At 47.6% G+C, this 143,789-nt stretch overlaps 5 protein-coding genes across 10 annotated transcripts in view; 4 read left to right on the plus strand and 1 right to left on the minus strand.

Moving 5' to 3' along the window:
* Positions 1-3,436, plus strand: part of PSMD6 (proteasome 26S subunit, non-ATPase 6) — an 8,183-nt gene extending 4,747 nt beyond the window's left edge. Inside the window, exons 6-8 of the mRNA XM_078614459.1 lie at positions 486-654; positions 1,152-1,229; positions 1,975-3,436. Of these exons, the coding sequence (XP_078470585.1) occupies positions 486-654; positions 1,152-1,229; positions 1,975-2,071 (344 nt within the window). The 3' untranslated portion in view covers positions 2,072-3,436. The remainder of the gene's footprint in view (positions 1-485; positions 655-1,151; positions 1,230-1,974) is intronic.
* A 4,072-nt stretch (positions 3,437-7,508) lies between these two features.
* LOC144732840 (serine/threonine-protein kinase A-Raf-like) lies at positions 7,509-45,476 on the plus strand. 2 transcript variants are annotated; one of them, XM_078614460.1, is made up of 18 exons: positions 7,509-7,672; positions 20,754-20,878; positions 24,127-24,314; positions 26,589-26,692; positions 27,734-27,836; positions 29,054-29,202; positions 29,972-30,085; positions 31,084-31,237; positions 32,171-32,207; positions 33,180-33,301; positions 33,781-33,907; positions 35,006-35,090; positions 35,583-35,759; positions 37,559-37,605; positions 38,379-38,497; positions 39,467-39,595; positions 40,683-40,817; positions 42,054-45,476. In XM_078614460.1, exons 2-18 carry the CDS (start codon positions 20,782-20,784, stop codon positions 42,204-42,206), a joined length of 2,040 nt encoding a protein of 679 aa, XP_078470586.1. In that variant the 5' UTR covers positions 7,509-7,672; positions 20,754-20,781; the 3' UTR covers positions 42,207-45,476. The 2 variants fall into 2 exon arrangements, with proteins under 2 accessions (XP_078470586.1, XP_078470588.1); XM_078614462.1 differs by lacking the exon at positions 7,509-7,672 and adding an exon at positions 11,123-11,553.
* A 2,344-nt stretch (positions 45,477-47,820) lies between these two features.
* LOC144732841 (uncharacterized) lies at positions 47,821-53,834 on the minus strand. Of its 4 annotated transcripts, none has more exons than XM_078614466.1 (5): positions 53,664-53,834; positions 52,912-53,164; positions 51,465-51,527; positions 50,300-50,524; positions 47,821-49,315 (listed from the first exon to the last, which is right to left on the minus strand). In XM_078614466.1, exons 2-4 carry the CDS (start codon positions 53,033-53,035, stop codon positions 50,310-50,312), a joined length of 402 nt encoding a protein of 133 aa, XP_078470592.1. In that variant the 5' UTR covers positions 53,036-53,164; positions 53,664-53,834; the 3' UTR covers positions 47,821-49,315; positions 50,300-50,309. The 4 variants fall into 4 exon arrangements, with proteins under 4 accessions (XP_078470592.1, XP_078470589.1, XP_078470591.1 ...); XM_078614463.1 differs by having other exon boundaries at positions 50,300-50,542; positions 51,462-51,527; XM_078614465.1 differs by lacking the exon at positions 53,664-53,834 and having other exon boundaries at positions 52,912-53,191.
* Positions 53,835-55,366: 1,532 nt separating this feature from the next.
* On the plus strand, positions 55,367-120,992 carry LOC144732842 (uncharacterized). Of its 2 annotated transcripts, none has more exons than XM_078614468.1 (21): positions 55,367-55,506; positions 77,617-77,702; positions 80,000-80,117; positions 81,930-82,090; positions 85,251-85,392; positions 86,065-86,251; positions 87,704-87,866; positions 101,958-102,045; positions 102,561-102,667; positions 103,422-103,513; positions 106,833-106,922; positions 107,588-107,833; positions 108,564-108,691; positions 109,045-109,256; positions 110,412-110,515; positions 111,895-113,831; positions 114,412-116,195; positions 116,886-116,972; positions 118,808-118,893; positions 119,788-120,013; positions 120,754-120,992. In XM_078614468.1, coding segments are annotated over exons 2-21 (6,051 nt in total). In that variant the 5' UTR covers positions 55,367-55,506; positions 77,617-77,701; the 3' UTR covers positions 120,846-120,992. The 2 variants fall into 2 exon arrangements, with proteins under 2 accessions (XP_078470594.1, XP_078470593.1); XM_078614467.1 differs by lacking the exon at positions 55,367-55,506 and adding an exon at positions 71,998-72,214.
* An 18,286-nt stretch (positions 120,993-139,278) lies between these two features.
* The window catches only part of HUWE1 (HECT, UBA and WWE domain containing E3 ubiquitin protein ligase 1), a 96,057-nt gene continuing 91,546 nt past the window's right edge, over positions 139,279-143,789 (plus strand). Inside the window, exon 1 of the mRNA XM_078614470.1 lies at positions 139,279-139,377. The gene's annotated coding sequence lies outside the window, so the exon portion shown is untranslated. The remainder of the gene's footprint in view (positions 139,378-143,789) is intronic.

Here is a 143,789-nt window from a genome sequence, read left to right on the forward strand (position 1 = left end):
CAATCTCACACCATCACAAACTTGCCATACTTCCAACTCGTCCCACTTCACACAACAAACACAACCGCCATTCGCCACTAAGTGGCGGTGATGTCACCATGACGCTTGTGCCAGGCAAGGTGCACCTTGAGGTCACGTGAAGTGTTGAAGGCTTGCTGGTAGGAGGTCACAGGACCTGGGTGCCCTGGGTTGACTGACCGATATACACACGCACGGCCCAACTCCTTGCTCGCATCCCTCAACCCAAATGCACATGACCTTCACCTTACTCAACCTCCTCCTTCTCACAGCAGCGACACCACACCGCACAGAATCCCCAGCTGTGCCCACACACACTCTCAATAAAAACCACAAACGTGCAACAATACACGGTGCAAGCTGCCACCATCTGCTCGCCATCCGCCGTTCGAGCCTTACCCTGACCACCCCCTTCTCCCCGGTTCCGTTCCATGTCTCCCCCTCCCATTCCCCACCCCCATGTGCAGCCAAAGTGGAGCAGGAGATGAAGGCTGACCGGCTGTTTGCGCCGCACTACCAGTACTACGTGCGGGAGATGCGCATCCTGGCCTACAGCCAGCTGCTGGAGTCGTACCGCTCGCTCACGCTCTCCTACATGGCACAGGCGTTCGGCGTCAGCGTCGAGTTCGTCGACCAGTACGTCATCGATCGTCGCATCACGTCGCATCGTTACACCCATTGCATGCAAAATATATTTGAACAAAAATGTACGGTTCCTGTCAAATTGCTCACTTGGCATGACACAGTGGCAATTATGGCCCCCTACTGGCAGAGTAATGACCACTTGCAGGGATGGTGCTGAGTCAGCTTGTAGCTGCACAGGGACAGCTGACACTGGGGGTGCCCATTCGAATGCTTGAGATGTAATGGTATTGGAAATTTGGACCGTGACACCAGCGCACATTGTTAATCCACTGCTGGATGATGGGATAATCATAGTGTGTCTTGTCATTGGGCATATTTCACCACACTCATCAATGTTCGTTGGTAATGGATGGTGGACCAATAGTCGATTTTTAAAAATGTTTTTTTTTACACGCGTTTATCAACAATGCAAAAATCCAGAAGTAAGCAACCCTAATATCAGTGGCTGTCACCTACTTTAAAATATATGACTGTCTCTTTGTGCTCAGGGAGCTGTCACGGTTCATCGCGGCTGGGAGGCTGCACTGCAAGATCGACAAAGTGAACGAGATTGTGGAGACAAACAGGCAAGTGGCGCCTCCTATCTTTAACTCCTGGATGAGAGAAGTGGGGCCGCGGTTACATGTGCTTGGTGTACACCAATGGAATGGTGTTTATTTAAATGACCTAATCTCCCTTTCTAAAGCCTGACTGCTACACACTATAACCAGGGGCCAAAATGGGTGTCTCAGTTTTTTAAAATAATAATTTTGATTTATTTCTAAGGTGCCTTCCACTAATGTCTCAAGGCGCCTTGTAAGAATAAGGTTAAGGAAAGGCCAATAGAGAAGGAGAGCTACATCGAATAAACGGAATTAATAAATGTGTCTTGGATGCGACTTAAAATTATCCACATTGTCAGTTAAACGAATTTCGTTGGGGAATTCCACAACCGAGGCGCAGACGCAGCACAATATACACATCAGAGTTTGAAAACAGATGTGGATTTTGTGTCAGATACCTGATAAATTGTGCTTCTTTGTGTTGGCTACCCATTCAAAGGGCCTTGAGGATGTTACACTGGTAGGATAATTGCCGGCGAGACAAAAATCAGCCTGAGAATATTGTGTGAAAGTATGAGCTTTATAGCAGAACTTACTTGCTGGAAGGAAAGTCTGAGGCTAGCCATTACAGCCTCCGTAGCATCCAGAAACATACTGCAACACCATCCCCTGTGTGTTAAAGATGATGATATTACCTTTGTAGAACTACAAACAGCACTTGCCCCAGCAGTCTCGCAGGCTAATGGTTCTTAATGTGTGTGTGTATCAGACCAGACAGCAAGAACTGGCAGTACCAGGAGACGATCAAGAAGGGCGACTTGCTGCTGAACCGCGTGCAGAAGCTGTCTCGTGTCATCAACATGTGATATCCATGTGTTACACACTCGCTGTGTGTTGCACACTCACTCGCGTTGTTACACACTGGCGTGTATTACACGCTGTGTGTTACACAGTAACATGTGTTACACACTCGGTGTGCCTGACACACAGGCTCGCGTGTGTTACACACTCGCTCGGGGATCTGGGAGACTTCGGTTTTGCATCTTGGTCGGCGGGGATGACGGGCGGTGCTGGTAACGACCACGCAGCCAAAACAACGGCGCTTTTATTCTGGTAGACACCGAGGTTGTGTGTCCTGAGTATGTCCGACACCAGGTTGTAGCTTCGTGAGAAGAAGTGTGGCTGTCACGCTACGCTGTGTGGTGGGCAGTAGAGGGCAGTGTAACAATTTTTCGCTGCTCTGTACTATTATACTATTAGACTACCACTTCTATGCTCCCTCCTTGAACCCGTATTGAGCAGCGTGGTAAAGTTTGGTGAAATAACCCCCACGACCTGCATGGCGTGGGGAGGCTAACCATCCAGCAATGAACTGACATGGGTTGTACGTGTGCAAAGTTTCAGTAAGGTGATGTTATTATTACATTTTAAAACGTGAGGGCAACCTCACTAGAGTGCCATAATGACACACTTGACTGCAACTTTCACGTGTCTTTTTTTTATTAACAAAGCTGCAAGCTCATGTGGGACAGCCCAGGACACACAGCCAAGGTGTGTAGTTACTAGAGAAGAGCTGTATTGATGTATTTCAATTGTCCGATCGCCCCCATGTAACAACCACACAGCCAGCTGCCCCGCGCATAGCACGGCATTTTGGGCCGTCTCCCATAGTGCCCTGCAACCAGTGGTGTAGCTTTCGGGTGTGCAACTGCGCCAGGGCCCACGGGATGGGCTTCGAAGAGGGGTGGAGGTATTTGGACAGAGGACACGATTTCATTCCTTGCACCAAGGCCCATGCCAACCACACTATGCCACTGCATGTAAACTAAACATCTGTGCAGATGATTTTAGAACTGCGCTCCTCGTACCCAAAACCACCTTTGCGTGTTTTCGCCACGTGCAACTTTGCTGCATCGCGGTGATTAGTAAACGCGGAATGATGGATGGGGTGTGTGGGGAGGAACAAAAATGGAGGTGTGAGAATTCGCGCAAGGGAAAGTACAGTGTGCAAGTGTCACGGGCCCTCAGTAGAGTTCCTCGTTAATGAAAACGTGCATTAACGAAGGCAGCTGATTAGGGGTCCAGCCAAAGGGGTACAGGGTTTGGGAGCAGGAAATAATCGGGCAACCTTCTCCAAACATCTCCCCACTCGTGTCCACCCATTTTGTTTTGATAATATATTGCTGTTTGTTTTGAAAACACGTTAAAATAAAAAAAAACAATTCGTTTAATCGTGCGATGCAAGTGGTTTTGTTGTCATCTTCATCAGCCATGATCAATCCACTGCCGGATGAAGGCCTCGCCAAGCCATCGCCATCCATCGTGGTCCGACGACATCTCATCACTGTCTCTATGGTGGATGCCTACCAGGCCGTTCTTGGCTGCCACTCAGCAATAATTATCACCCACCGGTCAGCGTCCCAACGAGCGATGTGTCCTACCTACGCCCGCTATTCTTAACGATCAGTATGCTGTACCTAACCTTGGTATGTTGTCTTATCCGCACTCTCCTTTTTATGTCTCCGTGTAATCCGAAGCATGTGTCTCTCCTTGCTTCTTTGCACAATTAAATGTTTTGTTATATTTTCATCAACTGTCCATATGACATCCGTACTCAATGATTAAACACGTTCCTTAGAGACATTGGTACATTGCTTTTCACGATCATTTATACCAGGGGCAGTTAAAAAATCAGATCGAAATGATGAGGTTAGAAGGTGGGTTGGAGTGCTTTTGGGAAGCTTGATAATTATTTTATATAGAGTATGTCATGTAGCAGTTAGTGCTGAGAAAAACATTGTTAACCCCAATGATAATTATGGAAATTTCATAGTTTTACCACGATAGCCTTCTTGAATCAAACCCGTTTTTTTTATATCCAATATGGTATACAGGGGTAGGGAACCTTTTGTCTGCCAAGGGCCATTTGAATATTTATAACATCATTCGCCGGCCATACAAAATTAAGTTTATGTTGCTATGAAAAACCTAGATTTATTGAATTTCGTGTCGTGCGGTTGCCTTGGCAGGCTCAGACCAAATTATTTATCCCGCGGGCTGGAGGTTCCCCACCCCTACTAGTTTATAGCAACTGATTCCATGCATTTTAAAGAATGTATAAATTTAATGAACAATGAGTAATTAAGCTTGAGGGTATGTGAAAAGGTAAGTGAATCCCTGGTTTCATTAGCGCAAAGGAATAATTAGAATCAGGTGTTTAAATAATACAGGTAGGAACAACAGTTCCACACTGCCCACCAGGGATTATTTGTCATGCATAGCCACGCCCTCGATTTGTATTTCATAGAGCGCTTCTGGCGGGCTCAGCACCACGTGATGCGCTGCCCCACGCAGCTTGCGCCGCGTGACACGGATCGCACGAATGCGCTGTCCAACCATGTTCCTACCTGCCCACTCTGAAGGAACGTGTTTAGGTAGATCTTAAGGGGTGAGTTTAGGAGGCCCCACCCTATATAAAGATCAGAAACTTTGCCAGTGTGCTCTTCGCCATACAGGTGTGTAGAAACAAGTTATGCCACAATCAAAATAAATCTGAGGACTTCAGAAAAAGAGTTATTGATGCTCAGCAGTCCACAAATGGTTACAAAACCATTTCTAACGATTTGAGGCTCCACCAACCCACTGTTAGACAGTCTACAAATGGAGAAAGTTCAAGACCACAGTCACTACCCAGGAGCGATCATCCTACTAAAATCTCTCCAAGAACAAACCGAAAATCAAGGAAGTCTCAAAGAACCCCAGAGAAGCATCCAAGGACCTGCAGGCCACTCACCTTGGCTAATGTGAGTGTTTATGACTCGACTATTAGAAAAAGACTGAACAAGAATGATGTCCATGGAAGGAAAGCAAGGAGAAAACCACTGCTCTCCAAAAAGAACATTGCTCTCCGTCTGAAGTTCATCAAAGAGCACATAGATGATCCACAAGACTGCTGGAACAATGTTCTCTGGACAGATGAGTCAAAGGTAGAACGTTTTGGACTCTGAGAAACGTTATGTTTGGCGAAAACCAAACACTGCTTTTGAACAGAGGAACCTTTGCTGCCTCAGGACCTTAACGGCTTACCATAATTGACACAACCATAACTTCTGCATTGTATCAGAAGATTCTAGAGGAGAATGTCAGGCCATCCATCCGTGAGCTGAAACTGAACCGTAAGTGGGTCTTGCAGCAAAACAATGATCCTAAACATACAAGCAGAGCTAGAAAATGGCTGTAGAAGAAGAAATTCCGCATTTTACAATGGGCCTCGTCAAAAGTCTGGACCTAAACCCCATCGAAATGTAGCAGGACCTAAATCGAGCTGTCCATGTGTAATGCGGGCATAAACGGCCTCGCGGATATGACGTCACGGGGGGGAGGGGTTAGGTCACGTGAGAGAGAGGGGTAAGCTCTTATGGGAGAGAACCGGAAGAGACGGGAGGAGAGTGTGGGAATAAAGACAGGGTGAGGCCATGCAGGGCAGAGGGCAGAGGGTGGAGAGTGGCGAGATCGCCACGCGGTGAGACTCAGCACCGTCGGCCAGCGGTGACCGGGCACGGGAGGAACGGGGAGCAGCGGTGGAGCTGCAGTGAGAGCAGCTGAAAGACTGCACAAGGAAACCTGCAGCGGAGCTGCATCGGAGTGGAGAAAGGCTACGGGAGCGACGGCAGCTGTCGAGCTGCCAAGCGGGGAGGCTCTGAGCGAGGGCTGTGTGGGACAAGTTGTAAGAACCCCAATAAAGGACAACGGAGACAGACACAGTGAAAGAGTCCTTTATTACACATGCAAGGCAACCCCCAAATGGCACCGAGTTTGAAGGAGTTCTGTAAGAAGGGATGGACCAAAATTCCTAATGCGATGTGAGAGAGACTGAACAATGGTTACAGGAAACGTTTCGTTGCAGTCATTGTTGCTCAAGGGGCGTCGCCAGTGAGTGAATCTAAAGGTTCACACTTTTTCACACGTGGTTATTGAATGTAGAATCATGTGATGAATAAATGTTGAAAGAGTATCATGTTTTTGGGGAATTTGTTATCTTTATCTATTATGACTTAGATTAAGCTCTAATAACATTTTAGTTTTGCAATGCATCCGTGCAGTCATCTTTAATTATCCTGCAATGCGGTGGTTCTACTGTGAATTAAGTCTTGTTTAGTTATTTTCCTTGTGGAATTGTGTTTTTTGAGGTTTGCCACCTTTTCCACAGAGCAACCCCGTACATAATAAGTATCAGTCAACACTCCTCGGTCTTTCATCGGAACTGTAAAGTTGACCGCAATAAAGTTCAACACAATACCGTTACCAAATCTCGGTACAGTTCAATTCCAGGAGAAGGCGGTACAGCATCAGTCCCCCCCCCCCGTGCTCCGGTTTTCCTCCCACGTGCATAAACAACTCACGAATCGGCCGTTAACACCTTAATATACAGAGGGCCACAGAGCGTGGGCAAGTGTTCGTGCCGGCTCGTGGTGTGTGCCTCCTGCTGCTGCATTCTCTGCTCGTCAGGAATTCCGAGTCGTTCTCCCATACCTGGCAACCCCTTATCAGTGCTGCCTACCTCATGACAGACCAATTCAGACCTTGTTGGTCAGCCCCCGTTGCTCTTATACATCTCAACGTTCACCCTGCAAAGTCCCATCGCAAGGGAGAAACACATAAATAGACACAAAAAATGTGTTTTCCCGCATTGAAACGGCTGTACGCCGTATGGACCTGAAAACTCAATTTCCCCGGACAAGAATACGGGGTGAACCGTCTCGGTTGACCGGCATGGGCACCCCGTGCAGCGTCAGACGCACAAGTTGAAATCGTCGTCACAATTCCTCTCCGCGAACAATGGGGAATGACAATGGGCGAATGACGTCACTCAGAACCAGCGGCCGGAAAAGTTCCCCGCGTGACGTCCTCGACGTCGCCTCACGTGGTTGACGTCACGAGAAAGCTCAGTTCGAGCGACGTGACGTCACAAAAACCGCAGTGCGAGATGACGAAGCGGCGTCCCCGCCCCCCTCTCTCCCACCCCCTGCATGTAACGACTCCCTGCGTGACGTCACTCGTGTGGGTGACGTCACGAGGGAGCTCGTTTCGAGCAGAATGAATCCGCGCGACGTGACGTCACAAAACCTCCGGGCGAGTTTACGAAACGGCGCCCCGCCCCCACCTCTCTCCCACCCCATGCATGTGACGCCATCCACGCCCAACGTCACGAGAACTGAATCCGCGCGACGTGACGTTGCAAAAAAACCGCTGGGCGAGTTGACGAAACATCGCCCCCCCCCACTCCCACCCCCTGTGTGTGACGTCATTCCCGCGTGACGTCACTCACGCGGCAGGCTCTTTGATGGCCGCCGCGTTCCCTGGCCCCCCTCCCCTCTCGCAGGGGCTGGGAACTCGCGACGAGAGGAGACGCCGCAAGGGGCCCTGCCAGGCGACACCGCTGAAGGCCGCCGCCGCAGCCGCAGCAGGTGAACCCGTGGATAACAATAATATAAACTAACGACGGTGGTGTTGGCGTTACCACAGTTAGCTAAGGGGTAACTAAGTGGTGGCGGGGTTATCTGAGTTACCTCAGGCCGCGGTGGTGGTGATGTTTCCACAGTTAGCTAAAGTGGTGGCGGGGTTATCTGAGTTACCTCAGGTCGCGGTGGTGGTGTTACCACAGTTAGCTAAGGGGTAACTAAGTGGTAGCGTGGTTATCTGAGTTACCTCAGGCCGCGGCGGTGTTGGTGGTGTTGGCGTTACCACAGTTAGCTAAGGGGTAACTAAGTGGTGGTGGGGTTTTCTGAGTTACCTCAGGTGGTGGTGCTATCTCCGTGGTGGTGGTGTTACTTAGTTCTCAAAGGTAGTGGTGGTGTTACCTAAGGTCGTGGTGTTAACTCAAGTCACCTCAGGCTGTGTTGTTCATGTTATCTCGGTTACTTAAGGTAGTGATGGTGGTGGTGTTGTTAAGACAAGTGTATTTGTTTAACCAGGTGACTTAAAGAGACCAGGTCAGTCTCATTTGTACGGGTGAACTGGTTCACCTCGGTTACCTCTAGACGGTAGTGCTGGTGTTAAACTCGGTTAACTTTTGACGGTGGTGTTGCCTCAGACAGTGGTGTTGTTGTTGGTGGTCTTCAGCTACCTAGGTAGTGGTAGTGTGGTGTTACCTCAGCTGTTACCTCAGGTTAGTGATTGTTAGTGGCGATACCATTACCTCAGTTACCTCAGACAGTGGTGATTGTGGTGTAGCTTAATTTACCTAGATAGTCGTGGTGGTGTTGTTACCTCAGGCATAACCTCGGTTATCTCAGACAGTGGTCGAGGTGCTGATGTGTTACCTCTGTTACGTAAGGTTAGCTCAGATGATGGTGGCGGTGTTTCCTCGGTTACAATCGGCGGCGGTGGTGTTATTTAAGACGTTACCTCAAGTTACCTCTGGTGGTTAAGTGCATTCGTTTTCATACAGCGGATAGGCGTCCCCACAATTTTCCTCGGCGCCCTTTGGTTGAGCGCGCTCACGTGACCGTCTCCGGAGTGTCTGCGATTGGTCAAGACCTTGTTGCTATGCGTACATGATGTAGGGAATGTATAGGCCAAGCGCTACGGGCCTATACAATCGTTTTTGTAAAGTTTTAGTAGCAATCATCAAAGATGGGAAAAGTTGTGGCTCACGCTTTGGGTTCTGTAACAATTGTCAACATGCGGTTTGTTTCTGGAAGTATCGATTACCACCATGGCAGCCGACGTGTAGCTTCCAGGTCACGTTTATAAGCCCTCTTTTGATCGCCGGCTCCAAATGTTTGCGCCAAAGCTTTTTTGATGAATTTGTCCGAAATGTTCTCTGTACATTATAGTCATTCCCTCAACAGCAACAACTTAATTCGAAAGTTTCGTTCTTATTTCAGCGTCTTTAAGAGAGGTATCATGCCTCCCCCCTGCCCTTTACAGACATACGGACTCGTGACATAGCTTAGTTGGGAAGCTGTTAAACGTTTAAACTTTGTGTGTTTATATTGACGCGATGTGTTTGAGTGTTTGTGGGTGTCCACAGCGAGTTGTGTTTGTGTTGAACTAGTGATAATCCCAGAGCTTGGTTGTGTGTCAAAGACTCGGCTCTAAATGATTGCAATGCGGTTACGCGACAATCCACAGCTGCATTGAGGGCCGTTCCCACGCAGTGCGTATCGACTGGTGTGTTCGACCACACTTCATGCCGATCTCGGTGCGGGTTGGTGAAGTTTAGGATATCACTCGCTACTGATGTTAGCCGTGGTCGGGATTCGGATCACCAGGTTCAGAGCGCAGTTGCGCCATCGCTCAGTCCATTTAAAAACAATTCCTACGACATGCACACTCAATTAGTCGATGAGGATCGTTCCCTAGCCCTATGGGTCGTGTTGGGGTATTTTAATATATGGTTTATCGCCACGCTGGTCATTGTGGGTTTGGTGAAGACGGGGAGCATCGGCGTAGACGCATAAATACAACACATTAATGGATGATTCTGCTTTTTTTCCAAAGCCCCGCAGTTTACGTGAGCGTGCGTTTTTTTTTTTCAGCACCGTAACCACGCTGCGTTCAGTTTTTTTAATGTTGCATTGCTTTTAATTGGGACTTTATCGAGGAAAAATGTACAAAGAGGAATTAAGATACGCATGCTTGGAGTTTACATTTAGAGACAGAATGAGGAACATTTAAGCAAAACTCGCAAAGTTAAATCCTGTAGATCATCCCGACTGTTGAGAACGTTCGCGGAATTGGGGAATTGCTCGTTTGTCAAAGAAGAATATGCGATGGTGGAGACTGACGACTGAGTGACAGCCAATGGAGCGAACGCGCCCAAGACGTCGTTCGCCAACATACGTAGCCTGTAGCCAATCGTGCTAATTAGAAGTGCTGGGCAAGGGAAACAAACTAAACACAAAAAGCCCCGAGCTTTGACGTCATGGTGTCAGATATAATACTTCCGGTTTAGTTTGAAGGCGTTGGGGGGTCCACACGGTGTGATTTGCCCCGGGCCCCTCTCCCCCCCATGGTTGGCCCTCAGCAGAACTTTTGAGTGGTTTTAATTTTTCATACGCTTGATGGTTTCTCCGGGTTTCCTCCCACATGCATCAGCCAAACTATCATGGCAATGGTCAAACATTCATCCTTAAAATGTGCTTTTGATATCCATTGAGGCTATCCTGGAAAGATAAAGGGCATTCTTTTTTTTATCATAATACTGTGAATATAGAGTAATATTGCTTGTTTCTCACACATCTATAATCTCTGCAAAAAAATATCACCTGTAAATTTTTTTATGTAAGGGGTAGGTAACCAATTCTAAGCATCCTAATCATCAGCTTTGATTCCTGAAGGCCTCTCCAAGCCGTCGCCATCTCCCACGGTACTGCGATGTAACAACCAGTTATAATAATGATTTGCAGCCCAATGCCAAATACTGACTTCTAGATGAGGCCTTCTCAGTCATGTGACAGTCATGGGGATTATTTCGCCACACTTGCCCACGTTGGTCAGCCAGGATTGGTAAAAAGAGGAGTCCAAGGACTGGTTCAAACATCGATCTCCGCTGATGTTAGCTGTGGCTTGAAATTGATCTTCGGTCTGCGGGTTCACAGAGCAGTGCGCAAATCACTGCGCCACCACTCCCCCTCCCCTCCCCTCCCTGCAATAGTCATTACGTTGTGTAAATTCTCATTCATTATTCACGACTGTGCTCATAAATGGTGAAATCTTAGAGGTCATCGTGCACTGTTGACTTTGTCCGCTGGATATAAACCGATAAATTAAATAGACGTTATTTTAGAGCCAAGAGAGAACACATTGGTAGGGCACGTCATAACGAGACGGAGCACGTGCCGTCACCACAACTTACGCCGCTCTCCCGTCTGGCTGTTACCAAGACGGCAGAGTTGGTTTGGGTTGTGGAAATGTAATGTACCGTAAAGTCAGCATTGCGCCATCGTTGTTAGTCAGGGCTCTAGTTGCTTAATGCACAGTAGCGTGAAAGACCTGTCTGGCGCCTCTACAGCTCATCAGCCAGGCCAGCGTTGTTTAAACTTCAAATAGTGGAATTTAATTACAGCAGCGGCTGTGTATACCAACACCTCACTTGCGTGATCAGTAACAACAAGCACTGCCTTGTAAATTCTATCTCAGATTGTAAAACAAGCGGACGTTTTGGGCAGTGACTTAAAAGCAACGTTGCCTTTGTCATTAACACTTCCTCGTAGGAGAGACGTATACAGTAGGCTGCAATGTTTCAGGCAATGGCCCTCCATTGCGAAGAGAGAGGGCAGCTTTATTGACTGACTGAGATGGTGTATCGCCTAAAACTGTATTCGTGTACTTTATAAAGCAGGTGAGTGTCCAAAGGAGACCTGGGGTGTTGAACTTTTGTTGAGGCCTTTTGCCTTTACTGGGTTTGTCATTCGTGACGGATAACTCTGTGCTTTAATTAGTTGCACTCGACACCTTTTATTTCCTCTTTATGATGTTTAATAATGCGCTTTAATTAGTTCCACTACAACTGCTGTTATACTTGAGGTTTGTAATGTTTTAATGTGTGCGTATACATTTTTTGTTGCACAAGAACTGGTTGTTATGTTTACTGTTATGATGACGCGGCCTCGCGATGGCGCGTTCGCTGCTTGTTACAAGAGGTTTACGGTTCGAAACAAGCGGCCTCCCTGACCATTACTTGGGTGCATGAACTATAAACATCCTGTGCCATCTTTCGCAAAATGCAGGCCATCATTTCATGGTTCTTATTTTTACATTTATCTGCAAATTACTCCGTTGGAATTATGCATAACGACCATTGACCCCCCCTGCAACAACTTGGCAGGACCCTCTTGAAAAAGCATGAGACTCGGTGATCCTTTCATGGACAAGCAAGTTGTTCCAATCTAGAACTTGTTTGCCAATGTTAAGTGTTAATGTGCTTCTCTCAAACATCTGCTGTTGTGACGTTTAACTGTCTTTTCACGTGTTATCTAATTCTTACTGTGGCATTCTTTACTCAGATTTTCGTCGAGAAATAATTTTCAGTTTTTTGCTTTTAAACAAAGGTGCTTCTATTCTTCATCATAAAAACAATTACAATCGGAAAAGTCAACAAAAGTGAAAGTAAATCTGTATCAACAAAATAAATCTAAATAAGACAATTTATAAAACACTTCAGCGTTGTAACAATTCATTAGATGTGATATCTATGCTCATGAAACATACATTGAACTGTGTGTAACTCGATTATTTTCACCATGTATATTTTTATTTGATTGACTCAGTTTAAAAAAAAACCTCCAGCCATTAATCTACAGTCATCACGGTATTAGAAAAACAATTATTTCTTGAATCGTCAGAGTTGAATCACTTTTTTCCCCATTACTAAGAACACTTATGTTGTCTATTTCACATTCAAATTGCGGTGATGCGTTGGTGAGCACACAGTTATGAACTCAGTGACCTAACTTTGATTCCTGGCCATGACGAAAATCAGTGATATTTAACCATGGCTTGGCCCTCCTCCAACCTTCACGAACCTTCACTATGCAAGGTGATGACGTATGGTCACATAACGTGATCTATACAGTATAGGCAGGTCTTCAACAAGCAGTGTTTTGACTGGCTACACATTATTATGTTTAATTATTTGTTATTCCATTATTTCATTTTTCGATTTAAAGCTTTCGTGACTGCAGGGATTCATCTTCTTGGTTCTTTCGGTAAAGTCACGTAGAATGGAAATAATAAAATAATACAAATGAAACATAATAAATAATTCTCACGAGGTTTCGGCCACAACGCAAGCAGCCGTCCTCAGGTGGAGAACAGGTCTGTCGAGAAGACAGAGTCTGTCTTCTCGACAGACTCTGGTCGTTATGGCTGATGTTGATATGATACTTTATTTCAATTGTAAAATATGCTTTTCTGTGGACTGGGTAGTGGGGTCCCCATGAAAACATTGGGGGATATGAGAAAGTTGGAACAAATATCTTTTCAAAGAACCATCAAATGGCTTATTGTTTATAATGTTCGTTTGTAGTTTGCTGTCAGATTATATTTAGGCAATGGTTGTTATGACAACATAATTCAATAATTATACTTAATTATGTTGTAAAAATACACCACGGTCACGTTGTCACCCCAGTCTGGCAGTTGTGGGTGTACCATTGTCAGCCTTAATATATGCTTGCTTTCAGCAATTTCCCCATTAGTCTGTTGAAGGTAATTGGGGGCCTCTTACTGTGTCTGTACATGACTGTCAAAGAAGTTTCTGGACATAAATTCAAGTGCATGTGGAGACTGCTAGGAAAGCGATGACAAGATAGGGTAAGCAATTTGGAGATATGGAAATTAACTTGGCAAGAAGGTATTGTAGGTATAATCAGGATGAGGGAGGTTGTCATGGGTGACACATGTATAGGTTGGAGAAGGGCAGATTGCCAAGGCAGGCATTGAAATGGCACCCAGAGGTTGGCAATCAAGGAGAAGACCTGAAACCAGAGGGCAGTGCTGATAAGATAGTCCCTGCAGAACTCGGAGGTCAGTTATCAACTCTGCAACAGCCTATGCATTGAGCAGAAAGAAGCCATGGCAATGTGTGCTGCTTGCCATTATTAATAGGTCATAATAACCTTTTGACCTTGAACGTTGTGTGTGACTTGTTTTATTTGCTGGCCATGCGAATCAGCAGTGGCAATAGATGTTTGAACCTGTCTTGGGCGTAAACTGTATGTAGTCTAAACTGAGTATCTGGTTGTTTGTGCCATTGACTTAACATTCCTTTTCTAGCATGCTGACTCAATTTTAGATACGGGTTGTATTATATGTTATGCTTCGGTTGGTGTGAAAAGGTTGCGCTATAATGAGAATCAGTCTGCTTTGGCTGCAACAGTTGCTGCAAGTCAACAGTGGTTGTTCCAGGCAAGTGAGGTTCCTGCCAAAGGAATGAGGAATTTCCATTTTTGACTCAGGACTGTCCACTGAGATCTGCTCTGACCTGCACTTGTTTGAACACATACATTTTCATGGTCTTTTTAAAGATCTGTATTGTCAAGGTCAATAGGTCGTTATGGCTGATGTTGATATGATACAATCACACCTCACCCTGGCTGCCCCTTATGCGAGATATTGAGCTCTTGAAAGTTTTGCACTCAAAATCCAATATCTGCTCTTACCGTTTCATCATGATTTTCATCATCATGTGGCTTTGTCTCTTTTTAAAGTAGCCAACCTCTGAGTGCCACTCCAAAGCCCCATCTCGGTACCCTGCCCCCTCCTCAGCATTGTAAAGACGTAATAACACCTTAATATGATACGTATACAGTAAATAACCTTTCTCAAAGTGTCACTGCAATACACAGTGCCAGCAGGCAGCGTGCCTTGGTACCCGCAGTGCTATCTTAAGCTTCATCGCATTGTTTTAATGAGGGCTGACATGATTATAATCGCAGTCACGCAGTCGCCTCTATTGGAACCGTGCAGGCGCTGATTAAAAAACGATCTCAGGGCCACACATTCCTCCGCCCCTCGTGCACAGGCGCCGTGTTTGTGTCGATGCCATGGGCATGTGGCCAGGGCTCCTTATTTGCAGTTTGCCCAAAAGTTTTTCTCTTTCTCCATTTTTCCATTCATGCAGCGCCTTTTGCTATGGGCGCACAAGTAATAATGTGTTCCATCATTCCGTTTGGTTGCATTGCGTGATGCTGCACGCTCTATGCTGGTAGTCGGTGGTGTTGGTGGACAAGTGTGGACTAGACACTGTGTTGGTGGTCATGTTGGTCAGTGTTGTTGATGGTGAAAACAGCCAGACATGTTGGTGTCCAAATGTCATGTCATCGATCATTGGAACGAGTTCAATTTTAATTATGATCAAATCGATTGGCATGTTGCATGGCTCGTTTGAATGTGATGTCACAACCCATTGCATACCAAATTCATGGAAAAAAACTGACGATGCTTTGTCAGTTCATGATTGGATGAAGGCATCATCACGCTACTTTTTTTTTAACCAAACAATTAACAAAATTAGCTATACACCTGTGTGGGTAACCAAGACATTGTGATACACCTGCAAAACTTTGTATTGTTTATACTGTGTATAACTGCGGATCTTGTCGATTTAACCAAGTAATCGTCAAACAATTATAATCAAATACTTGTTTTGTGGTCAATTACTCTGGCCCTGTTAAACATTATAGCCACCCTGCCCCATCACCTCCCATCCAGTGGCACATATGGGAACAGAGGTGACACTTTTTCCCTAAATTATTTTCGTGTTAGTCGATTGGTCTGATAATTTAACCAAGTAATCTGTTACTCAAATAATTAGGTAGCCCAGCTCTTAATACTGTGGAGGCTGGCGTACGCCGTTTTAAATTCACCCGTGGTTTGTAGTGCCTCTATTTCAGCGAGCTGGACGTTTACAGTAAACTGCCGTGGCTATTATGGTAAATGTGAAGTGTAAGCTTTGCCAACTGTGTAAGATGACGCTATTAAGAAAATAATATAAAAAATAAAAGTACATTGCATGGGCGCTGTTTGTTTATGGCATGACTGACCGTTTAGTACTTTAGTGTGTGGTGGGGGGGAGTAGTAGGGTGGTGGGTTGCACACTGCACTACGAACCCAGTGGCCCGAGTTCGATTCGGGCTCGCCGCAGTCAACATTGGTGATGAATATCTGAACCAGTCCTGGCCTTCCCCTAGTTTGATGCAGACTTAAATGAGTACCTGGTAGGGTGTGTAAACATCAGCACTGGGGAGACAAAGGTGGCGGGGATGTGATGTTGGCCACATAGGTACTTGCCAACAGCCATTGCCCTAAACAGTCCTTGTAGGCTTCATGGGAGACCTGTGTCTTTATAAAATACAACATTTTCTTTCTTGACTTAAAGCTTTCTTTCTTTATTGAACAACTGTTATTTGCCACTAAGTTGTGGAACGTCACCGGTGTGTTTGTACCAATCTGTGCCTTTTGAGGTCCTTTCGATTGTTGAAGGCTCGCAGGTCATGGCACCGACATAGGTATTATGGAGTAACTGAGAAAAATTGCAGATGCCCCACCTGCATTCTCTGCTGTGCCAACTTGTATCTTAACCGCTCGGCATTCTCATGATTCTTAATAGCGTCACTTCTCAACCTCCCGTTGTTGCTCTATAGCAACTGCTGCCAACTATTCAGTAGCATCTTTTACCAGTCATCCCACATATAGCCTTATCGACTTTTGGGACAAGTTCTGTAAGTGAGCACCTAATAAGGCTGGCATGGCATGCAAGGGGGTGGTATGGCCAGCACCATGCACTGCCTGAAACGTGGATCTTAGCCTTTTATGTGTGTGCACGTGATCGGTTCTTTGATTTATGGCCTGAAAAGCATTTTGAGGCCATGTAAAGTGTTCAAGGATTTCTGGCAGGAGGTTACTGAACACACCCTGGTGTTAGGGGTTTACTGACTGAGATGACTGACGGATGAATTACCTGTGCTAGCCACCGTACCAACATGATGTGCTTTAGCCGCCTGGTATTCTGCTCATTGTCGTGAGCGTTTGCATTTCCCATCGTTGCTGGAAAGCAGCTGCTGCAAACTTCCTAGTAGAATCTTGCATGTGCACACTAACACACACAGACTGTGGCAAGCACCATGCTCAGCGTTGCTTTTTGTAAGGGTGACTGATTTATATATTTTTGTAGGCCTCTATTTGTGTGTTGTTAGAGAGCAGTAGTGCACTGGTTTGTGCATTTTGCTACGATCTTGGTTACCAGAAGTTCAGTTTCCAGATACAGCTAGCATCTGTGGAACGTCATATCTAAGCCTGTTATCTCCTAGGTCATCTCCATCTCAAAATTCATACCTTTTGCAGAGTGTAAAACTTCAACATTGCGGAAAAAATGGTGGTCAAGTGTGGCGCTGGCCACATCACCCCAACGTGGGCTGTTACAATCTCAATAAGTGCTCGCGAACAGCACTTGCTCCAACAGTATAGGTCTATATGGGCAGATTTTTGTTTGTGTAGCAGCCTCCTGCACCGGCAAGTGATACAGAACCCCTCGCTGCTGAATAATTAATGTGCTCGCAGTCACGCTCGTGGTGGTGGTGGTGTCTCATTTCACGGCGTTACTTTATGAGTAACGACGCAAAATTAGGAAAACTTGCTGCTTATTCGAGCTGCTTGTTCATTTGCAGAATTGGGGCCCAGAATAATACAAGTAAAAACACTTTGCTGTCTATAAACGTGACACGGTGTAGACTGTGTAGACTGTTTTGAAGGGCAGTCGGTTTCCACTGGGGGAAGCGCGGTTTCTGTGTTTGTTACGTGCGGTTGTGCACAGCGGCCCTCACTTTCTCAGTCATCACCAGCCATGATCCCTCCACTGTTGGTAGGCTACCGTGTATGTATTTGACCATCTCTGTTCCACTTTTGGTTCTTGTGTTAAAAGCGAAATGACGAACAAATGTCTTTCAGTACATCAGTAGTAGTCATCTTCATCATCAGCCATGGCGAATGGGTGGAGACGCGGCCTAGCGCAAGCGCATTTTCTGTTCGTTGCAGAGGTTCACAGTTCGAATTCAGCGGCCGCCCTGATTATTACTGCGGGTGTAATGACTTATTACTGAACGTTGTCTGCTTTACACTGGACGTTCAAAAGATCCCCTGACGTAATTCACAAGAACAGGCGACTTTTGTGCTGGTGTTTGGTTCCAAATTTTCCATTTTTGAAAATTACACACACTCCTCAATTGGGATCATACGTGGTTATCATCACCCCCTACTAGCAGACCAATGCCTCAGGTCACACTTTCACATGAGACTATCCTCGTCTCTTGAGTTGTCACCTGATTCAACAAAATAAACTTGAATCCACTCATAATAATTATTACAACTTCACCTTTCATCATAACATCTCAAGGCACTTTACATCAACGACAATTGGGGTGGGACAGCTACGAAGTGCCTCATTTAAGATAGTAAATGCTTTCTGAAAGATAAATGTTTTTACGCGGGGCTTAAAGGAACCAACCAAACTGGACCAACTGACAGCCGTCGGCAGAGAGTTTCAAGTCCACTACTGTGTGAGTTTTCTTTCATGGTTCTGAAATGCAATAATGCTTCCAGCTCCTTTTTCCACGAGCTGACTTCATTACTCAGTCTCCATGATCCACGTCCTCTTGAGTATGAACCCTCCCCTGACCGTCACTCCCATCATTTATCGACCACCATATTTTTAAAAAGTGATTTGCTTACCTTTTCTATATTTCGATTTAAAGCTTTCGTGAATGCAGGGATTCATCTTCTTGGTTCTCTCGGTGAAGTCACGTAGAAGGGAAATAATAAAATAATAAAAATTAAACAGAATAAAATACAATTCTCACGACGTTTCGGCCACAACGCAAGCAGCCGTCCTCAGGTGAAGAACAGGGCGGTCGGAAGTTCAGACGCTGTCTTTCCGACAGGCCTGTTCTTCACCTGAGGACGGCTGCTTGCGTTGTGGCCGAAACGTCGTGAGAATTGTATTTTATCATGTTTTATTTTTATTATTGTATTATTTCCCTTCTACGTGACTTCACCGAAAGAACCAAGAAGATACCTTTTATATACTTTGCACTCCTATCGTGATTTTGTATTGTTTGTTGTAAAGTTCTGACTCGCCCCGACTGGACATCTTTGTCAAAGAGCTTTATAGCTCATAGGATTTCTCAAGTATAAATATATATTCTGATTCTGACCAGCCATCATCCTTTCTAGCGATGTGTGCTGCCCAAGCCCATTTACTTTTATTAACTGTCAATATCATTTCTATATCGTGTATGTGTTCTATAATTCATGTGATCCTCCTACTCCTCTCAGTGGAGTACAAAGCCTACATCTCTCCAGGCTTCTGTGCACACCCTTCAGCTTCACCTCCATTTTCTTTGTCAATGCCCATATTTCTAATTCGTAGGTCTGAACAGCTGTAATGAACTGATTAATATATGTATTCATCTTCTTGGTTCTTTCGGTAAAGTCACGTAGAAGGAAAATAATAAAATAATAAAAATACAACATAATAAAATAATTCTCACGACGTTCTCCACCTGAGGACGGGTGCTTGCGTTGTGGCCGAAACGTCGTGAGAATTATTTTATTATGTTTTATTTTTTTACCGAAAGAACCAAGAAGATGAACCACTGCAGTCACGAAAGCTTTAAAATCGAAAAATATGTATTATTTAGGCATAATAGCAACTTATTACGTAAGCAAGTTTGCATATATCAGCGAATTAAACCCCCCCTCACAAAAAAATAATGACTCTGCTTCCTCGCCACCTTGTGAGTTATAATCTGTTAATGCGTTAACAGTGGCTGTTCTTGCATTACCTTTGTCTTGGTCTTTGTGCCTTTGTACCTGGTCCCATTTGATGCATTGCACCTGAAATAAGAGACCCTGACCTACCCATACACTTCACACCTTCTCGCCTCCCACCAATCCCAGGTCCTTCTCTTCACTCGCGCATTGAGTTCTGATCACAGCGCGCGTTGTTTTGATGCCCTCCAAGTGAGCCTTCTCTTGCTTTCATGTTTTATTTAAAGGGGACAACAAAACAAAGCTTCAAAGCCTTGTCCTGAAAATAAATGAAAGATTTTGCGCTCCAGTTTGATGTCCTGTGGAGGCAGTTTTACAAGGTGCATCCATGAAGCGATGCCGAGTGAATGATTTCCACATTTCAAAGTGTACCCACAGATCACGTGACCTGTGTCCCCATCATATCGGTAGTGTGTGTAACCTCTATGATAGATGCAATTCATGATGCTCCGATTTCTGTGCTTGCAAACAGAAATGTGCCTCTTTCTGCTGGTACATGGGTAGCAGATTTATGTAGTTTGAGATGGCATAACAGTCACTGTTTTCTTAGGTCCTCTCTTAAGGACCGAATTACTTGAGATGTGGTTATTTTCCTAACGGCAGTGACGCTAAATTTGTATTTTTTTTTCCGTGGCAAGTGGTTCCCAGGGGAGCTTGTGGCTAAGTTTGCGGGGGTGTGCGGTTGGGGCTGTGGTATTGGTAAGGGGGTGGGGGGCAGGGTGGAATAGGGGTGGTGTTGCCAAGAGGCATGGAGTTTTTTGCTGAAGCTGTAAAAAATGAGATTAATAATTCAATAGTAATAGTAAACCTATCAACAGTCGTCATACGCCGGCTGTCCCGTGCACCGGTGTTCTCGCTGTCACAGCTCTGAATGTTGAAACACGGTGACGCTTTTCCATTTTTCGTGCCGCGCTGCTCAACTCCTGGGACTGCTTTTCAGCTTTGGTCAATTGTGATTGCCACAGCTTGGCATGCTCAATCGGCAAATCCGGTGTCAACCCACCAACCAGGGTAAGCGTGAAAGCTCGCCCACTCGCCCGCTTGGTTGCCCTGTCTGTTGCAACCACAGTATAAATCCCATGAGATGGAAGTCTGGGTTCGAGAAGGCTGGTTTGATCGCGAGGATCGTGGTTTTTGGCATGCGACGATTCAATCGGGGTTTAACATTGAGTTGTCCGTTTTTGTCTTGTTTTTGCGCGCACATGCGGTGAGCAGCCAGATGAAGTCGGCGCGCCAGGATTAAATGCCACGGGAACACAGTTTCCTCCACTCACTGCGCAACCACAGCAGTCCTGCCAGGCTCGGTGCGCTTGGTGTTCCTGGGTCCGGAGGAGGCGGAGGTACGCACGCACTGAAAAGTAAACGCACGAGCACACGTATGCACCTGCGTTTACACGCGAGAGTACATGTGCAACGCGTGCAAATGTGGACCACTCGCAGTTGGATAGGTGCACAGGCACGCACACGCAGGCAAATGCGTTTATACACATGACCACAAAGATCCCCGTGTAGATGTATTGACTGTTGGGGCATGTGCTTTTCGTGAGCACCTATTATGGCCAGTGCACTGCAGCGTTGTGTGGCCAGTACTCTGCTGCTGTGTTGATGTTTACACACTGAAAGTCATTTTTATTTTAGGCTAAGTTGACTTAGGGGTGGCCAATGACTTAGGTTATTGGGTTCATAGTGCAGTGTGGAAACCACTAAACCACCGCTCCATCCTCATACATACACACATGCTCACATGGGTGTGCAGTAACCATGTAACTGTGTAATTTTTTTATCACAATTCAGTATTTGAACTCACTGTATGTTCATTGAATTGTGCGCTTAATAATTGAGATATTTAGAAAATATATATATGCCAGCTATGCTAATGTTACATTTAGGCTTAATGAGTAAACAAAACTGTACAAACCAAAGAGAAACAAATATAATACATATTAGACAGAAACTTTTTTATTCATGAATTGAATCTTGACTCTGAATCTCCAGGAAGGGATAAATTATTATGGGTCTTGTCAGAAGGCACTCACAAATATTACATGCACGCGTTTGTTTACTCTTTAACAAAGACAATGACCCCCTGTATAGCCTTAACAGACTTGTCACACCTATGAAGGATGGCATGGCACACAGGGGGGTGGGATGCCAGCACCACACCTGGGTGCCTTTGTCTCCCTCTGGCGATGTTTACACATTACACAAAGTCCGTATTTGAGGCTGAGTCGACCTAGGGGACGCCCAGGACTGGTTCAGATATTCGTCACCGATTGGGAGCGAAGTTTTTACTCGGGTCACCAGGTTCATAGCTCAGCATGCTAACGATTGCACTCCTGCCGTTTAACATGCACATACATACATACATGCACTCGTGCGCACACGCATGCACGTGGACACACGCTGGAGTACACATATAGCACATAGGTGCACATGGACAAGTACAGGCACGCACACAATTAAGCTGACGTTAAACGGTACAATTCAATTCGATGTGAATTAACATGGCCTCTAAATGCAACTGCTTCTCAATGTGCGGCACAGAAACAGTGGTCACATTTATGTTGCAGAGAGAAAGAAACAGTCATAAGTAGAGGGAAAAAATGCCTGGACCTGACTAGGGGTAGTTATCCTGCACACGTAACTATTTGCATTTTTCAAATGTTGCGCAGTGCTTCGTGATTAACAATGCAACCTTGTTGCCTCTGTTTTGCAACACATTTACTCACTACTGAGCCGTTAAACAGCCTGTGTGTAAATTTGAGGCCAGGGAGGCCTGACCACCTTCCCTCCCTTCTCGCCTGGGCAGCCCTGCCTGGGCAGCTTGCACAGGAAATCTAGACAAGGAAAGGCATTTTGCCTGCTCGGCCTGTGGATTAAAACAAATCTATCCATGTGTTTTACACAATTACAATACAATATGTATTGTATAGCATGTTAATATGACCGCATCTCAAGGCACTACAGAAATCGTGGGCATATTTATGATCTAGATCAAGGCATGCGAGTCCACAACTGTCTTTGTGATTATGTGGGTCTCTACATTAGTAGATGGGTTTATATATTAATCTGTGGGTCTCTGTGTGTGTCTGGGTATATGTGATTCTAGGTATATGTGATTCTAGGGATCTCTGTGAAACTATGGGTCCCTAAATAAATGTATGGTATGTGAGTATATGGGTCTCTGTTTGAGTATATGACATAACATATATTTACGTAATGTATGAATGTGACTACATCCCAAATGATATACGTAAACAATTGGCATATTTATTTTCTAGAAACACAGTCATAAGAAGATGAAACAAAGGATGTTCTTAAGATTGGACTTGAACAGAGGCAGGGGGTCAACAGCATGGATGGCTGGAGGAAGGGATCTCCATATTGTCGGTGTAATAGAGGAGAATGAATGAGAAATATGTATGTTGAACTTCTTTCGCACCGTACGTAGGCAACCGTGCTAATCAAAGGTGCGGGGAAGGACAACAAACTTAACACAAAAAGCTGTTCTCAAGAAATGAGCTTTCAACCTACGTTTAAAAGTGCATAGCTCCAGTGGTTTCTTAATATTGGAAGGAAAAGTGTTCCACACGACCACAGAGGTGCATCTGAAAGCACGCGATGTGGTGACCCTCTGTTTGATGGCTAGAAAAAAAAGTAAATAATGCGCAATAAGAAAATGACAGGAAAATAACGGAGTCGTTTATCCAGTTATATTGTGTCAGACATCTTGCTGTTGCATGTATAAGCAAGTTAGGAAAGTTAAGTGTTAGCATCACTAATGCGTGCATGCACGATTGTATATGCACGTAGACACGTTCCATTATTACAAGTTTGGGCTTGGATTCGAAAGTGGAATTCTGATGTGATGCAAGTGATGCGTGTCACGAATACTTACTGCGAAAGTGAATTTACGAATAATCGATTGAACGTGAGTGAGCATGCGTAGACACGCACACAATCACACGAGTGCGCAAGCAGGTACATGCAAGCATGTCTGGGTACACAGGCATGTACACGCAATTGTATACAGGTACACACGGGTATAGACACGAAAGAGAAAGACACAAGCAAGCATTCACATGCATTCTTGGGCACATAGGCATATGCGCAGGCATGTGCATAGGTACAAACATTTGTATGCAAGTATACACATGTTCGAAATGTAAAGACATGTGCATTGAAAGCATGGCTACACGGTACGCTTTTTTTTTATTGAGATTTCATGATTCTGTTGCGGAATTGGTTCTTTATTGTATATTGTTTGCATTTCCTCTACCTCATTTGTTACATTGGGATATCGTTCACGTGTAATTGAATAATCTGTTCTCACGTTATGTTTAGAATTTGTTTCAATTGATGAATTGCCCAATTATTTCACTCATGGTAAACTGAACTATCACTCACACAGGCACACACTGACACATAGGAGCACACACATGCACACTTGGTAAGACATGCAAGCAATCCCACTTACGCACTCTCACACAAAGAGATTTGTTTTCTTCATTAAAGAAAAGCTCCACCGCCACGCTGCCGTTGATTCTTTCACTTCATCTGTTTGCTCGTTTGATGTTGTGGCTGGCAGGTGGAGGGGGCGGGACTGTGATGCTGGCTCCTCCCACACCACCACCACCACCTCCTCCACCGCCATCGACGGCGCACGCAGCGCTGTCAGGGAGAATGAACGGCGCCCAGGACGGGGCTCACGCCGAGCCGACCCGCTCCGGCACCACACTCGTGCGCGTCTCCCTGCCCAACAAGCAGCGCACCGTGGTGAGTACGGCGCCACCGTGGGCGCCAGCTCATGTCTGTCTGTAGCGATCTTTATTCTACGCTGCACCTCATATGCCGAAAAACACATTAGCAGTTGTATATGTAGTGACATAGAACGGTCACTACTGTGTCGGCCTGTACGAAGGCTGGGGGCCCCAAGGGGGGTGCCTGGGGGGTCACGTGGTGGAGGGATCCGGACCTTCCCAGAGGTGGGGGAAGTGAGGCGTGTCCTGGGAAGGGAGGCGTGGCCTGAAGAGAGCCAGCCACGCGGGGCGGAGCCAGCCACGCGAAAGCAGATATAAGCGTGGTGTGAACGCAGAGCGAGGCTGTTGTACTGTACTCCGAAGTGAAGACATCATCGGTCGTCAAGTCCCGAGTCGTCGTCCTGGGCCAGGCAGGCCGTTGCCTGCCTGGTCCAGTCTGTGTCGCGTTCCAGAGTGTTAGTGAGTTGAGGAAGGTGGTCACCACCTCATGTACAGCGTTATGTTACTTACCGTTTAATAAATAGTGTTGCCTCCAAGCTGCGTGTGTGTGCACCTAATTCGAACCCATTACATATATAAGCACACTTTGTATCATCATCATCAGCCATAATCTGTCCACCGTTGGATTAAGGCCTCTCCAAGCCATAGCCATTTATCAAGATCCTCGCGATGTGACAAACCACCGAGCACCCACACATGAGCTGATTACATTGCTCCATTTCCACGGTGGGCGTACTCTCCGGCATGTTCTCTCCATCGCCTACCACTGTCGTTAGTCGTGTCCATCGACCGTCATCCCTTACAGCGACGCATCTTGCCTAAGACGACTTACTTTTCTTAACACCCAAATTGATGTTTATATTTTACGTCCACTGATTCTTATTTTTTTCATTCTCTCCCAGTCTAATTCCCAGCATGCACATATCCATGCTTACTTTGTGCATCTTCTTGTGCGTGCCCATTTTTCTGATTTATACTTAATAGCAGGCAATGGCGGAGCCAGGATTTTCAGGTAGGGGGGGCAACCCCTCCAGCAATGAAAAATGATAGGAGTTGTTAGTAAGTAAGGACTTGTCCCTTGCTTTTTATTCGACGCGTGTGCGGCGATGGTGCAGCCATCGATCGAGGGTCGAATTCGAACCGTGTGTGATCGGCATCGCGCTCGCTGAAGGTGTTGATGCCTTCAGGGAAGTTGTGTACTGTATACGCAACTGCGCACAATTGTGTGAGTCACTTATAACTGCTTTGCCGTTACTTATTGCCAATTATGGACTCGGACTATTGTCCTATCATCCCATAGAGTCCCTGGCACGTAATAATATGCTACACAGTGGCAGTGGGGGTTGCAAAATGTTGATGTATTACTAATAAACCCCAATGATCCGATCGAAATCCCTAATTTAGATCGATCATTTGGGGGCATGTGCCACCCCACCTCCCCCCACTGGCTCCGCCAGTGATTGCAGGTACTATTGCTGATCAAAAACTCTTCGTCAGGCATGTTGTTATGTTGCTTTACATGTTCCAGTTCGCATAACACGTAGGTTTTCCAAACCAGTAATGTGATTCATAATATATTTTTCGATGAGGCCACTTAATGATCATGCCACATAGCCAAACTAATTACATTTTTGCATGCACAAGCTTTTAAGGCGCCAGGCATTATTGTTTCAGCTCACCGGTAAGTATACGAACAATCCTCACAACCAAAGTTAGCATGTGAATTGGATGTTTTGCTTGAAACTGCATCAGGCATCTTGAGGACAAGACCCCAGGAAGTCAGAATATCGGGTGGTGGAGAGTCTCACGACAAGGCCGTAATTATAATATATATTGGGGGGGACACATCCCCCCCCCATATTAAAATATGCTAAAAATATCCCCCCCAATTTATTGCTATAAAATAGATGTCTGTTTATATGATTGTGGTTATGGTTGCACTTTACTAATCTCTAATCTCTGCCATTACATATAATGAAACACTATTAGACATTATTGGAAAAAATAAATAAGAAGTCCATCCCATGTGTTGGTGAATTTTTGAATATTTTAGGCAGGAAATGGCAGGAAATGAGCTTTTCAAATTTAGATTTTTTTTTTCTGGAGGGGGACCCCGCAGACCCCCTGGAAGATTTGGTCCCCCCCAAAGTTGACTCCATGGCTACGGTCTTGTCTCACGACATAAATTTGGCCAGATCCATTACGTATCCTTACCATAAAAAATGTATTAATTGTTATAAAAATCGGTCTTTTTGATGCTCAACGTTTGTGCTTTGTGCATTGCTCGTAGGTTCCTGCTCGTAGCGGGGTGACCGTGAAGGACAGCCTCATGAAGGCGCTCACGATTCGTGGCCTCACCACGCACTGTTGCGGCGTCTACAGGGTGAATGAACGGTACGGAAGGGCGCCGCGCTCACCGCTCTCCCCAGTCCATTCGCTCACCCCTCTACCCGCTGCACCGCTCACTCACCGGTCAACGCTTCGATTAATTTCCTGTAGAAACTTTCGGCACGTAGGGCCAAAATGTCAGACACTGGTGCCATACAACACATCAGTACAACCCAGAAGCACGTCGGAGAGCTGCACAGCACGATGATGAAATCCTAAAACTAAACTTTTTATTTACCTGGTCAGGCCCACTGAGCTATGTAGCTCTTGTTTAGAAGCGACCTGGCCACAAATGATAGCTCAACGAAGTGGCTCGTCATGTAGAAATTTACAGCCTAGTCAAATATTCTAAATGCATGTTTGTAAATGTGGAGAGAAAAACCAGAGGACCCGGAGAAAAATCCACACGACCACAGGGAGAGAGAACATGCAAACTCCAGATATACAGGCGTCAGGGTTGGGACCGAACCTACGACCTCCTGTATACCAGGTGAGTAGTTAACATCTCGCCACCATGGGGCCCCTATGCAGTGGTGTGAGAAAAATAAGTTACTGGGGTCTTACCCATTGTGATCTTCATTGAGTTATTTCCAGGATGACGTCTCAATCCTACCTGTGGCTCATCAGAATCTCAATCGGTGTAAAATGAACACAGTTTGTAAAGACTAAGGAGAGATGGGTGTTTTGTACAGCACTGCAAAGTGCTGTGACACAGACTGAGATAAAATTTGTCAACTTTACAATAAACTACGGTATCTAGAAGAAGAAAGGAAGCTATGGTGCGGTATATTGACATCAATGTCAATACCTCCTGATGACCTCTTTAGTTTTGATCACGTGTGTGTCTGTACCTGGTGCGATGTGAAAACATCGCCACTCGGGAGACGAGGGCGGACAGGTGTGGGGGCTGGCCATCCTCGTATCCTGTGCCGGCCTTAATAGGTGCTCGCTAACAGCACTTGCACTCTGTTAAGGCTATACACGGGGAATTTTTTGTGTATGTCCGTGTGTGTCTTTTCTTGCTTGTAATCACTGTTGTGCCCGCAGTGGGAAGGAGATGATCGATTGGAACATGGACGTGTCATGGTTCATCGGGGACGAGCTCTCGGTGGAAATTTTGGACAACGTGCTTCTCACCACACACAACTTTGTGAGTCGCTCACGGCATCGCACACGGCACAACGCGGCACAACGCAGCGGGTGTACAGGCCCCCCCCCCCCTCATCTCTCCCGGCACTAGCTTCCCGTTCCTGACCCAATAGTTGCAACACTTCCCGGTTCCTGTTTTGTGGCGGTGCAGCGAGAGAAGTTGGCACAGTGGCAGCGTGGTTTTCGGCTGAAGGGCTCCGCTCGATCCGGGAAGAGGACTGCAGTCTTGGGTGTTGAGACCATCGCTCGTTCTTGCACCCCCCCCTCCCCAACCTGTGATTGACGTAATCGTCTCTGCGCGTGGCTGACGGACTGACTAAATCTGCATGTTTGGTTCTGAGACAGAACTGAGTGATAGATGACCAGGCTTGTATTTATTCTTCATTCCCCATGAGTCGAATAATTACCAGGATTGAGGTTTTACCATTCCATGTTTTGGAAAAAAAAAATGTTGCCCCAATTTACTGTCTCATTTGTGTTGTCTTCATCTTTCATTCATCCCCGTTCTCATTTTCTCATTAAAGTCAAGTTTGAATATCATGTACGAAGAATGATGCAAGGATTGAATTGTGTGTGATGAGTTGTTTTCGAGTGTAATGGTTAGCACAGTGGAATTGCAATGCAGAGGTTGCCGGTTCGATCTCCTGGCGACACTTGAAACGATGGGAAAGTTTCGAAGAGCTCCCACCACTTTCCATCCAGCAGGATAAATGGGTTAAAATTGGCAACTTGTCAATCGACTCTGGTGATTATCACGGTTGGCTACGTACGGTGCAAAATAAGTTGTATATGCATACATGGTAAAGTTTAGGTATTCACACCTCTTCCAAGAAGTCGACTCAGCATGAAAGAGTCGGCCAGTAAATCTTCTAGATGACTTGTAGAGATCCATCTCGTAGAGACCCTTCCACTAGCAGTGACACGAGCAATCAATTTCAAGGCTGCACTTTTACCTTTTGTGTGTATATTTTGCGCCGATGTTACATTCGAGATAATCAAACAATTGACCAATTATGTCCGATGCCAAAAAACCATGAAAATAAACGCGAGGCAATCTTGAGTCAAATTGCGACTCATGTATCTTGATGAGTAATTGAAAAGCACACCCACCCTGGGTGGAGGGCGTGGGGTGGTGAATCATTGCACGTTTACCGAGTGGTGCCTGACCGCCGGATCCCGCCCTTGTCCCCTGCACGTTCTTCGCGAATCCCTCAACAGGTGCGCAAGACGTTCCTGTCCCTGGTTTACTGCGATTTCTGCCTGCGTTTCCTCTTCAATGGCTTCCGCTGCCAAACGTGCGGGTACAAGTTCCACGAGCGCTGCAGCACGGAGGTGCCCATGGTCTGCATCAACCTCCACCAGCTCAAGTGCGTGCGGCGCCGGCCCCTGTAGCGTCACCTTGTTGAACCGGGGGAGTTGTACGAAAAACTCGAGAGAGTGCCGGCGTGAGGCGGTCAGGGTTAAACAAACGTAGTGTGAATGTTAAACCGCTTGACGGAATGATGAACGATACTTTCCGCTGTTGTCCAACATGCCTTCCGCTCTAGCTGTCATTCCCAATATATGTTATAGAAGGCTACAGAGACGCCCATTGCTTAATTGTACTCATGTTTACATTCTTGTCCATGTTTTGACTGTAAGAATCTACAAGGGGAGGGGGGCTATTTTTTCAGAAGTGGGGGGTTCGGCCAATGTTCAGGAAATGTGGCAGATGCCGCTGGGTTTCCAGTTGGTATAGGCTCAGAGCTTCTGCAAACACAATGAGGTCCAATAAGCGCAGCACAGCAACATTTCACAAAATGTATTATGCGCTTCCGTGGTGGATTGTGGGCATATTTTAACATAATTCACAAGCCTTTGTGCCTCCACTGCTGAATGAGACAGTATACGTTAACTAAATGAATTATCCTATATAACTTTGTACACTACTGGATGGTGGTTAGTCACTAATAAACCAAACAAATAATAATCCGGCCGAAGAGCCCGTTGTCTATTGAAACAGAATGTTGTGTTTTACTTTATAATTTCATAACACTGGACCTCCACCACGACAGCACATGTCATGTGTTTAGTTAATTCAATGTAAAAATGTGCTCTCTAACTCTCGCCCAACCCGTCCCGATTCACTTGTTGTAGAAACCGAATCCAGCCGGACATGCGGGACCTGACGTGGTGTGATCACCCGAGCCCCATCTCACCGGGCTACTTAAGCCGCCCGCCGATGTCTGCCATGCCGGCATCGAGCCACGGGTAACGCCGCTCACATGAGCATCAGGGACATGGCTCCCCTGCTCCACACCACTTTGAATTGTTTTATTTTTATAACAATATTTTACCGGCAAAATTGCTTGAGATGAAACTTCTTATACTAATAGGGTTTTCCCCTTTTTCTGGCAACAAAACTGACACCTTTTGCAAGGAATCATGCTTACATTAACCACAATACTTGCAGTCAAATGCAAACAAAAAACAATGCTCTGATAATTTATGCATTGTCTTTGAAACTGATTGGTCCACACCAGAGACAGCTTTTTTTAGATGGCTTCCGCTGCCAAATGTGCGTCATCTGGTCGAATACCATATGAGACTAGGCTCTAAAGAAAGCTGTCTCTGGTGTGGACCAATCAGTTTCAAAGACAATGCATAAATTATCATAGTATTGTTTTTTGTTTGCATTTGACTGCAAGTATTGTGGTTAATGTAAGCATGATTCCTTGCAAAAGGTGTCAGTTTTGTTGCCAGAAAAAAGGGGAAAACCCTATTAGTATGAGAGCGGGTCTTCATGCCTGACTCCTCAAGAGCTTGGGAAACATGGAGTGAATTTCAGAGAAGTTCCTGGGCAATGAGCAACAGTGGAACAGTTGTTCACGTATATGTTTCCATTGCTTGTCGTGGAGTATCCTTGACTATCCATGTGCGCACAAGCTATCCGCAGCATTCATTTAATTTGCTGATGCGGTTTATGTCCATTATATAATGTCGCCATGAGTGCTTGTGAAGCCAGGATGCCCAACCAGTGGCTCGACTGTGAGGCTCATTATTTTATATTGCTCTTGTTTATTAATTCCTCACCGAGTCTCAAGGCTTTTTTCCAGGAGGGTCTTGCTCTGTTTTTCTTGTAGGAGGCGACGACGGTTGCTTTGCATTTCTTAAATAAGTAATTTCCGGGTAATTTTGCAGACAATGGGCCTGCTCTTGCGAATTATGTCACGATGGTGAAGATGACCTCGGCCTGTCGTTCCCGTCAGGTCGCCCGACATGCGGCCGAGCTCGCACGCGTTCCCGTTCCCTCCGCTGCTCGTGGAGGTCGGGGGGTCGCTGGGCTCTCGCGAGCGCTCCACGTCCACACCCAATGTGCACATCCCGAGCACCACGACGCCTGTGGATGCCTCACTCATAGAGGTGAGGTCACGTGCGCGTGTGTGTGCGCGTGCTTGCCAGTCGTAGGGGGCACAGGTGCTGCATAAGTACAGTCATCTCAGTCGACCCATGGCACCTGGGTCTGCCCCGTGACGACCTGCCAACAGGCATTCGACACTTCACGTGGCCTTCACATGCACATAACCTGGTACAAGCGCCATGGTGACGTCACCGCCACTTAGTGGCGAATGGCTGTTGTTCTTGCTTGCCAGTCGTGGAGAGCGGTAGTCCAGTGGTTTAGCGGACTGCACTACAAAATTGGTGATACGAGTTCGATTCCCACTCACTTTTAACATCAGTGACGAGTATCTTAACTGGTCCTGGGCCTCCTCTAGGTCGACTTGAACTTATACGAGAACCTGGCGAATTGTGTGAAAATAACCACAGGTAGACATGCATCTGGGTGTGGTGCTGGCCACTCGCCCCTTCGTGTGCCGTGCTAACCTTCATCGGTGCTCCCTAACAGCACTTGCCCTGATTAAGGCAATAGGGGGGGGGGGGTCTTTGTCTTGTTGTGCCCGTCGTATCATCATTAAACGTGATCAATGAAGGCCCTCCCCAAGTACATTGCAGTATGAAACATGGTAAGCGGAACCAGTTGTTGGAATAGAATTCGCTGACTTGTTTACGAGATTTCAACACAAATGAAATACCGCAAAGATGCCCATATCAGGCTGTGTTTGATGCTGCCATGCAATGTCAGCATTAATAGGTGCTTGCTAACAGCACCCACCTTAATAATGTATATGGTTATACAGGGGAATGTTTGTGTGTCTGAGTTGAGCGCGCACTATTCTGTATCACACTTGTGCATGCGCGTCTGTATGTCTATAGTTAACCATAGGCAATTTGTCAATTGCCTGTGGTTGAAATTTGTGAATTAATTAATTGTTGTTCTTATCAATTCCTTTTCAGAGTCTCTTGAAAAGTTCATCCTCCCACCAATCAGGAGGTAAAACTGCCTAAACAACGGCCAACTCACCAATGTATTTCAGAAGTAAAAAAATTATTTTCAATAGTGATGGAGCTGTAGTGACGACTCATTGTGTATGCAAGTTCCGCCGTTGGTCGTGAATTGTCCGACGATTTTTAAGTGTGGTTTTGATGAATTTTGAAGGTGTTTATTTAGCGAAAAGTTTTCTTTAGCTTTATAGGTTAATCTGTATTAAATGTCGCCGCGTGAAATTGGCTGATGGCACTGGGAGCCAAACTAAAGCATCTTAACGAGATGAGGTTTAGACGATTTGGTTGCAGATGAGTGGTTCTCTATTGGATAAGAGGAGAGCTCATTAGCAGAGGTGAAGGTCTTTGGCAGACGTGCTCTGGTTTCTGTAAAGAAATCAAACTGGACTGTATCAAATGAGACGACGGTTATATTTAAAATGAGGCCTCTGTTTTGGATGAGATGCAGGTTCGCTGTCAGATGTGATAATGGTTCTGGAATAGTTGATGAGGGCTTTATATTTGATGACGAGTGTTCGCTAATGAGGCAAGGGTCCTGAAGCACTTATTGACAGACGAAGATTTTCTCTTGGATGAGATGAGGGTGATATTGATGAGACTATTGATTCTATATAATTTTAAATGAAGTTTTTTTTATCGGATGAGCATGAGGGCTCTGTATTCGATGAGCGTGAGGGTTCTACATCAGATATTACTATTGGGTCTGTATTTGATGAGGTTAGGGTTCTGTATCGGATGAGACGAGTGTTTTGTATTAGTTGTGATGAGGGGCCTTTATCAGGTGGCTAATAGTGGCCGGTAGATTAATGGCATCTTCATCGTAAATCGCATTCTTGTACAAAATCGGAAAAGTCGACTTGAATGACCCATTTGCGGTCTCGTTGATAAATAACTCATCGCGGCTGTAATGCTGTTATAAATACAAAACACAATGTGACATGAGAACGTCTCACCGGTGCAGGGAGCCACACGGGCGCCAGCCCTCCCCCCAGCCAGTCGGGTGTCGTGGGGCGGTCAAAAGGGCAAAGGTCGCCCGTCACGCGGGAAAAGAAACTCCCGTCGTCCGACGACAAGCGTCTGACGGTGAGGATGACAACGCGCTCGCTCGCCTACCCTCTCGTCCCTTTGTTCACTCTCCCTTGCCTGCTCACCTGCTCTTGCACTTGCTCATCCGTGGGCTTATTCGCGTGCAAGCCCTGTTGCCGACTTGCTCACTTATTTGGTATCTCCCTTGTCTTGCTCACTTTTTCACTCGCTCACTGCTCCTGTACGTGCTCACATGCTCACTTGCTCACTCCCATGCATTCATTTTCGTATTCGCTTGCTTGCCCAATTGGTTGCTTGCCTGCTTATTTACTCATTCTCTCATTCACGAACACATGAATACACTTGCTTACCTACTCAGTCGTTTTTTTTGCTTACTCAATCGGTTTCTCACTCGCTTGTTCACACACGTGCTTGTTCATTCATCCAGTCATTCGCTCACTTGCTCGTTCAATGTGATCACATCACACTTCTCCGTCGATCGCTCTCATAACAACGTAACTTTCCCCGTCCTCTAGAAAGGCGAGGGTATTGGTGGCAACCGAGACTCGAGCTACTACTGGGAGGTGAAGGAGGAGGAGGTGACGCTGGTGAAACGGATCGGCTCCGGTTCGTTTGGAACCGTCTACAAGGGCAAGTGGCACGGTACGTTCCAGCTGCCCAATGCTGCTACAGCCCGTGACTTCATCATCCTTGCCAGTCGCCGCCCTGTGGAAATTTGGCCAAAGGGGAACTCTCTCTTCATCACAGAGCATTCTTAGCACAAGGTTACACAAAGAGATGTTTCTTTTTAAAGGAAGATGCAACTAAATAAGCTATTCTCCTTAATTAAATGTGGGTGCTGACCCATGGTAAGCCATCCTTACTTAATCTGCCTCGTGTCACTGACACATCAAGTAACCCAAATGCTTCCTCTTGTCCACAGTCTTGACCCATCACCTAGCTCTTTACACGTAAAGCCTGTCGATGCTAAAGCATTCTGCAGCGTTTCACAAGACAACGTATCGCAAAGTTGATGGGGAAGGGCTGCCCCCTATTGCGTAACTCAGGGGTCACTTGATAGGATCACAGAGGTGGCTCTCATATCTGCTTCAGCAGGCCGTTATCCAACAGAAGAGCTGCACTGCTTGGCAAGATTTCTCAATGGATTTCTCGTTTCATGAGAGGATGCCAGGAGTAAAATTTAGATAAATCTAGGTTGAAAACTATTTCTTTCGAACTGCTTTTTGTTTTTAGTTTTTTTGTCCTTCCCCCACATCTCCGATTAGCACAGTTGGCTACGTACGGTGCGAAAGAAGCTCAACATACATACATACATTTGGGGAAAAAATAGAGAGCTGTGCAACATGGTTACGGCGACACTGCGGTAGTCATATTCTTGGTTCTTTCAGTAAAGTCACGTAGAAGGGAAATAATAAAATAAAAAAATATGAAACAATAAAATTCTCACGACGTTTCGACTGCAACACAAGCAATCATCATCACACCAATCATCATCACACCTGATGATGATTGCTTGTGTTGCAGTCGAAACGTCGTGAGAATTGTATTGTTTTATATTTGTATTATTTTATTATTTCCCTTCTACGTTACTTTACCGAAAGAACCAAGAATATGAATCCCTGCAGTCACAAAAGCTTTAAATCAAAATACTGTGGTAGTTTTTAATGCGTCGCTGATACTCGAGCGCGACGGTGTCAGACGTTGATGTCGTCAACATCGATGTTGCGTGCGATGGCGCAGGCGACGTGGCCGTGAAGATTCTGAAGGTGACGGGGCCCACGCCGCAGCAGCTCGAGGCCTTCAAGAACGAGGTGGCTGTGCTGAGGTGAGTGCCGTTGCTGCCCTGCCCTGCCATTTGCTGCCCTCCTCTGCCCTTACCATTCCCTTCACACGTCTGGTGCACTCAATCTCCTCAAGTCATCAAGTCGGCATGAGCAGACGGGGTCGGGCATTGATCCATTGTTCTCATGCTTCCGATTGTTATCCTGAGCTTCCCCACATACTCCCTTTCAATTTCTCATGCTAAACGATGCCTCCTTGTGCTTTGCTGCACTTCCCCCACGTCTGCAATGCTCCCTCATTCTCCCTCACTCTTCTTCATCCTCTCTAATTTCCAATGCCCCCCTCACTTTTTCACCATCCCTCACACTCCCCCCCTCCCCCGCTCCTCTCCACTGTCTCTCACTCTCCTCAACTCACCTACACTTTTTCCTCACTCTCCCTTTTTCTCTCCCTCGCTCTTCCCCTGCACTCGCCATGCCCTCCACTCACCTTTATCTCACTCCTCTCCTCGTGGGTGTGTTTGCTGGCCCCGCAGGAAGACGCGGCACGTGAACATCCTGCTGTTCATGGGCTACATGACGCAGCCGCGCCTCGCCATCATCACGCAGTGGTGCGAGGGTTCCAGCCTCTACCGCCACCTGCACGTGGCCGACACCAAGTTCGAGATGTACCAGCTCATCGACATCGGCAAGCAGACGGCGCAGGGCATGGAGTGAGCACGCGTGCACAAATACATGGGCGCGCACACGCACACACACACACGTGTGTGTCAATGAACATGCCAGCAGGCAAACAATCGAACAAAAGAAAACAAAGGATCGAAGATATGCATAGGTGTACGTGCGTGCATGCACACGCTAACGCCAAATGTACACACGGCAACACGTGCAAACGCGTGCATTGGCGCATGCGCACGCACGCACATGTGTGTACACTGTCACTCGCACGTACACACACGAGCACACGCTCATGTATGCACACACGCTCGCCAACACAGGGTTAGGAGGAGTAGAAGTGCCTAGTTGGCTAGTTGTGTGTAGAGTGAGGGTCAGTGAGAGGCCTGGTACGAGTTGGTTACATGTAGGCTTGGTAGTAATAGTTCCTTGCTAATTCTAGTGTCTGGTTGGCAAGAGCTATTTGTAGTTCCTGGTTGGTGGGTTTGTTAGGGGTAGGGCTTGATGTTTGAATGGCGATTGTGCTCTTCCCCCCAATCTGCCTGCCCCTCCTCTGCTTTGCCACGTTCGACTTTTTTTTAGACTTGGCCGCCTTCGTCTTTGTTGTTCATTGCGCCACCTCACGCTGCTGTCAGCGCCCTCTAGTGAAAACATATTGCCTGTCGACTGTCGTTGACAATTAGGATTTCCAAAAATGAAATTTTATTGGCTAAGTTCAGATCTCGACAAAATTGTTAAAACAAAGCGCCTTGGCTATTCCCTTATCATTGATAGAGACATTGGTGAATGATATTTTTTATACTTAAGTTTGGACGAAAAGCGACATTTGACAGCAACATGTAGATCGGGCCGTTTGTGGTAAAACACATTCCTGCGGAGGGAGCTGGTAGGAACGTTGAGTTGCTAGGTCAATGGCCAGGGTCAACGGTGGCGTGGTGTATTCCGCACATATGGCCGACTGTGAGGGCGGGCACAAGCCGGCGTGAGTAGGTTAAACGTTGCGTTTTATAAGGGCACCACGGGGTAACCAGCCCCTCCCCACCCAGCCCCACCGTCCCCACCCTCCCCACCCAGCCCCTCCCCACCCAGCCCCACCCCTCCCACCCCCCATCCAGCCCCACTCTCCCCACCCAGCCCCTCCCCACCCTCCCCTCCCCACCCAGCCCCTCCCCACCCTCCCCTCTCCACCCAGCCCCACCCCTCCCATTTTTGGATGCACGACGGACGGACTGACACAATAATCCCCTGTGGGCTGGTGTAACCAGGAGGTTCCTACCTGTATAATCCCAGGGATTATGTCTGGTAAGGGATTAAGTTTGAGGTCATAGGAGCTTTGTTTAGGGTGACATGCTGAAGTGATTTGTTAAGGGTTTAGAGTTCGGAGTTATGTCTCGAGCATTATGAATTGAGCAATAGATGATTTTGTTCGAATTTTTAATGTAACAATTTGTTGCATGCTAGTTATTAGTAGTGTCATGTGTTTGGGACAGCGAGCAGAAGGCTCGGTTGTAATCGATGCGAGTTGAAGAATAATTTTACATTCCTTAATAGGGATGTGGCCGCTTGAGCACAAAACACTGCTCCTCTGAAAAATAGTACTGGAGCCCCACTTGGTTGCGTAAGCAACCCTAACCCCACCCTTATCCATCCCTTCTGGCTCGTGCCCTGTCATGTCGTACCTATTAACAGACCCATTGCTGTGCCCCCTGGGCCCCTGCACCAATACCATTTGACGGCCGCAGCAGTAATTTTCCACGTTTCACATTGTAGTGTTCGTCAAAGCTACGGGATGCTGCTAACTTTTGACATTTTATATTTTGTCCCCTCTCGACGACAGCTACCTGCACGCCAAGAATATCATCCATCGAGACCTCAAGTCCAACAGTATCCTCTAAGCAAGCCACTGGCAACTGCCTTGTTGTTGTTTTTGGTAATGTTTCCCCAGCTCCCTGAGGGTGCCCTGGGACTCATTGATGCTGCCATGGCTGCCACGGCCGTCCCTGCGGCTCGTTGTTGTTCATTTTTAGCGCCCGTGGTTGGGTCTCCGATTGTTTCTGGCGGTGCCAGCTGTTGTCTTTGTGCCGGTAGTTGTTTTGTAATAGTTATTGTTTGTGCTGGTGGTTGTTTTTATTGTAGTTGTTGACAGAATCATAATTCCATATAATTTGCAGTTGACGGAAACATGTCTTAAAGCATAACCTTCTTAAGTGTGTTCACTGAGAGGAGATTCATTTGACGACGATGACAATGATGATCATGATTGTGCCTTAAAGAAAAGGTTTTAAACGAATGGCTTGATGGATCAGATATGTGGATGTGACAAAATATATTTTAACTAAAACTGAAAAGTGCACAAAGAAGCCTAGAGAGCTGGACAGGCAGACAAGTGATGGAACGTGCCCGGAAGGACGTCCAACGTGTCGATGGAACGGTGAAATTATATTGTGTTCAGGTGTTGGGTGGATTGCGGGCTCATGCAGGATGGTGACAACATGGGCCGGCCTACGTGCAGCGGTGGAATGGTCATGGTTAATGATGATATTGGTGACGATGCTTTGCTTTTTTTTGTCTTCTGTCACCTTTTGTCTGTGGCGGCTGCGTCTCGGTTGCCCCGCGCCCGTTCCACCGGCTGTCTTGCCTTGACACGAGCGCGTCAGACATCTTCCTGCACGAGGCACTGACGGTGAAGATCGGTGATTTTGGCCTGGCTACCGTCAAGTCGCGCTGGAGCGGCTCCCACCAGCTGGAGCAGCCGTCCGGCTCCATCCTCTGGATGGTGCGGCTCCCCCCCCCTCCACCCTCATCGGCTTCACCTCCCTCACCTCTCTCATCATCTCTCTCCCCTCGTTCCACTAATCCATTTGTGGTGCAATTCTGTGCTCCCATGTCTACGCTGCATACCTTTAATGACTCGCACTGGCTGGCGTGGTGAAGTGCGGTCAGTCCGTTACGACCCGCATGGTGTGCAGAGGCCCTCATCCAGCAGTGGATTGACAAAGGGCTGTACTGCACAAGTGCGTGTCATTATCGAAGTTCTTGTGATTGATCGATGATTCAACACTCGGTGACTCACTCGATTCACTCGCTCACCAGCGGTCAGTGGCGTCCTTTGTCACTCTTCTTTCGTTACTACTATGGCCACTGTTGCTGTTAACTTAACTTATTCATTGTGCCATCCGCGTTGAGGACTTGGTCTTCCAAATCGACTGTTTCGTTTCGTCTACACTGTGTTCAAACCCCACGACATTGCAGGTCACAAAAACACAACCACTGACCCACCCACACAAAGACAAAGATCCCCCATGTAGCCTTAATTGACTGCAAGTGCTGTTAGTGAGCATCTATGAAGGCCGGCACGGCACACGAAGGGGTGGGTGGCCAACATCATGCCTGGCCCCCTTTGTCTCCCAAGTAGTGATGTTTACACCGCACCAGGTACTAATTCGAGGCTGAGTCGACCTAGGGGAGGCCCAGGACCGGTTCAGATAATCGTCACTGGTGTTGGTAGCCTTGAGCGGGAATTGAACTCGGGTCGCTGGGTTTGTAGCACAGTGCGCTAACCGCTACACTACCGCTTCCCACACCCACCCACACACATACTCACCCACTCACCACACTGCAGGTCACAACACTTCTGTTTCTGCTACTTCCTTCACACTGATATTTATCTGGAATTCGCTCCCATCGTCTCCTTTCATTTGTTATAAACCTCAGTTTGTGTGTGCATGCGCGTGTGTGCGGGCAGGCGCCGGAGGTAATACGCATGCAGGACAATCCTTACACGTTCCAGTCTGACGTCTACGGCTTTGGCATCGTCCTGTTCGAGCTCATGACGGGGCGACTACCGTACTCCAACATCAGCAACCGCGACCAGGTGCCGCCGCCCTCGCCCACCCTTTGCTCAATAACTGATTGCTTTGTCCTACGTGAATCCATCGCTCATCCGTTGCACTTGATGCTGCTCGTGCTTGCCAGTTAAAGTGTTTGCACCTCGCTTATTCGTCGCCTGCCCAAGACACGTGTCGCACGTGTGCCACTCATTCCCCCTCGTTCCTCTTGTCACTTGCCTACCATCACTCGCCAGTCACAAGTGTCTGTCATCCTCCACATCACTCATCAGTCACTTGCCTATCTCTCATCAGCAACTTGTGTCACTCTTTTCTCATTCCTTGACCATCGTGTTACCCCTCGCTCGTAGTCACATCACCCATTTGTCAATCACCTTTTGCCCGGCCATCGGTTGATTATCACCCGTGTGCCACTCATCTCTCCATCGCTCATCCGTCACTCGCCCATCACTCACTTTGCACTCGTCTATCGGTCAACTGCTCTTCACGTGTCGGTTGTCCATCAGGTAGCCGTTGCTCATGTTCCGTTCATCCCTTTGCAGTTGCTCTTCCCACTTTTTTGCCCATGACTGCTGCCCCCTCACGCTTTGGCCCCCCCTTCGTTGTGCGCGTCCATGTGTGTTTTGCACCAAGTGTGCGCGTGCCTCGCGGGTTTATATTGGTCGCTGTCGCTGCCTGCAAGGAAACGTATTATTCATAACATTACGTATTCCCCTGCGGGCAAGGGAGCCCGTAGCACATAGAGCGCTTTGAGACGACACTGAGTGCGTGCCCCTGCCACCCATGTCCCCTAAGACCTGCTTACACAGAATTCCCTTCTTCTCTGCACTCAGGCCGGAGAGGGCTTTTGACCACATGAATAAATGTTACAGATTAAGGGCCATTGCCTGAAACGCCACCTAATATTTAGAATGTTATTTTTAATCTGAAGTAATTGGAAAATGTGTTGAATTCGTAGTTATTTTCCTTAATCGTGTTCAGATGACGTTATATTCGTCTTTTTTTCTGTTGGAGCTCATTCAAGTGTCATCTTGAAACTTTACGTTCCTTTTGCGCCGATTTCTTTCCTGAAATGAGCGTTTGCCCGCGCGTGCGTGTCTGCATATGTTTCAGATCATCTTCATGGTGGGCCGGGGCTACCTGTCCCCCGACCTGGGCGAGACGTACGGGAACTGCCCCAGAGCGATGAAACGCCTCATTGTTGACTGCATCAAGAAGAAGAGGGAGGAACGGCCACTCTTTCCACAGGTCGGGTTTCCCGTTCCCACCACCACTCCTCACCATTGCCTCTCACTACTGCCCCTCACTACCGCCCCTCACTACTGCCCCTCACCACCGCCCCTCACTACCGCCCCTCACCACCGCCCCTCACCACCGCCCCTCACCACCGCCCCTCACTACCGCCCCTCACCACCGCCCCTCACCACTGCCCCTCACTACCGCCCCTCACCACCGCCCCTCACCACCGCCCCTCACCACCGCCCCTCACTACCGCCCCTCACTACCGCCCCTCACTACCGCCCCTCACTACCACCCCACACTACCGGCCTCACCACCTCCCCTCACTACCGCCCCTCACTATCGCCCCTCACTACTGCCCCTCACTACCGCCCCTCACTACCGCCCATCACCACCGCCTCTCACCACCGCCCCTCGCTACCCGCCCCTCACTACCACCCCACACTACCGGCCTCACCACCTCCCCTCACCACCGCCCCTCACCACCGCCCCTCACCACCACCCCACACTACCGGCCTCACTACCGCCCCTCACTACCGCCCCTCACTACCGCCCCTCACTGCCGCCCCTCACTACCGCCCCTCACTACCGCCCCTCACTAGCACCCCTCGTCACTGGCCCTCACTACTGCCCCTCATTACCACCCCTCGCTAACGCCTCTCACCAGCGTCCCTCAACACCGCCCCTGACTACTGCCCCTCATTACTGCCCCTCATTACCACCTCTCTCCGGCGACACGGAGCGTATTGTGTCATAAATGAACCCGCCTCGTACAGATGGGCAGGCAATGATTCATCCCCCTCCTGCCCCCTCCACCAAGGGATTAGATTGTCCAACATTGGAGTCACTGTACCATTAAATTTGCCGATTATTTTGTCGTTTCCTTTCTTTGTCTCATAAAAAACGCATAATAAATAAACACAATCTCAAACCGATTAATACAATGTAAAATGAACCGAAACAATTTACACTTTGATTTATAGCATGTATAGACTTGGCAGAGTTGGGGGGCGGGGGGTGGTGGGTGGCATTTAAGGAAACTAAGACTGATACAGGCATCTCGGGGCGAGGTGAATACTGCACATTTGCATTAATGTGTTTGTGCACATCCATGTGTGTACTTGTGCTCTTGCATTTGTGCGTGCGTGCAAGCATACAACCACGTAGCAACACGCGTCTGCTTTTCCGTGTGCGCCTTTTGCTCACTCGTGTTTGCACGCGCGTGTGTGCTATCCCCCCGTGCAGATCCTGTCGTCCATCGAGCTGCTGGAGAAGTCCCTGCCCAAAATTCACCGCAGCGCCTCGGAGCCGTCGCTGCACCGTGTCGGCATCCAGCCAGACGAGGCCCGGCTTTATGCCTCCAACTCGCCCAAGTTCCTCATCACCACTCGTGCTTAGAGACAGGGACCCATGCCCTCGCGCGCTAGGCTCCACGCTCGGCTCCGAGCTTGGCTCCACTTGTGCGCGTGTGCGTTGCCCCCAAACACACAGGACTAGCCGCGCAGCCTGGAATCAATCTCGGCTCCTCTCTCTGCCCATCACACGTGTGTGGTGTTTCTCACACACACAAGCAAGCTCAGCCTGGAGCCTCTCGAAAACACGCTTGGCTCCACTCTCTGCGTGTGTGCATGTGTGTCTGTTGCACGTCTTGTGTGTTCGTGCATGCGCGCGCACTATCACGCGCGCACTCTGTTGTGCTGCAGTGTGCGTGCAAGTGTGTTTGTTATGTGTGTGTGTCCGGTTTGACTGTACCCTCGTGTGAATATTCCCTTTGGTCCTCTAGCATTGGCGTTAGTCCCCCTGACGCTGGCACATGAGCGTTGGCATTATCCCTCTGGCGATAGGCTACTGTTCTTGCTGGATTGCTAGCATTGGCATGGAACTTCTGGTATTGCTTTCAGGACACGCGTGCTATTGTAGGCTATTAACACATGTTAGGCAGCTAGCATTGGTCCCTAGAAAATTTCCTTTAGGCCGCTGGCATTGAATTGCAAGTATTACATGGCTACCAACATCACCTTTAGTCCATTAGCATTGCCTCTTGGCCTCTGGCATTGGTGTTGGGTCACTAGACCTCGGCTCCAGGGCACGAATGTTGGCTTTACACTGCTGTGCGTGGCATCACTGTCAAAACAGGGCAAGCCCCCTTGCCTTAAGTATGTGTTTATCTGAACTAAATCTTTTTAAATATTTCCCTAACCTCCCCGCACTCCCTTACTGCATATAGGCACATTCATGAAATCTGCAAGATGCGTAGGTGGATTATAAATTATTATGACTTATTATTATTTTGAAATTAATAATTAGTATATATTATACGCATAACATCACGATCAACGTTTCTCACGTTCACCCGTCGGCCAATGTAATTAATTTGCTTTGCGTGGTGTATATATAGAGGTGGGTGTGCGATACCGCGCGCGATGGAGAAGGGGACTGGTTAAGTGTAAGGGGAGGAAGAGGCCCTGAGGCTGTGTACGCCACTGTCTCCATCTTCTTACTGTCGCGTGTCTTAACAAGCAACCTCGCTCGCGTTCTCCCTTCGGCTCAACGCACCTGTGCGCGGGGAGGCACGGACACACAATGCTCGTACACAACCCTTTCCAAAGATGCCTGCAACCCCGTGCCTCCCTTTCTCGTTGACCCCTTTATCCGCAATCGGTGCTTTAATTCCACGCAAGGTTAGCTGGCTGCCTGAGGTGTGCTTACCGTGGAGTGGGATGGTAAGACATTAAGTGATTAAAGGTTAAGAGAGATGGCAGTAGGTGACGGCCAAAATTGCGGCAGTGGAAGAAAAATTTAAACAAAAGAATTCTGCGAGAGCGTTGCTGCTGCTGCGAGATTGGCGCACCGGTTGCTCCTGGGATTTGCGATACTGCGGCCATTTTAACGGGATTTCCCCCGTGCTGCCGTAGGAGGGGCTTAACTTATGATGTTTTCAACCTTTTCTAAAAACAAAAGGAAACGGAGGGGAGTGGTCAACTGTCTTGGCAGAAAACCGCATCACCCAAAAAATTCATTTTTTTTTCTTATTTTGTACAACGGGGAGCTGACATTTCTTAGATTTTTCTGTGTCCCTTTCTGCGTGTGTTCCTTGGTACAACGGTACTCGTGGTTGTAAAGGTGGGCATGTGTACAAATTAAATGAGCATTAGCGTATGGGGAAGCTGGTGCCGACTTAATGCAGGTAGAAAAGATAATCGGCTCTGGCCCTGCGCTTAAGCTTTTTGCGTGTTTAAAAAAAAATAATCAAGCAACAAAATCCTTGGAGAGTAATTTGTCTGAAAGTAAATATGAACGTTTAAAAGAACTTAAGTGATTGAATAATTATGGAATAAATGCTGTAAATATTTAAGCTTTTACATATCATTTAGGGTTTTAGTTTCACTCTTGAATAAGATGGCCTTGTAAAGGTATATATTAAAGGTGAACAAGAGCGGTTATTTTTGTAAGCTTTTCAGCAATAATGCAGCAAAAACGAAGCGACAAACAGTGCATCTTAAAATGCGTCGCAAACCGCAAAACAAATATGTTGCAGATACATTTTACGTTGATTTGTCTGACTTGGTCATGTGAGCAGCGCATCGCCATCTCATTTTGGGATTTAAGCAAAACCCATGGATATCACGCTGGATTTGCCATCCAGAAATCGCCGATTCGATTAAATCTCCTGGCGTGGCAGTTGAAACGGTGGGCGAGTTTATTAAATCTGCACCCCCTCCGTCCGCCCCAGCATTCTCTCCAACGGGTTAATCGCAGTTGATCGGTAAGGTCACGTGTGGTGGGTGTGCTCCCACCTCTTCCAGCGTGGAAGAGTAGACCAAAAACACCTTCTAGAGGGGGCTCTAGAGCTGCCAGCGGTGACCATGAGCAAGCAATTGCACAGCTGCGCCTTTACCGCTGTGATAGAGGACGAACGGTTCCCAGCCCCTGCCAGTTGCTGCTAGTGGTCACTCGTCTAGAGATAATGGCTCTGTTGCTGGTGGCTTGCAAACATGTGCTGGGCAGTCACTGTGCGAGGTGAGCTTTCTCTGGTTAAATTATACAGCGTGTGGGCTTCGCTTTTGGCCACCGATTCGTATTCACGACGAGAGCATTCAGGATCCTGCCTTTTATCCTTCGACAAGCAGCTAAGATCGCAGTCAGGGGGCCCATGGTTAGACTCCGGCCACAAGTCGCCCAGTCTTGCCAAGTTCAGGGGCGGGCATAGGGTTATATTCTGGGCTCGACACAAACCTAGTGCGCGATGCTGTTTCGTGTTAGAATGTGTAGGCGTCTGTGCGCGACGAGAAGCTGACGTGGATGAAGAAGCCGATTTCAGTCTCGTGTTGTTGCACTGAAAGGTGGTGAGGTCGGGGTCAGGTTTGTGCCTGAAGCTTGGCCAGAGGTTCTGGGATTTTTTTTGTTAAAGGGACTTCACTCCCCCTCCATGCTGTCCGTGTCCCCAAACAAATCGTAGTTTGAAAAAAAAAAGCCTTCGATCATTCAACACAGCACTTGAATTTAATGTTGGTGAGTTACACATTGCTTCCTTTCGGAAGCAATCTACACATATCAGGGCATGGAAGGCAGGGATTTCAGGTCCGCCGATTTCAGTCGGAACCATTTGCCAAGCTTCTGGCGCCTGACCCAATTTTGTTGCCAAGCATTAAAATGATAGATGTACAACGCAAGCGCCGTTCGTCGCTTTGCCACGTGGTCGGAGCGTCACGTCACGGCGCCGTCTTTTTTTGCAAACCTCGAGAGCCGCTCGTTGCGCGTCTCCGCCACCCAATGTCGCCTTATTTAAAAAACCAAAACGTGGCTGCGACAGTTTTTTTTTATCGTGGAGCCGCAGGCACGGGGGGGGGTAAAGGGAGTGGGAGGCATGTTGACATTTTGGCATTCAGCAGCTGACAGATGTTGGCTTTAATAATAATAAATTGTCTTTCAGCAGCTCAACAGCACCTTAATGTGGGGTGGGTCGTCGTGTCCCTTTAAAGAGGGCCCGTGTCGAATTTTGTATGCTGATGAGCTGCGTGCGAATGGAGTGCTCTACCAAAAAAAACAACTCCCAACCGTCTCGGCGTTAGATTCTAATTGGGATTCGAGTGGTGGTGTCGTGGCCTGCGTCACCACCACGCTCGTCACAGTTTTGACAGGCCAGACCCCGGCCAGCGGGCTGTTTCTGCCAAATTGAGCGAGAACTCAATTTCCAAATGGATGTTGTTGCATCGCTTGGGATTGTTTCGCTAAGCTGGCTTAGCCATGGCACTGCTGAGCATAATTTGGCGCATTTGTGCATAGAGCGCCTTTATTATAAGCAGACACTGCAATGTAAAGAGCATTGGCGTAAGCCGTGCCAAATCAACAGACTGCTCACCCCGGACATTTTAACGGAGAGGCAGATTCACAAAATTTGTGGAAGCTAAACCGCATTTTGAGTAGGCATGTAATGATACGCCCCCCCTCCCACTGCAACCCCATGATTGGCAGAAATTTCAAGATGCGCGTTCACGATTTGATTGGAGAATCAAGTGTTATGTTGTAACTGCTGTTGCCGTGGTGTAATGGTGAGCAACACTGAACTTGAAATCAATGAGGTCGCCGGTTCAATTCCATTTCGTGCCACAGCGCTTGAAGCAACAATCGGGCAAGTTTATACTGGTAGGAACCTCCTGGTTACACCAGCCCACAGGGGATTATTCTGTCCGTCCGTCGTGCATCCAAAAATGGGAGGGGTGGGGCTGGGTGGAGAGGGGAGGGTGGGGAGGTGCTGGTGGGGAGGGTGGGAGGGGTGGGGCTGGTCACCCCGTGGTGCCCTTATAAAACTCAACGTTTAACCTACTCACGCCGACTTGTGCCCGCCCTCACAGTCGGCCATATTTGCGGAATACACCGCGCCGCCGTTGATCCTGGCCATTGACCGAGCAACCCAACGTTCCTACCAGCTCCATCCACAGGAATGTGTTTAAATTCGGCGTCTTGGGCCATCCAGCAGTACAAATGGGTAGAGGCCACAGTCGGCCGATTTGTCCAAGATAAAACTAGCCAGCGTAGAAGGATAAACCAAAAATACCCTCTTAGAGTGGCTGTCTAAAATTCTCCAGTGGAAGCCCTTACTCCAGCAGTGGCATGAGCATGCATTTGCAGGGCTTGTACCATCTGGTTTGGTCTACCTTGTTACATTAATTTAAATGCAACATTTACATCTATAACACTGTAACACAATTTTTGTTCCTGGGTAGTGTTATTTCGTAATTGCTTATGTCTAAAGAGTATAAAAATGGCTTATTCCCATAAGCCATGTTTATACTTTTTAGGCATAAGCAATTAGGAAATAACACTTACTACCCAGGAACAAAACAAATATTTGTGTAATTACCATCAATTGTAAAGAACTCTTACACGTGTATCTCATTCCTTGTCATGAGCACAAGATCAGTGTAAATTGATGGATTTTTACGTGCCTACTTTTTAAAGATGCTCGGAGTTCACAAATAATTGATGATCACGTTCATGTGTCCGATTAAGTAAAATGAGGGACTGCCATGGGGCAGTGATGTACAAGCACAAATAAAAACTCACCGCCTTCATTAACCCAACGTTGTAAGTCTATATACTGATCATTCACATATTTAGTCAACTCCATTCTGCATTCTTTGGTTTTTTCCATTCTGGAACGTTTTTCACTCATCAGCAGTCATGCTCCCATTAGTGACACTCCTCACTACACGGGTCCCTTGCACCAGCAATTGAGGGTGCTTACCTTTACATGAGCGTTGGGCGAAAGAAGTTCACACCTCGCCATCACCTCTACCAGCAGTTAACCTAACCACTAAACGCTGCTCAGACGTCTCCACCAGCTTCGCTGACTGCCCATTGATAACCTGTGAAATTCTAATGCTCGTCTTCCTTTAATAACCTGCCCCCATGTTTCATACCCATTGCAACCGTTGATTCTGGTTTTCATATAAACCGTACCACCGTATGCTCACTCTCCCATGTATTTGAAAAAGTTGGTAGGCGTGTGTAAGCAGAATTGTACATCTTTATTGATCGTCACAAGTTTTGGGTGCTTATAATTCTAGACATGAATTGTACTATTCTACAGTTCCAAGTTACTTTCCACAATTTCAACGTTCCATGCAACATCCACAAACAAGTACAAAGGCTTCTTTTTCAATACTCAACGTAATCCCTTGCTCTGGTAAGTGGCCAATTCTGTCCGTTCCAGAAATCCAGCACCCTGTAATGGATCTTTTAGGTGGTGCAGTTTCTACTTTGAGTGAATGGATGACTTTGGCTTTTGCCATTTATGGTTGAATGGGGGGGGGGGGGGTGAAACCATTAGGTGGCAGGTTATGAAAGGTTTGGTTATTTAAATGTAAAACCACTTGGTCAACTTGCGTGCCTTCAAAATGGTCAATTTTTAATACTTTGTACTTGTTGCAGAAGTTCACGGTTCTAATCCAGTGGCCACCCTAGTTATTGCTTGGAGTGCAATATTTCCAAGAGGCCATTGATCAGGGTTCAAATTTGCCAACCCTCAAGACACTGCCCTAACAAATATTTACCTTGAAAAGTACTCGCCACCCTGGAAATGGAGCAATGATTTTTTTCCCTCAAATCTTGCAAATATCAGCAGGCAAGTCCATCTACCACAGGGAGTTCAATCTATTTTTAAGTGTACTGGAAATGAATGTCACAAATAGGCCATTTCCAGGTGAGCTACCCCTTTGAGAAGAACACGTTTACAAAGCATTTCATATTAAACTTTTTTTTATTAGTATGCAGGAAACCACAACAACATATTTTAAAAACAAATCCCAACAACACCTATGTGCTGTTCAAACTGTTGAGTCATTTGTTTTTAACACAGTTGTGAGCAGCTCACGAGACAAAGGTTTTTTCTTTTTAAACTCAAGCCGGGGCAGCTGGCTGTGGTGCCTAAAGAAAACACCTCCCCCTCCCCCCCAAACAAGCACAGAAACCAATGTTGCACGTTAACGAGGCCAATATATAACCCTGGAACCCAATGCCTCTTGTCTCAACAATGCACCATTACTGGACAAACATGGAATACCCCCCCCCCCCCCAAGACGAGTCCTACACGAAGCGGGGGAAATCTAAATTGTGTAACACCCCCTCAGGATGGGAATCAAATTCCAGGGCAGGCCTGATTTACATGCAATCAAGATTTCTATGGCAGTGGGTTTCTTTTTCCCCTTTTGCCTTCCACTTATGGTAACCCCAATGCAACAAAGTTTCTCAATCTACACTGGTGAGAGCACTAAACATTTAGCGGAGAAAAATAAACCAAAAGAAATTAACACAATTTTGTTTTTTTTTAACGGGAAACATCAAAAAGTAAAACAAGAAAAATATTTTTCGGTGATTTGGATGGGGCCAAGCGATGTCTGCCTTTGAGAGGGGTGTGGGCATGCAGCGAGCACGTTGGGACGATGGCAGCCAGCGAGTGGCTGCACTCAAATGCGTCCTTCATTGCTTCCCTGGCAAGCATCCACCTGCAGACAGACACGGGAAAGACCGTCAGTTGGCGAGTCGTCTGAACACGAGGTATTTTATTCACACGATAGCTTCCAAGTGTAAATCAAGGGATTTTGTTGGTCAAATTACATCTTTGTACAAGTATCATGTTTGTTTCGTTGCCAAAGGGCCACCCCCTTGCATAAACTGTCAAATGTTAATTTATTAGTGCAGGAGGAAATGCCTCCTGGGAACCCACAGATGGCCCAAAGGATGTCCCCCCCCCCCCCACCTGAAAATGTAAGTCGACACTAAACCCATTGACAACCCTAAAGGTATTCAACCGAGTCTCAGCTGAGGGGACTTAACCAAATTACTGAAGTCAGGATTTTCAACTCAATCCTTTCCTGTAAGCCAGGGTGTGGAACCAGTTTTGAGAATTGGGGGAAAAACCACATTTGTTGATAGCATAAAATGGTATTTTCTCTCATCTTCCCATATGTGCAAATGAGTTTCCATCATTTTGCAAATGAAACTCAGTCCAGTTCCTAAAACATGGATATCCCAGTCTATAGGTCCCAGGATGTCAAATGCATACATAGATCAGTATGTGAAAATAAGGCTTGGTCCAAGTCGCTTAAATGGATAGACCACGCATGGGTGTCAAACGTTAACCACAAATCAATTGTTGGGAACTATTAATCCTAGACCCATCTGCAAGGGACAAATTTACAACCAAACATGGATGTCAAGCACAGCGGCAGATTTAGCCCTGAAAACACATCTACACTCATTCATGGATAGGCACGAAACGTTAAATTTTTAACAAGTTAACACGAGAGTGTGACATGCATATCATGGGGGCTACACCCTATTAACAAACCCACTGCAGCTAACACGTTCATTAGAAAACTGCCTAATTTTAACTGCTCCATTCACAAAATCAATGGTTATTCACCACCCCAGGAAAATTGCATTCCACCCACACCCAGCCCAACCCAACCGCACTCGGCTCTTCTCACCTGTCTCCCTCTATCTGCTGGCCTTGGTGCAGTCGCGCTGCATGTGGCCGCGCTGGCCGCACCCGTAGCACTTGTTGTCCCCGGGTCCACCGCCGCCACTGCTGCACTCACGGGCCAGATGGCCCTGCTTGCCACACGTGTAGCAGCTGGGTCCGCCGCCACGGTCCTGCCGGCCCTCGGGGCACTCGCGCGCGATGTGGCCCCCCTTGCCACAGTTGTAGCATGCTGCGGTGTTTGAAGAGACACATACACACGAAAACCACACTCATTCAGGTCAATTCAGTGCAAAGGTGGGCAGGGACGCCTCTCATGTCACCCTCTCCAGCATGTCGGAAATTGAATAGATTTTTATTTATTTTGAGAATGATCGTCAGTCGCACTGCTGTGGATATTGCTCCGTTACTTGAAGAAAATCAGCTGCGCGTGCAACACGGGTACGCAAATTGGGTAAAATAGCTGCTTAATTTATGCATCGGCCAACGTAAATTATACCATTTGGTACGCCTTATAAAATTACAAGTGTCAATCCGATGCGATATTTAAGTGGCCCTAAATGTTGTAGGTTTAATAATTTATGTTAAATTAGTCCATTTATCCACAGTAGACGCACCAGATTTCTAAAACTAAGAATTTTGAAGTCCCTGTTTATGAATTAACACGGGTATTGTTTCAATGTTATGATTTGAAACTCGTAAATTAGCTTCTTGTTTAAAATGTTATCGTTTTGGACTAGTAGCCTAATTTCCGTGTACTACAGTACTATGCGTTCACACGATGTTTTCCATTTCCTTAAACGACTCATGAAAAAACACGCAAACATTCAAATCAACATGCAGAACATTACAATTGCGCAATTTTACATCCGTAACATTTGGTTTGAGCGAATTTATACATTAACATTTTTTTTTATCGGATAAATATCTCAAGCAGCAAATACATTGCTCTTAAAGCCTTTAAAATTCACGCACCACGGGCCCAGCGTGGCCATGTGATAAAAAAACGCCAGTGGTTTTTATATACGAGATTAAAAACAGCCGATGGGGAGAGGCCCTTTCGTGACCAAGCTGCTGCATTAAAAAAATAGAATATTTTTTATTTATTTTAAACCAATAAACATTTCAGCAAGTGAGTGCGTGCGTGCGGTGCAAATGGCGCCATCTCTCACTGTCTTGGGGCAGCGGGCATTCGCGCGCTATATGGCCGCCTTCGCCGCAGCGATAGCATCCATCTGTCAAAGTGGTGAGAAAAAAAACCCAGACAAGCGCGCCACGAAAACCCAGCGTTAACATCTTTTTTTTTAAAAACCTCCACACAACAAACCATTTAGAAAAAAATACCCCGACTTTGTCTCTCAAAACCGCCATCGCCGATTTTTGCGTTGGCCACGACTCTCGCTAAATGGAGTCGGGGCCGCGCCTCTCTCGTCGTTCGCGGGGCTCGCGCCCCCCCCACCCCCTCCTCCCCCCCACCCCCTCCCACCCCTCCTCCCTCCCCACCCTACTCTCCCCCCCCACCCCTCCCCCTCCTCCCGCCACTTCCTCCTCGTGGTCGCGGGGCGCGGCCCTCGGCAGCGGCGGCAGTAGCAGCCGCACGGCGCCATTTTGTGCCTCGTTCCCAGCTGCGTCATCTCGACCCCGCGCCCGCCCGCGCCGCCACGCGCGCACCCCCACACGGCTTCAACCTCTTACTCTACCCCCCCCCACTCATTTTCACAATTAAACTCAAACCCCCCTTTTTTTTAAATCTCCTAACCACCCCCCCCCCCACGGCTTATCTCCTGATTTTTATAATAAAGCTCCCACCACCCATTGCCACCTTTCTAAATTTCCACATTTCTAAATCTCCTAATAACCAGCCCCCCGCCCGCTCGCTACTCGACTTAATTCCGCACGTGTTAAAATAAAAGAGCAGGAGCTCAACATCGACGGTCTTGTCGGTCGAGTGAGATATTTAAAACAATGACGGCGCTCGCCTCGCGTTAACAATGGCTCGCTCACGACAACCGTCTCCCTCCCCACGCAATCACCGCCATCAGCCATTACACGTTTTTGACCCACAGCGCCACATGGACACGTCACGCGCGAGGGTTTTTGTGATTAGAATTCTTTTACAATAAAAAATTTACGTACAAAATTACACGCACGACAAAGCATTTTTTCACGTCAATTAATTTTTTTAAACACGATATATACATTTAAAAAAATTCTATCCCACCCCCAGCCTCGTGTCAAAATGGCCAAGTCGTAGTCATTTCTTTCCTTCTGCACATTTTCTGCCTCGGTCAAAAATCGGATAAAAATCACAACTCCATCGAAATCAATTTAGCGTTATAATACATTCTATGCAATTTAAAACCCTAAAAATTCACACGAAACTACAAATCATTATTGTCACGTCGTCTGATCGTATCCGTTTAGTCGCGCACGGGTTAAACAAATATTTTCAACTGCTCACGATTTTAAGTTTCACATGTGTTGGGGGTATAGCACCCCCCCCCCACCCAACATCAATTCGTCAACCCATTTTACCACGTCACATCAAGTCAAAACGAATCCGGTCAAGTATGGTCACCCCCCCCTCCCCAACCGATCCCCTCTCGGGGCCGCATTTACCTCCTCGGCCGCGGCCTCCACGTCCGACAGGGCCGCCGGGCCCCCGGCCCCCACCGGCTCCATTGGGGCACTCGCGGGCCCAGTGGCCAGAGCCTCCGCATCGGAAACACTCGTTGCTGCTCATGTCGATTCGATTGGCTGGCTCTCTAAAATTTTCAAAATTAAATTTTTTTATCTAATTTTTTTTGTTGATTGGAAGTAAGAGGGGGGGCTTTTGGTTTCCTGTGTCGACGCCTCTTTGCTGCTCTTTACTCTGCTCGCACGCGAGAAACACACACAGGCGCGGGCGGCAAGGGCGGGCAGGCGCCGCCACAACACACGGCGGGCTCCCATTGTTAGAGGCCATGCGGGCAGGCGGGCTGGCGGACGGGCTGGCTAGGCTGGCTGGCTCCGGCACCGACGGACCTCTCGTCTGTCACCAGGGGCGTCGGTTCTTTTTTTTTGGGTTAAATTTTTTTCCGGCTTAAAATTTTTTTTTTGGCCTCCGTCGAAGCGACAAACGACGCCTTCCCCCCGCCATTGCGCTAAAACCAACTCATTCCAAAAGCAGCAGCACCACCATCACAACCACCAGCACCGAAAGCAAAAACATTTCTTTTTCGCTCGTTCCCAACGCCGTTTGGTCCAAGAGACCACCATCATCCCCCTGTTTCAGCAGCATTTCTAAAAAAATATTTTAAATCCATCAAATATAAAACATACATCGCGCCGACAAAGACAAAATGATGCTCGATGATAATGACACCACCAACCTCCCGTGCGAGCAACCACAGAAATGCGGACACGTGTTCGGCGGTGCTGCTTTTACGCGCGCTTTGCACACGGCACCTCTGGGACAACCCATCGGCTAACGGCTTCAGAGCGGGGGTGATCACTCAGAGCGCATCGATTTGCTCAAAGCGCATTGCTGCAAATAACGAGCCATAACACCCCCATGGGCGGATGCAAAGATGGAACAGTCCACCGCATCATACGCGCACGGCGGGGCTCAGCCCGGTCACGTGCGCGCGCGGAGCCAATGGGAGAGTGCGAGCCGAGGGGCGCAGTGAGGCGGAAGGGGCGTGAACGGGTGACGTCACGCGCGGTTTTGGCGGGTATGAGGAAAAACATGGCGGCCGGAAAAGGGCATATCCTGTCACAAGTTTTTTTTTATTTCAGATGGAGGGTTAGATTCTACTTCGTGGAAAATGAACTAGAAAAATACATTACAAGTGAAAAATAATCTTTTATACATGCATTGTAACACAAGGGGTAGTTGAATGTGCAAAATCAATATTTTCATCGCGGAGTATAAGAATGTGTATCTCCAAATATAATCCACGCTTATACATAATTTTCAATTTAGTTTAACCAGACGGAGTAATTAACCCGTCAATTGTGTTTCATTCGCTGATTTTGCAGGCGAGATGAAACCCTGCCCCCTCACGGCCGCCTCACGCGCGGCGACGTCACCGTCGCATTTTCCCGCGTTTTTCGCTAACGGCTGCGCAGGGCCAAACCATTCTCGTCGCGGAGAAGGGGGGGGGGGTTCTGTAGTGGATGGTTCGCAGTTCTATACTGGATTGCACTATCTCTACAAACCACACTATCACGTCTTTTTATTAATCTACAACACTATCTCGCCAAACAAAATATCCTTGAGTTTCATCATCTTCAGGATTTATGCAGCAGCGCTCAAAATACAAGTAATTAAATTAAATTTAACAACAAAATGGGGTTTTGATTTAAAACTTTCGTGACTGCAGGGATTCATATTCTTGGTTCTTTCTGTAAAGTCACGTAGAAGGGAAATAATTAAAATATAAAACAAATAATTATTACGACGTTTCGACTGCAACACAAACAATCATCATCAGGTGTGAAATCCACAGCAAGAAAATGTGAAAACCGCCACTTTTTAAAATTTTATTGCTGTGGATTTCACACTTAATGATGATTGTTTGTGTTGCAGCCGAAACGTGAGAATTTTTCATTGTTTTATATTTGTATTATTTTATTTTTTCCCTTCTACGTGACTTTACCGAAAGAACCAAGAATAAATAAATTGGTGTTATAATTGTGGAGGCTATTAGTGTACAAAGTGGACTCGTCGAAACCGTGAACTTGAACCCCCTCCCCCCCCCGACCCCGCCCCTCTCTTCCCCCCACTCCCAGCCCCGCCCGCTTTAGATTCCCCACATCAAACGCGTGCGAAGCGGCCGCGTTCCGCCTTTCAATTGGTCGACGCCTGCGCACGTGACCTCCCCAGCGGGCGCGCGATTGGCCGGTCGCTTGTGCGCTGTGGGGAATGCGAGCGAGCGCCAAGTGCGACGGCAGCGTGGCCCCGCGGAGTCGCATCCACATCCAACATGGACATCAACACCGCGAGAAACATCGTCGTCGTCTTCATCATTAGCAGCAACTGCATAACCATTGGCATCGCCGTCACCATCATCGGCAACAGCGGCTACGGCAACATCAACAAAATCGACAACATCATCATCAGCAACAAGCAACGCCACCATCATCATCAGCAACATCATCATCATCTGCAACATTTTCGTCGTCATTGCTGCCAACATGAGATGCAGCCGCAAAGCTTGGCGGAGGAAGAAGGTGAGGGCCGGTTGTGGCTGCGTGTTTATCGGTGACAAAGTGGGGGGGTGTTTATGCAACGCCGCGTAGTTAGAGGGGGGTCCAGTGGTGGTGGTAGAGGTGCAGACCTGCAACTGCCTCGCTCTTGCCGCTGCTGGCGGAAGGCGCCGCATCCACCGGAGAACTCTCTCGAGAGAGAGCCCCCCCCCTTAATTGTCTTCCATGCCGGACATTGTCGACTGCAGTGGTTGACTTTGTGAGGTTAACTTGTGGTGGACTTTTTATCGGTTCGTCAAGTCGACAGTTGCCAGGGCCACGTTTGTGGTCGACTTTGTGGTCGACTTTGCCAGGGCCACGTTTGTGGTCGACTTTGTGGTCGACTTTGCTAGGGCCACGTTTGTGGTGGTCGACTTTGTGGTCGACTTTGCCAGGGCCATGTTTGTGGTGGTCGACTTTGTGGTCGACTTTGCCAGGGCCACGTTTGTGGTGGTCGACTTTGTGGTCGACTTTGCCAGGGCCATGGTTTGTGGTGGTCGACTTTGTGGTCGACTTTGCCAGGGCCATGGTTTGTGGTGGACTTGGCCAGGGCCACTTTGTGGTCGACTTGGCCGAGGTCGGTCTCTGCAAAGTCAACTTTGGTCGACTTTGCCGAGACGATTTTGCCCACGTTAAGTTGTGGTCCACTTTGTTTCCCCCCTGCGCACTTTGTGCTTCTTTGCGAAAGTGAATCGATGAACACGGATGACGATCCCCGCGTGATATCATAAGCCATGCTCGCTCCACTGCTGGATGAAACAGCCCTTGCTCCCCAAGCCAATCCACCAGGCACACGTGCACACATTAGCTGCTTTCATAGCCTCATCTCCCCATGGTTTAGCGGCTTCATCGCGAACATGTGATGTAATAATCCATTCATTTGCCCTGCCACTCCCGTTATTATTCTTGAGAAATCTGCATTGCTTTTATACGTGTGCGGTTATTCACTTAATTGTTCGGGATCTAAAATTTTCGATTTGCAACGTAAGCGCTTGAGTCAATGTCATCGTCGGTCGTGAGAAATCCACTGCTGGATGAATGCCTCTCGCAAGCCGAACCGATTTCATCGCTCCATCTCCACGCGATGGTTCCGTCCTCATGTCGCTTGGGCGTCTTCCACAATGCACGACTTTGACCATTTTGTTTTTTTTATAACTCAACAATTTGTGTTTCTTTTACGACCTCACGTTTCATTTGCGGAGTTTAAATGTGTACTGCCATGACTACGATGACGATGGTGATAAGACGAATATCGCCGCTTGAATTGAATTTGTTTTTGTCTTAAAATTAATTTAACGGTGGTGTTTTATAATTATTTATTTTTACGTTCGCCGAATCCCGTTTAGTTTTGCTGCGGCCGCTTGCCACGATGCGACGTCACATTTTCACGGACGTCAACATTCCGAAAATTTTTGTTAAATTATATATCACTCTTATTTCCATTTTTATTTTTTTTACTTTGTCGCCTCGGTGTTATCATTATTTATTTTATATATAAAATAATATTAATTCCCCTTTTGGTAAATTAAATTATCGCCCACCCCAACCGGAGTTGGTGGCGAGAACGGCCCCGTGAGTGGAAGAGGCCCAGCCGCTGTCGGTAGGTGGCGGTGTCGCCCCAACAATGCAATTTGGTACGCAGGTTTTATTTACATATTTCTAGATTTGAAGCTTTCGTAACTGCAAGGATTCATACTCGTAGGTTTTTTCGGTAAAGTCACGTAGATAAAAAATAAAAATATAATTTTTTTTATTTCTATTATAATTTTTATTATTTATTTTTATTTACATATACACGGTCTGATGTCTTTGTTGCCGCGTTTAATTGTATTAAATGCGTTTGATTGTCACCGTAACGTGGGTGGTTTTACCGCGTATATATTTCATTTTCCAGTTGTTATTGGTAAGATGACCACATTTATGTAAGGCTCAACTAACGTGTGAATTAAATTGACAAAGGACTGATAATTATGAATCACATTTGCAGCCTATTATCATTAGTCGGTATGCGGTTACATAATACTGTATACATCCATAATAGAGGTTTTTGGGTTAGAATACGTAAATATCTAAATGTGTCGTTAAAACCCGCCACCACCCGACACAGCCAACTAGTAAGGGTTGCCTACGTGTTACACTGTATACTGTAAACATGTTTGTCCGTGAATGTATTCTTTATTATCAAAAGTATCGTTTTATCATCACGATTAAGGCCGACCTGTCAGTTGTATAATCACAATTACGGTTCTATAATCACAATTCAGACCAGTCTTTAGTTACCCCTTCAAGAGAAGTCATCAGTGTTCGTGCTTTGAAGTGACAGGCCCCCTCCCATTGGGATTTGTAATTTCCACCAATTGCTCGGGCGCAAGAACGAAGAGGTATAACAAATCCACAGACTTCAGCATGAGTGTGCGAGACTGGGTTTTAACTAATTTTTTTGTTATTGGACTACTATAAGTGTGGGTGTAAACATTAATTAATTCATTGATTGGAAAAAAAAATCAGGCTCCTGATACATTTTTTTTATTGATTATAAATTATGCGGTGTTTTTCAGGTTTAAAACTGTATGGAAACAAAAAATCTGATAAGGCTACATTTGGGCTATTTGAGTGAATTACAAATAAGACGGAGAAAATGTAAACGATAAAAGCCAAACAAACATTGTGAGCAATTTGATCAAATTGCAAAAGAGATGGTAGACAATTTAGAAACATTGCAAACGAGACAAAAACATGCTTTGCTTCTGACATCGAATCGTTGGTTAATGGAATCACCGTGGCTGAATGGTTACATGCTTTGTAATAGGATACAGGTAAACATTTCGGGTTTTTATGAAACGAGAGAATGATCTTTGCAGCGGAGCATCATATTGTGTAAAATTAACGGCGCTCATCCATACGGACGGTCATATGAGATTTGTGACCAGAGTAGGTGGTTATATCTGGCTCGATATGTCGACGGTTATAAGATGAATAGAGCTGTGACACACTACGCCGTGAACTGTGAGATTCAGAGATCTGAGTTTGATTTCCAGCCGCGGGTACATTTATTGTCGTAACAATTGAACCGAACCCCGCCCCTCCACTAAGCTGCACTGATCAGCGTAGTCAAGGCCAACATCCATCATGACTGTGCATAAGCCTTCAGCCAGCAGTGACTTGACAAAGGGATGAACAATATTTTTGCAGTGATTTGTATTGTATTATATTCTGTTGTAAATATGATCTTGATTTGTGGATCATTACCTTGCTGGAGTCAACATCTTGTTAATAATGAACTGATCCTGCCTTAGGAATGTGTTATGCCTGCCACTGGCTCTCAGATCCATACAAATGTGAACCAACAGTAGTTGCATAAGCACACAAACTTTGTACTGGTTTTCCCCCTTCTGGGGTTAATTGGCAAAGACAGGCTTTGTAAGCACGTACTGCAGGGTTTCCAAGTCTTATCGGTAAAGGTCACCACATTTTCTGAGAGGCTCAACCAGGATATTTGGTGAGCTGGCAGTGGTAGCCCCCGACCGCCCCCAACCCTTGCCTACTTTTACACCCACAGACTCCCCTGCCAACCCCACCCAGCATTTGGGTAGGCCCCGCCCTTTGCATGACACCAACAAATTTAATCTTGCGACAAAATCCCGATTTTTCACAGAAGCTTCGGGAAACCAGGGACAGGCGTTCTGGAACCAGGACTGTCCCAGCCACACTGGGACATTGGATAGCCTTCGTTATTGGCAGTGTTTAATCCCTTCTGTAAACCATGGACCGGCGGCAATGTAAGTTTGTTTATGAAACCACAGCGCTAGAGTGGGGCGTTATGGGTATAACTCTGTATAACCTTCATTGTGGAGTGGAAAGTAAGGAATTGAACACGTCCAAGTGGTTGTCCACCGAGGAGGGCACAATGAAATAAACTCACGTGCAGGTGCTAGGTGGATTATTACAACGCTGGATCATGATGGATTGTGGCAGAGGATTGGGGGGCTTTCATCCACCAGTGGATTGATCATGGCTGATGATGAAATAGCCTTCCGTTGCGTTTCGCATAGTTGATCCGTGATTGGCGACTGAACAACAGTGGTGGCCCCAAACTATACTCCTGTAGGGGGCGATCTTCCCCTTAACGCTGGCAATTCTGTCGGAACCAAAGCCCGAGGGCTTCATAGCCCCAGACCAAGGCACTGATGCACATAATTTATCACTGTTTATTATCAACACAGGGTGCGGCAGGGAAAGTGAACATACTGCTTTTAATAAATGCTTACAGTCTTTTGTGTAAATTCAAGTACTCATCTTATTTGAATTTGAGGCGATATTGTGTTTGTGAATGTGCACACGTGCCTGGTATAAAACGCTACGCATGTAAAGCCTTTTGTCATTCCGCTGCTGGATGAGGGCCTACCTACACCGTGCAGTATGACATTGGCTTTTTCTGCACTACTGTATGCTGACAACGTAGCCTGTGGGGGGTTATTTGACCATACTTGACCATGCTCGCCACTGCGGGTTGGTGAATGAAGGCAGCATAGAGACGGGAGCATTGAAGTTCACCATCCGAATGGACTTTTTTGGCACCTTTTGACAAAATAGCCCCACAACAGCCTACGACACCTGTTCTATGCAAAAGTGATCGCCCATCCGAGCACTGTGCAACCTCAACCCCGCTTAGTCTCCGAGATCTGAGGACACCGAATGCATTCCGGATGATTTGTTGACAGGCCCAAAAACATTACACACACGCTGCTCCAATTGTATGGCCATGGGTAACATGTTTTGCGTTAAAATGCAGTGGGAAAACCCGTCAGTATTAATGGCCCATCCTGACGGATGGCTGAATATTGTGTTTGCCTCTTGTTCCCTAATGGCGTCACAACACCCATGCTTCTTTCCCTGTATTAAAAAAAATGTACTGGCAGCTGTGCATAATGAATTGGCGCTGTTGTACAGTCGACGCTCAGGGCAAAAGTTTCACTCTCGTATAATAATCGTGCATATGTATAATTTGTGTGCATTGTTTGGATTACGGGTATGCGGAGCCCCTTTAAGCCTGTTGCCAATGGAAACGGTCACGTGAGTGGCCACATTCCATTCTCGGAGCCGTTGTGAGAGGGAGTTTGGTGGGGGGGGGTCAGGCGTAGGGTTGCAAAGGTCATCCATCATGGCTGTCAAAACAGCTGCGGGGAGCAGCCATAAGGGGAGGGCTTCTTCACTCGTCCCGTCTGCCTCGCCGCTGCATGAACCGCGCACACGCACACGTCTCGCGGCCGCAGGGATGTGTTTAAAGACGTTCCATTGTGGTGGCCAATAAAGAGGGGTGAGGAGTGCCCACTGAAGGCTTCAAGCATCTCATAAGAACAAAGGACCCTCCAGGCTTTTGAGATATTAGCAACAGAGTTCTATTTGATTTTTGTTGTTAAATATGTCTGGTCGATCCGCAAGAGTTGAAATTTGATGGCCTTTCCCGCCGTGCTGGGGAAAGCGCTTGAGGATGCTTTGAAGTGAGCCCCGTACGTAAAGTGGTGTAAATAAGCCAACAAATCAATAGATTGCTTGCGGTTTCCCTTTGGGGATGGAAATAAAGCTCAGGAAAAGCTGTAAAGTTTGCAACCTGGAATTTGAGAGAAGCCTGCGATGTCATGATCGGTGCTTGAGGGGCCTTGTGATGTACGCGTAATTTGTGTTGGACTGACCTGCCAAGCCCGTGTTCTGCGGAGTGCCGTTTTATAAGCCTCCTTTGTCTTTGTGACGTGCGGTTAAGCCGAAAGTTGTCCTCCCCGTGCACAGCTGTGTTTAATAAAGAAAGGGTAATTTTGTGTTTTTTCTCCCCCTTGTAGCTACCGCACTAGATCAGCGCCAAGAATGGGTTCGCTGCCAATATGGTCATTGTAAATAATGACCCAAAGGGTATTGATCGTCGAGGTCGGAGGGCATTGATCACAAAGTGGCCCAAGAGCTGTGCACGAACGAGCCGTGTTTTACTCGAGTGTTTCGCTTTCACAACAGACCTCCCCCCCCCCACCGCCTTCCCTGTATCATCCCGTCCCCGGTAACGCGTCCTCACCGTAAAATGTTGACGTAATTATCTCCCCGTTTCAACGGCGAAGTCAGTCGTTGCGGGTGCAGCGCTTGTAAACAAACAATAAACACGTGTTTATTTACGGAGTGCCTTTATAGAGAACTCTGCCATTAAGCTGCTTACGTGCGACCCGGCTTTACAGGGAGGCCCCGTTTGGGGAACGTCCCTCCGCTGTCCTAGGTGACGCATGAATTTGGCAAACCACCCTGGCACACAATGGCGTGCTCGCTCTGCAGATAGGGGCTTTTTGTTGTAATTTTTACCGGGTTTCGCCGACCGGTGGCGCAAAAAACGTCATCGAAAGCCGAATTAAGGTATGCCACCCCCCACAGCTGCTCAGCCCTCGCACCTGGGAACGGCTCCGCAGGTTTTGGTTGAGCCAGTGCAACGTGCGGCTCCTCGGGTGCGCGCTTCTGGTGGGCACCGCTCCCAAGTGCCGACTGCAATAGCGGAACCAGTGTGCGTCAGAGGTCGCAAACGGGCTTTGATTCCTTACCCGTACCCGGCCGCACCAGGGTCGCAAATGGGAACCCGTTCCCTACCCGTACCCTACCCGAAATGAGTGACAAACGGTTACTCACCAGTGACTCAGGGCCTACCCGTACCCGGCCGCACCAGGGTCGCAAACGGCTACCCGTACCCGGCCGGGTACGGGCAGCCGGGTATCGGGTAGGGTACGGGTATCGGGTACCCGGTTGCGACCTCTGGTGTGCGGTGTGAGATCAGCTCGGTTTCACGAGACCACGGTTGAGGAAGGACACTGCGAGTGAGCACAGCGAGGGGAGGGGGAGGCGTGTGGCACCGTTCCAGCGAACGGCGATTGGGAAATGTTATTTGTTACTAAACTTGAGTGTTTTTCTCAACACTGGTTATGCTGCAGCAAGGCTGTTGTTCCCTGTCATGAAAATGTGAAATTTGCACCACTGCTTTGCAACCACTGGCAGAGACGAGCATTGCTTTACTTATGGAGTGGAGAGACTCTTTGATTTTGGCTTGACTAAAACATTTTGTCGAACATCCCAAAGCAAGGCGAGTGCTTATGCATTATAGCTGGGGGAAACACACTTTATTGTGGGCGACAAAATGTATTTTTTGCTGCTGTGCAAAAAAATGCATGAAAAATGGCATTGTTCACGAAGAACTGAACATGCTTTGTTGTACGTGTTTTGGTGTTTTCGACGCGACAGTGGTGGGCATGTGATAAAATCATGGCGCCTTATCGCTTGAGTCGGACGAATCTTTTGGTGCCGCCACTGAACTCGTCCTGAGAATAGTGGCTCGAAAAACCGGTCTCTCAGTCTCTCCCGAAGCGTTTCACTTCACGAGCTCTGAAAAAGTGCCTTCGCGTACCTCCCCCGCCCCAGGCTCAAACATCGACACGAGCGTTTACTTGAGTGGTGAAATATAGTGGTTTCGGCAATATTCTAAAAAGCACCGAACAGTGCATTTTTTTCCTTCGTGACTTCGTTGTGCCGCTCGGCAACAGGAGGGTTGTACCGTTTACACTCACCTGGCTGTTCCATTCGAGTCCACGCAGTAAATAAGGCCGGAGTCAAAGCCGCACTTGACAACGGTTATTTTGCGCAAAATTTATCGCGGCTGTGCGGAGCGGTATGTCGCCTGGCCTGCAGTTGTGGAATGCAGACTTGCTTTCCACGTACAGTAGCGGGTTTGGTTAAAATCTGCTTTCAGAGGTGGGCTTGTTCTGAGCGGTTTGTATTTCGCTTAGAGACAGGCCATTGTTGCCAGCGTGATATTCATCACGTTCTGCCCGGGACGATGGAACTGTTTGAGAATTGGTTTTGACCGCGTTGCCATAACATCCTCCTCCGCGTTGCTTTTACCCAGCGCAATAAAACTCCACCAATGTCACGGCAGCTAGCGTAACTTCGCTGTGGCACGCCGTGGCGTCGGTTTAAGTGGCCGCACCTTGCTGATTAGACTCGGTGATGTTGAGGCTGATCCACGGTTGGTGTGTTTAAATGAACGCTCCTGGAAATTTTTTTTACTCAAACAAACCTCTACCTGCTTATTTATTTTGAATACAGTATAGTATGTGGTGTTTTTTGTTCAGTTGCCTGTTGGGGCAGGCTGTAGCGTTGCATGCCCAGACTTTACGTCTCTGCTGGGAAGAGTTTTTTTTCTTCTGGGGAACGGCACCAGGGGGTGATTATGGACTTGGACTCTTTGTGCTCGTCCCTGGACCAACAGGGTGGTGAATGTGCTCCAGGTTCTGAGGGGAACGTGTTGTTTTGTCTCTGAGGCAGGAATGCTTGACTCTAAATTACAAACGAATTGAGCAGAATTCGAAATTCACAGCTGTTTTTTTTTCTTTCACACGGACACAATGTGCCTGTAGAGAAGCGTGCGCTCTCCATAATAATGTGAGCCCAGAGCAAGCGGCTTTTTTTTCTTCTCTGATGTAGCAATAACACTACAAGTCAACGTGTCCTGGTGATGAAATGAGTCTTGGCCATTCCTGAGCCAACGGTAAAATTCCTCTCTTCCATTATGGGGCCTGGTCTCTCCTTTACAAATACAATCAAGCACTGTTAACTTACCACCAAGTGGTGTGCATGATTTACCACCATGAGATTTACCACGGTGGTAGTCATGATTATAACCATCATGATATTGAAGATTCTCAGTCGACCCTGGCAAGGATACAAACATATGTACGCTGTTTTTGCCTTTTCCCTTTTATTTAGGAGACCTCTGCTAGCCAGTCATCCTCCAAACAGCAATTGTGAGCAAGTGAGTGGCTGTTTAGCGAAACAAGGAATGATTTCGTTTCAAAGAGAATCATGTGTGCGTGTGTGGGAGGAAGGGGGGGGGAGTGGTTTATTTTCGCAATTGTAATGCTAATCTAATCGTTATAACGCTTCCAGCTGAGGCGGCTGTAAAACACTGGCTGGCGCAATTACCCCTGGCCAAGAACGCAGCGCTTGGTGTAACATGCAAAGTGGATTTGTCAAAAAATAAAACCCTCGTGCGCTCTGCGGGGGAAGCTGTGGTGCGGTGTGTTTTTTTTGCCGGCGGTGTCGCGTTACCCGCTGTGGTTAGACCCCCCCACCAATCCCTAGCCGCACACCACCTGCTTGCCGGCTCATCGCCGCCCTTATTAGAGAAGAAAAAACCAACCTGGCAAAGCCCCTTAAAATCTGTTAACGAGCTAACGGGCAGCGGCAACGGGGCTCCCCTCTGCTCATTGTCAGGGTTTGGGCGGAAATGTCCAGAGGCTCAGAGGAGAGACTAAACGACAGCACCCCCCAGCAAGCCTCCGAGAAGGTGTACGGCCAAATCGGTGAAGCAGGATCGAGCCTGGTTAAGGTTGAGGATAAGAATGGGATTAGTAGGGGCACTTTAATTCCTCAGCGTCTCAAAGCACACCCATTCCATTGACCAGTGGCAGTCTAGAATAGTAGGTGACCACCCAGAGGGAACTGGGCCTGTGTAGCATAAAGTACCTGGATGGAAGACCATGAGGGAGTAATAACCAGGTGTTGTAGGCCTGTGCTGCAAGGTAACTTTGAGATGGCAGTACAGCAATGGATTGTTGAATCCATCTGTGTGGAGCTGTAAGTGTTTATCCCCCTGTATGCGTGGGGGTTTTCCATGTATTCCAGCTTCTTCTAAACTGCCACTCGTTATTGGGTTTGGCCGAACTTTTCAAACAAAGACCCTCCTGGAAAGAGTATTTAGGCACAATTTAAATATATTCCAGGTAAATTAAGGGTATCGTTATTGTAGTGATGAAAAATAAGGTAATAGATAAACAGAAAAGGGAACTGTCCATTTACCAACATGAAACAACAATCTCCCAATTAATTTGCATTCCAAATCAGTGCATGCCAGAAGTGATTACTTTAACAAAGCAAAGCTGGTCCGGTTCTGTATTCACCGAGTCCCATCTCCTCTGCCTGTCCTGGTGCATTCTGAGTGTATTAACGAAGTGCTGTGGTTAATTGCTGCGCATGCTTTTGCAAACGCGTGTGAAATTTGCCGGCTCTGTGTTGCAGGGAATGCGAGCCGAGGAGGTTTGCGCTGCTCATCTCTGTCCTTTATCGCAGTATGTGAAGGTGGTGGTGATGATGATAGTTATGATCATGGGTCTGCTGCCAGGTCTGTCCGCAGGTCACCACTTCACCAGCACGATGGATACCATGGGCAGTCTTTAGCATCCAGGTCACACTTTAATCAATTCGTTGTTTAGTCTAAATGGGCTCTTGACGAAAGTGGACTGTATATTTCGAACAATGGAGATGCAACAATGAGATCAGTTCAGTGCATGAGCGAGATGAATTGAGGCAGCACTGGACCAAGGCACATGAGATGTCTGGGGTGGCTTTCATCCAGCAGTGGATCTACTGGCTATTGGGTTATTACTTTTCATGTTTCTAACATGTGGAGGGTGAAACTAATGGTGTCATGTCGGGGGAGCCAAATGTCGTTTTGTTATTCTACTGTGAGGATAATCCTTGCTGTATGGCAATGAGTAACTGAAGCCCGATAGTGGTGGCCCTTATTTGACATTGGGCTGTGTCTGCCTCTTAATCACATTAATGAATGTGACACCGGCATTCCCATTACAAGTAGTATATATCGCTACACTAGTAGGAATGAAATATATTTCTCCTTATGCACTGTTATAAAAGTTAATTTTATCCTAAAGGGGGAAAGATATTAAGAAGGTCAATAATTTTGAAAGCTTTCGTGACTGCAGGGATTCATATTCTTGGTTCTTTCGGTAAAGTCACGTAGAAGGGAAATAAAATAATAAAAATAAAACCGTAAATAATTCTCACGACGTTTCGGCCACACCGCAAGCGGACGGCTGCTTGCGTTGTGGCCGAAACGTCGTGACTTTACCGAAAGAACCAAGAAGAAGGTTAATAATATCCTGTTGGGTAAATATTTCAGAGGAGGTGTATTTTTTATGGGCACCATTACTCTATTTGAGAAAAACAAGCTTATTTATTGTTTTAAACACAGTTGTTCAGTCAGGCCCAAAGTACCAAAATGTAAAGCGGCCATCAATAGAACCATCAGTTTGCAGTCGATAAGTGTTAACGTGCTTAATTAATTAAACATCGTTGTAGAGCTTGGGAAAAGATACAATTGAAGGGATTGCCTTAGTCAAGCCAGTGTGGGGGGCGAAGCAGAAATTCACGTATTGTGGCCTGCAAGTGTGGTGGTTGAACAAAGTGTGGATGAGATTAAACAGTGTGGTGGAGGAATACATGAGTGAAGTTTATGGTAAAAGTAGCCATCGTAGTTGTGTTAAACCCACTGACCAAATTAGTTTTTTTCCTCTAAAAGTGCATGGAGTGAAATGTTCGATGAAATCCCCACGTATTAATAGCCAGGGTAGATAATTTTGCAAGGGCCCAAATTCAAATAAAAATCGGGGTCCTTCTGGCCTGTCATTACTGCTTCCTCAAGGTCGTTGAAGTGAGCACCACCTGGTGAGGTTGCATCACTTGTTGTGAGGTCAAGAGCGTTTGCATTAAGGAAAGGACAATGACTTCGCCCCAAGAATGTCGAATTTATACCACTGGAAATTTGCACGGCCCCAAAACTCAATAACATTACGGTAATTAAGACCACCACTTTTTTTTTCGTCTTGGTTCTTTCGGTAAAGTCAAATAGAATGGAAATAATAAAAATAAAACATAATAAAATAATTCTCACGCCGAAACGTCGTGAAAAGTATTTTATTATGTTTTATTTGTATTATTTTATTATTTCCATTCTACGTGACTTTACCGAAAGAACCAAGGAGATGAATCCCTGCAGTCACGAAAGCTTTAAATCGAAATTTAAGACCACCACTGTTTAGGTATTCGCAGTTGTGCCGTATGCCTCTCCGATCTGTGTTTGGTTTCTACCACATTATCCAGCGTGATGTCTCACGTTTGGCTGCACGTTTTTGGAGTTTCTTTGGGAACAGAATGAAAGTTCATCTGATTAACATATTGATGCTGTTGATTATGATGTTGCTGTTAATGCTGCTTCTACTGATAATCAAGGTCAAGCTGATATTACTTGAACTGACTAAAGACGCTTCCGACAAATGCAGCGAAACATCGGGCATCATGCCCAACAACATGCGGTACAACCCCAAAAAGCATATCGAAGAGCTATTTACAATTGAGTGGCCTTTTGAACCAGACCTATGAAGAATGGACCCCTGTTGGCCACACTTCACGCCTTCCGAAATGTCCTAATTAAATGTATGCTAAGGTTGGGTCATTAACCAATTTTCTTGTGATTGATGTGCATCGTGCAAAGGTGGCCCCGAGAGCCAGACAAATAAAGGAAGGTGCTGTAATGATAAAAGCAAAGTGGTGCAACATTAACAAATGTGTTATGCAGTGACGACTCTTTCAGCTGTGAATCGATTTTCATATTAAGAGGACTGATGTTTGTCGGTGTCAGGAATTTTGAAAAGTGGCGATCCGATGCAAGAGCGGCGATGCACCGGCAACGATTGCAGATCGATTGCAGCGTTAGAGAAGAGGGGTGTGGAATTGTATTGATCTGTGTTTTTGTTTGGTCTTTCTGTCACGGGTGCCGCTGCGTCGTCGGTGAAGGAAATTACCGACCCCGAGCATTTGTCCCACACTGGGTTTTTAATGTTTTCTTCTACTAAAATTTGTGCCGTGTAAAAGTTTAGAAACTCAATTGGGATGGATACAACAAACAGTTTTTCCCCAAATAATGATCAGGATGTATATTTGCATCTACTCAATACTTGAATGAGTTTTTTATATTCATGTCAGTGGAATGATTTCCCCTTCTAATTGAAGATACAGATGTCTCCGTGCTCTGATGGCCAATACAGTAAATACGTTTGGCTTTCAATCGAGGTGGTTAGACTAAAGAAAGATGTGTTTTTACTTTAACAAGACATCGTTAGAATATAATGTTTAATTGGACTTGGGCAAGGCAGGATCTGACTGATAATGATGTTCAGTGGTATAATAAGGCATGGCTGGAACACAATAGGTGGAGTGTTGATTCTTTTAGAATATAATAATGCTCGGTTGTGCCATTACCATACAGGCAGGGTCTTATTATAAACAGACTGGATTGGAATATAAGATAAACTTTGTCTTTAATCAGGCACGGCTGGACTATAATGACAAAAATTACATAAACAGACCAGAGTCTGTTTCACCACAATAAATAAAACAACATGAGTTCCATTAATCAGCGTATGGGGTTTCTGGACCGATATTCCAACAGGATTTGTTTAACCAGGCAAATTCTGGACTGGATTTGACCTTCTGCTTCCCATCAGCAGTGTGACCCACTTAACAAATGCCGCCTGGAAGCCTGGTGTTAGAGGCAAGGGCTCTTCACGAACACGGAAGGCCCCGTTCACTGCATTACAGAAACATCGTTGGTGATGGGTTCTGGCTTCGGTTGAAGTCTCATATTTAATCGGTGCATATTACCTGCTATCCCGTGGATCAAAATCGTGGACATGAACAAAACATGGAACAAAAGCTGAAAAATGCAGTTAGAAGCATGGACAAGTGCATGCTTGGCATTGCACTGAGAGGTGAGAAGAGGAACACGTGGCGTCAGTGAAAATGTGCAAGGTAAAGGGGCGATGAAATGAGCCCCTGTGCAGGAGCGAGAAGAAGGCTTGATGTGTCACCGTCAGGGGCGATGGTGATTTGGGGGAAGGCCTTAATCACCCAGCATTGTACAGGTAATGGCCGATAACGAATATGATTACGCAAAATTGCCTACGTGCGATCCCTTAACCTAGTATCTATCAAAAGAGCTTGTAATTCGTCTTAGAACAAGACGGACAGGTTGGGGTTATTATAGACAGAACCGGCCAGACTAAAAACCAGCAAACCATGTCCCCCGGGCAGATTAGGCTTTGTCGCTGTTTGCACAGGGATGGGCTCGGTCTTCGCATTGTTTTCCTAAATTGCTCCTTCAGGATCGACGCGAGTTGAGAGAGGCCGGCTGGGGGTTGGGTCAGGGTTCAACGTGAAATCTCAGATGTTCTAATGTTTCCTTAATTTGCGCTGCCGCTTTAAGGAAGGGTGGGAAAAAACAACCCTTGAGATCGGTAAAAGCAGGATTTCCCAAACTATTCATCGTGACCCATTACTCTACTGTATGCCTTTCCGCTTTCGCCATTTGTCACGTTCCGATATAAAGGTGTTTCATGCCGCACATGCCTGATGATTGTTAAACATTTGGTCAGTATTAACAAGCGGATAATACACCACATAATCTATTTTTCTTTCGATTTAAAGCTTTCGTGACTGCAGGGATTCATCTTCTTGGTTCTTTCGGTAAAGTCACGTAGAATGGAAATAATAAAATAATAAAAATTCTACATAATAAAATAATACAAATAAAACATAATAAAATAATTCTCACGACGTTTCGGCCACAACGCAAGCAGCCGTCCTCAGGTGGAGAACAGGTCTGTACGTGACTTTACCGAAAGAACCAAGAAGACACAATCTATCTTTACACGTAAAAATACAAGTGTTTTTATACATCCTATCAGCCGAATGCCCTTGTAGGAGTGTATCATTTTATCAGCAGCAGTTCGATGCAAACTCTGAACCGCTGTCTCATCAGCAGTCGGGCTTATTTGAACCTATGCTAGTGTACTGGCAGATGTTTATGGCCCAGTCATTCGTATCAAGTCATTCATAACTGGTGTGCGCGTGCATGTCTTTGTTACCACACACGCCGATTCAAATTACACTCCGCGCTCCACACTACGGACTGTATTACCTGCTTGAGAGTCATCAGGCGCGTGAATTGTGCAGCGACTTAAATGATAATTAAACAAATAAGTTATCACTGAACCCCTGGGTTAAAGTAAGATACACATCGTATCTCTATCTCTTATCGTGTACACGTACGCACTGTTTAGGTTGTGTGTCCTGGGCTGTCCGACACGAGTTTGAAAAAAAAATTTCCTCCCTTCAGTCGCCGTGATTCATTGTAATTGACGCGATTATATTCAAGAGTTTATTCTTTTTGCTCTTGTTTGTGTGTCGCATGTTAAAGCTTGTTTGCTCTGTCAAGTTAGTTTTGTAAGCCTAAGGGTACTTCGGCGTTGAATGTCTAACGTATAATCTGAAGCCCCGTGGTAAACACATTATTGTATTAAGGCCTTCCTCACGCCGTGTTGGTCGTGGGGGTTATTTGACCATACTTCACCGTGCCTTGGTCAGTGTGAGTTGGTGTTTATTATGGGAGGTGGGCAGGAGTGGACAGATCCAATTGTGATGTTCAGGTCAATTTGCCACCCTCTGTGAATCGGAACACAACGGGCAACCTGAATTTTCGTTTTATGAATTTGTATAAATGATACCGTGTTCTCTGGATTATGACGCACTTTCCCCTATCCCCTTGTACGTTAAAAAGCAAAAGTGTGGTGGGTCTCGCCATCAAGTAGGTGTGTGTGTGTGTTGTGTACGTGACAAGACGTGCATAACTTCATTGACATACGACACAAGGTTTTATTTTTGGTGCGATGTAATCAGGGGAATTCGGTAATGTATGATTTACATCAAATTATTCGTTCTACGGCCGGTAAATATTGTCACGGTTCCAAGAACGCGAGTGACCGGCCAAAGTCTCTCTCTGTCCACCGCGTCGTTCCCGGATCTGGCATTTAGCGTAAATTTACCGCGTTTCGCGACCCGCAAAGGGCACGGGGGTTCGCCTCTATTTCCCAGTGTCGATTAAGAGCCCGCCAATTAATTAATTTATTAGCTGGCCCGTGTGATTAACTTGTTAAACCCAGCCGACGCCGTTGGTCACGTTATGCCGACGCGTGGTCATATCCTGCCAGGAATTTCCGAGCCCAGTCTGAACTGGCGTGGGTGACATGGGGAGGGGCTGAGAGGGGGGAGGGCTATTGGGGGGGGGGGCTTTAAACACACGACAATGACGTCACCGGGCCAGCCGCCCCCAGCTTTGCGAATCCGCAGCGGGCGGATACGGCCGTTAGCGTTCACCTTCGGCAGTGAATATTCGCGATAGAAAATACGAATAATAAGGAGCCAAAATCTAAGCTTCCGCGGCGTCTACCAGCGTCGGGTGGCCCCGCGGCACGATGGCGGTGGCCCCCGGGCATTTTTATTTGGCTTCGTTGGCCCGCGAGAGACGTCGAGAGGCGGGCGCCGCGCGGTCATAAAGAGAAGCGCGAATGAGGCGGCCGGCGAAACGCGCGCCGCTGGGCCCGCCCCGCCATCACATTTCCCACGCCGCACGCGCGCGGCGTCGCGCGCGATTGATCGTCGACGCGCACGTGGTGGCCGCACCGTCGCCGCCCATTGGCCGAGGCGGGCTAGCCGCGCGCGTTAACTGTAGGGAATGTGGAGGCGGCGAGACAGAGGCGCTCAGGGGAGGGAGGCGGACGGACGAGAGGGGGGACGCGGCGGTGGCAGCGCTGGCGGCGGCGGCTGAGGACGAGGAGGCGGCGGCGGCGGCGGTGGTGGTGGGCGACGCGAAGCGAGCGGCCCGCGACATGGCGGCCGTGTACTGCGTGTGCCGCCTGCCCTACGACGTGACCCGCTTCATGATCGAGTGCGACGTGTGCAAGGACTGGTTCCACGGCAGGTGCGGGCGGCCCTCCTTTTATTGTTGTTTCGGCTCTCGTGGGTTCGCCTCGGTGTCTCGTGTCCGGCTGCGTCCGTGTTGTGGTGGTGGTGGTGGGGGGTGGGGGGTGGGGGGTGGGGGGGCTCTTGTCCTCGGCGTTGTTCGCTGGCGGCGGCCGGTAGCTGTGGTGGTTGCGGTGGTGTCAGATGGCGGAGTGGTTTGCGAGAAGGGGATCGTGAGCGATTCGGCTGGCTTGTTGATGGCTATGTAGTGTGTCGGTGGTCGGAGCGGTGTTGTTGGTTTGGTGATGGAAAGCGAGCTGGCTCGGTAGCGCTAGTTTTTTGGCTGTGGGTTGTAAGCAGCGGTTGTTTCGATGCGGTGGTTGTTGATTCGGGGTGCGAGCGAACCGGGTTGACTTGTGCGTCAGGGTTTCCCTCGTCGATCTCGCTCCGTGTCACCTTGTCTCCCCTGCGTTGTTTTTGTCTCCCCCTTTCGATCTGTATTACCGTCTCTCGCGCCGTGTCTCCCCGGTCTCCGTCTCGTTTCGATCTGTCTCCGTCTCGTTTCGATCCGTCTCCCCATCTCTCGCTTCGTTCTCTCCCCACGTCTCTCGCTGCGTCTCTCACCCCACGTCTCTTCTCGCCAAGTATTTCCCCGTCTCCCCATCTCTGTCGCTTCGTCGTTCCCGTTCCTGTCTCCATATCTCTCGCGCTGCCACCCTATTCTCACCCTCCGTATCTGTATTTCGTCGGCGCCCCGGTCAACTGAGATCGTGGTCAGTGCTGGGCCCGGTGGAGGAGTTAAAGGCGTTGGGTAGGGGGGGGGTCAGGGTGACCGAGTTTACAGCCGAGTAAATTCGTGAGTGACTCGTTCTCGTGGAGAGACTACGAGAAGAGGAGGACGAGGAGGAGGGAAAATATAGTGGTCTTTCCGGGCGAGCAGCCAACTCGTAAAATGACATGGGGGGGGACGCAGCCGCACAGCCGTCGATCAAAACAAAAGACGTTTAAAGGGATCGCCTCCTGAATCAGCCGGCGGTGCCTTTTTGGCCGTAACTTTTTAGTTTTTTTCATTTCCATAACTGCACATTCAAGCTCTTTCACCACCCACCCACCCATCATTCCCCTCTCATCGTCCTCCCTGTAACTTTCGCCGCTGGCACAGGGAACGGTTGTGTGTTGTTCGGGGGCGGTTTCTGGAAGAGCGAGAGAGGAGGAGATTGTTTTGTGAGTGTGCGCGTTGAGTGCCCGCCGGTGTGCCGTGAGAGGGGGGGACGGTGTCGTCGATGTGGTTGGGGGATGGAGGGGGGGGATGGAGGGGAGGGATGGAGGCCGGAGCGGTGGGTGTGCGTGTGTGACTTAAAAGTGTCCATGGCGGCCCGTGGTGCCTAACCACGCGCCGCCTGTTAAGTCGCCGCCGTCATCGTCGTCATCGTTTTTTGTTGTACACACCTCTTCATTGTCATTCCTTACCAAGCTCGCAGCGTCGCGCTCGCATCATTTCGCCCTCAATCGGTGGCATCGTTATCATTCGCGTAATTACGCGACGTTTCGCAACGCCCGCGGTTCGCATCGACTGTTCGCGGCATTTACCTTCAATCGCATAATGCATGTCGTCAGCGTCGCTCCCATTTATTCCCATCGTTTAACAAAATCGTCATCCGGACTACATCGTTGGCGTCCTCGCGAGCCACAATCCACGGCCCTCGTCGTTCGCGTCGTCATTTGTCCCGTCGCTCCACGTCGTCATGGTCCAGATCATTCACGGCATTTACATAATCGTCATTCGCATAATTCACATCGTCACGTTCACATTGTTTCCAGTCTTATCTTCATCGACGTCGTGATTATCATCCGAATCGTAATCATCGTTCACATCCGTGTTCAAATCTTTTAACATCCTCATAATTTACAACGTAGTTATTAAACATTATCGTTGTCATTCGCATCATAATTCGCATCCTCGTTATATCATTCACAGCATAATGATATACATCCTTGTCAATATCTTACGTTATCATTTACATCATCAACATTTACATAACACTATTTACATGATTGTTGATGTAATGAATATCCTCATCTTAATCGTTGACACCCTCATTATTAGTATTCAAGTCATAATTCCTGGCCTCATCCATAGCCATCATTCGTATTCATGTCCTCCACATCATCGTGAACTCCACATGCACATCATCTGCGATCATGTTATTGAACGACATCATCATTCACTGATCTCCAATCAAATTGTGTAAAAAATCATTATTTATTACATCGTCATCTACTTTATCATATTCATAGATAACATCCTGCACCGCCATCTCATTCACTTAATCATTTAAATTTCTCATTCATGCCTTCATATTCAACTTCATTCATATCCCTATTTGTATTTTACATCCTTATTCACATCCTCATTCCTAATCGTTCACATCCTCATTCCTCATCGTCCACGTTCTCACCCTCTTTCTCAACAGTATAACCTCTTCGTAGTTATTCGCCTCATCTAACCTAATTAATTCTACCTTTATCCCACCTCTTTTGTCATCTTTATCCATGCGTCAAGGCACAATACACTCTTCCATTGCCGTTTCTCCTCCCTGTTCTCTCCTATTGCTCCTCCTCTACATCTTCTCATCCACTTCGTTTCCTCTCCTCATCCTCCACCCCCTTCCCATCAATGTCTCATGCACTTTTCTTATACCGTTCCTCTATTGTCTCCTATTTTTCCCTTACATAATTCCTCGTCCACCTCATTTTCTGTGTCTCCGTCCCCCCTCTTCCTCCACCTCCTCTCCCATTTCCTCCCTCTTCCTGTTACTGTCTCTCTTCATTCATCCTCCTACCCCCTCTGTTAATCTCCTCTTCTTCCACCTAATATCTTCATCTCTCCCTCCTCTTCCTCGTATCTCCCTGTAGCTTCTCCCTCGTTCTGTCCTTCCTCTTACCTCCTCCCTTCGTCCGTCCCTCAACCTCCTATCTCCATCTACCTCCTCTCTTGTTCATCCGTCCCTCCACTTCCTGTGCCTCGTCTCGTGTTCATCTCTCCCTCCCTCTGCCTGCTCGCGTCCCCGGCCGTTGACGGTAGCCGCGTATTGCACGACAAAGCTGGCGATGTTTACTTTCTCGGGTCGTGTCGTGCGTGGCAGCGGGGGGGGGGGCGTTCAGCCAAAAGCCCCCACCCCCCACACCTCTCCCTTTCTTCCTTACCCTCTTCCCTTTCTTCCTTGGCCTCTTCCCTCGCGGATCGTCGTCATCAGAACGACGTTGATAGGCAGCAAGCGATGATGAATACGTATTAATATATATGTATCACCGCCATGCCCCCTTAATACGCACGCGAGTGCTTTCCTTTCACGCGACCGGGAGGATGGCGAAAGAGAAAAAGGGGGCTTGTCCCGCGCACGCGCGTGGGTTTTGACCGCGAGTCGAGTGACTCGCACCGCGAAAAATGTCACAACGCACAATGCGCGGTTAAAGCATCCCAGTGTGACCTCGACGTGCGACTGTGCATGTGACACTGATTGTGTGTGTGTGTCACGGAGTGTGTGGATGTGAAAATGTGCTTGTGATCGTGGGACATTATTTGTCATCTTGTGTGTGTTTGTGTCAGTTACTATCTATGAGTGAATTCAACCGAGTGAAATGTGTGCGAGACGGTGTCTTGTGAGTCTTGGGAGCGGTAGTGCGACGGTTAGAGCACTGCGCTACAAACTCTCGCGACCAACACCAATGACAATGATCTGAACCAGTCCTGAGCCTCCTCTAGGTAGACTCAGCCTTAAATGAGTACCTGGTGCGCTGTGTAAACATCGCTACTGGGGAGACAAAGGCGGTCAGGCGTGGTGCTGGCCACCCAACCCCTTCGTGTGCCGTGTCGGCCGTTAAGGCTATACAGGGGATCTTTGTCTTTTTTTATCCTGTCTGTGTGATCGTTAATGCATGTGTGTGTGTGACTGGTTGTTTGCTTGTGTGTGTATGGGGGAGGCGGTGGTGCAAGTGGTTCGTGCATTGTGGAACGGTAACTGGTGTCGTGTGTATTTCTCGGGGCTGGGGAGACAAAGGTGGTGCTGGCCACACCACCCCCTTATGTGTCACGCCGGCTGTGGTTAGGTGCTCTTGAACAGCCCGCCTCCCCCTTGTAAGCCTAAACGATGGATCTCCGTCTTTGTTTCCACAAAACAGGAGCTGCCAGTTACCCTGCTCTGTTAACCCATAACACGTGGGTCTCAAGTTCAAATGAAAAATTAACAGACCGCATTGGCAGTGCTGTACGTGTGCTGCTTGGAAAAAGGGTCGTTGCCTGAAACGTTAGCCCACTTACATCATCATATAAGGCATTGTTTAATAATGAATGGGTGAATCGGTCAGCTTTTTTTCTGGTGAAGCCCATTGAGCTCAACTCTGTGAATGGTAACCTGGCCATTTTAGTTACACCTGGGCCTATCCCTATAACCTTCTGGCAAACTATGGGCGCCAATCAAAGTGACCTGTGCACCTAGCCTGGCACAGGCACCATTGTGACGTCACCACCACTTAGTGGTTATCGGTGTCTTTGCAGAGGTTGGTGGTTTTTGTGTTTGGTTTTCTCAGGAGGTCGAGTCCCAACCATGGCTAACATAAGTGGTGAATGTGTGATCTGGTCCTGGACCTCCCATAAATTATCTTAACCTTAAATAACCACGTGGTGAGATAGAGGTGGTTGGCGATGGTGTTGGCCACAACACCGCTCGTGCGCTATTCAGGTCTTCATATGCGCTTGGTAACACCACAGTCTTTGGGCTGCACAGGGAATCTTTGTGTTTGAGAGATTCCTACGTTCTCATTCTGTCGAGGTAGTGTGGGAGGGGGGGGGAAGTCCCCCTTCTGCTCTCGTGTGTTCCCATGAGTAGTGGTCTCCCGGCCGTGGGTATTATGCAATCGGCACGCGTAAGGAAAGTTTTTATGCACGACCCTTGTTGATGAGAGTTTTTGGCAGTCGCCATGGCGACGCTTGCCAGTGATTCAGGCATCCTGCGAGCTCACGCCGTCTCACAATGGAAAGACAAAGGGCCCCGCAAAATGCATTTTCAGCGCCGGCGAAAGCGCTGCTACTTCTCGCCCTGAAGCTCGACGGCCGACCCGTAGATTTCCTGTCCCACATTTAAGCGCGCTTTGTGTCAGCGCGTTGGCGGCGTCTGCACGCTGCCCTTCCTTCTGTCCTTGTGACTTCCTTCTAATCCACATGTTCAGTAACAAATGTGTGTGTGTTGTGTGTGCCACCCGACCCTCCCTTCCCACTCCTTCCACCCACGACCCGACGCCCCCCCCCCACTTCTTCGTGCCCTGCCTCTCCCGCCCACTTCCTCTCGCCCGGACCCCGACCCGGCCACCTCCTCTACCCCCACCCACCCCGTCTTCCCCTCCTTCCTTTCCCCCTGGCAGCTGTGTGGGGGTGGAGGAGCACCAGGCAGTCGACATCGACCTCTACCACTGCCCTAACTGCGCCAAGACCCATGGGAGCTCGCTCAGTAAGTTGCGCCGGACGGCGCCTGCCTGCACGTCCGCCCGGTGGCGGCGGCGGCCGACTCGTCTGCTTGTTCTGCTTCCCTCCACGTCTCGCCACGGTTAAGATTCGCGGTTGAGCTTGGCAAGTCCCAGGGTGGTTCGCTAGACGTGGAGCGGTTTGGTTCACCGCACGGCCACCCCCCCCCACCTCATCACCGACAGAGATTCGATGAATCGTCATGCATTGGATGGATGAGTCAATTCAAGAGCGTGTTGTTCTTTTGTCTCACTTGTGTTGTGTCATTGGTGTTAGTGTCTTTCTTGTTGGTGCAGTATGGCTCATCTTTTGTGTCTCACATGTGGACAATCCGTCTCGTTGCTTGTTACGTCATTTATTGTCTCTCGTTTGTATTGTCTGACTTGTACTGTTTCGGTTGCACGATCCGTCCCATCTTATTTGTACTGACAGATTTAGTCTCCATCCTTGTTTTGTCCCTACTCTGTACGTTCTGTCTCGTTTGTAATGTCTCGTGGTCTCGTTTATACCACCTCATTTTCACTCTTTCATTTATACTGTGCTTTATACTTGGTTTTCCACTGCCTGTTCATGTCTGTACTCTACATGCAGTCTTGTTTGTACCATCTTGATTCGTTCTGTAAGTAAGGCTGCAAAAGTTGGCACAGGATATATTTGACCAAACAAAAATAAAGTACAGCAAGTTATACGAATGGAGACATTTGTTGGAGGGACACAACTGGAAAATACGTTGGAGTATGTGTACTTAGGGCAATTATTGAAGGTGCACTGAGAACAAAATGAAAGAGACAAATACGAACAGGTTGGAGTGTATATTATTAGACCTTTGCCAGTACCAAAATATAATAATAGGGTTTTTCCCCTTTTTTTTCTGGCAACAAAACTGAAACCTTTTTACAAGGAATCATGTGTGCATTAGCAAAATACAATACAAGTATTGTAAAACTGAACTTTGTAATGATAAGGAACGTAAGATGTTTAAATAATAGTTTTCAATCATTGCCTATTACCTGCTACGACGGATCAGAAATACGGACACTGACAAAATAAAATGGAACGAGCTGAAAACTGCGCAAATAAGCGTGGAGAGGTCTATGCTTGGAATTACGCTGAGACACAAAGAGAGGAATGGCACTCAATTCTGTGTGATCTAGAATACTTCACCTCGAAAAGTGCTGGATCAATGTCGTGTCTGCCATGAGCGATTGCAATCGTTTAGTTGTCCACCAAGCCTGCCTACGTTGGACTTTCACCGTGGGATTTTTACCATGTACGCACAATTGCTCTAACGCTACGAGAACGCCCACCGCGCTGGCCTTTGGGTTTAAACGGAGCTTTTGTAAACATCGTTCTATGATGACCTCCCATGTGAACACGTTAACGGAGACAGCCCATTGGAACCCGCCACCCATGGCGGTTCTACCAACGTTGAAAAATGAGATGCTTGGTTTCCTCCCGTAGTTCGGTTGGTTGAATTCATGGCAGGGTTGTTTTTTACTTACCAGCGTTGTGGCCAATGTTTGAAACGGCTTGTTTAGTTTTTAAAGTTTGAGACCTTTACCGTGATACGTTTCCTTGTAAGAAATTTGAGCATTGCGTAAAAGTGGCTGAAAATTGCAATATATTTCTAAAATAGTAATTTTACATGCTGATAGTTGTAAAAAATGCTGACAATTACACAGCAAATGTAACAATGCAGGTAAACAGCAAGTCTGTGTGCTTTGGTAACGATTTTATCAGTTTAGTGATTGCTTGGTGACACATTATAATTGGGATTATTTTATTAGTGTTAAGTTTGGGTCTCTTATAGATCGTCAGTTGGGGAGGCACTGCTAAGATCCTAGGTTTGAATCTAGGTTTTAAACCCAGGAAAACGAGACCAATAAAAATTACGATGAGCTGCAGATTGTCTTCCCCGTGCTGTTGCATCTCTTGCTGTAGCCATGGTGCTGAGCCAGGAGTGCCCCCCCCCCCCCACCACGGTGGCGTTAGGGTAATTTGCCCACACTTGATTATGCCGGTGATATGTTTTTTGGGCTTTAAAAAATCTGAAAAAATGTAAAGCGTTGAGTGACATTTGCCTAGAGAGGTTTTTAAATTCACGGGTCTCGACGGGGGCTCTTACAATTGTCCCCTCGGCGAGTCGAGCCGAGCCGATTCAAGTTTCCACAAAAATAAATTCTTTGTTGCTTGTGTTTTTTTTAATATGTCTTAATTTTTTTTTCTCCCTCGCCCCCTTTCAATGCCCCGTCTGTGTGCGTGTGTTTGCGTGTGCGCTCGCAGTGAAAAAGCGCAAGAATTGGCACCGCCATGACTACACTGAGGGCGGCGCCACCGGGAAGCCTGTGCAGACCGGCACGCCCGTCTTCGTTAAAAAGCTCCAGGGCCGCTCGTTTCCCAGGTGAGAGGCTTGGGGGAGGTGGTGGTAGGGGGTGGTGGGAGGCGGCTGGGAGCGGTGATCCCAGCGCTAATGAGTCGGCAGACATTCAATATTCCAGCCGAAATTTGTAGCTCTGCCGACAACCCTCGGCTTTATTTCAGTGAGAGAAAGGGGAGCACATTGACATTTCTGCGTCGTTGAAACGTGCCGTCTCTGCTAGTTAACGCATGGAATTGAGCCAAGGGCAGTTTGAGCAACTTTTGGTTTCATTTGCTAATGAGTCTTTGACCCGTTCACCAACCGACTGCCAAACGAACAAGGGTTATTTTACATGAGCGTATTCTGTAAAATACATTTTGGCTTCCCCCCCCCCCACCAATTATATGTTATTTTATAGTGTTGGTGTCATGCGACAAGTGGATGAATATTCCATTTGGAATTCTCGCAGTGAGCAAGATATCGTTTTGTCTGGTAAGGGTCCTCTAGGATGAGTTGACTTCAGTAGGCCTCCTTATACGCACTAGAGGGCATGCCTTACATATGCACCATGCAGTGTGTTTTGTTGGATATCCATCAAGAGTAATTTGTTTAATGCTCACTGCTGTTAAAGGCCAAATAAAGCAAATAATCGAATTGAATGATTAATGTTTATTTTATGCAAACATTGCAGAGACCAGAAACTCATTACACTTGAGAATCTTGTAGCTGAAACTCAGGTTTGTAGCTAGGATCTCTGGTGCCAGCGCAGTGCTGTGACCCTTGAGCTACCCCGTCCACTTCTGAATCCCAAATGTTTTCAAATCGACACCGCTGAAAGACCATGTCGAATTTTTTTTGGCTTGGATCATTGTTCAGCCGGTGAAAAGCAGTTGAAGTTTTAAATCGGCGTGGCTTTAGCACTCAAACCCAATTGCTGTTCGAATAGGTCGCGAGGTGACGTGCTTTTGCGTTTAAAGCAGTGTACCAATCAGCCGCTGTTAATCTCCGTGACGCCTACTTGTTGGAATAGCTGGGAGTAAATTAAAACTGGTGGTGGTGTTAGCGTTGGTGACGGTGATGACGAGAGTGAATTGTGATTTTTGTTTGTAGACACGAACTAATCCAAAGGTGGCTCGCAAATCCAAAATGCCTTCCAATCCCATCAAGAGTTAAATTTTTGTTTAGTTAAAGTAGCTTAGGATCATGGGTGAGCGCGCCGTCGCTCGTAATTAAAAGGGGAAATGAATTCCGCGTAGCCACTTCTGACGACCACGCGACGTCGGCGCTCCAAGCGGCAAGTGCTAATTGCCTCCAGTAGAGCGCTAATTACAGATGGTTCATTAGATCATAATGGACGAACGCGAATACACAAGAGGTCTTGTCCCAATTTGGGTTAAATCGAGTCCACGATAGGATTGCAATATTTAAGGGGGTGATAATTGTTGCAGCGATGGCTGTGGAATAATAGTGAGGGCGAACGTGGTAATGGTGAAGGTCATTGCTGCAGGTGTGTGATGGTGCTTGTCATGGTAAGTGTGATGGTGGTGGTGGTAGTAATGATTGTTATGGTAATAGTGATAGTGGCGGTAGTGGTGAGGGTAGTAGTGATGATGAAAAATACTGGTTAAAACCATTTTAACGGTTGTGATGAGTGATGTAGCTCCTAATTATGGTTACCTGTCGACAGCCAACTGGAAACCTGGCTTACCGCAAGTGCTGAACACCACTGAGCGATGGTCTTGGTGAAAGTAGCAGTCACCGTTGCCGATTTTGGTAATGTGCTGCGGATCCCCGTGCCATTGCCAATTGCGGTGATAATTTCCCTGCGCGGTTGCCGCAATTGTTTTTATGCAGCGCCGAGGAGGTGGTGCGGAGGATGCCGGGGAGCCAGCTGACGGCGGACTACATCATCGAGAACGGATTCACGTCGCCCATCATTGTGAGCAAGAAGGACGGACTTGGCATGACTGTGCCACCCCCTTCGTTCACGGTGTCCGACGTGGAACGCTATGTTGGTACGCTCTCGTCCCTCCCTGCCCACCCCCCCCCCCCCCAAGTTCGTCCGTCCGTCCGCTAGCAACCGATAGATGTCCTCTTATTTACCTTCGTTGAACGTCAAACGCTATCTTGCTGTTCACACACCTGCCTGCCATTTCTCTTGCCATTGGGCTATTGTCTTTTATTTAACCAGGTGATAACCCATTGAGAACGTGTGCCTATTCCTTTTACAAGTCAGACTTGAGTTTTATTACTTCCTCGTTTACTGTTGCCGAGCGGCACGAGGTGGTTTGGGACACGCAACTCGCATAGGTGAGTGCGCTTAGTTCAGCTCCTGGTCAAGGGCTGATAAAATCACCCCCACTTTTTGGGTAATCAATAGCGATTTTTTCCTATAGATAGACTCACGCCTGCCTATCAGTGAAAAATGTAATATTTCCACCCACAAACTCAGGATTGCAGCACAGGCATGGCTGCTGCTTTGTTCTTGTTTGAACAGGAAAACGCTCCAACCTTAAACTTGATATCATTTTCAAGGTTGTTGTTTACTGAAGTTCTTAAATTTGCTAAGTATCTCTCAGGTTGGAACCAGCGGTGCTTTGGTTCGTGTGCTGCACCGTAAACCCTGCAACCTGAGTTCGGTTCCTGGCAACGACTAACATAAGTGGCTAGTGAATTCTGAACCAGGCCTGGACCCCACCCCTCTCCACCAACCCACACTGACTAGCGTGGTAAAGTGTAGTCAAATAACGCCCATAGGCGTCCGAGAGCGGGAAGACCTTCGTCCAGCGTGGGTTGACACGAGGAGAAAATTGTACAAGTGTTATAACACTTAGAGCCTCTGTTATGGATAGCACACTAAACCTGTAATGCTTGCACGCACTAAAGCTACTGCTGCGCATCAGGGATGTTCTTGTTGGCGGTCGGCTCAGCGCGTGGTTTGGCTTGCCAGTGCTGTGTTCGACTTTGATCCGTTGAACCTCGGACCCGGCCGTGTTTTTGTCACCCATTGCCGAAGCTTCCTTCCCTTTCTCCCTTTTCAGCCCACATGTGCGCACACTCCACTCCCAACCCCGCAGCACCCGTGGTGACGGGCTTTTTCCTACATGGCATGTCCGCTTCCACACGTCAGTCTTCGCAATGGCATTATTTCCTCAGGCACTTTTCTGCTGAATGCAAAGAGGAAAAGTCTTTTTTTGACAATCAGTGTCACCGTCCACTGGATACTTCTCATTTCTCATGGGTACTCAGTGCAGAACCACGAGCAGCCCCGGGCCCGCAGTGTAGAGAGAAGGACCATGCCTTGCCTATGTCACTCTTTACTCCCGTACAAGCTGGGTGTAGGGTGTCTCTGTAAAACTGGAGTGAATTTTCATTCCAACTTTCAACTTTGAGGTTGACCCGGTGACTCAGAGGTCTGAGTGCAGGGCTCGCACTGCTGTGAGGTCCTTCTCATCCAGGCAGCTTCCTCAAGTGTAGTGAGTCAATGATCTCAGCCCGGTCACCGGACTGATTATTATAATAAAGCCTCATCACATTCAGTTTCATTCTGAATTTGTTTTGGCTAAAGTTTAACTGTCTGAATTACAGTATCGGTCTTGTCACGAACCTCACTCTCATCTGCAGTGTGAGTGGCAAGTGCCCTCTACGGTGTGTTGACCAGAGGTCACCTTGGAGGGATCTCCACTCTGATATTTGCTTCTTTGGGCCGTTTTCAACTGCGTTGGGTTGCACTGTTGTGACAAATCTGACGGGTACAATTGGGGGAAAATACAAACAAATTAAGTAAAAATAAGCATTCATCTTTGAACATTTACTTGGCTATTTGTGAATAGGCTACATGTTTTTAACTTCTCGTGCATGCTGTGGTGTAGTAAATGTCGAGCACTATTGGAAGTTAATTATTTGCTTAACGTGTTAAGCTTCGTAAAGTGCTTTACGGCTGCAGCAGCAGCAGTATGCTTCTGATGTGATGGTGTAAAAGGGGCCGAGCCCCCGAGCGTGCCTCTAATTTAGCATTTTTGACCATGGGTGTATGTATGTACGTTGAACTTCTTTGGCCACCGTATGTAGCCAACCATGCGAATCGGAGGTGTGGGCAAGGACAACAAACTAAACACAACAAACTAAACCAGCGTTTATGCACCTGAGCACGCATGCTGGTCAAAGGGTGTGTGTGAGGACGGGGGAGGGGCTCTTAGACTCTCACCTGTGCACACGTGCATGCGTCTGGACTTTGTGTGCGTGCAGCCTGCTGGTTTAACGTTGCCTTTGATGAGGGTGTTATTAGCGGTTGGTTATCAAATGTTTGACTATGTTTGACGTAGCCAGTGATACCCTTGGACGTTTGCATAAGATAGTAGACATGCGATGATGATTCTCCCCCATCTGCCCTCCTAGCGATTCAATGATTCACTATTCAGGGTCAAGATTTGGTTTTGGACTTCGTTTGATTTTCTTCTGGTTTATACGGTCTCGTTTGTATTGTTTGTCTCATCATGTTCTGTCTCTTTTGTTCTTATTATTGTAAGTGGATCATTCGCATAAAAGATAACATTATTTATTAGTACTTGCATGGATTTATGCCTGCATAATGAGCATAAAAACTTAAGTTAGTGAACCCCGGGGGTGAGATCAAAGGCATGGGTTTTAGAGCAATGGCATATGGGTGAGTGGATGAGTGACAAATCGATTTGGCGAATCGGTTAATAATATCAACTTGTAACACATTGTACTTGGCACACTCTCAGAGAGAATGATTGAGGCACAAACAACCACAGACATGCAGGAAGGCAACCAGGCAGAGCCGACGCCAAACCCGCCACCTCACACCCCCGGCTCCCCCAAGTCCTCTATATATGAGTCTTTACATGTGGGAAAAGACCAGAACACCTGGAGAAAACCCATATGTGCAAGGGAGCAACACACTATCCCATACAGATGGAGCAGATGGAGTCCACATCTGTTGCGCCTTCTCCTGGTTGCGCCGGCCATATGGCGGCTTGACACCGATGGGAAGGGAGATTCATAAAATGTGTGATCCCACCAACCCTTGCCGCCACAGTGCTGGATTCCAGGCGTTCAGTGAGTTGTAAAGAAAGTGAATCGTTGAGTGAGTCAGTGAATAAGCCGATGATCGCTCTTGACTGCTGCCGTGCGTCGTTGCGTGTTGCGCAGGCTCGGACCGGATGATTGACGTGATCGACGTGAACCGGCAAGCGGATTTCAAGGTGACCATGAAGGAGTTCTGCGAGTATTACAACAGCACGTCGCGGCAGAAGGTGCTCAACATCATCAGCCTGGAGTTCTCCGACACCAGGTGCTCCCCTCTTCTGCGTCTCCACGTCAAAAGCAGTGTCATTTGCTTATCCAGGAGGCATCATTGGGTCTGTAGGCACTGCTTTTTCAAGTTTGGCCTTGTCCTCCAATTAGTGAGTTGTAAACTCATCGGACAGACAAACTTACAATGTTATAATTTACTGCCCTTTGTCAATCTACTGCCGGATGAACGCGTTTCCCGTGCCGTGTCAGCCATGGAGATTGTTCGACAATACTTCACACTTATCATTGCGGGTTGGTTAAGCGGAGAGTACCGCGGACCATTTCGGATGTCACTCCTCACTGATGTTAGCCGTTACCAAGAACCAAACTCAGGTCACGGTGTGTAGCGCGGTGCGTACTAACCATCGCGCCACTGTACCTCCCCCTCGTACACGCGGCAATTATCATTCCTCTTGGTTACACGGCAAAGCCTCGCCGAGTCAAGCCACTTTCAGGAGGGTCCTGTCTAGTTTATGCAGTCGAGGGCAATGTTACTGCGTGTAATCCCATTTGATTAATTTGCAGGTATTTTAACAGAATTGGGATGTTTGGCCAGTATGCATGTTACATTGTGTGTATGCTCTGTACAAAAATAAAAGATCTGTGTTTTTTAGTTGCATCATCTTTTACCACGCTGCTGCTGTCGGCGTGTGTTCGCGCGTGCGCGCAGGCTGTCGGATCTGGTGAAAGCGCCCGAACTTGTACACAAGCTCTCATGGGTGGAGAACTACTGGCCCGAGGACGCGGTATTCCCTCGGCCGTACGTGCAGAAGTACTGCCTCATGGGCGTGCGCGACAGCTACACGGACTTCCACATCGACTTTGGCGGCACCTCCGTGTGGTACCATCTGCTCAAGGTAAGGGTTCGGCCTAATCGTCCCAGCTCCGGCCCAGTGTTTGCCTCTTGGGCGATTTTCTGCAGCAAGAGCCAACGCCTGTAGTGTTAATTCTTTACATAGTAATTGGTAAAGTTGTCCCTTCACTGTCTCATCTCTCACGATATGCCAGAACTTGCTTGACCAATATTTGAACGTTTTTTTCATGAAGATTTTTATTCCGACAGCCAGAAGCTAAATCATATTCCGGTAGGGTCAACGGCATCGTACCCTAATATGTACATTTGAAAGTTTCACGGAAATTGTAGCATCCCCTGATGTTTAATGCACTGTACAGTCTCATGTGTACTGTCTTTTTACCGTCTTTATTGTCTAATTTATACAGTCAGTCCTGTAATTGTTTGTTAAAGAGCTCTCTGTTTGGGAGTGCATTTACATTCTATATGCATTTAAATCGTTACGTTAGGGAGTGAGTGACTTTATACCATTATACTTATTAAAGAGGTCCATTCAGTAGTTTCCTGTCTACGCTTGGGGTGCTTTCCTGTCCCACGTTGTTCTGCTCTCGAGATGTTCGTCCCGTGGCACTCAAACTAATATGTTTGAGCCTCGGAGCTGTAGTAAGCCGAATTAAGTGACAAACTTAACGTGATTGATTTTGGGTGCAATCGTTGGCGACCGAGTTGAGACAAAATCAAGCCCGCTGCACTTGAATTCGCTTTTTTATAATGTGTGGCTGAAACCCGCATTTCAACTCGGTATCTCGGCGGTGCGGACTCTTCTCATGTAGTATCAGTCGGGCCACGGGCAGCTCAAACGAGATGGTAACAACGAGACGAAGATTTTTATTCTTGAAAGGAATCGCGGCCAAGGGATTGGGATCCTGGAATCGGCGTGGCTGGGGCCGAGTCGTTACACTTCGAGGAACAAGAGATGGCTCTGAATTTACCGGTTATTGTTTTGTAATAGGAAACTGGGCTTAGTGGCCAAGTGTCACATTGTGGAAAGTGAACAGCTGTTCTTCTGATTCATGACCAGAGTGGGTTATTATACATTTTTGAAATACTGGCCCAATAAAAAAAATCCGTTAATCAAATCTCTGGTGGGGGTATGAATTTATACAAGCTGACCAGGCTTTTGTATTTAATAATTTGAGATTTTTATTCACAAATTCAGATTTTTTTATTTTATACTTTACGTTACGTAATAATTGAACTTGTTCGCTAAGTGACCTCATCCGATGTCATTAGACACCACTTGTGTTTGGAAAATCACGGAATATATGTAATACGTGATGTCATTTCCTGTGATGTCAGAAAGAAAGTATTATATTTGAATCGTTCGAACTTCCTCCCATAAATCAGAAATCCTGGAGCACATCCCTAATGCTGACTACCAGCGCTTTGAGCCACCCAACCTTCTGGTTTTTCATGCTGACGGGCTTTCATTTGTCGATTGGCTCCCGGCGCGCAGGGCGAGAAGATCTTCTACCTGATCAAGCCGTCGAGTGCCAACCTGGCCCGCTACGAGCGCTGGAGCTCATCGCCCAACCAGAGCGAGGTGTTCTTCGGTGACCTGGTGGACAAGTGCTACAAGTGCGTCCTCAAGCAGGGCCAGACGCTCTTCCTCCCCACCGGTGAGTCGTGAAAGCGTGACGCCGCGTCAGCTTTTCCTCGCCTCCCGAGAACCCGCCTACTCGCCGCCGCCGCCGCTCCTCCTGCTTGTCCTCCCGCCCGCTCGTTAGAATGTTGTCGGTCGTGTCATCTCTTTCTGCGCGTGGTCGGATTATAGAAATGTCCGGGGCGTCCTGCACTCCTGCCTCCACAGCATAGCCTTTGTGAGCTCGTGAAAATGATGGTAATTATGGACGACCCCAAGGGGACCCTCCTCCTCTCATCCGTGCTCTCGCCCCTCCCCCGCCAGACTTCCCCCACCATCTCCTCCCCTACTCCCTCCCTCTCCTTTTGCCTCCCTCCCCTTCTGCCTGCCGCACCCCTGCCTCACCCGCCATGCGCCATGCCTAAGGGAAAATTTAATGTTTATTTCTGCCCCCTGTCAAGATTCTGAAGCATTCCCTGAACGCAGCAGCCGCCCCACCTCTCTCCCTCCATGCTAACTCACTTACCCAGCCCCTCTGTGCAATGCAGCATTCGTGCATGCATGTTTGTTTCGATGCTTTTTGGTTCGTACGCTCAAGATACAGGTATTGAATCATTCATGTGAAAATTCATTATTCACGATGTATGCAAATCAAGTGCAAATAATATGCTAATTTAGTACTTAGGCCAATGGAGCGACTACAACTATACAGGCACAACTGTAAAAATGCAAAGATAAAACTGTGCATTCGAAGCACGAGAAGGTGCATTACAATTGTACAATAGAATTTTGATTAATACGGCATCCCCAGGATCCTGGTAAAAATTAGGAGAAAAAAACAATTGAGTCGTGCATTGAATCGCAACGCCAAAGAGCAATATTTTGTAAAATCGCTGTGGCGACAGGAGGGACGAATTGTTACACAGCACAAACAACTCCCACGGCAAAAACCGTAAACACAGATGCCCTCTTCCCATCCCCGTCCTCTTGTCCTGGTCTCTGTGGCATCCCAGGGTGGTGTTTGTCGAGTGCCTGCGTGCGTGCGGCTCTTCACGTCGTACCCCTGTGTGTGTCGGAGGCCCACCCCTTGTCTGCCCCCTCCCCGCACGCTCACCCACCCCCACCCACACCCCCACCCTCCCAAAACCGAGACCCCCCTCGGGGCCATTTTGGTTGTAGCCGCACAGCTTCTTGTCCCACAGTCATGAAAATAAAAAAAAACCCTTCCTTTTGTTGACGCTCCCTCAGTGTCCATTATGCCTCGTGGAAAAAAACATTGTTCAACAGAGCACTGGAGAAAAACAACGTGGATTAAACTGCAAGGTGTAGTCGAATGTAGAGCTTGTGTTTCTGCATCGGTAGTTTCATAATCGTCCTGTTTGTATCGCCTCGGAGAGCGCTTAACGTGAAAAGGGGCGTTTTGGTGAAAACGCAGCGTGCAAAATGCAACACGCGCCCGGCTGCTTGTTATTGGCGTCTACGGTTGAACCGTACATTCCGCCACCCCCAACGTCCCTTCCCTAGCTGCGGACAAAAACAGAAATTATAATTATTAAAACCGATGCTCCGTCGTGTTGCCACCGACAGCGATCGGTGTAACTTTACAAAGGCTGATGTTTGAGGAGGTTTGCAAGGACGCGCGACGCCGCTGCGCAGTCAGCTAAACGTGTGTTTGTGAAATGCCACGCCGGACTTCAGCTCCTTGTTTGGCTGCTAGCTGTGGTTGAACTTTTGACCTGTGAACCCCACGCCCATGCTTGCGGGGGCGACCTTTGTTTAAATAAAAAAACAAACAGGGAAAAAAAAACAGAAGTGGAAGTATCTGGGTCAGTTTCTTTTATTTTTTTTGTACCACAAAACATGGAGGGGCTGCATTCCTCCCCGTAGCGCCCTTTAAACCCCAATGACAAAGAGAAATACGAGGTTTATCATTCCTGGGGAAAACTGGGCATTTAAAAATGTTGAGGATCTGGATTGAATAAAGAGCAGTGCCAGATGGGTAGAACACACTCTCGGTCATTGCTTTGCTTGACGTAGCGGGGGTCGTGGCTTTCTTTTATGCTCCTCGTGTTTCTTTGTTTCTCGCGTTCGACAGCAGCGGCGAAAAAAAATAGGACTGTGGTTTTGGAAAAAGTTTGCTCTGCCGTGTTGCTCGCGGAGGTCTAATGGCCGCCATTATCATCGCCACCGCCTATTTATAGCTGCTTTCCAGGAATGCGCAGAGCTCGGGCTCGCAGCAGTTGCATGGTTTTACAAGAGCACTTTCGCTAACCGTGGAAAGTATTCGGGCTTGCCTCCACCCCAGTGTGTGGCCCCGCAGTTTGCACTGGGTTAGAACCGAGTCCCGCACGGTGTCAGAACCAAGTCCAGGGTTTAGCCGGGGGCTGCAACAGTAGCGACCTTGCTGTCGATTAGGGAAGCTGTTGCTGCTTCTCACAAGAAAATTGAGAAGTTGGGAAGTGTTTGCCCGCAAGAGTCAGTCTTGGACTCAACTTTTTTTACAACGCGGCCGTGTTTGAGTAAATTGCGGTCAAATCGATTGTCAGCTCTTAATATAGTTGGCAGCAGCTGCTTCGATCCGTTTTGTGTCCAAAATCTCTTTTAAACTAAACTTACTAAACTATGTTTTATTTTACCAGGTAAGACCCACTGAACTATATAGCGCTTTTTCAGAAGCGACCTGGCCACAAATAAAAGCTCAACGAAGTGGCTTGTGGAAATTTAAAGCAGCCAAATACTCTAAACGCATGATTCTAAATGTGGAGGGAAAAACCAGAGGACCCTGAGAAAAATTCACACGACCACGGGGAGAACATGCAACCTCCAAATATATACGGCCGTCATGGTCGGGATGAAACCCATGAGCTCCTTCATACCAGGTGAGGGAGTTAACATTTCAACAACGTTGAAGTACAAAGAATTCTAGACAAAATAGCTTATGAACCCAATTAAAATTGACGGAAGCAATCAATAGCGCAATCGAAGTGCAAAAAATAGCCCGCTCTTGGATTTACTGTGATAGGGATAATAGTCAAGGCTGCATTGCTTCTCATGCCATGTTATCACAGCAATTGGAAAGCAGGCTCGAACCGTGCTGGGCCATTTCAAGAAGAGACAAGCGGGTCAATGTTTGTCCCTGCCACTTAATGAGTCGTCCACGCCTCTGTGGACTCAGACCCTTGCACTCTGCCCCATACATTTAATAGCAGACAATACAACTCCTTGTATATCTCTCCACATAAATTGTTTTAATGTATTTTTCCACAACCGTCGGCCCCACGGCCTTGGAGTGCATAATTTCAGCAGCATCGATTCAAAACAAGCAAGCTCCGGACCGGTTTCAACATCGTGTCAGGCTTGCTTGAACCAACTGCCAGATGCTTTAGGTGCAAAATAATAATAACCCTCACCAATGTAATGATTATAGTTTTTCATTTTATCAAATGTTTAACAAAGTTTAATTTATGCTTGGGTTAGATTGTTTGTAAAGAATTTTTTTTACAAAAACATTACTGACCATTAGCACCGTCTCTGCGTTTGGTCTCGTCATGTCACGATTGGTTGTGAGGGTGGCGTTGGTGACCACGTGGTATCTCCCTTATAAACGAGAGATAATCGGTGTGGTTAAAGTGAGCCATGTAGCCCAGTTGGTGCGGGGGCTGACCTGTGTTAAGGCTGCTGTAGGAATACGGGCCGGACACATTTTTTATGATACCCATGTTGTCAACTGCACCAGCCTACTATCCAGTGGTCATGAGAATGTGGCACAAGAAAACCATTGATTGATTCACCCTTAATTTTGTGCTGGTTTCAATGACAATTACGTGAATTCCAGTTCCCCTGAGGAATAATGTGAAACTTCCTGAAACCCAAAAGCTGTTGTGATAAAAAAAAGTTACGTTTTCGTGACGACAAGAAACTAAACATTTGTCAACAAGGCGACGTTTCAGGCAATCACCCTTCATCATAGAGCGATTGAAAATTACATTCATGCAGAAGTTGAATCGGTTTGTAATAATTGTTTTTGTTGCATTGTGACTACAATGAATTTGTCAACACCTCTGGCAAATCATAAATATAGATTGAGTAAATATAAGAAAGAATAGATATATATGAAGCTGAATCATGAACAGATCTTGCAGCAATGAGCTCCCCAGAGAGGAGGCTGGGTTTGCTTGTCGGTATCAGAGCCGATTTTTCCAGATTTCGCCTTAAGCACGCATTTTAAGTTGTGCTTGCAGGGCATATGCAAACTGCTTCAACGTTAGAACATTTCCACTGCTAGCATTTTGCATGCATGGCGAGGACACTACCTGCCCATCTGTATGTTGTGCAAAAGCCTCCCCCCAATTAATTCCACTCTTTGCAATCTCTTGCCTCTGAATCTTCTCATTTCCATCCCACCATCTAATTTTGTCTACATCTTTCATCTTCCCTCCATCGTTACTGAATGCTCTAACAGAGTAGTAGCCTGATCGTGTTGACCTAATTATTACCATCGACCAAATCGCCCTGCATGCTCCACATTTTTTTCGTATCCCTTGGGAGTACGTATAACACGTAGGCTTTCGCGACAAATATTATCCATAATAGAGGTTTTTGAGTTAGATTGCTTAAAATATAAATGTGTCGTTAAATTTCTCCACATCTGGCTGTCGCCTGATGATGTTGGTTGTAATGACTGGTGAAATGTCGTGCTCGAATTGTAAATGTTGTTGGTTTACTTTCCATCACACCGGTGTGCTGTACTAGTAACGAATTGGCACGTTTTGTTTACTTGACAAACATTACTAATTGGCTGTGTTGGGTGGTGGCGGCGGGTTTAATGACACATTTATATTTACGCGATCTAACCTAAAAACCTCTTGTGGATCTCGGAGCGTGGGAGTCAATGTATTGACTCCTATCTTTCAGTTAAATATAACAAATATGTAGATGATGAGAATACTATCACAGGCTGGAAAACGGGAATTTTCAATCACAAAAAAACATACACTGTGTATAAAAAGCTCTCCGTCTTTAAGCATCATGCAAAACCACAATTTCCTGAGGAACTGCATTGTGGTAATCTGCTTAATTGCTGGCAGTGTTTTGTATACGCGGTGCATGCATTTGTATATTGCCAAAACCCATCTTTCAGGTGTTTTATTTTAGCACGCATGGGTTTTCTGTGGTTTCTGCAGTTTTTCTCCCACGTGCCAAAACTTCCCAACGTAACGGGACTTCCCGAAGAAGTATTGGCACTCGAGAGTGCTTTTCCCATTCAGAACCTGAATGTTATTGTTGTGTTTTTCCACGGAAAAATAATAATCCGTGAATCCCGCAAGACGGTGCAATTTACACCCATCTTCACAGATGGCTCCAGGCGCAATTGCTCGCGCTTTTGGCGTCGTGTTCACGATTTATTTTTATTTTAGTTTTTTTCTTCTTTTTGGAGACGTAAGAAAAGCGTCGCGGTGTGAGCATGCACAAGAGAACCTTGTGTGCCGCACAGTGAGGCAGCGCGTTAATGGGGGTGGGTTTAAAGGGGGCGGTGGAGGTCGGGGGGGTTTGGCAATAGGGAGGGGTTTGATGGTGAGTGGAGGGCGGTGGCGAGGGGGGGGGTTTGGCAAGAGGGGGAGGGGTTTGATGGTGAGTTCTGTCATGGCGGAATGAGGGAAGGGGGAGGGGAGCCAGAGCCCTAGATCTGGCACTGGGCAGACGGCGGCTGCCGGCGCGCTGCTAAAAATAGCAAGCGCGTTGGCGCTGCAGCTCGGTGGGACAGCGTGTACCAGCACACACGCGCAAGAGCGAGGCATTCTGTTCCTTGCTCCCTCTTCACCCGGCTTCCTCCCATCTCGCCGCTCCGCCATTCCCTTGTTTCTTGCTCCCCCTTCTCGCTCACACCTTCCCTTCTCCGTATTTTTCTCCTTTTGGCTGTGATCCAGCGCTTCGCCGACAGCCTATGGGTCGTCACGCTACAGCCGTTGCAGTCGTAGGAGTAAATGATTCATCATCCTCGGCATCGGCTATGGTCAGTCCACTGCTGGGTGAAGGCCTGCCTAGAGGCACCGCCATCTCCCTTAATCCTCAGGTTGCCGGATTCATATCGCAGCGGTCTAACCACTGCGCCGCTGTTGCACGCTGTAGTGACAAGAGAGAACTGGTTGAGACTGCAAGTTTGTTATGCGTTGGTGACCTGGGTCATCCAGTGACGACCAGTACCTATGCAATATTTGAACGGCTTAATATGGTATTTTTCAAGACGTGTGCGTGACTCCCATATTGCAGGAAAGCAAGCGGGTTGCTGACCTTTCTATCCGGAATTCTTTTATGCGAAACCTCCACGCGTGGCCTTTTTTCCCCACCTTCCTCCCACTTGCAAAATATTTTACTGTAAGTTAAACGGCCACACACTCCAGTGCAAAACTCTTCCTAAATCAAGCTTGCCTGGTTTACCGCATTCACAATAATACAGGTAGGTTGGCCTTTTTACTTGTTAATCTGTGCGGCTATCTTCATTTGGCACGTAACAATTCGGTGTTGTCCCTGCCACCATGCAATGAGATGAAATGTCGCGATATGACATCACGATTAAGTTCAAGAATGTATTATTTTCGGTCTCATTTCGACTGCCGCAGTTGTGCAGCGTCCGTCTCAAATTTTCCCTTTCCTAACTTTGTGCCTCCTTGCTACCGTTGGCGTAGAGGTAAACATCGGAACGTAATTCATATAATCGTGAATAATCAGTTCTTACACCCGTGATTCAGCGCACGTGTTCCCGAGCGTGAGAATCAATTTTAATCAGTCAATCGTCGCACGTCTGGCTGTCATTGTGTGAACGGCTGCCCCAGCCGACTGCAAGGCCGAAGCAATTTATTTGCAGGCGCCTCTCGGCTTTACAACAAACGAGCGGTGGCTTGATTTGAAATTGTTTGGGCAGAAGCCAGGTTGCGTTCCCCCTGCCTCCCTCCCTGCCCCCGCCACACTGCCCCCCCCTCCCCACTTCTCATTCTCTTAGTTCGCATTCAGGACATGTTTACCGTATTCACAATAAAAAAACTATGCCAGAAAAATTATCCAGAGAAATGTTTGACATTTTGAGAGAAAGAAGGCTGACGTTTCTATGTGTATCGCCGCTTAATGTTGTGTTGTAGGGGGTATCAAGTGACCAGGGAGTCTCATTTGTAGGAGTGACATTCGTCTGCCTGGAGGGGTGATGATTGCTATCCCAATTGAGTAATTTGCAGGTTGTCTAATTTGACAAATTTGGATCCTTGACGCCAGTACACGATGGCCTACTCTTGTGAATAGCGTCATGAGATTAACGTACACTGTGAAGCAGACAGTGTGTCATGTTATGCTTATTACACCCCGCAGTGATGATCAGGACGGCCGTTCGATTCGAACCGTGAACATCTGCTACAAGCGGCGAACACACTACTACTAGGCCATGTTGCGACCCGAGTCTAATATATATAGCACGCGGTTTTAAAAACATGTATTCTTGCCTATGCTCACTTAAATGTGATTGTGGAAAAACAAGTCTTCAATTACGTACGTGTGCATCCTAGCCCCGTGTAAATTAAACATCCATATCATCGTTGTGTTGTCGCCACCGACTTCCTGATTTCATTTGGAACCTCTTTAATATAATAGCGCGAGTTAAATTTTAATCAATTCTACCTTGACGCCACCTCCCCCACCCCGTGCCACGTTCCCTCCGCCACCGCCACCGCAGAGCCATCGATTTTTACTGGAGTGCGCGACGAGGTCCGTGAGGTGTCTGGGGGGAAAGGGTCGGGGTTTGAGGGGAGGTGGGGCAGTGTAGTTGTAGGGGGGAGGGGGGTGGCTTACCCCCCTTATCGACACGTCCGCTAATGGAGACAAACGAGTGAGCTAAACGGCGGGCAGTGGCGCGAAGCCGCTCGCCTGCCGCGTGCGCCACCGCCGCTTCATCGCTCATTTCACCGTCTCACCACGCGCTTGTGCCCAGGAACGGAACCGCACCTCGACGACGATACGGCCCCCCCCCACCCCGCCCCCCCCACCCACCATGCCGGTGCGCCGCGTGGCGGGAATCCCTGGGCTCACGGCGCGCGTCTCGCTTGGCTTAGCGCGGCGGCGTCTGGGCGCGATTATGTAATTGAGAGCGGAGATTACAAGTGAGCGACGCCAGGGCCGTGTTACCGTGCAGCGGCCTAGTACAACGAGCCGAGGTTAAAACGGCGAAACTTTGTCCCATGTTAAACTCTCCTTGTAGATGTTACCACATTGTCTGGATTATAGGTAAAAAAGTGAGTAATTTCTTGCTTAAATTAGTATTTAAGCTGTGCTTATGAAAATTTTTTACAGCCCTGAGCCATTTATTGACTTCTCCACAAAATGATATTCATTTTGTCAACCCCCTTAATAGGATGGGCTGAGTCAACCCCCAACCAGGATTTGAACTCGCCACCTCCCCATTGCGAGCGAGATGGTTGCTTTCCCGCTGAGCCACACAACCAGATTATCAGACGCTCTAAGAGAGTATAAACGTCCCAAACTTGTGCCCGGCATTAATAAAGTTAAACAATCCGGTCACAACACACCGTCCGAATTATGAGACACCCCCACAGCTTTTGATTTGTAAAATACAGGGAGACAAGTGTCTTCGCATCTGGAGAATACAGTATTTGCACGTGACAAAGGCATTCGCTATGCATGTTTAATCTCTAACAGCAGTCTTGAGGGGTATGAGGTCTGACCCTCACCTTCCCTCCCCTCTCACCTAAATAGGGCAGCCAATGTAGCTCCCCTAAACCAAGTATTGGATCTAAGCCAACAAATGCTTCTTGGCCTTAAAATAATAAAGGCATGTTAAACACTTGAACAATGTTTAAATACGCATGGCACATTTACATAACACATTCGCCTCAGTTATGTCATTGTAAACACATTTTCAAACGTGATATAACCAAGGTTAGTGTGTTATCTACCTTAACGGAGAGATGAAGCCAATTTTCTTTATTCAACATTTTGATGCCTTGACGCGTTTCTGTGATGACCCATGTGTCCTCCATCCAATGACAATGCTGCTTCAGCAGCGACAACGACATTTAACTTTTCAACAACATAATATTTTGACATTGTCATCGCACGTTGCAGACGAACAACAAAACTCTATCCCCGGCGTTGCAACCCATGAGAAAGGGAGCAACACCGGCACAAGCGATGCTGTAAGCAGCATTATTATTAGAAAGATTAATGTCAGTTTCGGACAATGTCGGCTGGGACAGCGTCGGAGTGCTGTCTGCAACCTGCGTGGGTCACGGGGAGTGCTCGCGCGTAAATTTTTTGTGCTGCTGAATTGACCCCCCCCCTCCCCCCGGTCGGTCCGTTCCCCAACTTTAATCTGGTTTTCACAGCCAGACATTTTAATCCTATTGTAGCCACCTGGATATTTCTTCAGGGAGTTATATAAGTGTGCCTTCTGCCATTTCAAATTCCATTTATATGCGCAGGAGAGCCTTACGGAGTCTCAACACTTTTACCCAAGGGTCACGCGCTGTCTAGTTTGGGCAATTCCTGTACGAGTAGTATTTGTGGGTGCCGCAGTGTCAAGATGTTAACTACCTCGCCTGGTATACATGTGATCATGGGTTCGTTTCCAACCCTGACGATGCCCGCACAATTGGAGTTTTCGTCTCTCTCCCCCAGTGGTCGTGTGGATTTTTCTCCGGATCCTCCGCTTTTTCCCCTCCACATTTAGAAACAACATGCGTTTAGATTACGTATATGGCTGCTATAAATGTCCACGTGAAAAGCCACTTGGTTGAGCTTTCATTTATGGCCAGGCCTCTTCTGAAAAAGAGCTACATAGCTCAGTGGACCTTACCTGGTGGTAATTTTTTTTCGAGTTTTTTTTGCCATGCGGGAAGAAGTTGGAGGATCCGGAGAAAACCCGATGCATGCCAGGGAATTAGAACTCTGCAGTTCCCTCAGATGAGTTGACAAACCTACTTGCTGTACTCACCCACCTCCTAGCCTCGTTTGGGAGTTTGGAAAAATGATGTTGGTCTTCGAATTCTTGCCTCCCAAAAAGTGCTGGACATCGTTTTCAAGAACAAAGCCATTGCTTGCTAGTGTTAAAGCTCAATTTTGAAATATGAGCACAATACATCCAAAGTAAACAGTAATAAATAATATCAACAACAATAACTGTACCCTGCTTAAGCGATAGTAAATGCAAATGGCTCTTCTCTCGGTAGAATAATGAACCCATATGCGTGGATTTTGTAATAATTTCCACCACACGTTCGTCCTCCCAAGTGTTGAATTAGCAATAATAACAAGAATAACGTTCCAAGCCGCATGACGAGATGAAGGCACACACCACGTGATAAAGTGAATGGCATCATTGAGAGGAGAGGTGTGCTCATGACGTGGGGCATCATCTTGTTACCTCACATTTAATGACATTGCCTTTGAAGCTATGGATATTTCTTTTAGCACAGGTTTATTATTGCCAAAATTTGGGGTAACCCTTTGATCATTTTGGCCGGTGCCAAATAGCAGCACAACTTACACAAAAACATTTGTTCGTATGGGATCATCTTCAGAATTGTTGAAACCCTACGCTACATACAGACAGACATGCAGACAAAGTCCTTAGTTTGTTTGGAAGTGTTATAAAAGACACTCATCCGCGCGAAGCTCCCTACGTCGCAACACGGTGTGCACCCGGCGCTCCCTCTCCGGTCACGACGCCGGTGGGCTCGTCCCAGACGGGTAATTGCCACCCGGCGGGGGGGGGGGCTGTGGTACTGACCACGTGGATTCAATTTTCACCCGGTGACGTTTTTTGTGGCAATGCTTCACGGTTCACGGTCGGCGCCACGATCGTTTAGCAGAGTCCGCTTTGCGGCTGCTGCGGTGCTTCTGCTTTGCCGCACGGCCGCCCCTTGCCCTTTTAACGCAGCGGTGGGGGGCATTGGCCATGCCAGTGATCAGCCCTCATCCCTTAAAGTAGGCATTTTGTTGGGTGGTGACATAATCCGGCAGTAGCACGTTTGCCCCCCCCCCCTCCTTCTTGTTGCAAAGGTTCACCGTTCGAGCCCACGGTCATCCTAGTTAAGACTGCGGGTGCATTAACCAATAAAATATACACAGTTTGCTTCACAGTGGATGGGATAAGGTCCCACAACTTTTATTTGAAAGTTAGTAGGCAATGTGTGCCAGCAATATGGTCCACATGAACGAAATTTGAAAAATGAGTCTTGAATTAATTAATTGAGAAACACATGGCAATCGTCCCTCCCGACCGTGAAACCTAACAGGAGCCTCCTCAAAGAGGATTTTAAGACTTGGTGATGCTTTCCTGAGTAAACAAATGAACTAATGATGTTTACTGTTACCCATAATCATTCTCAGCAACGCACAATGAGTTTGTGTACTCTTGCCTTTTGCGTTTGAATGGGTTTATATATTCTTTGTGAAGTGTTTTGGCCTGGTAATACAGCAGCATGTATATAACAAGCCTAATTATGCATATGAGATCCTGAAGGTTGTCACTGGTCCAGAGTTCGTTTGCTTAAACAAATGCTTCTGGATAATATTATTAGTCTGGAAAGCCAATAGGATGATGTACTAAAGACATATTTTATATGTGGAAACATATGTATGTGGAAACAAAACATATATCTGTTTGTATTTGCTTTTACCCCTAAAGCACGGTTGGGAAAACCTCTGGTGACTGGGCCATACCTGGCCTGTAACTTAATTTAATACGCCCCGCAGCCACTAGCTTTACATGGCAGCAACTTCACTTTTTAATACAATGTCAATAAAGTGATATCACTAAAGCAAGCCTGACTGTGATATTGAAGGCTTTGCCTTGTCTCGCAGCCTTTGGGACACACAGCGTAAGTACATGTCCGCAAAATTAAAAGGTCTTGATGTGTTTCGTAGTCTCTTCATGTATGCTGTAGCAGCAGCGGGACTCATTCAGGTCCTGCTTTGAATTGAGAAAATGACACGTGATGGATTGCAAGTGGGGTCGGTTTTTGACTGTCATAAAATTGCCCCGCTATGAAAGCAATTGAAATACCCATTGGCCATTGCATCGTGATTGTCCACTATCAGCAAACGGTGGAGAAATGTGACCAGCGCGTAACACTGGCTTGGCAGGGCGGTAACTAAATGGAGGTAGAATTGCGGCCGTCTTGAGATTCAACACGGCAACATAATAAGGTACAATTTGAATGTGTATAGCATCTAAATGCAACCGCATTGCTGTACAAAATAATGGCAAGGTGCCTTACAAGGAAAGGAGGTTTAGGTATGCTGTAAATTCTCTGTAAAAATTTTATTTAATCTCTTTTGCAGCCCTGTGAATAGAGCCGGCTGCTGAAAATGCTTTTTCTTTCTCTACTACATATACCATGTGTGACAAACATGCTTGAGAAAGTCACTCTGACTTTGTGCGCCGTTAGAGTGAGCAGCTGTCAGCTAGGCTATAAATACGTGAGCGACAGTGATGGTTAGCGTATGCTTGACACATTTCTGTCGGCTTAAAGAGGGCCGCGATGGAGCTGCGTGACCGCAGGCGGGCCTGCATGTGCGAGCTCTGTCTTAAAGTCAAAATCGACAGTTTTTCAGCGATGTCGCTGTCCACTACAGAACAGTTATCCTTTATAACTAAAGCAATTCTCGCTTGGGCCACGGAACATGGCGCGTTTCATGGGTTCTGACACGTGAGTTTTGAGCTTCATTAATTAGATAAGAAAAATAAGACTTGAAAATTTCAGTCGGGGATTCCCATAGCCACATATGCTGCCGTGCTGTAACGTACAGCATTACTGGACTTGCGACCCAGAGGTCTCTGGTTCGACTCGATCCCTTGGCGTGTGGGAGTTGAAATGATGTGCAAAGTTTCTTAAACCCCCACTTCTGTTCTTCACCAGTATCAATGGTTACACCACAGTTACTCGATCGCCAGTTGCACGTGTTGGGGTAAATTGTGGGTATGTCCACCTATTTCTATACTTTGCACTCCTTGTGTTTTTGTATTGTTTGTTGTTTTAACGTTCTGACCTGCCCCTACTGAACATATGTGAAAATAACTTTATAGCTCATGGGATTCCTCCAGTATAAACGAATATTCTGAATCTGTCTGTCTGGCCAGCATTGAAGAGTAGGCCAAAATACCCCTTTAGAGGGGTCTCTAGAGCTAATGGAGGCCCTTCGACCAGCAGTGGCATGAGTAAGCAATGAAGCCGTCCACCTGAGTTTGATTCCCACGCACAGACAGAGTACCTCCTTTGGCAACTCACGCTGACGAACGTGGTAAAGTATGGTCATGGAACCCCCGCGATTGAATGGTATGAGGCGGCCTACATTCACCAGTCTGTTTCAAAGGGCTGTACAAGATATTACTGTTGCCTATACCTTACTCGAGTAACGTCACTTTTTTGACATATTTTAAACATTTTGGGGTTTTGTCACAAGATTATTTGATGGTGTGCTTGACTGTGACTTTGTCTTTTTTTTTCATTACCAAAGCCAGACAATTGTCAGACAGTCTTGAGAAATTACCTGGGTGTGTAGCTAGAAGATAAGAGCTGTTGGTTTTCTGAGCTGTGTCTTCTCTTTCTTAAAGGTGGAGTCGCGCGTACAGTGTTCTTAGCCAAGGCCCAATGTTCGTAGAGGTGCCGGGGTTAGATGCAGGTGCCGGCGTCCGCAGGATTCTTCTTATTCAGTACATTAGCAATCCTCTGTGGGCACGGGAATCGCAGTGCAGAGAAAGCTCTGAGACGGGCATGCTGCGCTAGCCCATGATACCTATCATCCCTGAATTTGGTCGACAGGGTTTCATCACGTGGTAGTGTGTGGTGATTGGCGCTGCACCATGCTACGAACCTGGCGACCTGAGTTCGATCCCAACTCGTGGCCAAAATAGGGTGACGGATGTCGTAATCAATCTTGGTCTTCCCCTCGTTCGACTCGGTTACAGGTTACAAGTGGACACCCGGTGCGGTGTGTAAACACAGCACTGGGTGGACCAAGGCTGGCTGTGCCACCCCCATCATGTGCTAACAGCACTTGCCCCCACGACAGTCTGTGTAAGCTATATGTGGATTTTTGTCTGTCTTTGTTTGTGTGTGTACAGGCTGGATCCACGCGGTGCTCACGCCATACGACTGCATTGCCTTTGGGGGAAACTTCCTGCACAGCCTTAACGTGGAGATGCAAATCAGGTTGGGACAATGCGGCGGTGCTTTTAGCCGACCCTATGGCCCCCACCCCCACCCCACACCCCGCTTCTTCCGCTCCCCCTGCCATTTCGCCTCGTCACCTGCGTATTGCACTCCAGCCTCGTCTGTTAGGGCTACGCGGAAGCGCATGTCTTCTGCTGAAATCGCCGCGTTTCACGTATCACTGCAGTTAATCAACCCCGCTGCGGTGTGCCTGGCGTTTGCGTTGGGATGTAATGGGATTTTTACATTAGGGGGTTCATTATTATACAATTTAAAATACAAGCTTCAAGGTTGGTCTTGCCAAATTCCCAGAATGCCATGCCACATTATATGTATTGGAACTGAATACACACAGAATACTTATCGTTAGTGTTCAAATGTCTAGCACAATCATCACTTCACATCCACTGGCAGTGGCATGAGCGGGCAATTTGAGAGGTGCACCACCTTTACCCTCCATATAAAATAAAACTTGCAATTCAAGTATGTGTGGTATTGTGCTCCTTTGTTTGCAGGGCATATGACATCGAGACGAGGCTAAAGACACCAGAGGTGTTCAAGTTCCCGAACTTCGAGTCGATGTGCTGGTATGCCGGCAAGAGCCTCCTGGAGATGCTGAAAGGTACCGAGAGTGCAATGGAGCGTGCTTGCCTCCCCCCTCCTCCACTCCACCCCCAGCCTTTATCTAGCGAGATGGTTCCCAATACACCGAGCAGGTCGGAATCGGTCAAGAGATTCCAGAACTGTTCTCACAACCCAATTTAACAAGAAGCTCAATTTGGTTGTGAGCTTTGTTCTTCAACTTACCGGTCAGACAAGATAATAATTGGCGCGTTGTTAAATGCTCGTACGAGCAAATTTTATTTGTTTTGTCGCATGTATGAAGGTTGCGTTTTGGCCAGATCGTTACAACGTGGCCTATCCCAAAAATCAATTCTGAATTGTAACATTGGCTACAAAAACCTATTTTGGGCTAAGTCTGACATTTCCCCACCATCCTGATCAGTTTAGGTCGGAACAGAACCCATCATGGGGGAGGGAGAACGATGCACCATTCCAAATCGCGAGTGCCAGTGTTGTGACCATTGCTTGCCTGCCCGTTTGTACGTGTGTATGGATTTGTGTACGTGCAGGGGTAGTGTAGAGGTTAGCGTGCTGCACTGCGAATCCGGCAACCGGAGTTGACACAGTTCAGATGATTATCTGAACTCGTCCTCAAATCAGTATCTAGTGCGGTGTGTAAACATCACCACTGGGGAGACAAAGGCGGCCTGGCGTGTCCTGTGCCGGCCTTCAATAGGTGCTCGCGAACAGCACTCGCCCCAACAGTCCGTTCATGCTATACGGGGGATCTTTGTATTTGTGTGTGCGTGCAGAAATGCGCGAAGACGGCGACTGCCCGCGAACCCACGTCATGCAGGGGGCTCGCTCCCTGCTCCACGCCTTCCGCGCATGGACTCAGAAGGAGGTGAGCCTCGCGGCACCCGCCCCGTTCGGCTCCCAGCGATGGGGCTAGTTTGGAGTTTTGTCCCGGTCCTTGGCTCATGACAGCTCCTCCCGAGCCGAATGGCATTGGGCTGAGACTTAACCTCGCTCTCTACTCCACTTCCTTCACTTTCCCCACCCTTATTTATCCGTGCCAAAGTTAGGGTAAGAATTTGCATGTTTAGGGCGCTTGCTTAATTGCCTCAGCAACTCAAAGCGCCATACATCACATCTCTTCTCAACCATTTCAATTCTCAGGTGTAATTTAGCCGAGGTGACCTAGGGGGTTGACGGGGGGGGGCATGGGGGGGACCCCTCTGCCCCCTCTCAGTGGCAGCGGGTCCCTATGCTGCACAAGGTGAACAACAGCATTGTGCTGCTTAGTGGGTATTAGCCTGCCATTAGGGGGTGACATTGCTGTTGGTTTTCAAGTTAAGAAAATTTGCAAGTAGTTCTCTGATATTGAGCAAATTTGGACCACAACACTGGCACAAGTGTGGCTTACTCATTTTCAAATAACATCACAGGATCGTTAGCTTTCGCAGTGAAACAGACGGTGCGTAGTAGTTTATGGTTCAGCAGTTCCACTGCTGGATTATTTTCTCCGCCTGAGGACGACCGCTTGTGTTGCGATCGAAACGTCGTGATATATTATTTTTTCTACCTACGTGACTATACCGAGAGAACCAAAGAATATAGTTTATTTTTAACACACCGGCAGTATTAACCAGGACAATCACGGGGCTTGAACCGCGGACCTCTTAATAACGACCGGCAAATGCACAGACCGCTCGACCATGTCATCACCCCGAACTTAATTTGTTACTCAATGTTTGTTATTAAGCATTATTGGACCTGTGTTAACACCGAACGTGTGAGGATACACTGCAGTAAACGCGTACGTATATCAGGTGCACCACAAACACAACTTTTCATCAGTGGCTCTCTACCCCGTGATGGCTCTGCTCGTAACATGCTGCTACTCCTGCTACTGTGCTTACACTGTCCCTTACGCTCACCTTGCCCTTTGCAAATGCTGAACTCTGCTTTCTTCTCCCCTTTACACCAACCCCTGCTGCCTATCTGAACCGCAAACCTGACCTCAACGCGCTTTACCTAACACTGCCTTTTTCTATTTTCACAAACTTTTAGGCTGCAGCTAAGGCGCACAAGCATAACATTTCTTATTTTTTATATTCTTTCAAATGTTACCGTAGCCATGTTATCTCTGAACATGTGAGGAAAAACTGCGATAAGCGTATGTATTTCAAAATGCACAACGAACACAAACTTTCACACCTCGAATTCCGCGTCTTGAAAATCGAGTTTGTCGGTCCGTGTGTAAAATGTGTGTGGTTGCTGCCAAATATCAACACTTACGATATGTCATACAGAAGAAAGTGTGAGTATCATATGGATATCATGCAGTGAATATCGTAGAACATTTTTCTTTTGAAATGTTTTTTGTCGATAAAAAAATTCTGAAATGGCAAACAGTTTTTTTTTTTAATGATACATTAATAGCTATTACCTGTGAAGTTAGTGCTTTGTAAAGCGTATTTTAATTGGGGGTATGGCGATGATACGATGTCATCATATTCGTAATTCCTTTATTCATTTCCCTGTGTGCTTTAAGTTTCTAAGCTTGATAGATTTAAAAGCTGCAATTAATAGAAAGCTTCTGTCTTGTAAACTGCTGCTGAAGACCCTTCAAGGATGCTTCATATGTGCTGGAATTTAGAGCACAGCTCATCAGAAATGTCTGTAATGCAAAATACAATAACTGTGGTAATCGTCACATTGCGAATGTTGCACGCATATTGTGGCAAATAATTTTAACCCTAGTCCCCCATGTGTACTGCGAGTATGTGCGCCCGTGCACAGTGGAAATCTAAACCGTGGCGCATTGATTGGAACACATGGCTTGTGATCGGAAGGTCGCAAGTTCAGGGGTTGTTAACAGCGCTTCATCCTTCTGGAGTTGATCAACTCGGCAACCCTTTTGCTTGGTGGGGGGGGGGGGTGGAGGGAAGTTTGCAGTGGTTGTTCTGTGGGTATGCTCGCCCTCGCCAAAGGAATGTGGAATTTCCACCACCGGTTCGGGGCCACGAACTGGAACCGAGCGGCACTCAACGGTCATTCGAGCTGGAAACCACTTGGGTGGACCTTGACCTGCATTGGGGAAGATATAAACCATACGGGGGGGAGGGGGGGGGAGAATGGTCACCGGACGCATATAACGAGTGGGCATGTAACGATCAGGTGGTTACCGTCAGTACCAACCATTGCGTTGTCAGCGTAATGATAGGGAACATTTGATTAGTGCAAGTATTTTGTTAATTCGGTTATTACTTTAGCCGGTATTGGTCGCAGTGAAATATACGGGAACAAAGAGAAGGCAGACAGCATGGATGAGACGTCCTATGTTTGTTGTCACGCTATACAGGCTATATAGTATGAACTATCAATATGACAGGACAGATGTGACTACAGACGGGTAGTACAATTCTTGCAGACAAGACGGTACAAATGAGTCCATAAAGTGAGACCATACAGACAGTACAAGTAACAAATAGTGAATGATATTGCACAGACAAAATGGTACACATGATCCAAACAAAAGGGTAGAGGGGGAAGACTCAACATATGAGGCAGTTCAAACAGTAAGAATGAGTCCGTAGAGATGAGACTACAAATGGGACCGTACGGACAGTACAAACAATACATTACATATGGGTCTAACAGTATGGACTTTACAAATGAGACAGAAAAAAACGATACGCTACAAATACGACTGTTTAAATGAGCCCCACAGAGTAGGCGACCAATTCCGAAATCCAACTGCGATTCCAAGACTTAACGATGGATTAACTTGATCACGATAATTGTTTTTTTACCCTTCTATCTGGCAGCAAAACTGACACCTTTTTTACAAGGAGTCATGTTTGCATAGACCACAATACCTGCAGTCATAATGCAAACAAAAAACATAACTCTGATAATGTATGCACTGTCCTTGAAGTTGATTGGTCCACACCCGAGACGGCTTTCCTTAGAGCCTAGTCTCAGATGGGTTGGACCAGATGACGCCAAAAGGCGCACAACTCAAAAAAGGTGTCAGTTTTGTTGGCAGTTAGAAGGGTAAAAAACCAATTATCATATTTTTTTACTGGCAAATGAGGTTCCAATGGTGTAAATAACTTGATCACGTTAGGAGGAGGAGGACTTGATCGTTACATGCCCACGGGACGTAGCAGAGCGGTGCACGAGTGACATTACGCGTTGTTGGCGTGCGCCGGCAGAACGTGGAGCTGCACGAGCGCGAGATACCGGACAACCTGCGGCCGGGACAGCTCATCAAGGAGCTCGGAAAAGAGCTGCAGCTGGGGGAGGTGGGTCCGTCCGTCCGTCCGCCCGTCAGCTCGCTTGTGCACGGAGACGCGGTATTTACCGGGAAAATAAATTTGTGCTGTTTTATTTTGTTTCGGAAATGACAAAAGTTCAACGCGTTGGCCAGTAACGCAAGGCCCTAACGGGATAATAAATCCCATTTAGCGGATAACGTTTTTGGCGCGGTCCTTCTTCATGGGCGAGGTATGAATATAGACCATTTCCCGAATGGATACTAAACCTGTCAGCATAATGCAGGTTGTTACAGGTTGCTGCGGGGCGATGTTGTACTGGATGGAGCAGGGCTACGTCTGTGCGCTCCACTTTTATCAACCCGCACTGACCAGCGTGGTGGTGAAATGGTGTCAAATAACCCCAACAAACGACCTGCATCGCGTGGGGAAGAGGTCCTCATCCACAAGTGGATTAACAAAACGGCTGTACCACGTACAGTCTACCTGCTTTGACCAAACCCCTACTTTCTGAACCATGTTGCTGGTTAATATTGGCCTGGAAATCCAATAGGCTCATGGACTAATATATACATCATTTCTCGGTGGGCACACACAACGGAATTCTGCATATATTGTTTAAACCCTTCAAATGTTGAACGGCAACCATGGCGCTAACGGCGCGCGCGCACTGCTGTGTGCGGTTGCACCAACAGGTGAAGGTGCCCCGGAAGCCATGTCGCCAGTTAACGAGCACGGGCGAAGGGCGGAGGGCGGTGCTCAGCAGGACCGCCGCCGGGAATCGGCGCGAGAGGGAGCGCGAGCGCTGCGGCGCCGGCGGCCGGAGGAAGGCGAAAAAGAAGACGACGAAGGAGAAGGTGAAGGTGATCCCCAACCTCGACATCCTGGAGCTGCACACCAAGGAGACGCTCAGGAAGATGGTCATACCCAAGAAGGAGAAGGTGAGACATTGGACCAGGGGTCAAGCAACCTGCGGTTCCGGAGCCGCATGCGGCTCTTTCAGGACCGCTTCGTGACGTCGTTCACGTGCATTGCGGCTCTTGAAATATTGAGGGGTTTTTTTACCGAATAAAAAAAAAATGGCTCTTGTTATTTTGTTTGCCAACCTTTTCCTTGGAAAGACACTGGACTGAAGTGCCTTAACCCTAGGCACCTGTCTGAATGAAGTACCCTCCACCTGCATTTCACTTCTCGAAAAGAGTGAGGCATCCTGGGTAGCGGGCTAGGAAAGTGAAGTAGTGCAGTTCACTTCTCGAAAAGAGTGAGGTGGTATCCTGAGTAGCGGGCTAGGGAAATGAGGTGGCAGCCTGCCCCCAAACTCTTCTCGGCACCACGTTCAGAGGCCTGCGTGAAATTGCCTAAGTATGGAATAAAGAATGATTTAGCCGATGAGCTACACCAGCTACAAAACGTGTGTTTTAAGCATAAGATCTAATGGGCTTAATGACATCACCGCCGATTGTCTCTGTGCCACACTGGGCGTGGACTGCAGTGAGTTTTGGAGGCCAGATGCCTGGTGCTTTAAACTTTGCTGCCGATTGAAAAAGTTGGTTTTAAAAAATATTTTATCAAATGGATTTAAAAACTCAGCTGACCCTCCCCCTCCTCCTGTGCCACCCCCTTCTACATCCCTCCCTACTCCCAACCCTGCACCGGCGGCAACGGCAACAGGACGACGTGCCGAGCTCGCTGCTCCGCGTCGTGTGGAGTCGTCCCGGCGAGCTGGCCATGATTGAGCCAGAACTCCGCACGCCTGAAGCTCGTCTCTCCTTCGTGCTGGCCAACGGCAATGCGAACAGGTGAGCGCCAACTTATCACCTCCTACGTGGTGATTTGATGGATTATCATCACCTACTTTTCTATGGCAAGCATCAAAGACAACAGAGCAGGTTTACAACTTTGTGTTGAGTTCGGAAAGCCATTCGATGGTGCCTGTGGTTGACCAGGTGGACTTCGTTTGTATCTCCAGCAAAATCACAGGCACTTGTTGGGCGAGCATATATTAAGCTTAGATCAAACCGGAAATCTCGTGGGAGTTGAGAAGTGACTGTTGATTTGTCAGTAGTGGTCAGTGTCGCTGAATGATTTACGTGAACCTCAAATGCGCACCAATCGACGTTCGCCTTTCCCCCCCGCCTCGCCGTACCGACAGTGGCTGCGAAGGGCGTTTGCCATGTAAGCGCAAGTGCGTCCCGGACAAGACGCGCATGTCGGCACCGGGCTCCACTCCGCCGGCGGGTGGCGGTGCAGGCGGCAGGGACGCGTACACGTACGACTCGGACGAGGGCGCTACCACACGAGCCGGCGTTGGCGCGTCGCCCGCGCACAGAGCCAAGAGGAGCGACACGGAGCCTGCCGAGTGCGGTACGTGTGGTCTCGCGTCACGCACATGATTCGTCATCGACCGTGGTCAGTCCACTGCTGGTTCAAGCTCCCAACCCCCCCCAAACTGCCGCCATATCTCATGCTCGTGCGCACACATCATCATCGTCATCATCAATCGGAGTATCATTGTCAATTGGTTATGATCAATCGACTGCTTGATGACGGCCTCATTCCATCTCCTTTCGGTGGACATGCATTCCCTCCCTTTGCAGGAAGTTGTTTGCTGATCTAGTTCTCGTTTGCAGTGTTCTTATTTTAGTCTAAACAGGATTTTCCAGATGCTTGGGTTTTCCTTCGGCAACCTGTGGTAAGGCTATTTTAGGAAGAATGGTTAAGTACAGTTTCCAAATTTGTAAAACTTGAGAATGCTTCATAAATGCTAAATTTGGGCTGTGACATTAACACCCTGTTATATACAAATATCAGTGGGTTTTTATTTTAACTTTGGTAAAAATTTCACAATTCATCATAACCACACTTGATCAAGTTAAGGAACGCTCAAGCTGTGTCGGTGTGTTGATTTTTGTTTTTGTAGATTGTGTCCTGCTCAGAAGCAGGAGGAAGCAGTGCTGTGTTTGGCCATAAGTGTGTGCATGTGTGTACGTGTGTTACTGTGCTACGATCCATCTAACCTGAGTGGGATTCCCACTCGGTCAACAACAGTGACTAATATCTGAACTGGTCCTGGGCCTCCCCTAGATTGCTGTGGTTTGTAGATATCAATCACTGTTGCGGTGTGTAAATATCGATCATTGTGGAGGCAAAGGTCGTGTTCTAGCCACACCACCCACACCACCCCCACCACCCTTATAGTGCAAACCACACCGCTCTTGTTGATCACCAACAGCACTTGCCCCAACATTATTAAAATGTACACGGGGGAGCTTTATCTTTTTGAGCGTGAGCAGACGTGAGCGCACGCGTGTGTGGGGGTGTGTTTGGCCGTCAGCGAGTGCGTCCCTGTGTGTGTGTGGGCGTGTCCATGCGTGTGTGTGTGTGTGTGGGCGTGCCCATGCGTGTGTGTGTGTGCCCAGCTGGGCACGGCCCAGTTGGTTGCTCCCAAAACCGCGCACGTGCGCGTTGGCACGTTGTGAGCATCGCGGTCGCTGACGTGCGCTCCCATCTGCCCCACAGCTGCTCTGGGGGCGGCCGTGAAGACGGAAGGAAGTGACGGACCTCGCGCGCCCAGCCCCGCTGCCTCGCCACGCCACCCCACCTCCTCCGGCGCACCCTCCCGGGTTAGCGCTGCCCAGCCAAGCACTCCCAACACCGCATCCCCTCCCCCTCCACCCACACACACACAGGGAGAGGATGGTTCCTTTGTCTTGATTTTAATGCACGTGACGACAGTTGGGGAAATGTGTCGAGAGTCATTGTGATACCATTTCTAATCATAAGCTTAGAAGTGAGGTATGCGCTGACCTAATTCTTTCCAGAAAAGTCTGTGTTTCCACCAATTATATTCTATTTGGGCTTATTGATGTTATGTCACGGGTATAAGAAGTCTGCCATGAGACAAAGACGTTTACAATGCTCCTGGTTATATAATGACCTTTGAAATTAGATATTGCAGATCTTCTTCTGTGAGCCTTTCATTTCCCTCTCGCCCACACTAGGCTCTGCACCCTCTCGCTTGTCTTGTCACATGACGAACCAAAGTTTAGGCGTCTTTAGAGCAAGATATATGCCAATTAAGTGAAAATAAAATGTTATATGTTGCCTTTTTTCCTATTCTGTGACTGGACTCTCAACTCTATGCTTGATGGGGTGATACGCGCGAGGTTGAAACCCATTGTTCGTCATATGCCATTGTCTATCCGCTGCTGGATATTGATCTCCCCATTTTCCCTCTCACTCAGTCCTTTAAAACCACAGTATCAACGAATACCAGAATTATACACTATGTGATTTGTGATGTCTTGTTGGATGTTTGTACATCTGTCAATGGATATCATGGGCATTTTTTTTTGGGCAGCATTTTCTTTAAACCCTCAAACTGTGGACCAGTTTATAATTCTCATTTGCAAGTTGAACCATGCGGATCACACACTCCTGATTAGACTAAGAAGTTGAAACCAGTCCAGGGTTTGGATTCTTATAAAATGTTGCAGGAATGTCGGTTCACAAGACCAATTTGACTGCTGGACCCGAATGCTATGTAATGGTTGAGTGTTGAAAACAAGAAAGTCAAACATAAACAACGTTGGAAAATCGCATTGAGCGCCGTTCCTAGAGTGGCCTGCTGGGGGCACTAGAATCGCTAGCGGTCAAGTATCCAAATACTCTGGAATGTAAACTCCCATGTAGCTCGGATATTCTAATTTCTACTTGAACTCGCTGATTTGTTTCCGGATTGTACCACGCATTGTTCATATGTACAGCGCGCATTATAACCGGAAAACACATCGGAGCTATACGGCACAACCGCAAAAATAGTAGCTTCTTATTTCTCATCTCGGTTGTAAAACGGACACTCGTGTGTCTGCTCATCACAAACACCACGGCCCAGGCTGCCTCACCGCCAGCAGACCGTGCTCAGCCCTCGCACAGTGCGGCCTTTTCTTTCGCCGTCAAGGTTTGGCACGCAAACTGATTGGCTCCCCTTCCCCCGCCGCAGGATCCTGACGGCAGCCGGGACGAGCGTGTCAAAGGGCGCCTCTGCGTGGTCGTCGTCAAGAAGGAGAGGGAGGCATCGCCCGACACCAAGGAGGCGGCGGCCGCGCCGGCGCTGGCCAAGCCACGGGGCGAAGTGAAGGCGCGCGTGCAGGAGTTCCCGCAGGGCTCCTTCCGAATCAAGATCGAGGCGGCGGAGAAGTCGAAGGGCAAGGAGTGCTCGCGGCCGATCTTCTCCATCAAGAAGGAGGGCTGCGGGCGGCGTAGCGGAAGCGGGGACCAGCGTGGCCGGGAGCCGCCCCAGCAGGGACCGCTGCGCATCAAGATCGAGAGGCGCGACAGGTCGGAGGGTGCGGAGCCCGTCGCAGAGGTCAAGGCCGGTGGCGGCAGTGGTGGTGGTTCACGGGAGAAAGATGCGGGGCCGCGTGGAGAGAAGGAGCGATGCAAGACCGCCGATAGGGATGCCTGCGGCGAGGGAGTCCGGGTGAAGCTGAAGATCAAGGAGCATGTGACGAGGCCCGAGTCGGAGCGAGAGGACTGCCCGTCGAGAGGCCACGTCCAGCCAAAGAAGGAAGGTGGCAACAGCGGTGACTGTAGCAACCCGAAGGTGAAGGAGTCGACCAGTAGCAGCAGCAGCAGGCAGAAGGTGGATGGCGAAGCAAGGTCCCAAGGCCTAGTACACGTGGAAGAGAAGGCCAAGCACGACGAGCGGCGGGTGATGGTGCCCTCCAGTGGTGGCGAGCTATCGCATGGCAAGGAGCACCGGCAGCAGCTCTTTGCGGAGGGCAAGGCGGGCCAGGAGTCCCCCAGCAAGGACCTCAGGAAAGATCCCAATGCCCCCAGGCAGCAGCTGAAAGAGACGTCGGCAGCAGCCGCAGTGGTGACGCACGTCAAAACGGACAGCGGGCAGTGCCGGGCGGGAGAGAAGCGGCTTCACCAGAGCCAGTCCGGCCCTACCGAGGGACCACGGGCTGAACCGAAGACGGGTGGCACGGAGAGCATGCAGAAGGTTCCACCCTTGAAGGAGCAGGCCCAGCAGGCACAGCAGGGGGCAGGAGAACCCAGGATTAAGGGTGGTGGGGACAGGGGAGAGGTGCAAAAGAATGGGTTGAATGTGTTGAAGCAAAAGTCGTCTGAGAATGGGGTTAAGATTGATGCGAGGCAGCCACAGCAGCAGGGACCGCAGCATCAGCAGCACAAACGCCCTCAACAGCAGCAACAGCCTGAACAGCAGCAGCAACTACATCACGCTCAGCAGCAACAGCAGCAGCAACAATACAAACACCCTCAAGAGCAGCAGCACAAACATCCCCAACAGCTTCATCAGCAACACAAACATCTTCAAGAGCAGCAGCAACCCAAACACCCAAGACAGCAACAGCAGTATCATCAGCAGCAGCAGCCCCGGCAACATCCTGCACGTCCAGCCTTGTGGCTCGACATCAGGACAGAACAGAAGCCAGCGGACAAGGGCCATTCGGCAGTGAGCGATGGCGTCAGCGCGGTCAACAAGCGGCACGTCCAGGAGCTCTGGCCTGGCCAGTCGTGGCTGGAGACACAGGTTAGGGACAAGCAGCAGCAGCCGCAGCAGCCGCAGCAGCAGCGGTTTCACCAGCCGCAGCTTCAGCAGCAGCCGCAGCAGCAGCAGCTTTTACACCAGCAGCAGCCATACCAGCATCAGCAACCAAACCAGCAGCACACGGCTAACGCTTGCCTACCGGATGCGGAAACTGCTCGCTCCCGACAACGCTCCGGCGAGGAGCACCTCGCGAAATGGATGCCGGGCGCCGAACCTGGAAACTCTGCATTTGGCGGTGGCGGTGACAGCCTGCTGGAGCAGCTAAGGGCAGTTTGTCAGCAGGTTGGCGGACAGCAGGGGCCGGCTCGCAGGGCGGAGAGGAGGCCCAGCGAGCAGACGGGCGCCGTCTGCAGCGTGATCAGGTAAGCCCAGCGGGGCAATAATATTCAGAGTTAGGGGGGCAATAATACTAAGTGGGGTATACCGTGGCGCAGTAGGGTTTAGCACAGAGTGCTATGTATTTTTTTTTTAAATCAGGAGTTGTGCGCATATCTCCAGGGTGGGAGTACTGATCTAGTGATGAGCATTACTCAATTGGAATATACATAGCAATCATCGCCGCCTCAGAGCACTTGGCAGTAGCCATGAGACTCTGTGAGGGTTTGCTAGGTCAACGAGCGTACGGTAATGAGAATGAGCTCACTGCGCTGTGAACCCACCAACTTTTGTTCGATTTCCAACATCGATGGCGAGTGATATTCAGCCCAACCTGAGCATCGTAGTGAAGCATGGTCAAACAACCGTATGATTGACATGGCGTCGAGAGGATCTTCGTCCAGCAATGGATCGACAAAGCGCCGTACGAATAATTATTCTTCTCGCGTGCACGATGTTATTTATCTTCTACTGTTTGTTTATACATTTGAATCGATGCAGGGTCGCACGTATCGTCATGCGTATTGTCACGTTAACACGTGTTTTTGTTTGACCTCCACCGGACAGGGCCACACCTACCTCTCCCAACGTCGATGCAATCCAGGGCATGCTCGCCATGGTCAACATGCCCATGGGCCCCATTGGACAGGCGGCCACGCACACGGCACCGCACGGCCCATTGTCCCCGCCGCCTCTCGCCCCCGGCCGCCTCCCGATATCCCTGCCACCCGCGGGCCGCTCCTCGCACGCCAGTGCACAGTCTGTTCCCGCCGGCGCCCACGTCACCTCGCCATCCCGGAGGCACGCGGGCCCTGCGGCGCCGCCGTTTCTCGGTGCATCCTCGCGGCCGGAGATCCACCGAGCCACGTCGCCGCCCCCGCCGCTTGCCCCGCGCGCCATCTCCCCGCCGCTGACGCCGGGCGGCCACGCGTCGTCTCGGCCCTCGACGCCGGCGGGACACGTGCGCTCGCCGCCGGGGTCGCCAGGGGAACACCCATCCTCGCGACCGCCGACCCCCGGCGCCCAGGAGACTTCGCGACCCCCGACCCCCGGTGGGCAGGAAGTATCGCCGCCGCCGACTCCAGGGCGCCAGGTGGCCTCGTCGCCACCGCCCGTGCCGTCTCTTTCCGTGGGGACGAGCGTGATAGCGCGACCGCCCCCCAGCTGGGAGAATGTTGCATTGCAGAAGCAGCATCACCAGCAGCAGCAACATCACCAGCAGCAGCAAAATAGCCAGCAGCAGCAACATCACCAGCAGCAGCAGCAACATCACCAGCAGCAGCAACATCACCAGCAGCAACAACACCAGCAGCAGCAGCAACAACACCAGCAGCAGCAGCAACAACACCTGCAGCAGCAGCAACACCTGCAGCAGCAGCAACACCTGCAGCAGCAACACCACCAGCAGCACCACCAGCAGCACCACCAGCAGCACCAGCAGGAGCAACGTGTAAGTCAGGCGTCACCCTGGCTTCCAGCGCGATCGAACTTGCATGATGACTCCTACAACAGCCGCCTGAACCCCAAATCGATGCCCTTCCGCGATACCGAGGGCGCTGCCTCAATGGGTGTTACGCAGACGGCGGTCATCGACAGCCGTACGGCGCCCTGGTGCCCTCCCCACGAGCAGCGAGTGGGGCCATTGCCCCCCGAGTCAGGCGGCTACTCCTACGCCCACGCGCGCTACTCAACGGCGGACTGCCTCGCCAGCGCCTTGTACGCACCGTTGCCGTCGGACGGCGGGCTGGCCTCACGTCCTGGCGACAACCGGCCCCTGGCTCAACGGCAGAACTCGGTGGTGACGGCAGCCAGGACCGTGATCTTTGAGGCGCCAGCAGTCTCGCGGGCGCCAAATGGTCACGTTGTCCATGGCGACAGCAGCAGCACCATCTCACCCTACGCTAACCGCACGCTGGCAGGGTACTACGGCCCGTACGGTGGCAGCGGTGCCGCTATCGAGAGGCACCCAGCGCCGGAGAGGTGTGCTACAGCGCAGCCTCCGCCACTCGGCTCGTGCAGGGCACCGCTCCCGGTGCCAGGAGGGCACCCGCTGGCTACTTACCACGGCGCTGGCGCCAGACCCGTGCCATCGTACCACCCACCACCGCCGCGAGCCGGCGCGCCAAGACAGGCAATATCCGGCCGCCCCCCCGGGAGCTTTGACGGCCGCGCGCTAGGCCGTGTAGCCCCGCCGCCCTCCACCCTGTACGACAGCCGCATGGCCGTGCGTCCCCCGGTCTCCACGGCGCCGGAAGAGAAGGTCCCGAGCCCGCCGCTGCTGCTGAGGGGACTGTTTGACGTGGGGGAGAAAACGAGGATGAAGCACAGCCAGTCGTTGGAATCTGCCTACAGTAAGAATCCTCACTTTTGTCGCACGTTTATGCCATGATCACGAGCTGCTGGATGTTCTGCTGCTGGACTTGCAACTCCATCGCACGAAGCAGTAGTTGAAACTATGGGCATGGTTATTAAATCTTTCCTGGAGTTTTGTGGCCAATGAAAGCAGAATTTGTTGAAAGGTGTTTGTCTTTAATGACCCATGAATGGTCTACAGCAGGGCTTGCTTTCAGCCAGGTTAGTCTGAGGGCGACCACCTGGAAAATTATTCCACACCCAGCACACCACGTCCTGTATACTTCTCAGTCTGGTTGTTGGCTACTGTTGGCTTTCCTACACCAGTTTCCCAAAGTTCACTGGAGCGAAACCTGCCCAAAGAAAAGTTAAGTAGCCTTGCTCATCGTACAAGGAATGATTGAGACTCTTTACAACAATAAAAGGCTTGTGCTGTTTCTGACAGTAAAATAATAACAAATAATCATAGTTGTGAGTTAGTTGATTTAAGTTGTTGAGCCTGCTGGCCAGGATTGGGCAAAACTTTGCCCATTTTTTTTTCATCCAGGCAACTAGAGAACACAGACTTGGTGTTTCTAACCGAAGCACTTGGAAGTGAAAACACTTATGAGAAATGAATGAACGCGTGTTTTCGGCTGACGATCTCTTTGTGCCTTCCCCTCTCTTGTCGTTTGTGTTTTCTGCACAAGTGTTCTCCTCTTCTGACTCTGAAGAGGACGAGCCGAAGTTGATGATCAGTGAGACGCTGTCGCGGGAAGACACGTGGATGCCGAGAGGTAACGATAGCTCACGGCCATTTTGCCCTCTCTCAATCCGCACATTGCTCACCCAAAATCCTGTGCCACCACTGCTGTACTCCGTTATTCGAAGTTGAAAGCAAGCGCTCTGAACGTGTCTGTGTTTGTAGTTTTTCCCTTGCAGGGCGACTCTTCGGTGAGAGCCACCTGGCACAACGCTGCTTGTGTGTCTGAGAACGTTACTCTCTCCTCTGAAGCCGCCACCATGCGCTGCTGTCCAAAAACTAAAAATTCAACAACCTCGATTCGGCTCCTCTTGGGCTGTTAGGAACAACGACACGCACAAGTGTGCTGCACGCGAACGGCAGGAAGGCACGACTCCCATCGTGCCTTGTGTGCATGTCATGTGGCCATTGTCTCTAGGTCGCCAGCTTAAAAGTGAGCTAATGGCGTTAGACCCCTGCTTCCCCACCATTCATGGACCCACGGGCGACCGTCAATCCTCACGTTTTAAGCGAGCCAACAAAAATTAGTTTTTTTTTCGTGAACAAATCAATGATCTGCAACGTTTCCATTTCCCATGGCCTTGCAGGGATCATAGGTTGGGTGGGGGGGACCCACTGGTCTAGAAATAAATGTGGTCACATGGTGCGCATGGAAGGCGTGATGAGAGTCGAGCCTGCCTGCTGTTAGTGAGCGGCACACCTTCGCGTGTTGTTCTTTGTGTTTCCAGCCTGCACGCATTCAAACAGTTTCGATGGGTTTCTTCATCATCTACAAATGTGCATTTGAATTCCGCTTGGCTGTGCCGCTCTTCCCAAGCCCGTCCAGAGGGTACGAGGCACCGAAGAAAGCCATCATCGGTTTAATGTCCGGGGGAGAGATGCAGCGTTTGGTAGATGCGGCACGTGCCGTGGAGCTGCCGGGCATCGCCGGGGACCGTCGGCGGCTGCCCGGGAGCGGCCGCCGCGTGTCAGCTTTTAATGCCTCAGTCGGGAGAAACTTGCCAGAGACGGTAACGTCGTCTTCCACTCGCCTCTACCAATCTTGCCACTCGCCGTCGGGAGGGGGGGAGGGTTAGCGGTGGACTGAGAATTCTGCACTTTCGGAATGTCACTGTTCGCATAGCGATAATTCCAATTGATTTATGTTTAAAGGTTAAGGCACTGTGTTGTAGATTTTAAGTGAACCGCAATGGCAGATAAATATTTTAATTCTAAGACCCGAATCGTCAAAATGACTCGATCCCACAGGGGTGAATCGTCACATTCCTAATGCCCAGAATGGCCCCAAGCGATCCATAATTCTGGCATTGATATGCGAAGTTATAGGCTTACAATGGGGAAAAGGCTTAATTGGATTGCCTGTGTTTACACACAACAGCCTGATTGATATTGGCTTTTCAATCTTGCCTTGCAAGTCCTCCTAATCAAGGAGAGATTGGTTGCTCATGCAGAGAGTCACAAATAGAACAAAATTAAGATTTTTGTAGCTTCTTGTGGACGTTCAATGCATTCTGGTCTCCTCCCACACGCAGAGACTACTCGTTCATCAACCAATCATCCCTAGAGATTCATACATTTGGTATGTGCACCGTTCTTACAGTGCAAGGCCATCACGTAGGTGCTATGTTTCACAGACAATTATAGTCGCAGTAGTTTAATAGTCCGGGGATGACGTAGCTACTTGCTTCTACCCGTTAAGGTAATTTACGAGTAATTTTCACATTTTTCTAATGCAAACCTCCCAATGCAGCAGGAGCCAATTGAATATATTGCCTCGAGACCCAAGTCGAAGCGTTTCCTGGATACGTGAATGGGTCTCTTCCGCTGTTGTCACTGGCGGTACATAACGTTGTCGTTTGTCACCACCAGATGAGCTGGAACTGGAAGCGCCGCGCCGCGACTGGTCGCTGCAGGCGGGGCTCAGGACGGCCGAGGCAAAGTGCCGCCTCACCCAGGTGAGAGATCCAGCACCTCGCCTGGCTACTATCTCATGATAGTATGGGGGGGGGGTGGGCATCACCCCCACCCTGCCACTCCCCTAACACCTCCGGGTTGGGGTTATGGGTTCGCAGTTGGGGGTTTTGGGTTTTGGTGAAGGGTTGGTAATTTTTGGTGAAGGGTGGGGTTATGGATTAGCAGTCGGGGTTATGGATTAGGGTGGGGGGTTCTGGGTGAAGGGTTGGGGTTTTCAATGAGGAGTTAGGGGTTGGTGTTTTAGGTTCATCATTAATGGTTTGGGTTAGGTGCAGCATTGGAATCTGTGCAGGTACTGGCTGTCTTCAATATTTAGACTCCAAAATCCGCTTCAGCAGTGGCTGTAAACAATTCAGATTTCTCAACAGCTCCCATAACGCTACCACGAGTGATCATCACCCCATTGGCCAGTACCGGATATTTGACGCTACTCTGTCCTGTGTTGTACCATTGAACCGGAGTTACCACAAGGGGGCGTGAGACTGCCTGGTGATGGGAGAGCAGAGTAGGTGGGGGACAGATAGTTCAGGGGTTGGAGAACAGGTAGGCAGATTGTTATTGGCAGTGAGAGAGGACCAAACAAAACAATTTGAGGTTTAAAGTGAAGACTATAACATGTAAACACTGAATAATGCATTCACACATTAATTTTAAGTGCTAATTGTTTGTCTAGAGTACAATAGACATCAGTTTGTACAGTGGGCTATAGATGCCTTTGTCTTAAAAAATCTCAACTCTTCCACATGAATGGTTTTACAGAAGTTCTGTTAAAATGTAATCTTTCTGGCGGGGGAAGGGGGAGTGTCACACAAGGTGAATAATACAATTTTGAGCACAGCATCACAACGGGCACGGTCGCCGCTCCCTCTGCGCAGGAACTGCCGCTGTCGCCGCCCGTCAAGAGGCTTCGGCTGTGGGACCCCGACCGCGCACTGTCGGACGGGACGGGTCAAGTTTGCCGGACCGGCAGCGCCGACCGGGAGCGGTCACCAGACTGCGTGGAGGACGACAGCGACTCGTCATCGGCGGGAGGGGGTAGCGGCGGCACGGCCGATGGCAGGACGGCGCTGCTCACTGGACTGGAGAGCCCCACCGACAGGGGTGAGTGCTGGCGCCGCGTGGGAAATCGGGGTGACCAAGATGACACCGGCGCACCTTCAGGGCTTTGCACAAGAGGCTTTGCGCGCTCCTTGGAATGCCGGCGGTGGAAGGAGAACGCAAAGGGAAAAGGGCTCGCTGACGGAAGTGATGACGTTCGAGATTTTAGGCGGATGGAGTTAGAGTTAGGGTTATATGGGCAGGTTGCCTTCGGTTGTTAGGGTTATGGTAGAGCTAATGTTTGTGAGGCTAGTTCTGTTATGGGGTCGGGGCAGGGTTCGTGATAAAGGCTGGTTAGTGTTTCGTAGGCTAGTTGGGTAAGGGGAGATAGGGCTGTTGCCAAGGTCTGTTTGATTAGTTACAATTAGAGACACAGTTAGGGACGGCTTGGGCGAGTTAGGGTTAGGTATGGCTAGTATGTATAAGCTAGACAGCTTAGGTGGTAGGGGGAGAGCTGGTGAGGTAGGTCAGGGTCTGGCTGGCTCGTGCGTAGGATAATGGAGGGGGTGGTATTGTCTTGTTTCCCATCGTTCTGTTCACTGCACGTCTTTGAGTTTGCCTGTTGCACTCCTGGCTGCAATGTCCTCCATTCGGCTTATATTTGTAGCACTTCACAAATAGAAATGTTATTGATGTTTTTTTTACTCCCAAATTGCATTCCAGTCGTGTTATCGACTCCATATCTGATGATCGCATTGATGGTGATAATGACGATGACGACGATGTTTTGTCCATCTCCACAGGGTTGAAACGTCCTAAGAAAGGGATGGCGACGGCAAAACAGCGTCTGGGGAAAATCCTCAAACTCCACAAGAACGGCCGCATGCTGCTGTGAGCGACGGGAGGCGCCAAACCTCGCGCGGACGCTTCTGCACATTCAGGGCTTTGCTACGATCACGTCGCACCGCTGTGACTCACTTTGAGAAATGGTTTTCTTTGTCATCGTTTGTGTATTTTGTCTTGTTTCTCCGTTTTGTACTTAACGAACTCGAATTATTATTTTTTTAGTTGTGCCGTCAATTACGGAAGAGGTGTGCGCGATGAATTGAATCGGTTCGGGTGAAGTGGATTGAATTTAATTTATGGAGCTGCTTGCAGTTTTCAGTCTCTGGGGTCTATTTGGTGCTGTGGAATTGTCTGGATCGGACGAGATCACGGGTTTTAAACCGGGTCTTCCGATCCCTTCTCAACCTATTGCCTGAATAATTGTTGCTCTGGCTTTGGTGCTAATTGTAGAAGAGATGATTTCAATTGCGGTACTCCTGCCTGGTCGCTGTGGGGGGTTGTGGGGGGGTGACAGCTCCGGCAGGTGAGCGCTCTGCTCCCGCTCGTCTCAATGTGCACGTTAAAAATAAATGCACTGCGTACCCGGTGTGCAAGAGAGGAGGAGGGAACCGAGCTTAGATACTCGCACATAAAAGTGCTTTTTGAAGCTGGTGAACAACCACGAGCGGAAAAAAGCAATCTTTTAACGCGAGAGCTGACACAGAAAAAGTACTGTTCGTCATTATTTTACACTAAAATCCCACCATGGGAGGGCTGCGATTTGCACTCGCGCGATCGTGGGGGGGGTGGGCGCGCTGTGAGGCGCGTCCACGGCGAAGCAAAACTCGACCTCACACGGAGTGAGGAAGGGGGTCTCACGTTTGCCGCGCCGCTCGAACCGGATCTGGTGCGTCTGCCAGGCTATGCCGGCGCCGCTGCGAGATCACGGTTGGGAGCAGTCTCGTCTAAAATCCAGCACGCGTGCACGTTTTTGTTTATTTTGTTTGTGGCATCCAGTTTTATTCCGCGTTTGTCAGAAAAAGGGGGGAAATAACACGCGATGCGACAAGTAAGATAAACGCAAAATGCGGATCGCACGAATGCACGACACGTCCGTGTTGGAAACTCATTCTCGGAACCGGTGATTTTTTTTTTTTCCCCTCGTTATCTTCGACGAAGTGCTCAGGTCTTAAAACACTCGTTTTTCACGTTGGACGCTGCTTTGGTTTTTGTTTTGAAAGTCGTCAACCGAAGTTTCTCAGAGTTGACGTTTGTCTGAGGTAGAACCGCGGTGATGCTTGCATTGCTTCTCAACCCGGTCACTCTGCCCGCACGCACGTCCGTCAACGGGCATACCCACCTTTAGATATGTCCCTAGTTTTTCTTCCACGTTTCCCCGTTTTAAAGGGCAGGTTTGCCCCCTTACAAACTGGGAAGCGAGTTCTGGAGTCTTCTCAATGGAGCGGGGACTGATAATTGAGAACCATGAACCAGAAAAACTAAATATTCAAGACTGCTTCCACTTGAAACGCGTGCCACAGAGCTGTAACCGATCCATTTCGGGCACCACTGTGTTGCAAAATGGTAAGTGTGGCTCAAACGCTTTATTTCCTTAATTTAATTTGCATTCTTAAGCTCTCGTGACAATACACGCAGCGGAATCATGCGTGTCGGTATAGATGCTGAGCTCTCCGATGCGTTTTCGGATTGTACCGTGCGATGTTTGGCATGGTGTCTTGGCATTTTGCGTCGCGTGCTGAGAACTTCTTAAAGAACTGAATTCAGTTCCTGAAGAAGCTCCCCAGCACAGTTGCAAAAAAACTTTTGCAAACGCAGAGATGCCATGAGACTGACCGCACTGTAAGGAAACAACAAACGCATCCAACCGTTGGATCAAATTTCCATTTTAAGTCGTGACAAGTCATGGAATTGGCGAGGACATTAATTGTTCCTCCCCTACCAAGCGGCTTTGACACGGAATGCCGAGGCTGACGTGCGTGCAGAGTTGGGCGATGTCGAGGAGGTACGCAAATGCATCGACCCCGAAATGTTCAGAATTATTGGGGGTTTTTTTTCCTTTTGTTGCAGCTGGCTGAACAAGCCAAAAAAATCACGTCTGAATCAATCACCACGGTGGCTCTTTGGTTGTAAATACACGTTGTAATTCTAATCTTAATGCGGAACAAACCTTTTTATATATAAACACAGTGATGATCATAATGATGGCGTAGGGGAAGAAATAAACTGTGGGAAGTTACGGAGAAGAGCATGTTTTACAGCACAACAGACCATTGCTCAGATTCTAAGCTGTGCAGGTGGAAAACCGATTGTTGAATTTAGGTAAAACCCCTGTAGGGGGACGTCTGGTGGATTTCGCTCCTCGGTTATTAATTCAGGTTTGCCATGTGTACATACTTGTTACTAAATTGCCAGTAGGGTTGCATTGTAGGGACCCCTGTTTGCCCTGTTAGTGTTATTTATCTGTTGGGACAATTTATTTGTAAATACCTAATCGAGAAATTTTCAATTTCCGACCGGATTTATTTATTAAGATTTTTTTTGTTTGATATTTTTTTTTGTAATGGCTGTCTTGGCTTTTTTTAATTTTCTCTACGTTGAATTTGTGTCCATGTGGTTTTTTGGGTCGTTTTGTCTCGTTACGTATGATGCCCGTGTCGGTCTCATCTCGGTGCTTGTGCGGGCGCACTATTTAATAATAATAATAAGATGTATAAAGCAAACACAACAACGGAAAAAGGATGATGGAATTTTGTAGAAGCGGACGATTTTATTAAATTCACAAAACAGTATTTTTTTTTTCTTAACCCGCGAACGAACACACGAACAAATAATTATTGCGGCGGGGTCCTCGGCTCAGGGACAGCGGCGGACCCTCGTGAGGGGCGCGAGGGAGCTCAGGTCTTTTCTCGCTGGGGACTTGGAGGGGGGAGGGGGGAGCCCCGGCGAGCCCCCTGCCGCACCACCTAGGGGAGCGAGCGTGTGTTTCAGTTGTTGGGAGGGTTCGGTTTGGAGCTGTTGTGTGCCGCGACTTGGTGCCCAGCCGTCGAACACTTACCCACACGCCCAACTGCCCAGCCAGTCGGCTACCCGCACCTCCATCCATTCACTTATCCCTACCCACTCTACTTCCTCTCATACGTACCCACTCAAATATCCACTTACCTACTCATTCTATATCCACTTTCATCTACAAACTTCCCCACAAATCCCTTCGAAGCAACCTTCACATTCACATAGCCACTCGATGTATTCGCGCACCTGAGTAGACACTTGTATTCAGACCAGCCCATGCACTTATCTGCTTGCCTATCTGCCCACTCACCATCCATTCGTGCACCCATCCTCTCGCCGTTTGCCCTGCCTATATACTCATACACTCTCACATTAATCCACCTATCACTCACATGTCTACTGCACCGACTCACCTACCCATGTACCCACCAACCCATCTAATTTATTACCAAACTATTCACTTGCCCAGCCACTCAACCCACTTACATGCCCATTCACCCATTTACACCACCTTCCACTAACCTACCTGCCTGTCTCCCCATTCGCACGCCTCTCCAACCCACTCACCTGCTTCCAAGCCCAGCAATGAGGGAATGTCGCTCGCTCTCAGGACCTCACTCGGCCACTCGTCTATGCAACGCCAGGCGGGGGCGGTGCGCAGCCCCCCACCCACCCACCCACCAACCCCCTTCCCGCCCCAGAAGGGCAGAGCCCACCGCCCCTGGCCCAACGCTCGACAGCAAAAAAAAAACCCACAACAGCAGCGTTCCGGAACGTACGACCTAAACACGTCTTGTCTTATGCCGTCTGTTAATTCCTTACAATTTACATGGTGCAGGGAGGGAGAAATGTATTCGGCGATGGCAGTGGCCAGTTGCATAAAACACCTTCAGTGACATTGTATATCACTCGTTTTGCATTGGTGTGGCACACTTGTTAAAGTATATACGAGCCAAAACTCTTGTTCCATCCACACACATAAATAAAATGTTCTTATCCATCGGCCCATCGGCTTTGCAGACCAACACTCTCCGAGCAACATTTGAAGCAAACAATCTCTGGACCCGTTTCGACATTATGGGTCTCGTCAGCAGTCAGGCTGGCTAATGTTCACCGTGTTTCTGTTTAATTGGTGCAAGTTAAGGGTGAAAAAGGGTATTTTATGCAACTGCCCACACGCGAGACCCAGGCTGTTACGGTTGGCTGAGGAAAAAAAAAGTGGTTTTAAGTCGAGAGGGTTTCCCTGTGGCCAAACTGCCACAGGGTAACGCTTGGCCCATTTGAAACTCGCTGGTAAAAAGGTGGTGGTGGGTGTTTTTGGAGGCTGATGAGTCACAATGTATTACTAATTACATGTGAGCATAACAATGGAGCGTTTAATGCGATAGAAAATAAATATTTCCATTTGCGTGATCATAAGTTCTTCCACGTGTAATGCCCCATTTTGGTTTTTTAATTGGTACACCGGGAGTGCCAGGTTTTTCTGATGGTATTCTTTTTTGTAGTTGTGCAACATGGTTAGACCGACCGTTTGCACATCTGCAACATAGACATAGGGCTCCATTAACTGATGGGCGATATATTTATTCGCCGTTTTTTTTGCGACAACATACTCATGCATGGAAATGGTGTAAATGTATTAAGGTGGTGGTTGTCGTAAGATGTTAATCTGGCTCCGTGTCTTTTCCTCAAACAAGACCAAGGCTCCGATCATCTCAATTAATGGCTCTGAGCCAGTGATCACCATTTCACAATCATGTGCCAGGCTTCGGTCAACAGAACAAATCACTGCTGGCCTCCCGCAAGTGGTATTTAATTTAGCTCTCAACCTCTGATTGCGTTGAATACTTTCCCCACAGCCCTATCCACCTCGGACGTAAAACGGCCTCCCCTCTGGTTTTAGTTGCAATGTAATATGGGGACAATTTTTTTTTATTCGCGCCATTACAACAAGGCTCACACGAAGGTGCTACGTTTCACAGATGGGTGTAGTCTGCAAGTAGAGGGCAATGTTGCTACGTGTTTTTAATCCATTTTTAAGTAAATGGCGCGTGTGTATCTGGCTCCAGTTTCCATTCATGTGGCAATGAGGCTCCATCAGCCCCCACCCTATCCCTCCAACCTGTATTTCCGACCTCGTTGCACTGTTCGTATGCGGCCACGGAGCGGGGGAGACGTTTTGAGGTAACACAAAACCCAAAGGACAAGCAGCTCTTACCTTGTAGGTACCCGCTAGGGATGTTCTCAAATTTCGGATTAATCTGAAAAGTCCAAACAAATCTGGCTCTGGTACGAAATTTCGGATCATCAGAAATGTGACGTTACAAGATGTGACATCGCTAAAATTCCACCGCAGGAAGTAATGTCCACGCAAGGAACTGTTTGTGTCATTGGGCAATGCCACTATTGTCGGCGCTAAAAGACGTACACATTTTACATAAACGTAAATGATACAAAATGCTAAAGCGATCCGAATTTTTCCTTAAATTCAAAACATGAAATATTTTCATCCGGAACTCATCCCTAATACACACCGAGGCTGTGTGTCCCATCCTGTCTGGCACAAGTTTGAAGCTTCATAATGAAATACACATTTAAAATCACGATTTTGACACGCTGTCAGAGCGCTGTGGTGACGTTGCTTAGAGCGCTACAAATAATGCAATTGACTTATCAAGTATTTTTCTGGGTAACGAAGCTTCAAACTCATGTTAGCCTGGCACACGCAGACTTGGCAAATTATTTAAAAGATGAGCGCTGTTCTTTGGCTTCCTTGAACGATGGAATCCTGACGAGATGCGCGTCGGGGCAGGCGGTGCTATAATGAGAAAGTGGTGCTATGATGGCGAGTGATGCACTGGTGATGCCACATTAAGGGGTGAGCTTTGACCATAAGTCTTTCATTGTCCTAGTGCCCAGCTTTATCTTAAACCCTGGCCAACACTCTTGCCCAAGTCTGCATGTGTATGTGCATGAACACTACTAACTCTTACCCCAACACTAGCATTAGTCATCGCTTTGTCCTAACTAGCTTCCTGACTGCTCACTTTATTTCTGGCATAAACTATATCGCAGCTCATACCCTAACATCCTATCCCCTAATTGTACCCTCATCCTTATTTATAACCGCAAGTCATTACCCTAGCAACTCCAGCACATCTTCATCTATCAACTTTCGCAAACACTAAACCACATCGAATGTGTCCACCGGTGAGTCTTTGCCCTGTGTGGATATAGTTTGTGGGTCCAGACCAGATAGTTTGCTTGTTGGTACCATCCGAATTGGCAAAACTTTAGTGCTATAGTTACTTAATTACGTGATATTTTCATATCAATTACAAGGTAGACCATAATTTAGACTTTTGGAAAGTTGAACTTGACGGTAAAAAAATGCAATCGCACATTGCCAGATAGTTAACATGGACACTGTTGATGGAAACGGAGCAAAAACTTCGAAGTGCGCCAAGAAGCCTCGGGAGATGCACGCTTGGAATTGGTGATAAACACGAGTAGCACATGGATTAGGAGCACAGATGTGAATCCGAGACGCCAGTGGCCGTTGAGACGAGTGGGCCTGGACAGAGCACGTCGCTAGAAGTGATGATGGCCGGTGGTGTGGTCGTGGACTTTTATCTCCCCAGGTGTGACCCTTTTGAAACGGCCGAGGTCAATAGCTGGTGACAGTTGAGAAACGGCAGGCCGAACACATGACCCTAAGACAGATCAATATGAAGGGATTAATATAGTTAATAACTTCTAAAGGCTTAAAGCATATCATAATTACATACTAGCAGCATTCATAATCTTTATTTAGACTGGAGGAATCCGATGAGCTATGAAGCACTTTTTTCGCAGAGGTCATTATACTGTCATGGAAAAAAAAACAAGTGCAAATTAACGCATTAGGCAGACACATATTGGAAACCGTTTCGTTCAATCTTTCATTCATTATAGGCGATCGTTTAATCGGGATTAGACGTATACACTGCATATGCAGGGCCACGTTGGTCCATGTCCACATACATTACTGCGTGGATTCATTTAGTTTCACCCTACGGAGCAAGGGGTTAAACGCACTAAAATTCATGGCAGATCTCTTGATAGCTTTGAAAAAAGAACTTGGACACATTTAGGTATCCCTGTCGGAAGGTATCCAGATTTAAAGTCTTGGTCACAATTATTGTTACATTGATCGATGTTTATATTGCAAGGCCAGAAAGAATGGAAGACAGGACCTCATGTGGTCTGATCGATACAGATGTATAGATCACGGAGCATCTATTATGGCCAATGAAGGTGGGAGTCATAAGTTAGTAGTGAGTTCGTGAAGTAAGACATTTCTGAACAAGAAACCTAACTTCAATATGTAACTTCTTTGTGAGGATTTGTACGTGTGCTGTATGTCAGGTGAGTTCAGCCAGATGGCCCCAGATATTTCGCAGGATTTAACATTTTCCATTGTAGAGCCGCAAAGGGTTTTTCAAGATATTGTGGAAAACGTTTGGGGATCAAATGGAACATGTGGCTAAGAAAGATAAGAGTTTGGTTTTGTGTTGAGCAGAAGTTTTGAGGAGATAAGGTCCCTTTGGCGTCTATTAGAATCCAGTCAAAACTACTGGACAGCTGTAAAAAATAAGCGTTATAGCTCCTCGGATTCCTCCAGTATAAATACATATTAAGTTCATCTCCCAATGAGGCAGGCATGTGTAACATTGTCAGCGTAGAAGTGCAGTTTGGAGTATATCTTGAGCCAGCATTTTTATTTAAATAGAGAAGAGGAGCAGGCTCCGTATTAATCCTCGAGAAACTCTTGGAGATTGACTTTTTGAATATGAAACGTTGCTGTCTTTTCTCGAGGTAGTTTGAAAGCCAGCCAAGGGCCTTTTCACCGACTTAATAGTCCGTCATTATTTCAATCTTTGTTACAAAATATAATGATCAAGTTTATTTTGTTTAACCAGGTGAGAACTCAAACAGACCAGGGTAGAGACTTGATTTGCAACGGTGACGTGGTTCGCCAAAACTATCGGACGAATGAAAGCTCTTGAAAAGTTGAATAAAGCAAATCATTCTTATTTTATCTATAAAGCAATATGAATCATTAGATAATATATTAATTATTTGGTTATGTGGAGAGCGGATATGTGAAGGGAACATAATCCCATTGTGTTATATTCTTAATGACGACCATGATTATTTTGTATCATTAATTGAGTTTCTTCGGGTACTATGTCCTGGTCTGCAGCCTGACTACTTTGAGTTACATTTGAGTCCTGCCTCTAAATGTGAAATCACAAAATTGACAAAATATCCAAAACTTTAGACAGTGCTTGGAATTCAAAATAGCATGTAGTCATTTGGATTGTTTACTGCATATAGCAATGCTCATTTCAAATAATTAGGCACGGAGTTGGATCAAACTGGCAGTGAAAGAGATTGTGCAGAGATTTGAAAGAATCCCATTGGGTGCCGTCCAGGAGAGGATGAACCACCACGGAGATGGAGCGATGACTTCAGTTCATTCGTGAGATTTAATCGTGGCATCAAGCTCATACATGCCGTAATGTAACGGTCAGCGTGTAGGTAGGGGGGGGGGCTTCTCCTAGAAGTGGATAGACAATGGCTCTTCATGACGACAGTTTTTCAACTTCAGATGGTACCAATATCAGCTCTGGCTACTGGACTTCATTAGGCGATATTTGTGATGCGAGGCAAGACTCCGGGGTCGTGATGCATTTGCCCCCTGTTTCATCATCGTCTTGGGATGATTCCTCCATCCTATCACGGCGCCTTGACCTGTGCCTCTTTCCCCATCGCTAATGCACAGCTCCATTGACGTGTGACGAGTGCGATGGACACTGTGTGTGCGTTTTGTACTGTTAATTCCTGGATTTATTTTAATTGATGACATGGGCTCTAATGGACCCCGCCACCTATCCTGAATTAGTGCCGGAAATAGTGTGTCTTCAAAATGCAGTGTCCAGGTATTACACCATCTGTAGCAATGTTGATGATGCAGATGATAATTGTTTAAATTAAATTTATTGCACGGTCGGGTGAGTGTGTGGCACGTTAATCAATTCCGATGTTTGTTTAATTTTAATAGATAACGATCCAACAAAACGAATCTCAATGCAATGCAAAAGGTTTTTGGTTTTACAAACTGCATTTATGCTTAAGCCTCTGCCGCAACTTTTGCAATGTTTATTTTTTATCGAGTCGCCGAATTTGTTTTGTGAACTTTATCATTTACAAAGAGAATCGATCACTGCAGTCTTTTGTCACGAACAGCTGCCGCCTGTAATCGACATAGGAGGGGGCGATTCCACGTGCTAGCTGGGAACGTAGGGATTTCGTCCTGTACGGCGGATATCGTCCCCAGCGTCTCACGGTATAGAGAGGGCTCATCAATGCAAACATTCATATCCACTTTTGTACGACATTGACGCAACAGTGTTTCACACAAAAGCCATAAGCGCACTCCTTTCCCTCGCGTGCGCGATGGAAGGGCGCCGTCAGGAGGTCTGAAACGGCACACTTTCTCAGTTTTTCCAAGACTCCGTTGGGCTACGTTCACTTTCTTAAAGATCCGTTGAAGCGACCCACCCACCCCCTCGTTCACCTGTCTAAAGTTCTATTGAAGGCATTGCCATCGCTGATCTCAGTGTTGGGAACACCCATTCACTTTCATAGATCTCTAAAAGCCACCTCCGTTCAATATAGTGGTGGCCGCCTTTAACTTGCATCGAGGTGGGGTACGAAGGCGATGTCCGTTTACTGTCCTCAACATTGGTTACTCAGCCAATCGCTCCAATAGATATCTAAAATGACCTTAATTCACTCTTTTTAGATATTACAAAAGTGACCTCAACCAACTCTGTAAATAGAACTCAGTATTTTTGCAATATTTCCAACCGTTAACTTATGGATATAATTACAATATGGTTATAGTTATGGTCTAAATGCAAAAAAAATATTTATGCTTTACAGCAACTATTGAAACGATTATACTTCAACATTGCAAAATCACGGGAGATAGGTTTCTCCCTGCTACACCAGCGGCAAATTCACGGCATAGTAACAACAATACTACTAACAATCGGGAGTAGTACAACAATACTAAATAACGATCGTGAACGCGCGACACGCAAGTCGAACACGATCGCAGAGGTCGCTTAAACGGGTCTCTTAAATTATCGTCGGCGTGTCGCCCACATTGCTCGCTCGGCTCGCTTGCGAGCGATGCTGAAAGCCACTCGACAGCGTATTCAAGCGGACTCCGGAGAGAGCGCTCTTCCAGTCGAGGAGGCCACGTAGAAGCCGCCGCGCGCACGAATGTCGTCGGTGTCGCGATTACGTTGAGGCCCTCCGCCGCCGTCGTCGTCTCTTTTCGGTTTTAACGTTTTTCCTTCGACCCCCTCCCCCCCCAATCCCAACAGGGTCGTCCTATAAAACGGCCGCGCTAAGGTGCTAAACGGCTGCGGTGGTTTTGTTTCGTTTTCGTGACTGCGCGTCGTCCTGGCAGGAGGATGGGTGGGGGGGGTGACGTGAGAAGATGATGTATTTGGGTCGAGCGTGGTTGGTTGTATTTTTTTTGTTTGGCCCACTGTCTCGGCGTGCACAGAGGCTCTCCCGGCACCCCCCGTTGGTTGGCTGCGTGACCCCGCCGAGACGTCGTGCAGACACTCTGCACCACCCCTCCCTCCCACTGCGTCCTTGTCCGTCCATCCGTCGTGTTTAGGGGGTTTCGTTGATTGAACGTCTTCTGTGACCTAATGGGTGATGGGGGGGGGTGGTTATTATTATTGTTGTTATTGTTATTTTTTTCATGTTTGTGGGGGTCTTGATTTAGAGTGTAAACTAGCAGGACTTGAAGTTTCTTAACGATAATTTTAAGAATGTTGTGTGTTGTACAGCTTTCTGTCGATGGAGTGTTTTTGACAGTTGGATAGTGGCAGCTTTAAGAATTTCTTTTGTGGAAAATTTGAATTTTAAATAAATTGGTGGGTGAATGAGCTTCTTTCTCGTTTTATTAAATGATCAGCATTAACTGACATGAAATATCCCATTTCGCTAATGGTTTGGCATCACAAGACAAAAGATCCCCCGTATAGCCTTAACGGACTTGGTGGCAAGTGCTGTAAGCGAGCACCTATGGAGGTTGGCACGGCACACGAGGGAGTGGGTGGCCAGCACCTTGCCTGGCCGCCTTTGTCTCACACCACACCAGACCAGATTTAAGGGTGAGTCTACCTGGCACATACACAGGACAAGTCTATATGCCTTTCTTATAGGCTTAATATTTTCCATTGGAAATTGCACAATAGTTTACTGCTTTCATGCTCAGAGCACTCGTGCAACATTTTTGTTCCTCCGTGTTTGTGGATTGCACAGCGTTGTATGATACCGTTGCATAAATGGCGCAATGTTAACACGAAACAACACATTCCTGCGGAGGGAGCTGGTAGGAACGTTGGGTTGCTCGGTCAATGGCCAGGGTCAACGTCGGCGTGGTGTATTCCGCAAATATGCCCGACTGAGGGCGGGCACAAGCCGGCGTGAGTAGGTTAAACGTTGAGTTTTATAAGGGCACCACGGGGTGACCAGCCCCTCCCCACCCAGCCCCTCCCCACCCTCCCTTCCCCACCCAGCCCCTCCCTGCACGACGGACGGACAGACACAATAATCCCCTGTGGGCTGGTGGAACCAGTGGGTTCCTACCAGTATTATATGCGCTTATCATTTAGTGTCGGCCACGGGAAAATGACATGACATAACCCGCACGAACTGGCGGGCGTGTTCTGTAGAGTAGTGTGACTTGGCTAAATTTGGGCGCAAACTTCATTGTCTTTCTAATCTTGTCGGCAACAGCTGCCAGCAGTGGGGTTTTTGTTTTACAAACTCACCCCGACTTAAAACAGTGGCAAGGACGACAGCGTTCAGACATCACAGCACGAACCAAACCTGTTTGATTACAAACCAGCGGGCGAACGACCTCCGACCGCCACCCCCCATCGTCACGCCTACAGGGGAACACAACGTCACAACCACCGCATGGGGCCCCATGTGGATTACATCACTTCGTTTTATAATGCGGTACGGTTTTTAGTATTGTGTATTACAGCTACGGTAATCGTCAGTGTGTATAATAAAGGGATTTTTGGGGGGGAGTTAGGTCGCGTAAATGTAAATGTGTCGTAAACCCACCCACGAACAACATCGGTGTGCTGAATTAGTAACTAATTGGCACTTTTATTTTTCTTTACGTGACAAACCTGACTAATTGGTTGTGTCGGTTGGTGGTGAGTGAACGACACATTTATATTTACGCCCCAAAACACCTTTATTTTGGATAATATTGGTCGCGAAAACCTACGTGTTAATATTCAGTAAATATTACAACGTCATTTATGACTTGGATGTCGCACCTCACACAAGTATAAAACAAGTCCTAAAGTACCAACGGAAAGAAAAAAAACGTACAGCGCTTGCGCGGTAGTAAGTACACCAGGCGAACTGAGTTTGAGTCCTGGCTACGTTTAACATGGCTCCATGTGGCCAGTGGTCTCTCTGGAGACCGTGGATCGCTCAAAGCTCTCCTAGGCCTTCCTGATCCTGTTGACAGCACAGACCACTCCACTTGAGTGTCTCCATAATTATGCAGGCACATCGACCGTACTTCTCTCCTGGTTCCACTCTGTCCTCTCAAATCCGTTGCCTCTATACAGTACTTAGAATAATAATAATACGTTACATTTGTATTGGGCTTATCAACCGTAGTTCCCAATGCACGCCGTGTATGGAAAGCAGGAAATAAACATAACCAGGGGAAATTGCAGAACTAGGGAGTGAAAGCCAATTTTAAAGAGGTGAGTTTTCAAGACAGATTAAATACATCTCACGACCTTTGCGTTCCATAGTCCTGGCCCACGACCGACAGGGTCCACAACGGGTTTTGGTGGGGGAAGGCGAACGGTGGGGTCGGTGATGAGGAAGTGGTTCTTTATTCTTTGGGTATGTGTATGTATGTTGAACATCTTTCACACCGTACATAGCCAACCGAGTTAATCGGAGGTGCGGGGGAAGGACAACAAACTAAACACAAAAATCCGTTCTAAAGAAATTAGTGCATAGCTCCAGTGGCTTCCTAGTATCGGATGGAAGAGCGTTCCAGACGGCCGCAGAAGCGCACCTGAAAGCGCGAGATGCAGTGGCCGTTTTTGTTCGATGGTCAGCCAAAAGCCGCTGCTGCGAGGATGACCGGAGTTCGTGTGATGGTGGTTGATGATGAGATCCGGCTAAACGTCGACCATTGACTCCCATGAACCCAGCCTCACTGTCCGCTCTCGTATCCTGCCTCGACGCGCGCCCATCTTGGATTGGTCCTCATACTGGTAGGAACCTCCTGGTTACACCAATCCACAGGGGATTATTGTGTCCGTCCGTCGTGCAGGGAGGAGCTGGGTGGGGAGGGAGGGGCTGGGTGGGGAGGGAGGGGTGGTGCTGGGTGGGGAGGGGCTGGTCACCCCGTGGTGCCCTTATAAAACTCAACGTTTAACCTACTCACGCCGGCTTGTGTCCGCCCTCAAAGTCGGCCATATTTGCGAAATACACCACGCCGCCGTTGACCCTGGCCATTGACCGAGCAACCCAACGTTCCTACCAGCTCCCTCCGCAGGAATGTGTTCCAGCACCAAAAATATGAGTGCAATAAAGTACTCCTCGTCGACAAAAAGAAAGTCTGCACTGTGAACAACTCGAGTAGCAGTGCGCACCTTCTGCATTCTAATATCGCGCTGGCAAAGAGTGAGGGAAACCCTGCAGTTGTCATCGATCCAGAGCTCTCATCATCATCCCACGTGTCTCAAGTGTACAGGACCTCACACCGCCATCTGCGCAACATCTCCCGCCCGCATCCACCGTTTCATCACCCCAACTACCGCTGAGACCCTGCAGGAATTCATCATCATCATCCCAACTCAACTCGCGCAACAACAATCTCTTCCGTGGCCTCTCCACATCGCCTCACCTCCTCGCATTCACCATCATGAATACTCCGCTGCACAGAGTTCCCGTTCGCACATCTAAACAAGACCACGTGGCCCCAATGTTCCGATCTCTCCACCGGCTCCCGATCAAATGCACGTGGTCGGCATCGCCATCCCTGATTGACCTCATCCAGCAGTGGATTGACAAAACGGGCGGTACATGTGGCTGTTCGTTTCATTATTACATTATAGTTAATTGTATTTAATTTATTATCGCAATATACCACTTATATAACACGGTAAATTCCCAACGGATAATTAAGACATTAATGAATGAATATCATGAACGAGTCTTTTGCCCGTCCAAGGACGGGTGTATTGCAGTAAATCTGAAACTTGCAAGCGAAAAGCAGAACGCGACGTGGTATTAATTGCACGCATTAGTGTGCAATTAGTAAGGCCGCGGTGACACAGACTTGTTTCATTTATAAAGGTTATAATCCCTTGTTCATCACGACGTCCTTTTTACTTCGATGTCTCAACAGCGCTACGGAGATCACGTGACGTGAGGGTTCTGCCTTTGTAGTGAGGGTTGTGAGTTGACGCCGGGGAGGGGGGAGGAGGCGCCTCGCCCTCCCCCCCACATGGAGTGACGTCACCCGTTAATTATTATTAATGGTGGGGGAGGGAGTGTCCATTTGGAGTGACGTCACCTGCTCATTATTAATGAGGGGGGCTGTTCGATGTGGAATGGCGTCACTTGCTCATGATTATTAGTGAGGGGAGTACTCCAAATTGAGTGACGTCACCCGCTCATGATTTTGAATGAGGGGTGTCCATTTGGAGGACGACACCTGCTCATGAATATTAATGAGGGGGGCTGGCCGATGTTGAGTGACGTAACGAGCGTTTAAGACATTCCTGGGTGATTATAATAGGTATGTGTCAGATTGGACACTATTTAATAGGGGTCATGCCAGAGCAGAGGGTAAAAACCCTTCAGATTATTCAGAAATCTGGAGGGTTTTTATTTTACCCTCCAGCCTGACATGGCCCGCTTTCCTTTGCTCGTGTCAGAAAGGCAGTATTCATAATTGACTAATCGTCCCAACTCTAATTAACTCTATATGTATAATGACAACATGAGCCATGTGATTAACACTTTAATAATCATTGACTGAAAATTCACATTATTATACGGTAATTAGGAAATCTGTAATTATTTTTCCTTTGTGATCCATGTCACGTGATTGGTGACATGGATACATTTTAGTAGTTTTAACACCTGACAATAGTTTTTGTTGGCGAATTATATTTGTTTTCCTTTTCTCATTTTTGGTGCAAAATGAGACTCCTATCCCGTTCTCTTGGGGGCAAAGACAAAGACCCCCGTATAGCCTGGACAGACTTTTGGGGCAAGCGCTCTAAGCAGGCACCTGTGAAGGTCGGCACGAGGGTGATGATCTCTTTGGGGCTCCTACCTGATCACACTCACAAACCAACCTCGCACTTTAACCGGTGGGAGGACCGGCCCCTTCTTCTAAGTAAGTCAAACTCAGTTTTGTACATAGCTCCATTCGACACAAGACCCACACTGCGCTTTACAACATAATCCCAGTGGGAAAAAACCCTCAACATTAAAACTAAGAGGGGGGAAAAAGCAACGATACACAGAAGTAAATGAGTTTTCAGTTACGAACAGTGCCGAATTATCCTAGTAGCAAAAGTAGCATATGCTACAGACCCCGCGCTAAATGCTCTCTGGCTATCAATTCCTGTTCAGTGATTCTGCACTTGCTCTATTACTATAGTACTATACCGCCTTCAACTTTTATGAACGACTGGGTGTTTAAGGTTAGCGATTTGTCTGTATAGCAAATGAAAAAATACAATTACTTTACTATGTAAGTAAAATATTTGTTTTAATATTTATGTGTTTATTTTATTTAGGGCCCCTTTATAACATATGCTACAGGCACCGCACTAGCTTAATCCGGCACTGGTTACGAACCCTAAAAACCTCGATCGATCTGGCGGAGCCATCTCAAACGGACCGGGACAAGACGCCTGATTTTCTGAAGGCTCTTATCAATCCATTGAACGCAGATTTGTCCTTCCGTCAGCAGTGGCGGCCAGCGAGCTTTTGCAGGGGCTGCTTACAGGGGCTGCTGATGTAATCATGGGCGGAGTTTGGGTCGGGCGAGGGGCAATCGGGCAATTTACCCCCCCCCCCCACCCCCAAAATGGATACGTTTATTAATTTGTTTCCAGTTGTTTACAATACAATAATGAATCAGATGCACCCGCGATTCCGAATGTGAGTGACAAAACGAACCCCTGCCCCACTCCCCCCAAATATAGACGTCAAACTCTGCCTCTGGATATAATGTGTTCGAGCATGGATCGAGCAGAGTTCGAGCTTCGTATAGTTAAACATCTGTCGACGCCTGTTTAATCGAGATTTGGATCGTTAAAAAAAATGTAATGACGAGTTGCCAGTATTCCTTAGATGGGGCAAAGCCACGCCCGATTTACTAATATAATGAGTTTAACACGTAGGCTTTCGCGACCAATATTATTAATAACCCCAATGAGCGAGTACTCAAATTGTAAATGTTGTGGTTTCACGCTTCAACACACCGGTGGGCTAAAGCAGTGAACTTTTTGTCTTTTGTCAACGTGACACTTTTTTACTGATTGGCCGTGTCGGGTGGTGGAGGGTTACGACACATTTATAAATAACGCGATCTAAACCCAAAAACGGTGATTATGAATAATATAATGAGCCAATAATGTCTGTGTGTAACGCGTCGACCAGACCCCCTCATTAATAATCATGAACAGGTGGGGTCCTGCACATGGACCCCTCCCCCCGTCATTAATAATCATGAACGGGTGACGTCACTCCGCATGAAGAAGGTGGAGCAGAAACGAAAATTTGTTTACGCAAATTAGCTTTTATTTTGACCTTTCTTTATGGAAAGTAAAGCTAATAGAGAAATCAACGCAGCAACTAATATCACGAGCCAAATAAGTAATATTTTTAAAAAAACGTTTTTTTAAGCACGCTTTTATGAAATGTACTAGTAATGGCAGAACTCCACGACTCCAGGAAGTGGCCCCGAAGCTTGCCACAACGTAAGGGACCTTGGCCAATTACAGCCAACGTCAGTTGACCGTGGACAATTAGACCCAAGCCTAAACATAATACATAAAAAATGATGTTTAAAAATACTGTATAGATTTTTTTTTATTTCTTATGATGGAATATAGTATTGTCATCAGTATGACATAAGTATACCAAGTTTGCAGTCGATACCACATTGGGAAGTAGGTTAAAATTGAGTTACAAGATTTGAGGATACAACAACGACAACAGACAGAGTGAGTTAAAAGAAGGCGTGTACAAAGGCTGTGTGTGTGTCCCGCGTGTGACGTCACTCCACATGCGCCCCCCCCCCCCGTCATTAATATTCATAAGCGGGTGGATTTTTACACGAACGCAGAGGGTCGAGCGAAAATATTTTTTTACGCTAATTTGCTTTAAATTTGACGTTTCTTTATTGTAAGTGAATCAAATAAATAATTATACGCAGCAACAAAGTGAATTTGGTGCCTATTTTTTTATTTCTTCAGTACTTGAAACAAAAGGTAAGTCTAATTTATGCTTCTAAATTATGATAAAATAGAAATTTCTCTGTGCTTTTTCTGATATTATATCTCATTCAAATTTATTTCAACCCCAACGAGCGAAAGCAGAAGAAAATACAGTATCAGAGCAGTGCATTTGAACAAATTGAAGGTCAGTTAAATACAGTGCTACAGTGAAATGCAGCGAGGTGTTTGATGACATACTTTGTACAAGATTCGCTGCCATTAAATTTACACAAGATACAATTATACTCTGGTAAATTTTTTTCGTAAATATTACAGCTTCCGTCCTAGGATGGGCAAACAAGGTAGTATATATGATGCACTTAAATGTTTAGCATAATATAAACCATTAACATGATATTAACCATTAACATAACAGCAAACAATTATATTCTTTGTTCTTTCAGTAAAGTCACGTCGTGAGAATTTTATTGTTTTATAATTTTATTATTTTATTATTTCCCTTCTACGTGACTTTACCGAAAGAACCAAGAATATGAATCCCTGCAGTCATTAAAGCTTTAAATCAAAATAAAATAATTAATATAATATAAACCAATAACATAATAAAAACCATCAACTTCACATACATCAATTATTACAATATAGTACATTAACATAATATACAACATTAGCATAACATACCCATTAGCATAATATAAAACATTAACATAATACATAATTCGTTCTGTCGCGGATTCATGACATCGCTGTTAACAGCGAACTCGCCCCTCCCCTTACCACCCTCCTCCCCCCCACACAATCTCGAACCCGATTGGCTACTGCAGCATTGACAAGGGGTGCCCCCCCCCCACGCACCCACCCGTAGGAGGTTTTTTCTACCTCTGCCCTGGCACCACCGCCTCCAATCCGGGCACCCCGCGCGTGTTAACGCGGGGAAACATGGCGGCGACCGCGCGCGTCCAGGCGAGTTGCGGCTCCACCACCACCACCAACCACGGCTCCCCCCCTCCCTCCATGCTAGTGCGACTTACACATTGCTTTTACAGGAACCTCTCTCGAGAGATAATCAAGCCCCCCACTGAATAATCGAGGGGGGGTCTCTGTGTCTCGCTCGCTAAGGGGGTGGGGGGAGATTCGTTTTGTCTCTCCGGGTCGGGGTCCTCCTCCTCCTCCCCCCGTGGCCGACGCCATTTTTCGCGCGCGGCCCTCGCTCCGCCGCGCCGACGTTGAATTGCTTCTCGCGGTGTTTATTTCACGTCTACATTCGGTTTGTGTGTGTGTGTGGGGAGAGGGTTTTTTTTTGTACCGCTGTGGTTTGTTGTTGTTTGGTTGAATGGTTTGTGTGGGATTGGAGGCGGCGTTGAGGTGCGAGGTCGTGGACGGGGGGGGGTCGAGGTGGGCGTCTTGAGGCGGCCTGGGGGGCGCTGGGGGCGGTAGAGGCCGCTAGGCTAGGCCGAGGCTTTCCCCCCCCCCCCCGCGCTTAGTAAATTAACCCGGTTAGCATTCTCATTCTAAAATATTACCCTTTTTTTCTTACAAATATTTTTTATAAAGTGCACGGCATGCACCGCCGTGCTGGTGTTGATGTTTAGGGGTGTTTAGCAACCCTCGTGCGGCGTTTCTGCCGCCGGCTTTAGCTGATCGCACGAATCGCGCGGTTCGGGTGCTTTGCCGCCGCCGCCGCTGACCTCGGTAGTGACGCCGAGCGGCGTTTAATTTCTTTCGGAGATTTATCCCAAGTAGTTTAACGTTTATACTTGGGTGGTGGTGATACTGGTGGTGCGGGGGTTTGTTGCACGTTTTATAATACAACTACGCACGCTTTAAGCGGTCACGTCTTTTTAAACTTTTTGTGTTTGTCGCTTGTGATGGGTTTAAGCGCTGATGACGAGGCCTACACTCGTACACCACCACCACCCGGATTCACGTCGTTGTCGAGTTCTCAGTGGCGTCTCCCCTTTAATTAGATGCACAGGAGCTGCTTCGTTTAATTAACGAGTTAATTAGCCGCGCTGCCCTTCCTGCCACCCCGGAGACTTTCGGCGCCTTTTTACTCCGCCTGAGCCGGTGACGGGGAGGTTCGTGACGGACCCACAGGCCCCGCCGCCTCCAATCGAGTTTAGCTTCGTGTTGAGATAATGTCATCATCGGTTAGTCTTACACGGATATTAGTAACTGGTTAGTCTCGTGCTATATTTGCCATCGGAGATGTTTTTTTTTGTTGTACGGCTATTCGCCATTCGGTTAGGCCTTTGTTGAGATTGTGTTACGGTGATAGCACCAAGGCCCAGCCGTCACCCTACGACCATAAACCAGATCAATGAGCCTCGTGTGTTAAGTAGATGTTAGTGTCCGCTGCATCCAGGTATATAATAGCCACAGCCACCCGCTCATTGTTGTGCTAATTTCACATTTGAGGTTAAAGTTGCGGCATTGGTCTGACGTACGGGGGGGAGCCTATTGTGCTCGGGTTTAGGACTAAGGCCTCACCAAAGCCCGAGTGCTGCGGTGATGTAATCGGTCAGGTATAGGTTTATGCGGTGTAACCATCGCACTCGTTATTTGACTATTTTCATCATCTTCGTAGCAGGTGTTTAGGCCACGATTCATAATTTGGTTCGTATTTTCACTGGGTTTGTGTTATGGTGTCAGGACCAGGCCCCAACCAAAGCCGTGAACCGCATACACTTTGTTTTGGGTTGATGTCATAATCGGGTATAACCATAGCACTGTTTATTATTAGGCTGTATTCGTCATCGGGGCTAGTGTTAGGATTATTATTCCTCATTCGGATAGGCCTTTGTTGGCCCTGTGTTTATGTCAGGACTAGGCCCAACCATAGCCCCATACCATAAACCATTAACAACGTCGTGTTTGGCTGATATGGTTAGACACATGTAAACACATTCAGTTAGTTTCGTCTTGGGCTTGTTTAGGCTTCCATCCGTGACACTACATTGGTTTGATATTTGTGTTGTGCTCGTGTTATAGTGATGGTCAGGCCCAGCCATAGCCCAAACTCCAAACACACTCGGGTAAAAACATTGTTAAGTTTAGCCTTGTGTCAGATGGTTGATATGGTCTTGGCTAAGCCTATACGTAGTCATACCAATACTGTACATTGGTTAGCTTTGTTGCTATACTCTTGTGATGAGGCCCAGCCATAAGCATAAACTATGAAACCAAGTTGAGCCTCTATTTGAGCTGATGTAAGTGGTAGATCCAGGCAAACATAACCGTAGCTGTTTTTCATCGTCATGTGCAAAAAACACATTACATTGGTATACCCTTGTGTTGTGCTGATGTAAGGGTTTTTCCCAGTCTTAGCCTCGCGTTTGGTGTCACTGTCAGTGGCAGGTTCAGGCATAACGCAAGCTCTGTTTAGCCGAGCTTTGTGCTGTTTTCATAGTTTCTGGATGCATCTGTGACTCACATTTTGGTTTAGGCACGTGTTTTGCTGGTGATGGTGTTAGTCCCTTTCGTGGCCTTGACCCAGTTTCGCCTTGTCTTGAGCTGATAAACATCGCCAGTGTCAGACCAAGGCATTATTAGGCCAAACCAAATTGGCCTAATGTGCTGTCATGGTCTCAGACTACATTTGTCTCTTGCGTTGGTTTAGGCTTGTGTTGTGTTGTTAGGGTAAGACCTCGCTATAGTCCTAATGCAGTTTGGCCTTGTGTTTTGCTAATACCATTCAGTGACATTTCCAGACGTAACATGACTGTTTAGCCTTTATAAATATTTTTAAAAGCTAGGGCTACATTTATGCATGTTATGTTGTTTTAGATTTGTGTTCTGCTGGTGTTTGGGTTAGGAAGAGGCATAGGCCCACCTAAAGCCCTATTACAGTTGAGCCGATGTCATGGTCTGGACTTGGGTTACAGCCATGAATCTGTCATGGTTTAGCCACGTGCTTGTCAGAATTAACATTAGTAGCTAGTTGTATGAGAAACACGTTATGTTTCATTCAGGGGAAAACATAAACTAAGGTGTCTTATGCAATAACCACAATTGTATCGAAATAGCCATAACCCATTTTATTGTTTAACGGGCTTTGTATGGCCAGGGTTATCTCCCTGCTGTAAACGTAACCTCCTTTAGCCTTGTGTTTTGATAAAATAAGCAAATTTGGCCTGTTAACCAAAACTGAAAAGCTTGGCAGGATTAGAAGTACACATCGAGACTGCCTTTGCTTAATGCGTGTATTTGTAAAAATGTATATCTGCTTGTGCAGTTGATTGAAGCCACGTGTACACAACACATATACACTTTACATTTGCTTCTGGATGTTGCCCTACCTTGTGCCATTTGTAACGACTAGAGCGTTGCTTGTTCGCTAGCCTCACCTGGCGTAGTCAATGGTGGAACATTGGCTCAGTCTAATCATTCACACCAGCACTGCTGGATGAGCTGTTTTCAAAATGGCATCAACATTCTTGACTGTGTGTGTGCCCTTGGTTTGATTGGGCCTGAAGCCAGCCACTGTTGACAGTAGTCACTTGCCGCCCTCGTTAAAGTGTAAATTTTTTTTAATGGAAGCGTTTGTGTCACGGCACGACGTGTTGATATTTTATCAATGGGTTTGTCGCCGTGCTGATGAAGTATTGTCTGTTTTTACATAATGAATAGTCCACGTGCCGATGTTAATTGTGCATGCTGAGCAAAGTGAGTCGGCTCCTGTTTTGCGTCGTGGCCCGAGTGATAGGACATTTTAATTGAGAATACTCCCCACATTCGTCATTAACATCGCCTAACAATAGAAACATTCATAGGCAAATGTTTCAACTAAATGGGCTCGGTGATTGCACTGAAGACGGGCCACTGCCGTAGAGTTAGCTTATTTATTTTACTTTCTTGTTCGGCAGTTTTGTTCACGAAAAATGTTGAGTTCTTATTGGTGCTTGTGCACCACTTCCAAGGCAGCACCTTTCGTCAATATATTTGACAAAGTACCACTCGGTGCGTTGGCTTGTATCATGTGAAATGAAACCAATTAATGGGACGTGCTAAAGTATGGTCCAATAACCTCTGTGACCCACTTGGGTTGGACCTCATCCAGCAGTAGATTGAAAGGGGAAGAACTGTGCATGAACTGTTCGCATTCTTTAAAATTTAAGCATTGTTGCTGTCCACACAGGCTGAAAATGTAAACCCTCGTTAGATTAACACAAACGCTAAACTTACGCACCCATGTTTAACTAAGATATTAACAACTGCACATTTACATTAAATGTAATGTATTCGTTGAATCGAGCACTGCAATGAATGCCTGTGCACACGACCGTGTCGAGTTCGCGATAGTAACAGCGTTTAAATGGTAGATTTACCTGCGCCGATTGAGCTAAGCCCACTGGAGGGTCGTGGGTAATTTAAAA

The sequence above is a fragment of the Lampetra planeri genome, chromosome 44 (assembly GCF_965212315.1).
Source record: "Lampetra planeri chromosome 44, kcLamPlan1.2.h2, whole genome shotgun sequence".
NCBI lineage: Eukaryota > Metazoa > Chordata > Hyperoartia > Petromyzontiformes > Petromyzontidae > Lampetra > Lampetra planeri.

Bases quoted from the DNA above. Each gene is read 5' to 3' on its own strand.
- LOC144732840 (XM_078614460.1), top strand. From the start codon at position 20,782: ATGCCACGGGAACACAGTTTCCTCCACTCACTGCGCAACCACAGCAGT. The intron at 31,238-32,170 runs GTGAGGTCACGT...ATTCCTTTTCAG, and splicing joins TGGATGCCTCACTCATAGAG to AGTCTCTTGAAAAGTTCATC. The intron at 40,818-42,053 runs GTCGGGTTTCCC...CCCCCCGTGCAG, and splicing joins AACGGCCACTCTTTCCACAG to ATCCTGTCGTCCATCGAGCT.
- LOC144732841 (XM_078614463.1), bottom strand. From the start codon at position 53,035: ATGAGCAGCAACGAGTGTTTCCGATGCGGAGGCTCTGGCCACTGGGCC. The intron at 51,528-52,911 runs GTAAATGCGGCC...CCACTTTGACAG, and splicing joins TGGAGGCCGCGGCCGAGGAG to ATGGATGCTATCGCTGCGGC. The intron at 50,543-51,461 runs AGAGATGGCGCC...CGTGTGTATGTG, and splicing joins CCCGCTGCCCCAAGACAGTG to TCTCTTCAAACACCGCAGCA.
- LOC144732842 (XM_078614467.1), top strand. From the start codon at position 72,123: ATGGCGGCCGTGTACTGCGTGTGCCGCCTGCCCTACGACGTGACCCGC. The intron at 102,046-102,560 runs GTTGGGACAATG...CTTTGTTTGCAG, and splicing joins AACGTGGAGATGCAAATCAG to GGCATATGACATCGAGACGA. The intron at 120,014-120,753 runs GTGAGTGCTGGC...CCATCTCCACAG, and splicing joins GGAGAGCCCCACCGACAGGG to GGTTGAAACGTCCTAAGAAA.